At 36.7% G+C, this 144,179-nt stretch overlaps 1 protein-coding gene and 3 long non-coding RNA genes across 8 annotated transcripts; 2 read left to right on the top strand and 2 right to left on the bottom strand.

Moving 5' to 3' along the window:
* The first annotated feature begins 24,531 nt into the window (after positions 1–24,531).
* LOC122140424 lies at positions 24,532–40,692 on the top strand. Of its 2 annotated transcripts, none has more exons than XR_006157095.1 (3): positions 24,532–25,202; positions 34,457–34,636; positions 40,563–40,692. It is a non-coding gene; the product is annotated as an uncharacterized LOC122140424 (long non-coding RNA). The 2 variants fall into 2 exon arrangements; XR_006157096.1 differs by lacking the exon at positions 34,457–34,636 and adding an exon at positions 28,732–28,828 and having other exon boundaries at positions 40,563–40,684.
* On the bottom strand, positions 40,011–42,561 carry LOC122140422. Its single transcript, XR_006157094.1, has 3 exons — positions 42,391–42,561; positions 40,507–41,573; positions 40,011–40,410 (listed from the first exon to the last, which is right to left on the bottom strand). It is a non-coding gene; the product is annotated as an uncharacterized LOC122140422 (long non-coding RNA).
* A 28,716-nt stretch (positions 42,562–71,277) lies between these two features.
* Positions 71,278–95,135, bottom strand: LOC109110062 (COUP transcription factor 2). Of its 4 annotated transcripts, none has more exons than XM_042743982.1 (3): positions 95,109–95,135; positions 74,870–75,397; positions 71,278–72,928 (listed from the first exon to the last, which is right to left on the bottom strand). In XM_042743982.1, exons 2-3 carry the CDS (start codon positions 75,378–75,380, stop codon positions 72,654–72,656), a joined length of 786 nt encoding a protein of 261 aa, XP_042599916.1. In that variant the 5' UTR covers positions 75,381–75,397; positions 95,109–95,135; the 3' UTR covers positions 71,278–72,653. The 4 variants fall into 4 exon arrangements, with proteins under 4 accessions (XP_042599916.1, XP_042599917.1, XP_042599914.1 ...); XM_042743983.1 differs by lacking the exon at positions 95,109–95,135 and adding an exon at positions 80,254–80,584; XM_042743980.1 differs by lacking the exon at positions 95,109–95,135 and adding an exon at positions 76,415–77,659 and having other exon boundaries at positions 74,870–75,415.
* Positions 79,306–85,574, top strand: LOC109110066. The gene is made up of 2 exons (XR_006157093.1): positions 79,306–79,834; positions 85,157–85,574. It is a non-coding gene; the product is annotated as an uncharacterized LOC109110066 (long non-coding RNA).
* Positions 95,136–144,179: the final 49,044 nt, after the last annotated feature.

Here is a 144,179-nt window from a genome sequence, read left to right as displayed (position 1 = left end):
CCCATCAAGAAATAAAGGCTAAAACATATCTGACTCTCCGATATTTTCTTTTTCTTTCCTTTTTCCCCAAGCACGTCAGTGTTCGGCCAGTATAAGGTCAAGAGTATTAATGCTAAAGCATTAACAAGTATCCAGTGAAGGGTGACTGAGTGAAAAACAAGTCACTTTCTGGTTTTGCTATGGGCATTTGGGCCACAGTTGAGATTATTTTAAAAAAGCATGAAAAACCCAGGCCTTAGATGGTCTTAAGTACTATTTGGATGGTAATTGTTTCTAAGTGTGACATCTATAAAAGTTTTCCATGGCTCCTTTGTGATAAAACTTTCAGATGACAATTAATTCACAGTGTATAAATAAGTTCTGTCAATCTTTATAAGGCCAGGAATACGCTTCTCACATGACTGATACATGTTAGGATATGACAATATTTGGCCAAGATACAACTATTTGAAAATCTGGAATCTGAGGGTGCAAAAAAATACTGAGAAAATTGCCTTTAAAGTTGTCCAAATTAAGTTATTAGCAATGCATATTACTAATCAAAAATTAAGTTTTGATATATTTACGGTAGAAAACTTGCAAAATATCTTTATGGAACATGATCTTTACTTAAGAGCCTACTGATTTTTGGCAATAAAAGAAAAATCGATAATTTTGACCAATACAATGCATTGCTACAAATATATTGCTTTATATACATACATACATACATACATACATACATACATACATATATATATATATATATATATATATATATATATATATATATATATATATATATATATATATATATATATATATTACAAATATATTGCTACTTATGAGTGGTTTTGTGGTCCAGGGTCACAAATAATGCACTATATACATATATTTCAGTTTCATTATATACCTGTTGCTGTCATAATTTTAGTCCACGTCAATAGTTTATACCATTTGTAGCTACATCTTAAATTTATGTGAATAATTTCTTTGATACAAGCCTCCGTCATACCAAAAATGCTTGCAACTGAGTAACATTTGGCAGTGGTCAAAAAATATGGATAGGTATTTCTAGATTATTTCCTGCTTCCCATGCACATAAAACAGGAATTAAATTACCACACGACCCTGTTTTTGTCAGAAACAGTAAGTAACAGTAGGTAGATAGTAGTAGAAGGTAAAACTGTTATCAACTGAATAGAGCATTAGAATATTTAACTGGAAAGATTAAAAGTAAAAGATTGAAATAATATTGGAATTTAAATAAAATCGTGAAATGTTTTCTCTGTCCTTGCTCAAAATATGCAACAAAACAAATTTTTAAAAAGCAATGGTATAATGCATATATTTCAATGCCAAGGTAAAAACAAACAAACAAATGACAGCATAAACTTTATCAATCGTGTGTCTATTGGAGTCTAATAGGAGAGGGGCTCTCGTGTCCACCCCACCCACGCCCTGTACAGACACACCTGGCATTAAACTACTGGGGCGGTGGTGCTGGCTGAACAATGGAAGACTGTCAGCGTCGACAGCAGGGCACGGCTTGAGCCTCACCATACTGACAGCCCAGGCCTCAGAGGCTAAACTGCTTTGCTGGAACTAATTAAACAGATGAAATTACGACATGAATATGCAGATGTTGTTTACATTTTACCATATGGCATTATCTCAGGTAATAGCAAATGGGATAGAGAGGTGTCTTCCTCGTCAAGGAGAGAGGGGACAGACTGAGAGAGCCCGGTCCATCAAGACATTCTGTGAAGGGATGAGACAGAAAAATGCTAATTAGTAAGCTGAGGTACAAAAGCGATTGCATCAAGATATACTTTGCTGTTGGAGCAGAGGGTAACATGTTGCACATGACATACAGTGTATATAAGGCGCTGTGCTGACCTGAGTTTGAGTCTGACCCAAAACCATTTACCTCTTCTCTCCCTATGCTTTAGAAAGCCTCTATATAGCCTCGATATTATAATGTAAAATATGATCTATAATAGATCATATTTTATTGCTATTTTTATTTTATGACTTTTTTTTAATACTGCAGTATTATAGACTATTGCTTTTGATAGTTTGAATTCCATTTTCATTTTAATTGTAAAAATATTAGAGTTTTGTAATTATGTTTTATGTTTTTGTCTTTTCTGTTTATATATATATATATATATATATATATATATATATATATATATATATATTTGCTTTTTAGTCATTTTTATTTTAGTTTTAGTTGTAGTTATTTTAGTACACCAAGTTAAAGTAAATGAAAATGTTTTCTTGGCAACTATTGAAATTAAGTTTTTAATGCTTTATAGTAATTAAGTTAACATTTATTTTATTTCAAGGAACAATCGTTTTAGTTAACTACTGTATAATACCAATGCTTCACTGAGGACTAATTTTAACTTGCTGCCATCACTAAGAATTAGATGTTTAGGATTAGTATATATGATTGTCTTATTAGCTTTTTAAAAAAACTGCATTTTCAAGTAGGTGAACCAAAAGACGCAGCACTTATGTACTCATCTCTATGGAGAAGATCTTCATTTTTAAATGCAGAGCTCATAAACATCTCACCCTATTGACCTGCATACCTGGCAACACAAAACCCACAGCAAAAAAAAAAAAAAAAAAAGTATTTTGAATAATGCAAAACACAGCACTAGTATGAAAATATTTGACCCTTTGTTCACAGAATTCGTATTTGGAACTAAACTCGCTTGCTCACTCTCTCAGTGTTTCTCAGTGTTTGTTGAGCCTAATGCTGGCTCCCTGGGAGAGACTGCCAGGAGGTTAAGAGGGAGAGGGCCAGACGAGGTGAGCAGGCTGAGGAGAGCGGGATCATGGGGGCCAGCTGGAGAGGTGATAGGGAGCGTAATTGTGCCCGCTGTGTGGCTAGGGTGGGGGCGAGGGACTGGGTTGAGGAGCTTGGTAGAAAACGAAAGGGAGGGGACTACTCAATTACCTGTGCTCCCACTGACCTCCCTCCCTCTCTCTCTCTCTCTCTCTCTCTCTCTCTCTTGTTTTCTCTCTTTCTCTCCCGATGGGCTGTCTGAGGAACGATTTGTGTGGAATTTATGAAATTTATTGGCAAATTATACTTTTAATTACACATATTATTAGTGTTTTCATTGTAAAAATATTCATCGTAAACATTTTATTATTTAATTCGTATTTTATTGTTTATGTTTTTAAAAAAAGTATTTTATGTAAACTTTTTTCTTTTTATTAAATGTTAAACTATAAGAATGAAATAGGAAAAGCAATGTAAGTTGTACATAAAACATTATTGGAGTACGTTTTGCAAGAAAATGCTATTTCGGTCTTTCTACTTTAAGATTTCATGTTTAATTCAATGTGTTACTTTCCATTTCTTTATAATTATTAGTGAAATTTACTAGCAATTTCTAAGTGATTTCTTTCTTTCTTTCTTTCTTTCTTTCTTTCTTTCTTTCTTTCTTTCTTTCTTTCTTTCTTTCTTTCTTTCTTTCTTTCTTTTTTTTAATTAAATCCTAATCCAAATATTTCATGTTTACCATTGGATCTTGATTGAAAGCACTGCAGACAAATTGCATTTTTCTGAAAATAATATTTTTCTAAACAATTTTCTAACTATAATATGGTAACATGTGATGTCTTGATAGTTTTAATGTGTTACTTTCTATTTCTTTGTAATTATTTGTGAAATTTAATAGCAAATCTTAAAATTGTATATTTGACTTTGGATCGTGATTGGCATCGGTGCAGTCACTCTTAAAATACTCTTTTTTTTTGTTTAATGTAAATAATATTTTTGTAAGCACAATCCTTTAACAATCACACGGTAAAGTGAGATCTTTTTTTAGCCTTAATGTGTTACTTGCCGTTTCTTTGCAATTCTTTATGAAATTAATTAGCAATTTCTAAGTGAAAATGGTTTCAAAGTAAATTCTACAACAAATTTTTCACATTTACTATTGGATTTTGATTGGCAGCTCTCCAGTCACTCTCAAATTGCTTCTTTTTTTTTCTGAAAATAATATTTTTGTAGTCACAATCCTCTCGCCATCACAGGATAAGGTAATGACTTTTCTATCCTTAATTCAGTGTGTTACTTGGCACTTTTTTGCAATTAGTAAATCCTACACCAAATGTTTGATATTTACCATTGGATCTTGATTGGCAGTTCAATATCAAGCAGTCACTCTCAAACTGCTTCAAATTTTTCTGAAAAGAATATTTTTGTAAGCGCAATCTTCTCACTATCACATGGTAACGTGACGTCTTGATTTTCTAGCTTTTAAATCATTTTAAATAAGCGATTTAGAAAGGACTCCTGCCGCTGGGGTCGGACTCGGGTGTTAAGTCAATACTTCACGGCCGTGTGATGTCTTAATACACTGCCTGTGTTGTTCAGACAGGAAGGCCATGCGTGTTGGAGGAAGGCTACAGCTCCAGCTATTGTGAAGCTGTCATGCCTGCCCCTCAAAAGCAGATGAAGCCGTCAGATTATTAATATATGTATAGTGACAGGCCCCGCTCATCCACCCCCTCCCAAACATCCCACCCTGAGTCGCTCAACCCAAACCCAATCAAAAAAAAATATGCTCGCATTCAAAGCGAAGGGGCGAGCGGGTGGACTCGGAGGGTCATAGGCCAAATAAATTTTGAAAGCAAATTCTTTTCCCTTTGCAACCTATTTTTGCTGCTGTCCACTCCCCTTCTCCTCTGTGTCCATTCAGCCACGACTTAAAGCTGAATTGGCAGCCGCTTTCAAAGTGGCTGGCAGTGGGGTGATCGCAGGGAGCTGTGGGGCTGACATCTCTCCGAGCGTGTGTATATGGCAGGGTCAGCCATCGCCGTGACTCCTAGGCCTTCGCTCACTCAGCCGCTACCACCAGTCAGTCCTGGGGAACTGAAATTACAATGTGAAAAGCTGGCGGACTGCAGGCATTCTTCACCCCCCATGGCATTTCTCCTTTCTCATGACAGTTCCTCTGAGACTGCTTTTTTCTTTCATGTTTCATTTTCTTTCTCTTTCTCTCGCTTTGATTATTTAAGAACACAGAAACAGGGCTGCCAGGGAGCGAGATGCTTGATTGACAGCCGGAGGGAGTACCGAAGTCAGCACAGGGTTAAATTCGATTTTCTGCATGTTCACTACTGTTGTCTGGAGGCATTTAATGCGTGTTGTGAGATTTTTTTTTTTTTTTTTTTTTTGATGGATCAATTATCCATTTTAACATGAAGTGTAGCTAGAAACCAAACAGATGAAATGTGAGACACCTGTCAACATTTGCTATTAGCAGGAGGAAATTGAACTGATCCAATGACAGCTAATTAATTCTCTGTTCCAGTCTGTAATAGAAGCATTAGCGGGTTTGAACATTAAAAAAATGCAATAGATTGGAATTAAAAAAAAACAGAACTTGTATAATGACCCAAGATGAAAATCTTGTTCATCTGGAAATGGAATGAAACAAACAAGGGGGAAAAAAAGTGTTTCATAATTGTTTTGTAAAGCAAGAAATTAACATTTACACTAAAACACTGTTAAACATTTTTTTATATGTACACACACACACACACACACACACACACACACACACACACACACATATATATATATATACATACATAATTACATTTGTTGTATATGTATAAATCTATTTATGTAATTACATAGAAAAAAAATATTTAAGTAATCTTTAAAGTTTCCTTAAATGAAAGTTTCCTTTACAAACTGAAATGCAAATCAAAATATTAATGTATTTAAAAAACAACAACAATATGGTTTAAAACAATTAAAATGACACGAACCACAAAATCTAGCTCTGTTTACCAGCAAGTTTTAAACTCTAGATTTAAGTGCATGCCATGTGTTTGTGTATAAGCCGTGTGGGAGAATCTTAGCAGGATAAGTGTTTATGAGCTTCCATATGATGAGAGAGAGCTTCATTGTGATTACGGATGGCATAAATTTACTTCCTATCATAAGGAGAATAGGAGGGAGGAGATGCTTCTTAATTTCGTCTCAGGAATACACAGAGCTGTCCTTTAGAGCCTTTGAAACAGATTCGCCTGCATCAGGGCCCCTTGTTGTACGCAACAATCTCAGACTTAATTTAAAGATCAGTTCAGGGTCTAGAATGTGTGTGTATGGAACGTGCGTAATAGATAGAGCCGTCATCCCTCAGATGTTTGGAGGTAATCTTCAGCGAGGCTTGGTCTAGCAGGCCTCTACCCTAAAGGGATTGATGCAATGTCAGCACCTTTGGCTCAGGGGTCACCTTCTCCTCTAGCCTCCTTACTCTGACAAAAGCGCATTTCTCTCGTACTCTGTCTCCCCCCAATTCGCTCCTCTCTCCGCTTTTTATTCCTCTCTATTGAATTCATCGGCTGTGGAGGCAGCAGGCACCTTCATTTGAGATGTGAATGAAACATTTTCATTAAAAGAGGCTGAAGAAATCCGAGCCCGGAGACAAGGCCAATGCCCGAACCAAGACAATGACGATTCCCAAGATTATTTCTCTCTCGCTCTCTCCCATCTCTCGTGCTTCTCAATTTTGCCTGCCATCACTCCGTCTGCCGAGTGGCAGGCTGATTGAAATCAGCACCGTGTCACGGCCGTCATATCTCGTGCAGACATAAAACATGCAGGACCATAAATAAGCAACAGGCTACTGTCAGATCTTCCACCTCGGTGTCTGAACAGTGGGGTGAGAGACGGGAAGGTTAGGGCTCTGGGGGGTTTACAGAAATGCCTAACCACCGAAGAGCATTGCACAGACTTCCCAGAGACCGGGAGAAGACAAGATAATGTCTATCGGGTTATCGCCCTGCTCAAGTCGCTCCTCGGACAGCAAGGCCACTGGGACAGGTTGTCAGGGATTTTGCGTCCTTGTTCTCTTTCTCGCACTCGTTGTGTGGCATTTGAGCTTCGTCCAGACAATAAGAAAAATATTAAAACACATAGTGCAAGATGTTGATCTCTTTAACAGATAACCACTGTCAAATACTGGAAATTTTGAGCTAATTAGCGCGACAAAAAAAAAAATCCATATTGAAATTAATCTCTGGAGCGAAATGTCGCCACACACACATACTCAAAAAAGCGTTCTCTTCAGCCAATGAATGCTCTTCACTTGTTAATGTAATAGATATACCACTGCTTTGAAGGGTGTGAAAGAATAAAATTACTCGCCCACGCAATCTCTAACAAATTCTACCTCGCACCCGTACTCGCAGGCACAAGAAAGCAGTAAGCGGGATTTTCTCACTTCAGCAATGTGATATAATTGCTGAGCAAAACATCCAGTTCACTCAGGTAGCTAATGGTCAAGAGACGGCAGCGATAACGCGATGAAGTGCAAAGTCATAATCATATCCACTGCCTGTCTCAGACGCTGGCTTTAAGACACTAATAGGACTCAAGAGGGACTGAACGTTCCCTCACAACCTGACTCAAACCTGTTAGCACAGTTAATGAGCAAAGTTAGCAAAGCTCGGACAGGGGGCCGAGTCGCACTTCCTCCAGCCTAATAAAGCGCTTCCTCTTTAGCGTGACTGACAGGAAAAGTAATCAGTTGGGGCAGAACATTTTTCTACAATGTCTAACAGTGACAGCACTGGGCTTAATGCAATTTAAGAACGATTACAGACAAATTGCGACGGCACACAGAGATTTGGGCATTTAACATAGCTTAGCCACAGATGGCGGAAAGTTTCCTCTGCGGCAGCCCATTGTTTACTTGCGGCTGTGAGAGTAAACTTTTCTTTGTGGATGTGAGCCCATCTGCCTGTCACGGAGGACTCGCGTAAGGAGTGCTTCTCGCTGCACTCCCTCTCCCTTCCTTTTTGCTCACAGGCCCGTTCTCCTCCATCTGCTTGCTGTCCATTGATCTGCCTACTCAGGCATCAGTCTGTTTAACATCTGCTACAAGTAGCTCAAGCTCAGGTAACTAGCTCTCCGCTCGGCACCGCTTATTGATCTGTGTGTCCACCTGCGTTAACATCTGTTCCTCCATGTCTTTTGTCAAACAAACATCCACTTTTTACTTTCTCCCCCTCCGTGCTGACAACTCTTCTGCCACCTCGCCGAAGTTTCGCTTCTCAGATTGCGCGAGACAATGGATTGAGAAGGTCAAGCACCTGCTTGAACGAGAAGAAGCGCTGTTTTTTTATTTTAAAAAGCAGTGGATTTGGGTGAAGTGCTAGATGGCTTTGTTTGGGAAGGAAAAGTAACTGTTGCTGCTTCAAAGGCTGCTAGCATGGTTGAATATTTATTAGCTGAGCTAAATTATTAAAGATCAGCATGGTTTGTTAATTTATTAGTCAAATTAACGTATTCAAAAATAACCTCTTGACTATAAATGTGTACGTTCTGAAATGAAGCCCCTCGAGGTGAAAATAAATTTGAATACGTGTGCGTAAAAGCGCGCGAAAAGTCGACGAAGCCGTTTTTCGAGTTTGTTTTTATTTAGAGATCAAAGACATCGTGCATTTTCACTCACTGCTGAATTAATATCAGTGTCATGTAAATTCTGGGATTTCTGTTGCGGCGTAGCATTACAATATCAAGCATAATCTGCCAGTCATCTGCAGTTTTCAATGAAAAGATCCTCTCAGCGTAGCGCAGGTGTGTGTGTTGTTTGCATGTAAAGTGATTTTGTGTGTGTGTGAGGGAGTAAGCCGGGCGTGCAAGCAGAGCATCTTAAAATCTATTTAGAAATTTACCTTGGCAGGCGTACACTGCCAATAGGAAACACTGTTGCAATTTTAATTTGCTCTTTTGTAATGACGGGGCGTAGGTTAGTTAATTTCAATTTCTGATTTCAAAAGCTATCAAATAGCGCTCAGATGAGAAATCAATTTTCTCAGCTGCTCAGGCTTTGTGGCAAAAAAGCCTCCTGCCATTGGAGGACAGACTATCACATGACCCAGCCAGGGATTAGTTCAGTAGGCCCATGTTGCAGCCACCTCAATTACAGCCTGCCTCTTGTAATTTACCTTTATAACATCTAATTCCCAGACAGAACTCATATTTAATTCATGAAAGCCTCCGCAAGAGTAATTGTAAAATAAATTGCCATAGAAAATATCAATTTGTGACTACAGTTTTTATTAGGTATGCTAGCAGCATTCAGCACTATGTCGTACCCCTTCATTTTGCAGTAAACAAAGAGAGGAGAAAATGCAACCCTTGTGCCAGTACCAGGCAAAAATTGTTTTTTTGTTGAGCAGAAAATGATTTCAAACAATGTACTTGAGTCACAATCATGCTCTCGTTCTACTTGTTTGAGAGCGGATTGGTCATTTGGGCTGTGCGAGAACTGATTTATTGTCACATAAATTGCAGCGTTCTTGATGGATCGATGATAAGATGTTAATGCAATGACAATGATGACATTTTGTTCACAGTGCAACCAGAATAACTACTCGTTCTCATTTTTTTTTTCTTTTATCAATGGCAGAATGAATACAAAGTAGCTGGTTATATAAATTACCATGGCCGAAGCCGTTAGCAGTAATTAAGTAAATGGTTTATTCCATGCTCACATAAAGTATTGCTGGACATATGTTATTTGTGCCTGAATGGTTTTATTACATGCTACTGTAAAAGAGAGTACAAAAAAGTTCAGTCATTAAGAGAAGCGCTCAAATTACAGCACGTTTTATTATTGTAAAAAGAAAAAAGAAAGTATCTTTACATAAAGAGCTTGTTAAATTCATTCTATGTGGCAGATGTCTTTATGCATGTGCATTATCAAACCTCAACTATCCTTAGGTTTTATCAGCTTGCCTCCCCCATGTATAATTATTTGACTGTAAGGTTACTCCATATTGTTACCATGACAACTGTTTGGGCGAGGCCTCTTCCTCTTTCAACCTCAGCTGTCATCTCTTTACCTAAAAGCTTTGTAATTGCTCTCATTTGCATACTGCAATTAAGTGTGTTAGCTCACAGCAACACAAATCAACCTCTCCTCTCAGATGTGTGGATAGTATAATTATATTATCATAGGACATCAAAAAACACATAATGTGAAGATTCCCGGCCATTCATTGCTTCATTCCTTCATTCATTCATGCCTTCATTTGTCCGGTCATCATTTATCCAATCACTTTTACAGTTCTCTTTCTGTATGTCCATCATGCTAAATAATGTCAAGTCTAAACAAGCAATGCAGTAGCGGATAATTGTACAACTTAAATGTCAAATGTTCTATGTCATTTAAATAATTTTATAATGGTATTATTTAAAAATATTTGTAATATTGATATTTTTTCCACTAGTTATCATATTTATTATGATATATGTTTATTTTTTCTATAAATTTAATATACATTACATACATCAGTAAGTATACATACACATCTTTGACCCATCAAGCATGTTGTGGTGGTTGTTGTGATTGTAAGGCAGCAATACACACAAAAAAAACCCCCTAAACCAAAAAAACAAAAAATCCTCACAAAAAACCCCTACAACACCACCATCAGTTATAATATGTGGTCATTATGAAGGTTCTCTGCAATTAATATGATTTTTTTGTGTGTTTTTTTTTTCCACTGATTTCATGTATATGGCAGCATATTATAGACAGAAGTTACACATAGTAATTTATTCTCTATACAGATTACAGCCACCACTGAGTTAAAAAAAAAAGAAAAGAAAATGCAGAGGATGGTTCTTTCCCCAAGTGTTGCAGTTTTGATCTTGATTTCATATAATTATGAAGCTTCAAATAAAACACAAAGAGCTAAATTAATTCTTAAGCACATACAATGTCTTAAATAGCATGATATTCTTTTTTAATTACAATTGGAAAATGAAGGAATTTACATTTACAATCTATCTCATTAAACTTACATTTGATATTTTATTTTTTGTTCTGAAATATAAAATATATTATGATGTGCTATTATTTCATTTTTCGTTCCTGTCAAATTTAAACGCTTAAGATAAAATGAGAAATACAGTGTTTAAATTATTGTGAATGAATTGCATTAAAAAGAGAACAGGGAGAAGAAAAAAATTAAATCAACGCAGGAAACATGCCATAGCTTGATATCCATTTATAATTGTCCCCAGTGCTATTGAGGTAAATAACTCCAGGCAATTGCTGATATGTGTTATTATTTTTTAATAATAGTGCAAAAAACCCACAATGCCAGTCAGAGGTGAGGTGAGCTGGAATCCCCGGGTGCCTGCCTCATTTGCAGTATGCAGCACGGCTGCCGAGGGAAGAGGTCACCAGAGCAGCTCTGGAACTCAGACTGCAGGATTCATTTGCCTTTTGTTCAGGTCTCAGTGGTTGATTAAAACGGTACTGTATTTTCTCTTTATATACTTGACAGAGACAGAGTGAATGATATGAGTCATAATGTCTCAGGGAAAAAAGAGCTTTCCTTTTTAGAAGATGTCCTGTAGATGTTATCTTTGTGATCATGTGGGGGCTTCTTGCTGTCATTCTTTCTGTCTCCGTATCTCCCTCCCTCTCTTTCTCAACAACTCACTTTTTTGTCTTACATTTTTCAAAGCAGCCGAAGTGCATTGGCATGTTAATTTCTGATTAATGCGACATTTATTGGAACAGAATTTGGAAACAGATCTAAGTGAGGGTATCTTGTAAATCGAGGCGAATAGACTGTTGGTATTAAAGCTAAAATTCATCTTAAAAAAAAAAAAAAAAAAAAAATTACAATAGCACAATTATGTATTCTACAAAAAAAATGAAGAATTGAATTAGTATCTGATTTACACACAGTACTTTAATTAATGGTATAAAAAATGCACTACGTGATATATTTGTGAAAACATGATGCATAAAACATAAACCACTAGTTTAACATCAAACACAGGAAAGTGCTATACAAATCTACACACACAAATTACAGAAAATAATATATGTGCTGTTTGCCTCTTCTGGAAAGCTTCATTTGTTTGTCAAAAGCATCTGTTTGTGAAAATGCACAGCACATTAATTCGGCGTCTGATATTTCTTTAAACAAGCGATGCTATATGCGTTACAGCATGTGTTGCTAATAAAATGTGTGCTAATCGAGCTGTAAAGAGACCTAAAGCTCCTTGTGTGCCAGTGTGACACAGAGAGAGATGTGTTAGCCCGGTCAGATAGGAGGTTGTTTGCCTAGGAGTCTCAGCAGAGCCCTGGAAACCAGCTCCCACGGTGTGGAGAGACAATGCAGTTTGAAGCGGTGATTAAATGGGAAGGTTACAGGTCCTGGGCCAACCACATTGTTTTTCTTTGCCGTAGACCCAGCGGGATTCTAATGAAGAGCTCTTGAACTGTCAGTCAGGCGAGCTGTGACAGTGTTTCAGGCGGGACGGTCCTCTTCGGGCCTTTTTAGAGAACACACACACCTATGAGTAAGGGCAACGCACACAGACTCGCATATCTTCATCTATGTATGCACACGCACACACACACTTGCAAAACACACAGGCTTCTATTCAGCGATGTTTCTCCTCAAAATGAAGATGTCACTCATGTGACCTCACACAAATCAGCAGCTGTTCATTTCTGGCCTTGTCTGACTGGAATGAGACGAGGCCACATAACGGCAACACAGAAAAGAAGAAGAAGAAAAAAAAAAGCAGCAGGAAGAAAAACATCTAATATTTGCAATATGTGTTTTGCCTTTCAAAACTGGTGCATCACAAAGGTCATATTTTTCTTCCGCAATTTTTGTTTTGTTCTTAGAGCTAACATATGGTACATCTAACCACACAACATAAAGCTCCATTAGAACAGAACAAAAGCAAAAAAAAAAAAAAAAAAGGTAATTCTACAAATGTTTATAAAATTGATAACTGTTAAAGTTAAAGTTGGCACATGAAACTAAAAGGGATAGTTCATTCAAAAAATTTTATTTTTTTTAATTATTTACTTATGCCTTTCCAAACCTGTATGACTTTTATTCTTCTATGAAAGTATGATATTATCCCCATATTCATTATCCCCATCTGACTTTCAGTGCTTGCGAAACAAAAAAACACACATTTCAAATCACAAAACAAAGTACAAAAAAAAAAAATTCAAACAAAACAAAAAATCATACAGGTTTGGGAGAAAATTAACTACATTAGAGTAAATGATGACATAATTTTTGGTTGAAATATCCCTTTAAACACTGCCGAGTAAATGCCATCAGATGCCAAAGATTCTTCTGCTACACTTTCATATGCTCTTTTTCCCATTTAATATTTTTTCTGCAGATATCAGATGATGTGTAAAAGGGCTACGTGACAGCCACACCAAGATGTCCTTCATGCCTCTCTCTCAGGCTCCCCAGACAGGCTGGTCAAGCAGAAATGAGCCCCACATCAATTTCCATTTGTATTTATCCAGCCCATGACCCTGGTCTTTTCACAATGCTGCAGGAGCCACAAATTACACCCATCATAACTCGCAGTCCGACTGCCCGGCGCTCCCGCTATCAGAAAATTAACATGCTTATGTATCAGCCAGGGGTTCAGAGTGTCACGGCACAATTATACAGTCATGCTACCTGCCTGGCTGACTGACTAGGGCCTGGGGCTTGGCACATGACACACACACACACATTCCTCACTAGAGGAATCCTGGAGGGCTGTAGTGTCTATCACAGAGCTAGTTAAGATAACTTTGGTTCAGATGGCTGTGCAACACTATCAAACATCACAGGAAGCTGCAGAGTGCTTGCAGCAATGCTCATGTAACAGCAAACATTCACGCGTGCTTATCGCATTATTGCATTGGGAGGGGTTGTGGGCATCAAAGAGAGAAAGAGAGACAGGAAGAAAGAAAAGTGATACTAAACAATCAATCTGTGATAAATGACAGTTAAAAGATATGTTATACCGGCTTCAAATATCCACCAATAAAGCTGGATTGAGATGCAAAAACATTCAAATTCTGTGATCAGCAGAGCACCTCTCATAAGCTATCGGCTTGCTTTCCGGCCCCCCATCATCCCCCACCCGAAAGAGGAAAAAAAAAAACACAGAGAAAGCTTCCGTGCTTGGTACCCCGGTGTGCTCCGAATGTCATGCCATTAGAGGCTGTGAAATGAGGTGCCACTCATGAGTGATTATGCTGCTGGGAGAGGAGAACATATAGACCCTCACTGGAGCAACTACTGCCTAAGCCTCACATAAAGCCCCTCTGATAAAGGGACACACACTCGCTCGCACTCACACATCTTCATCTCATGCTGATAATGTAGCAGGAACGGTTTCTCTCTGAAAACTTCCTTCTAATCCCTTTCAGGGCAGCTTTAAGTTTAATGGAAAAGTTAAAGCGTGTGTGTATGTGCATACTGAGGAAAACTGAGGTGAGAGTGATAAAATGTATAGGGGAAAAAATGGCAGATGGATCTTATTGTTAAAGGAAATATGAGTGACCGCAGTGAAGAGATTTTGGGAAATTGTTTGAGGTCATGGTTTGTAAACGTTCAGAAATGTATGAGTTCTAAAGTACTAAATAAATAAAAGTGGTGCTAAAATAAAATACAATTTCTATAAGTCCAGTTTTCAAAGAAAAAAATTCTTAGGTTTGTAGTCTTTATTATTCAAATAACAATTGAAATTGTAATTAAAATTAAAAGAATCAATTTCTGAAAAGCTATTCATTTGAAAAATTAAATAGAATATCATATCTCAAACTTAAAAACAATATATCATTTAATATATTAGATTATAATGTAATAATAAAATAGTAGTTTTCTAAGTTTTATGTCTGCTTAAAAACGTAAATGAAACCTGGAAATCTGAAAAGAATAATGTTTTATTAAAACTAAATAATAATACTTATTATTGTTGTATACTAATAGTTATTATTGTAGTAATTATTGTTGTTATTACTATGTTATTATTCAAATAAGTTTTTTCTAACTGGACATCTATATTTTTATTATTATTACTATTTTTTTTCCATGTTTTATTTACCTTTTTAAGTTTCTTACAGTAATCAGCATAAACATGAAACATTTCATTTTATTTATTTATTTATTTTTTGTAAACAAATTGCTTTTTGGTCTGTCAGACTGAATTCACTGTTATGTTGGCAGACACCGTACCCTTAAGCACTGATGATAATAAAAAGCTGGAGTTTTTTCACAGATCTGTGGACTGAGAGGAGTGAGTTTATTTATGTTAATGTCTTTTCAGAAAAGATAAATAAGCCTGAGATGTAGAGAGACATGATTTGTGTTCATTTATACTTCTGTAAAAATGTCTGCTTCATATAGTATATATTGCTTATTCTATAATATGTGACATTTATTTTTAAACTTGTCACTTGAAAAGAAAATATGATAATGAGAATCTAGAATCTAAAATCACATTTCAAGGAAAATTCCATTAACACGTATATAGTTCTGAACTGAATAGCTGATTTGAACAGATCACCTGCTTTGTAAAATTTTGCCTGGCTAGTTAAACAAAAAAGTTAAACAGCCTCACTGCAGTCAAAATGTCATCAAGCCATGCTGTTTAGCGGGTTGTGATGAAAAGAGCGTCTCTGTGCTCATCTCATTCTGGTCTTATCTTTCACTCACCACTCGCACTGGAAACACGGAGTCTGCTGCCCGGCACAAACGGAGCGTTTTGTCTCCTTTTATCCCCGCAGAGGGAATACGCACAACCCTCACGCTCTATTGGGTATTGCAGTGTTGTGCAAAACATTGTAATGTTTCAGCACAATAACATATTGCAAGCTGCCATTGTCCATACAATCTGCGAGATCCGCTTGCCCGCATTGTGCTTATTACTCGAATCGTGAGGTATGAACTTGGCATGACTTACAACGTAATTTGCAGTCTACGCCGTAGCATGCACATCTCCTCACTCCCCTCTGCTCTGGCTCCCCTGACAGAGTCAATAGGGGGCATCCCTCATCTGTCCAAAAGACAAACAGTAGAATACTAATTAGATCTATATTTGTCACCACTGCTAGCACTTGCCCACACACTCACAGAGCTTTCTTTGTCCTCTGAGGTTGTAACTAGTCGTGGTTTGGTCTGCTCACCCAAATCGCAAACCCCCTTGAAGACCAAACGCCCTTTACGTCGACTTGTGTGTGTGCGGGTACATTCTCCACAAGCTCCAGAGAGAAGGAGCAGACCCTCTGCTGACTGCCTAACCCAGAGGGGAGGCAGCGGCGCTTGCTGAGTGGAGCTCTGCTCAATCTGGGGGCCAGATGGCTGCAGGCTTTGGGCAGGTAGTGGAGGCAGTGAGTCTGTGAGTCGAGTAGTCAGGCAGAGCAGATTCCCCCAGCTCATCTTAATACCATCTTGTGCCACGGCCACGGGCAAAGGCCACAGACAGGCCAGCGGCCCCCTAACTGAGTCTCCAATCACTATGTTTGTCTCTCAGTGTAAGTCCGGCCCACTGTGTCTGGTACTTTTTCTTCTTTTTCCCACTCCTGGAAAAAATAAAAAATAAAACTCATTAACACCTGTTCGTCTATATTCAGCCAAATAGTTTATATCTGCATTAAAATCTACTGTAAAATGTAAAAATGTAATGTTTAGTTCAGAATGTTATTGGGTTTCCTTGTAATTAACTGTGAAATTTACTAGCAATGTTTGAGTGAAAATGGTTTATACACTACAGTTTTTTTTTTCAGTATGACCACATTATTCACAAAAATATAAAATGAACGAATTAATGAACGAACGAATGACCGAACGAATGAATGAATTAATTAATGAATGAATTAATGAATGAATGAAATGCTGAACCATGGAAAATAGCTGATATTCAATACAGGGCAACAGATTATGATAACTTGTATTAATTACATTAATAATCACTAAAACATTTTATCTTTAGTTATTTAGTTAACATGCATTCACACAGTCAGAAAGGTTATTAAATATGTATATAAGAAATACATAAATATATTTATTCAGAAATATAATTAAAATAATTATATCACTGATCTAAGTCTAAAATAATTTATTATGTTTGTTAATAAGTTAGAAATGATTAATGACTGATATGTTATATTATATTATATTATATTATATTATATTATATTATATTATATTATATTATATTATATTATATTATATTATATTATATCAGAGTTCGTATATATCACGTTTCACTAAATTTACGTTTTTACTAATAAAATATTTTTTAATCAACTGTCTTAAACATAAATAAAAGTAAATCAAATAAACCAATAAACTAAATGAAAACCACTTTTTTTCCCTCTTATATCCAAAAGAAATGTAAAAATACAAAATGAAATACAAATAAGTGTTAGAGTATAAGCAAAACAACTGAAAGCTAAACTTAGCTGAATGATGTAAAAGCAAATGTGGTACAAGCATTATTCCTCCCAAAGGCACGATTTACATGAAAGCAAATGGATGTGTCATGGGTCCTAATAGAATATTTTGCCTTTGGCTGGGCTTGTGTATCCAAGTGCATGTGCATGTTTATATGCGGGTGCTTCCCTGTACCACCTGGGCTTTAATCGGTATGACTGGCAGGGAGACTCCGGCAGGATGTGCTCAGCGAGGTGAGACTGGCGCCACCCTTCCACGCGCTCCACGCTCTCTTGCCTCCTTCTCCCTGCTCTCCCTTCTTGTAATATATAAAGAGTGGCAGCAGGCAGAGTGACAGACTGCCCCCAGAGATGACACCTGTCACAGAGGGGAGCGCTGCTAATCTACAAGCCTCATTTTGTTTGAACTCTCTGTCACCTCACTGTCAAATCCTCATCTTCTCAGTCACTGCCAGCGTCCCTCCCCTCGGCCTTTCTCTATTGCTCCAGCAACCATCCCTCCCCCACAGACGACACCCCCAAGCTTCATCGCCCATGCTACCGGCACTCTGACCAACATCGCCCTGTGTAGTCACAGCCGCCCGCCCGCCCGTCCGCCACACACACACACCAATCAATCCTCCCCAAATCATAAATGCACACACACTTGTGTATTACATGCATCAGGATTTCTATTTTAGTTGACGTTTTTCTGTACACGCCTGGTTCCGTGTTGATGGGGTCAGGATTGTCTTGTCATTCACAATAAGCAAGCATCAATGCACAGAATACTAATTTACCAGACATATTCATTCTAAATACCAACAGATTTACTACTAGTACTTTTCTATCCTAAAACTGATCATTTTCAGCATGATCTAAACATATTAATGATTAGAAACCAGAACTAGCAACAATCATCCCAATGCACTCGCATTAAAAAAGCTGAAGTGCTGTGCATACTGCAAGATAAAGCCCATTCATGGCGGCAAAGCTAGTGTGCAATCACGTTAAAGAGTGTGAATGACCATGCTCTGAGGCCGAAGTCTCAGTGGAACAACCCTCTCCACCCCCTGCTCAAATATCTGTTTTGTCCCTTTTGCGTCCAGCCTGTATTATAATTATAATGTAATTCATTATGTCTCCGCAGCACATGGCACAAAGGGGGGAGTGCTCCCCCAAAGTCCCTCCTTGCTGTTCAGGCTGACCCAACACGTCCTACCTCACCCTACAGCTCCTACTTCCCAGGCATAAATGCAGCCTCACACCCCCAACTGAATCATGGGTCCCTCCTTGTGTTGATTAAGATATCAACACCCTGGGTGACAGCTGTGTGCAGACCCATCTCACAAGGCACACTTTGAGGTTCAGACCAACGGTAGGTGCACTGTCAAACCAACTGCAAACCACTGGAGAACAAATAGGAATAATCAAATAAAGAATAATAATAATAAAAAAAAAAACATTTCGGAAAGGTGCTACTATTGGAATTAATGCAAAGTAAAATGACAAAATGTGAATGGATTCTGTATTGGCAGGATTTAATCATTGCCATCGTTGTATGTTGCACACACACACACACACACACGAAAAAGAAAAAAAAAAAAAACATATCATACTAAGGTCCAGTTTGGGCTCCAGTCAACGTATTCAAAAGCCCTCCATTAAGAAGAATTATCTTTTCGAGACACATTATTGTGTCCCAAAATTACTTTCTTTTGGAATGTGTTGGGCTTAATTAAATCCTTTTGCTGAACAGGATGCTGCATTTTCGACAATGGTGAGGCCGTTCCCCATTGAACATAATGGTTCTGAGGTTAAATTGAAGGTTGTGTGAATTCTGAAGAGAATGGCTTTTGCTGTACAAGGGAGGCTGCATTCATATTCAAATAGTTGAAGATGGACATGTACCCGGACTAAAGTACATGTATGTTGTGACATTAAAAATATCATAATTTTACAAATGAAATAATACAACTGCAGTGCAGTCACTGAATGAAGGACGCTGCATTTATTTTAGTTATTTATTTACTTACTATTTATATGATAAAAAATTACTTGCACATATAATGTTCAGGCGAGCAACAAATCAAGTCTTTTCAAAACATAATCAGACTTGGGCATCTCTCACACATGCAAAAAAACGAAATAAGCCATTATATAGGAGCACAACCTGCCATAGCACTATTAAAGCTGAAATCAGTATGGGGCGTATAACACGTAACAACATGCCTTAGCAGCATAATAAATCTGTTTAAGATGGGAGCAGTGACTTATGGGAGAGTCGGAGACCAGGCATGCTCTCTCCTGCAATGGGACGCCCAACATCAATCCACCATTGCACCTTCCCAATTAACACCTCGCCTGGCAATCGCTGGTAGGGCATGAGGCTGACTCCCCTGGCACCCGCTACCTGTCTCGGCTCCTCTCAACACGTGCCCACCTTCAATATGGAATTAACAGTGCAACTCACCCCTCTCGGACCCAGCGTGCCTCAGATTAAGCCTGTGCGGGTCTGAGATATGCCAGCCCTTCTGAATGAAGGTTCCTGGGGGTTGAGATTCCGAGTGCAGCAGGGGCCAGTGCCAGCTATTGTGCTGCCATTCTTTTAATAATAATTAAACTCCTGTATGAATAAGTTCTTAACTGGAACCCCCATCCTAATTCCACTTCCAATGAACACCTGATAAGAGAATCATTTTTATGGCCACCTGGGTCCTCGAGCATATCACACTTGATAAGACCTTAATAAATCTAATAAATTGTTGGGGCTTAGCAAGGGGCCTTTGTGTGACAGAGGAAGTGCTTTTGCTTCTCTCTTCAATTGAAAATGGTGCATTTCCATAAACACAAAGATGGGGCATTTTATCAACAAGGATCCAGTAGAAATCTTATAATGGCATCCATATTTGTATTAAAAGCTTTTAAGATGTTATTAATTATTACAAACAGGTCATTGTGTTAATATCACTGGCAAATAGATTTACCTTTACTTTTTTTTTTTTTTTTGTAGATATTCCCTTTATCAGGCGAATAAGATTTAGGTGAGAATTCATAGCACCTTACAGAATATATCTATAAACTGTAATTATTAATTATGTTCCATAAAGTTTAAAGAAAGAAATTAGAACTATTTATTAAACATATATTTTTATCAATATTGTGTCATTTGCTAAGCGTTAAATAAAATATGTCTGTCCATCAAAAATGTGACATGTCTAAGAATAAAAGAGATCCTTTCAGTTATTTCCTGCTTTATGGTTTTGCCATATATTTTATATGGTTTTGACAATATACTTTAATAATTTAATATTGAAAAAACTGATTCATTGTTTATTTAAAAAGAAATAATAATAAGATAATTACAAATTACTTAAAAAAATTTATAATAAATTAAGCAATAACATACCACCAACACCATAGATTCTTCCATTTATTTTTTAATTTAAGGCCCACAAAAATGTACAAATTTATTTTATTTTAGAAATGATAAAAGTGGCATACAGTTATTTTTTTCTGAATTGCATTTTAATGTAAATTTAAATAATTGAATAGGTCTAGACAAATAATAATAATAATAATAATAATAATAATAATAATAATAATAATAATAATAATAATAATAGCATAACATGACCCAAATATCAATTGCTTTTTGATATCACCATAATTCTTGTAAATTGAATCAAATGTTGAAAGATGCTCACTGCTCCAGTGCTCCCTGTAACCTTTATGAGTTCACTGTATGACACCTATTAAGCATCTCAGTGATCATTTGACACCACAAATCCTCAAGTATTTAATAAATCACAACTTCAAACACTTTAATTAATTCATTAAAAATTAATTCACTTACTTGTTGTATACTTGTATTAAAACATGTAATTATTTTTCTATTTTCCCCATGCTCATAAAATGGAGACTCTTTCCTGATATAGTGTTTAATAAAATCACACTTATTCAAATGGAATTTTTTTTATCGAATGTTTAACTGCAAAACCTGCACATATTGTGGATGCTATTATGATTGTATTATCTTTTACTTTGGGTTTGACATCATTAATCCATCTACTTTTCAGAGATATTATGAAGTGAGGATCTGACATATGCGGCTCCCTGCTGGAAGACACCATCACCAAATTCAATTTCTAACCACACTAAATAGGCAGGTGAACAGCGGTCAATTGCAATCTGTGATCATCTGCATTCATAATTCATTTCAGCCACGTTATAACAGTTTTTCAATTCAGTGCTTTTATGAGTTGCAGCATGCAATTAGACAAAGCAACTGATATAAACTCAATCACTGCAGCTTGATGACTGATGACTTCAATTAGATTAATATCTGCGCGTCAGTCATACAAGTTGCATCGGCTTACTATTTGTAAACTTCAATTATCTGATCAGCTAGTATCAAACAAATAACTGTAATATATGTTAAGAGAAATAAATAAACAGCAGTTTACAGTGACGAACTAGAAATAGTTGTGTATTTTAATTATACAGTAAAATAAATAAAGAGAAACAGAAATTACTTTCCAGCCGTCCTGGAAATAAACTCAAGATTAAATTGCTAATAAAATTATGTTAATGTATTAATTATACAGTCAAATGAATCAAGGAGAAATTAAATTATATCAACTTTTCCAGCCAACCTGGTGAGAGACCATTAGAAAACTGTAATGAAATATGTGAGTTTTATGAAAATAAAATAACAAACTGAATAAATCCAAAGAGAACAGCATGCAAAATCCTTTGACACGGTCCATAAGGCTCTTGAAGCACAGGTCATATGGCATGAGAACTAAGTGTCCCTTTACCCTTGTGGAGTAACAATAAAGTGTACAGTAGCCATGTTTCTGCTAGTTAAATCTGCTGCACCCACACTGCGCACTGTTCAGGCTTGATTGACAGGAACACATAGTGAGCTATTAGCTGATTATAAGTACAGGCTAATCCCACATTTGTCAGTTTCCAGCTGATGTCTGTTTATAGAACAATGAGGCCCAACTCTCCCCTTCTTTTCTAAAAACAAGTGGACTGCAATCTCACACACCTGTAACACGAGCGAACACAAGCCACACGCTGGTATACGCTCTCACACACCACACGACACACATATCGAATAAAGCCATCATGTACTTATTAGAGGATGGGTTTGGCACAGCGTGACAGCCTTTATACATGACTGTCTATTAAATACTCCCACAAATGGTACGGGCGATCTGTGAGGGCTGTGCTAAAGACCTCTCGTGCATCTCTGCTTATTAGTTATTAGTATGTTTTTGTTGTTCTATTCATACAAGACATTTTAAAAAAAAAAAAATATATATATATATATGTATATATATATATATATATATATATATATATATATATATATATATATATATATATATATATATATATATATATGAGGTAAAATGCCCTTGACCTAGCATTTGTGGGTTATAAGGAAATTTGTTTGGATATGTTCACTTCTTATTTATGAATATGACAAACATGATAGATGACCCTGTCATTCTATGTTGACACTTTGTTTATTCTTGTGCGTGTTCATTCTTCGATACTGAGATGAGCACTGGCCTTGGATGCTTCACCTCTGTATATTATTTTTGAAGACAAATTGCAAGGAAGGAAATTATGGTGTTGCTTTCTTTTGTGAGGAGGTGCTTTTTGCGCGAAACCACAAAGCGTTCTGATTCTTGCCCTAATTCTGTATCTTTGATTCTCAACCTCTAAGTTATAAATGATGTATTAAAGGATTTACAATGTGCATTAGGAGGCCCATCACTGAACTGCCAGAAATATCGAGACCAAACAAATAAAATAAAAAATTCTGATCTACTTTGTAGTTAAAGTTCTAATATATTCCAACATATAATAAGGTTTAAGTTTACTTAAGATTATTTGCTGTCGTTTTTGTTTTTTTTTCTCTCCTTTCTTTCTTTTTCAGTCTATGATGGCTTATTATTTTTGCAGAGAGGTGTTTCAGGCCTACTGGGACCACTTAAAAGTTTATGCAGAGCACCGGCCAAGTAACACAGAAAAAGCCTTGAAGTATACACACATAGCGCCTTTTCTCTGAGCCTCTCAGGCCTGGCCAGGGGGAGTGTTGTTGGTTTATGAGATGGAAAATAGCCCAAGCTTCTGCAAAAGTGAAACAGGATTAAGGCCTTTGTGACACACACAATGGTTAGGGGAATTAGCAATAGTTGTAGGCACTTAGAGGGGCTCTCACACTGAAGCTTATCCCAGATTTTGCACAATAATCATTTGAATATCAACAGTGTTTTGCAACTACAGCGCTAATGTATAAACTTCTCTCTTTTGCGTTAGTCCAAATCCCCAGCTGATGAAGCCGTTGCAAACTCTGGGACAAGTACTTAAAACATCTGAAAAATCAATGTTTTAGTAACTTTATTTTATTTTATGCACATTTGAAAGCAAAAAGGAGTTGTTGCATGTATGTTTGTTTTATTTTACAGCTCACAATTTATATCTTTCTCCTTTTCATGTTTTGTATTTTTTAATGTATACATTTAAAACTAATTATAAACTTTCTGCAGGTTCTCCGTACTGTTCCAAAGATTTTTTTTTTTTTCTTGTTGGCTTATAGATAATAAATCATTAGGTTGGTGTGTGGAAAGTAGCAGTGGGACATAGTGTGGAGTCTGTTGTTGGCATCTGCTTATCTGCCTCATTAGACTGTCTTTTACGGGGGCTGGGAGGGAGGCAGCCACTGCTGTTAGCAGGGAGCTCACAGAGGGGAGTAATCCTGCACTGCTACCTCACTACAATCACACTGCCATGCCTGGAGGAGTGTGATGGTTTCAGTTTTTTTTTTTTCTGAGAAAGAGAGAGAGAAGTTGGAGAGACAGATAGAGAGTGAGAAAGGGAGAGCGAGGGAGAAAAAAAAAAGTATTGTCTATATCACAAAACATTGAGTGAGATCAGCGGACTTGTCAAGAGGCCTTGGCTTGAATATGAATGATGAGAGAAGAGCAGGGTGGTCTTGGTGGCTTGGGTGGAGGCGGGCGAGAGAATAAGCCCAACTGTCCCTGCCAGCCTCACAGCAGGCAAATCAAACACAGTTGAGACACCTCCGCTCAAACTCTCTGATGACAAAATAAGAGAGGAATGCAGCCGAATTTCACACAGACGGAGGGAAAGCCGGCATTCACAGCTATCCGTAGCATCCTCTGCGGTGATAATGGCAAGTCAGCGTTCGATATTTTATAAAAAGAAAAGGTTTACAACATGTTTTTTTTTGTCAGAAACTGTCAAGTGTTACTCAAACAGCCAGGAAAATTCTGTTGTTGTCTTTTTTCCCCCTCTCTCTCTCTGTCAAGCAAAACAGCTGGGTCAGCTACAAGTGAGATGTGACGTTTTTCGGCTCATTCTAAATGAAGACATTAAGACATGAAACACCCCTCACACCCCACTCGCACAACCCCCCCGGCCTTCCCCGATCCCCACAGACTTTTTCAATTCACTAGAGTGTCTGCATAGTTCCCTCATTCAACTGGATACAATGATCCGCGAGATGAATAAAGTTATCTCTGTGGTGAATGGGATGTTGCTGAAGGGAGGAGACAGGGAGGACCCAACGGGGGCCTGAAAGAAGCCCCGTTTGAGGGGCAGATCTGAGGGGTCGGGACCCAGCTGCCTGGCCGGGTGAAAGGGACACCAGCGGGCTGGACAGGCCCAAGGAAACAACAAAACAAATCCCCTTCCAATAAAGACATCCCACGCCGGACTCGCTCGGGTCCTGCTGCAAAAGTTGCTGATCACTCACATTTCACACATTGAAACTTTGCTCTTTAGGCTGAGTGCTATACATTTTAGTGGCAGTTAAAAATCACAGTCAGCTACTTTTTCCCTCCACTTTTCGAAGGGGGGAGGTACTGAAGCCAGACTAGTCCTAGTTAATTTGATGAAAACAACAGGGCTACAAAGGTAGGAGCTGTTTTGAATTCTCCATTTTTTTGGCATTTGGATAACTTTGGCTGACTCTCAGTTGTTGTCACCGTTCTGGCAATGTTTAATGCCTTTTGTACTCTGCTTAATGCTTTTTTGGGAGAAACCTAAATAAAAAAAAAAAAAAAAAAAAAAAAAAAAGTAAATCAAAAAAAAAAAAAAAAAAAAAAAAAAAAAAAAAAAAAAGATGATGTGATGGAAAATGCATTCTCGATAAACATCTTTTGCGATCCGCACTAGCTTTGATGCCAAGAGTTGTGTTAAAGTTGTTTATTTGCATTCGAAAAATTCCTAGACCTACACTATATGTCTCCTATTGGTTAAAAAGCGCATCAATTGAATGGGTCACGTCTTTTCTGGGGTTACACCGTTTCCTTGATGGCACTGAATTGCTCTAAGTTGGAATTTGCAGGGGGTAAGTAGGATGATAATCAGGCCATATTATAAGGAATTGATGGTTCATTTTCCCTGTCAGCAGTAGCACTGCCTCGCCCAAAGATGTGCCGACCTGTGCAGATGGGGTTCAAAGCCAATTTCCATGTTAAAAACTCCACACGTTCCAAAAATCCCCTCTGAGTGAGGGCTTGCTGATAGGAGCATGTGACCGCGCTATCTGTTCTAGCGTGCATCTGTGTCAGCCACTAGTCAGAAACCCGCCACCCCGAAGTCTGTGAGTTTGCATGATAAGACGTGGTAATAGTACAGATATTTTATGCATACGTCGCAACATTGTAAATTAGCAGGTAATATATTTTTTTTTTGCATTGGCGTTGGACTGTCAGATCACAAAGACTGGCTTTGTGTGCGTCTTTTGAGTAATAGACTAGGGCTGTCTCAGCTATTGCTTCAAGATTTTTCTTATTACATCTCATTTATTTCTTTTCTGTTTTAACTGCCCACATCAAATGTGAGCCAGGAGTCCTCTCTCAGTGATCCGGCTGCCAGAAAATCAGCTTCTTCTCATTCATCATCTACAACATTAAAACCCAATTGCCTTCAGGCTGCTGTGCTTCTGTATGTGTGCAGTTTAGATGCAGAATAAAACCTGAGGAAAGAGAATAAAGGCTGCGTGTAGACAGCACAAATTGTTTGATGAGTTATGAGATGAACTCATATGAAATGCAGAAAGAAATGATAGTGCCAAGTAGCATTGCCCGTATCCCGAGGACAGGACAATCTTGCTTTTTATCCTCGAGTCTGCCAGATCATTTGTTTTCATCTGATTGAGGGAGAGTATTTTAAAAGCTAAGCTCTGTATGTAATTATCCGAAACCCAGATTCCACTAATTTCCACATTGTGTTAGGACTCCTATCTTAATTGCAATCACACATTCCTGTAGGAAAAAAAAAAAAGAACCAGACACTTTTTTTTAATAGACTTTGTCAAGATTATTAATATCAGAGAAAGTGGCATAATGGTGTCAGAGCAAAGGAAAAGTGAGGCTCCTGTCTAGCTGCTCGAGTTTTACAAGAGATATTCGGTGAAGATAACATTATACAAAAACAGACAAAAGTTTGTCAATGTACACGGCAATGCTTCGCCATTCTCACCGGACACACTGCAGGTAATGAGATAGAGGAGTGATGACTTATTAAACAGAGCAAACCTGCTGCTTGGCTTTTTCTCATTACCTTTTCACTCATTTTTTGTCCTCTTCTCATCATCAACCCTTGGAGCCAATGAGACTGGTGACAAAGCCCCCGCCACGCAATTCTCTTTCCTAGCCGGCTTTCATCAGGCGATTTGGTGGCGAAATATGAAGCCGATTTTATCTCGCTTTATAAATTCACAAAAGGCCCCTAGAGTGCCCCCATAGAAGACATACCTCATCCCAACCATGTGCCATCACTATCGCTGATCCCCTGCAATTGATAACGCCACCTCTCCTATTTAATGATTTGACAGGCATCAGACGCCAGTCCAGCAGCCACGCTGGGTTTTTTTTAATATACTTTTCTTCATGTCATTGCCTGTTTACACAGAGTGGGTCAGAAGAAAGAAGGTATCTGCTCTATCTCCCCCTCTGAATGTGAGATTTATATTAAAACTGGGTTTCTGTGCACCCACTCTGATGCCAGTGTGATGCTATTCTTACTTCTAAAGAAGAGATTTTCCCCAAAACTCTAGGAAAAGACCTCTGCTAAACACTTCTACAAATTATTTAAGATTAAAAACAAATTTAACTACTGCAAAAACATAAATATAAAAATGAAATAATAACAATAAACAAAAAATATATACATTTTTGGATAAAAAAAAAATCACAGTCATTAAAAATTTCATTTCAACTTTGACTAAACAAGAAAAAAAAGGTGAAACAATGTTAAAATTAGTATGTTTAAAATGTGTGCTTAATAGAACAAATATGAAATCTATTTTTTTTCTGCATAACACTGTACTATATCTACCTCCATTTATATAAAAACAACATCTACATGTTAAAAGCTTATAATAAAAAGAATATTACAGAGATTAACCTGGAAGATAATGAAGTAAAAGATTATGTTTAGTTATACTAATAATATATATATATATATATATATATATATATATATATATATATATATAATTATGCAGCATGTTTTAAAATGCTAATTCTTTTTTATACATTTAATTTAAGGCATGATGTTGAAATCTCCCGTTAAAGTTTAACATTCTGACTTTGCACTTTAATTATTCACTATTCCTGTCCCAGATTAATCAGTCCAAATATCAATCATCTGTACAACTATTTTATAATATCATGAATATTTACAAAAATGTACGTGTGGGCGGTGTAATTTCTTTTCATTATAACGACATATCAGGTGGATAGGTATTTCCAGTCTTCTGTATTACATTATTTGATCTACTTTTTCCCTTTAAACTTCCTCAACACTAAAAGATTTGAATTTACTTTTGATGTCAAAATCTCAGAATTTGAAAAGCTGTCATGACAACTAAGCAGGTGGCACAATAATCTAAAATAAACCATGACAACCTGTTATCACAGTAAGAGTTGGCTCTGACAACAATCATCTCTGTTTATCAATAATGTAAAGGCTTACAAAATTTATATGCAGCAACGATTTGAAATTCATTTCATTTTGGACACTTAGGTAATGAGAATTTTTAACATCAGCACAACAAAGTCTCCAGGATACTAATAAATCATTCATCTCTTAATCAGTGATGTATTATTTATTGGTATTCAATTTTTCATGTTTTTGGCTCATTGATCCTGGGGAGGTAAAAATAAAGAAAGGAAAGTATGAACTGTGCTCAACTTTATTTTAGGTAATTCAGGTGAGACAGAAACTATTTCTTTTTGACAGAGCCTTTAAAATGGTTACTCCAATTTATTTATTTTAAGAGAATAATTGTTGTTGTTATTATTATTATTATTATTATTATTATTATTATTATTATTATTATATAAAAACAGGGGTTTAGTAGGAGGTGGATTATTGAGTTGTAGCATTGAACACATGGCTGTGCAAATTAACTTTTCCCCCCTGTGCTTTCTAGTAAAAGCCAGGCAGCCTCCCCCCGGGGAAGGAAGTCAGCAAGCTCCTTTGCAACATACTCTCTGGTTCACAGGGTTCCAGTTTGATCAGCCTTCCATGTAAGCACACTACTCTTGATACTCATTAGGTTTCCTTCATTAAAAAGTTTTGATGTTTTTCACAATTCCAGGCCTTTTATCAACACGTTACTTGTGAAAACGGTTAACTCCTTCACTGCTAAGAAAAGCCCTTTGAGTATATATATCTAACATCAGCAAAAATAAAAAAATAAAAAATAAATAAATAAAAAAGTAATAATCACTGTCATTATCACAAATCTGCTCTTGGTCTGTTGCTCCTAAATAACTAATTTAGCTGCAAAACAGCTTCATCTATTTTGCCTATTCATTATTCTTCCCTATCATATATCTAAATACAGATCTTCATTTTATAACTGACAGCTTATTACCTCTGAACACATGCTGATAAATTTAATTCCAATGAGTTAGCTTCAATTTTCCTATCCTATTACCACCTAATATTGCACCATGTGGGAGAACACTGAGCTGATGGAAAATCTCTGGAAGAAAAAGGCAACAAGGAGAGAAAAATAACAACATATTTTGATGTCTATTATTAAATGTATTTGTTATTTCGTTTGACAATTAAATTATTATTATTATTATTTGAATTAATAATTATTATTTATACATTTTTAAAAATGTAATAGTTAAAATGTTTTCTTTTATTATTATTTTGTTTTTCAATGTTCGATAAGCATTTTATTTCCCTGTTATAGCAGCTGAATCTCTCTTTCATAGACAGTGCAGCAATTGTCTTGCTGATTTAGATAGAATCAGAAGCATCTAGAAAAGACATTAAGAAAATAGAGACATTTGTGTATGTGTGTGTGTGTGTGTGTGTGTGTGTGTGTGTGTGTGTGTGTGTGTATATATATATATATATATATATATATATATATATATATATATATATATATATATATATATATATATATTAGATAATTTAAATTTTTATAATACTAATAATTTAAAAACCTGTCCAGCATTATTATTTTTCACACAAGCAGCCTCTAATGTGGTAGAAATTCCCTCATGAGTAGCCACCCTCTCTGCTTTGTGACAAAGGACACAAGAGAGGTTCTTCAAAGAAGCAAAAATGCAACTGAAACGCATGCCATCAGAAGAAAAAATATTATTGTGTTTAATGTTTTAAACATAATGGCACACAATGCACTGCAAAACTAATAAGCCTCCTTCAGCATATACCCCCCACGAAAGCTGCATTTAGAGCCCTGTTGGGTCTCTTATTTGCCAAAAATAAATAAAGGAGCTTCATACTCTTCTTTTTTTTGCTTTGATGTTGCCCTGAATAGCACTCAATTAACAATGTGGCTAATGAGCCCATTAAGGATGAAAGACTTCTCAACAGGTATGAGAGGAGGATGCTGTTCTTGGAGTCTCGGGGCTCAGTGCTCAGTGCAGCAGGAGTTGCACACTGCTCCTTTACAGAGGCTCTAGAAGCAAAGCCCTTGTGCTAATATCAAACAGAGAGAGGAATTACAGGCGTCTTTTCTCAGCACACTTCAACGGCAGAGTAAAATAATCTTATATCCAGGCAAATATAAGTCGAAGCCGCGGGATTTATACATTTATTTTTGCGCGCACCATAATGTGTTTAAAATAGGCTAATTAGATTTTGTTTCTAAAATATAAATATTTGTGAACAGTTTAACCCGATAAACGACCGACTCGGAAAAATTATGATTTACGCAGTTAGCTAGGCTATAGGCTACGTAATATGCAAATAAAGAAATGTGATTTAGATGATGCAGTGTTTATCAAAATAGCGGAAAAATCGTAACCATGGAGCTAAAACTGTCTGCGGTGTGAAAAGACACTTTATTTGCTCCGTGCAGAACACGTTTGTTTTCTTGCTGTGATAATATCATGTTCATTTTACTTTCTCTAAATAAACATAGCCTGCTTGCCTGTATTTTTACGACCTCTAATTTTGCAAGACTGTCTCAATGTGTGAACGTAACCTATTTATTCAGCCCACGTGAACTTAAAGACATAAATAGCCAACGGATGCTATCTCTTGTGCGCAGCTGAGTGATTCTTTTAATACAGGCACCTCTGGCTGCTTGAAATTTTGAAAATCAAAATCAAACAAATCAAAATAGGTTTCATCACATGAACTGCACTGGAATAAACATGATAGCTGTGACACTGACATTTTGGTAACCTAATGTGTGATGGTGTGGATGTTTGATGTTGTGTGTGATGGTAATGACGTTTGATATTCCTTTTTTTTATTTTTAGAAGATGGATCAGCCTTGGACTTTTCAGATCTTAAACTCCCATTCTGCTGTCCCTGGACATTGAAGTGCTCATTTTTATCAAAATGAAATATTAGCCTATTACATTTTTTAAAAAATATATATATTTTTAATTCATAAAGAATTTTATAAAATGAGCGATGTGATATAAAAGACAACACAAAAAAAAAAAATAATAATAATAATAATAATAATAATAATAATAATAATACACATAAATAATAAAATATTAAGTTATTACTTTTAAGAAAGAGTCCTAAGAATAATTTACCTGGTTTCAAAACATATTATACAATTATTATATAGGGGAAACATCTGGGTGGGGGAGACAATTTTTTTTTTTTTTTTAATTCTAGCAATTGTACATTATGAACACAAACAATTATATAGACAGTAAAAATTTAGTTTAAAGTAACAATAATTTATAGTATATAAGTAGAGTAAAAAAATCATCCTAGAGTACAGAAAGGTTCCCATAATTAAATAATTATTCAGGCTTAAAATGCTGACTTTCTTACAAAGCTCGAATAACAAAGCACCACTATCTCTCTGTTCTAATAATTCTTTTGATAACGGCAATAATTTTTACATCACATAAAACATTTTAGCTTGATATATAAAGTTCGTTTACAATGGACCTTTAACCAACAATGAATAAATAAATAAATAACAATAAAACGCGCGTTTAGGCAGCATTACATTGGCATTTAAATTATTTACTTTCCACGTCTTCAGAGTTTGCGTCGTAACCACATGCTGAACATAATTTAAAATAATTAATTATACGTTTTAAAGTTTCAATTTTTAAAGCCGAGAATGTAAAAATGTACAGATTTTAGATTGGAGTTAAACTGCTGTTTCTCTGAGAGCTGCTTCTCGATGCTTGCCGCCGCTGTCCATGTTACTGCATCTGAAGCAGGTTCTTCAGATTTGAAAAGATATGGTACTCTCCTCTCCATCCATCAATGATGTTATAACCTAAATATTTATATTAAAAAAGGGAAAAAATGATATAGCGTGCAATAAAATCAAATTATAAAGATATTAGCAGACTAATTGCGTTTTTATTAGCTTGTGAATAAGATGGTGCTGTGCCAAACATTGTGTGGTGACAAATGGACTGATGCAAAGGATGGGGCCAGTGTCTGACCGAATGGGGGGCCCAGTAAACTGATTATGAAAATGTGCAGGGCAGCACTCCGTTTTAAACTCCCAACCTCAGCACTTCAGCTTGAACACATCTCTCTCTGAATGATTTTCCACCATGGTGCATCTGCAAGCGTCCTCCTGGATGCTTTCCAGCTTTTGTTGTGCTGATGTGCTCTATTTCTCTATTAACTGAATTTATTGTATTTCACTAAACGTTTTCAGTTCTTGAATAAGTATCCATTTGGTCTGCAACATATTAAATTGTTGCTTTTTGTGTTCAGTAGGTGTTGTGTTTATCAAATCATGGCACAGTTTATATTTCATGGATTGGTTACAAATGGATTGTTTAAACTTGTGGGTGTGCTAATTTACTGTCATATTGTGTATTGTTCTGATTAGTCCATGTACTAGATTTTGTGTTTATTAAGAAATACTTTGTAAAACAGAATTTACTATATTAAGCCTGCATGCTTGGAATGCAGTGCTATGCATTACAGAGACATCCACCAGCATGCAATTTTCTGTTCCAGCCTGCCACTTACTGTACATTATCATGTTCCCTGGTTTCTGAACAGACTGAATGGAAAAGGAACGCGAGAACACCAAATAGCACCATTTTGCTTTCAAAATAAATACACCCATCTGGAAGAGTAACAACGCAAATGATATGGAATCCACTGACACTGAGGAGCTAATAAATAAATAGACTGCTTGGAAGTGGAACAAAGTTATTGAGATGTTAAACCGGCATGTCCGAAGAAGTTTTCGAATGTTATCTGTAGCTTCAGCTCGAGGATGGCTCGAGGTGTTTGGAGTGTGAATCTGCCTAAAGCCGCCAATGCAGACGTACACGGCATATGCTAGATACAGATAAGAGTGTTATTTAATAGATCTGGAGAAAAGACCCGTCCACATGGCTCAATGAATGTGCTTTGAATGTGCTTGATAAGTTGGCTTAAGCTGAATGAAGTATCCAGTGCAACACTGAGTTGCTGTTTGAGCTTGTGACAAACTTACTGTTTAGTTAAGCCTGCATCCAGGGGAGGGATTAGAGAAAAGCCGTCAGGATCAGCCTCTGTCTCCAAAAAAAAATTCTCTTCACAAATAATTGCATACTCCCAAATCAGCTACTTAAAGAACAGAAATAATAATGAACGTCTTTTCATGGTTTAGCAGAAGTATAGTTGAGGCTTTATAAAACTGCATGAGATTTACTTCCATTACAGCTTTCTCACTTTGCATTTTAAATTGCATATTCATATAAACCGCACCAGAACCTATAAATGATCTTTTCTCTCCATGAAACATGCAATAGGCTGAATGTCACATATTAATTAGACTGTTTTTTTCCTCTCTCTCTTTCTCTAATTTGCTCACTGACATTCTCTCTAATCTATCTAATGTAATAATTATTCTTACAAATAATTTCTGATTCATAAATCAATTTCAAATGCGAATGATGAAGGGTTTGGGGCAAATGAAACATATACAAGAGTGTTTTCTCTTTGAGGTTTTTACAGCTATGGAGTATAGAGGTGATGAGAAGGGCAGCTAAGCTTCTGTTAAGCTTCTCAAACATCAAATACAAAAAAAGCAACAATGGAGGTGGGAACAATAACAGGAAAGGCTAAGGAAGTCCTTCAATGACATAAAATGGCAGCTTGTTTAATTTAATTCATTTATACTTTATGTTCATTTTAAAACATCTTTTGAAACATATGATGGCCCGGCAATGGTCAAACAATGACAATTTAAATTTATTGTTTGCTATGATATAAAATAATATATATCAATGCAAACTATGTATTTAAATTGATATATTACTTTGTGTCCCTCAGGGACTTCAGAAAGGTTTTTGTCTTCTACAGCTTAACAACTTCACTACCAGAACTTTCCATTAATCAGGCCAAATTGGCTCTAAGGTATACACATATTTGGGGGTGCAGAGAGCCATATCTCTAAAGCAATGCTGCACATTTTTGCAGAGTTTCTGGCATATGAGCTGTCTTGTCAAATCAGCCTGTCTCAGCTTAGCTTCTTTAAAGTCACACTATTTCAAATGGAGCCATTTAAAAAAAAGGAAAGAGTAGTCTGATTTGCAGGAAGCCTCGGGCGATGGTTTTGAGGAGAGCATGATAAGCAGGGGGTGGGCGCACATACTGATCCATTTCTAAAAGATGACTCTGAGCGGTTCTGGTAGAGCTGTTATTTCATGTTTTTTTTTTGGGGGATACAGGCACCCCGTTCTCTTTGAAGTCACTGTCACTCATGGGAAGGCGGTGAAGGTGATGCACTAGGGCAACATGGCCTCTTGCATAATTCTTCATTCTTTCTTACCAGAGGGTCTGTGCCTGACTGGAGCATATGTCACAGCGGAAAGCAACAACATCTGGCAACAGACAATGAGATATCAGAGGTTTGAACCTGATTAAGGGCTTCTGAAATATTTGCAGTCCAGCCTTTTAGTTCCAGCAGCTATATCATGTCTTTCTCACACTAATGACTTTATTCAGAGAGAGACTTTTTACATGCAATAATCACATTGTATGACAATAATAATAATAATAATAATAAAAAAACAAAGAATAGCATATGGAAAATTATAAACATAATTTCTTTATAATATGTAATTAAATCTAATTATATAAATAAATAAATGGATATTTTATATGCGTACACTTAAAATGATATATATTTTTTTTTCCGCTGACAATCAACAAAATCTCTGTTTACGTTTAACAATGGAACAAAAATCAGGAGATTTGAAAAAAATATCTTTATTTACATTCAGTGGATATTTATGGTCAAGTGACTGCTCACTGGTCTGGGAGATGGCCTTTAACTGCACTGTGCGCGGTTAATGAGCTTCAGCGACTTCAGCGAAGCCTGTTAAAACAGACTGTTAAAGATATTCAGCTCACCACTTCTTTTTGGTAATCGAAAAACCAGAACCAGCTAGATTGAAGACAATTCCTTAATGTGGGAAGCTGATTATATGCCTTTATACTTTTCTTTTATAACCCAAGATATCCTAATCAAGTGGCTGAAGCTCATAATGCAGGTTGACTACAACATTTTGCCGCTGTCAATTAAACGAGTTTTTACTTTATAGTATGTTTCAAGTTTTTTGTACATTGAGAAGCCTTCCCATCCCTTCCTTCACTAAAATGATCAAATTCATTTGAGATAATATTTGTTTAAACGGGCCAATTATTGACTCCTCATAAAGCCCCAGATATTAAAAGGCAGAGTAGTACAATCCTGACTTATAGTAATTTATTCAGTAATATGAAGATATGCGCGGTGCTCGGAAAATAAGTCAAAGGGGCATCTCTTTCACACCCCCACCTTCTAATAAGGCAGTTCGGCTGGCCTCAACTGTAATATATTTTACCAATAAAGCAGCAGCAAAGCCCGGGTGGCCTTTTGACCAGGACTGAGCACTCAGAAAGCAGCAGGCAGTCACTGCTAACTAGGCCATCTCCTCTCTCTAATATTAGCTACCTGTCCCCTTGGCTCCGCTCGACACGGAGAAGGGCTTAGTGCTTGATATTTTCATTTGGGCTCTGCCAAGATGCAACACCCCTGCTTTAATCTTGTGTTTGACGTTAAGCTCTGTGTCACTGAAAAAGCCCAAGTGAACTTCAACCTTAGGGTGGTGCTGTCATACAAAGATGATGTGGCTGGGGAGTGGCAGCGCCTGGTCCGTCCTTGACCCCAACTATTGGCCAGTCGAAGCCTTTCCCCTGCCCTTTTCTAACCAGGCCAGCGCACTGACAGGTGAAAATTTCGCACTGAGGGCTCAGAGCCGGGCCTCTCTTGTTCTGCCTGTTTCCGGCATAGTGCTGCAGACAAAGCGTCATTTCGATTTTCACTTGAATAGAAGAGGACAAATCCCTCCAAAAATGACCAGACTTTGACAGCCATTGACCTTTGAACTCTGTCACGCACTTGTCATCCACAGGATTATGGACAGTGATGTCTCTATTTCAATTCAAATTTCCAAGTTTGAATAAGACGTTGCAATTCGTGCGATCCGGAGGCCTTTGTTTGAAAGCAGAGTGTCACGTATAAGAACAGAAGCGGAATAGAGACAATGATAGCGAGAGAAAAGCTTCATTATGGTACAGATGTCTCCATTTGACAAGCGGCTGAGAATGTCTATTAAAATATGGAGAGGATAATTGTTTTAAATGAACAAAATTAATATCAGCACTTTCATTGCACATAATGGCACTGTTAAGAGAGGTACAGTGGCATAATGATATACACATCTTCACAAACAGTTAAAGCACTCAAAAAAAGTCACATACGCACACATGTACACACAAAAAGCAATACTATTATAGCGTTACATAAGCAGAGACAGTCAAAGACTGGCACAGAGTCAGATCTCCCATGCTGAGCGAAACTCCATCACAAAGACAAGACAGGCTTTCCTGCTCTACGATCCCTCTGACAGACACACATACACACACACACACACAAACACTTCGCCTCTTCTCCCTCATCATTTAGTCGGCAGCCCACCTGACTGATGCCGGAAAACCAATTGTTCGCCATAGCATCAATGTCAGTCTATTACTCCATTCGCATGTAATGACAGCCTGTCCTTTTGGCACAGATTATAGTGCTCTGTCTCAAAGCAGCAAAGTGTGGAGTTTCCCTGACCTGCACGGGGATGAGTGTAAACACCCTCATTTAGCCACCAAAACAGAATACATTTCACTGATTAGGGAGTCATTTTCTGTCAAACTAATCACAGAGCGCTTGGTACCAACATCAGAAAAAAGAGTGCATTATTGATCTACTCAGCTGAAGCACATTGTTACAGAATGTGTGTGTGGGGCTCTTTATCTGAGGCAGGAGACGAGTTGGTGCGCACAAGCAAACATCACAACAAATGAGGCTTATATAAAGTCTATTTACCACGGCAGACGTAAATATGCATTTTTTTTCCCCGGGCCCCAGCACACTTAAAAGATAAAGAGGGAGTGGAAAAATGGTTTCACTGTGCGAAGGAGACATAATGCATCATTATAAAGCATACGAGCGCAGGCAGTGAGCGGCATTCGGGAGTCATTACCGAGCCCGGGGTCTGCTCCATTTGCCATGCCACATATGTGAAGCCTTTGAGGAGGTACGACATAAAGGTAATCTACCATTTCAGGCATGACTTCCACTGCACTGAAGACAAACCTGTGGGCTTTTCCGTCATTATCAGGGTGACAGGTCCACCTGAAAGAAAGCTTTTTCCTCTCTTTCATTTGCGCCGCATAGATATTGATTGTAATGGGAGCAAATTTCTCCCTGTCATTATCATGCTGACCAATATCAAAAGACTAAAATGGCGCGTTTAAGAGTCTCCTGCATAGCAACCGCAGATAAAGCACATTGTCCTGACCCTCATTATACGCAGCCAAACGGCAAGCTGCAAGCGTCTTTGATCAGCCATTTGAGCCTGACTGAAAACTGTATGTTCACAAAGTATCTCTCTGAACTGACTAATTAAATAGAGTTGGCCGATTCTATTATGGCGTAATAAAGCAGTCAGCATATTTCAACAGGTTGACCCTAATCATTGGAATGTGCGGTGGATTAAATTACCTCCACTGAAGAAACCAAAAATATGGCGGAGATCAAGTGAATTATGCCCCCTTTCTGATATTGTTCTCTATACTTAGTGCTTATATAAGAAGGTGACATGAGACTTCATTCAAAACAAAAGCCAGAAGCTACTAATGAGACTTGTTAGTGATGCTAATTTATGTAAATGTTATTACAGACACCTATCTTTCATCTGTGCCATTTGGCGGAGAAGTAATTAAAAACAACAATGAGAATCCCAGCAGTGGAAAAGCAAACATGATCAAAGGAGTGCATGAGGAAAGGAGAAAGACCATTTTCCTGAACTACGCATTGCCATGGGCAACTAAGGCCTCATTAGGGTCCGAGACATTTGGTTGATCACCAGTTAACCTGATTTGCTTTTTTTTTTCTTTCGTTTTCATAAAGGCTTCACACCTCACCGCCATCTCTTCTCCCTCTGATTGACAGGGCTTGCTGGCAATCTGCGTATCTGTTTCGCCACAAGGTTACAAAGGCCCCCATATGATCAGTTACAGTATTATGTCACCAAACAACTTCAAAATCGCCCCATGTTGGGCGGAAAGCCACGGCCGTCTTTGTAGCCCTGCAGAAGGGCCCTTTGATAGGAACAAGGGCAGGAATTGTGGCATGTATCATGTGAGCTGAGGTAGAGCACTGGAAACAGATACGGAGAGATCAATAGTCCTCTCTGCTGTGCCAGCCCTCAGGATATTGACCCAGTCTCCATGGAGGACCTTCCATTTTAAAGAGTTCACTGAAGATAAGAGCTACTAAGAGAAGGAGCCCTTTAGTACTTTCGCTAGCTTGCCTATGACCATGATTTCCTCAAGACCCCCCCTCCCCCCACCCCTATCCATTTATGAAGAATATTTTATTTTTCTATAGTATACGGGACTCTTTATGAGTTAGGAACAAGTTTAACAAGTAACATACTTTTATTTTTCCTTTTTGACAATACCAGTTTGGAGGCATCTTGCTATTGATTGAGTAAGCCATATTTCGTGCTTGTTTTGTACTTCTGCAAAGTTCGATTTTTTTTCTTCTTCTTTTGTTTCACATAATTATACTGTAAATTGCTGTTAATCACTGTTCTGCTTCAATAACGAAGAGCAGGAGCAAGCTAGTGAGTAGAGACTTTGGAATACAATACAGAAAATGAAACATGAAATGAATGGGATCCACCTTCCTGGCCCTTTCTCTCACTCAGTAATTTGTGGCATTTAATGGAGGAAATCATTGTGATTTTGTACTATTATATTAGATGGAAAGTGGAAAAAATTAGAACCAAGACCTGTTTTTATCATGCAATAAAAGACTACACATATTCAAATAATTACACCACATTGTCTTTTCTTTTATCCCCCCCTCCCCACTTCCAATCACAACTTTCTTGTTTTTCCACAGAAATGGGAACTTAAACTGTACAGTGAATCATAGCTTAAATATATCAATGATATGCATTTTCAACAGAAAACAAGGAGAAAGGGAAAAACAGAGTTTGATTGTGTCTTCCTTATACCTTTTTTCAGAAACAGCTTATTTGCAACTATTATTTATGATGATAATGAAAACAATTTACCAGTGGGGGTCAATAGTGATATTTATTCTAATAAAGTGCCTATTTTTATACAGTACTGACTTTTAGATGTGTTAAAAAAAAAAATTTAAAAAAACTACCAACCAAACCAAACAACATCATTAACATAAAGTGATATAATTTGATATGATTTTCCATTCCCAAAGGCTTGGTTCCTCAGAAGGCAATTTCAAATTAAACAATTCAAAATGCAGAAATGTGTTATAATTTAATGTCTTCTACTGATAACTGATAATTCTGCACTCAATAGACATGACACTTGAAAGGCACCTAATTCAATTCAGCTCATTTCAACCTAATTCAAATGTAATTCCCCTACATTATTGCAAGTTGTTACTTTGACCTTCAATACATTTAGATAAAAAAAAAGACATTAAGAATATTTTAAATTATTGTACTTACATGTACATCTCACAATATTTCACAAATAGGCTATGTGCATCATTACTTAAATGCATTCGTGTAATAAATTCTCATGTTTGTCATTTGAGTCATGCATACACTGCCTATGTAAAATGTAATTAGAAATGGAAATAGCTGCAGTGAATAAAGTAGAACCAGTCCAGTGAGAATGTGAGGGGTGAAGGTTGTGTTTAAAATGGGAGATTAGCTACTCATCACAATATTTTTCTGCCTGCAATAAAAGCAAGTCTTAGGGGTGGGTCGATAAAGGTTTGACAGCATTTCCTATTCATTTTCCTCTACTCTCAAAGCCAGACTCAAATCTAAACATTGATCGCACTGTTAATCCACGCTCAATCCATCCCCATGGAATGTACCATAAAATAAAACCAATAATAGGCAAAGGAACTCTTGACTTTCCAAATAACTGGGGAAGAGTTAAGCACAGATTAGGCTTTGGTTTATTTAATATACACTTACGTACCTCACTAAAAGCACTCAGGATTGACACGGCCTTGATTTACCATGCTGCACTGTTGGGTATAACAGTAAGTGTTTTGTTTGTGGAGAATGATTTATTCCTAAAAATAGAAATAAAAAAAAAACAATCACAATTGTGGCAAATACTCTATTTTCTGCAATTTACACAAATTTTAAATGCAAAACGGAACAAAAACCTCAAAATCCATATGAGCCCACAAACTTTTCACTCTCCTCTGTTTTTCTTTTCCAGCTGAGTGACCTCCTCTGTTGGTGCAATCTACATCTGACCCTAGACCATGAGTGTTCGGCATTTGTTGACTGTCCACTGACCAGCAACAACCTTCCAGATCACTGAAAATGTCAGGCGGGTGGACCACCGGTCCTCTCTTATCATGAATGATGGCATGGCATCATTTTAAATAAGTGTTGTTTGTTCCTGAATAAAGTAGACTGTTGCAAAAATGTTGTTATTCACTCTATGTTGCAATATAACGATACTTTTTATTACAAAAGTGGCTTAACATTGATATTAAAAAATCACTAATTGCAAACTTCTTCTAAAAAGAACTAACATAATTTAAATAAGATTAAAAAATGCTTTTAAGAAAAGACAAGTTTTTTTTTTTTCTTAATTAGTTGACTCTTGTTTTTGTTTTTCTCCATAAAATCTGTTACGTTCTCAGAAAGTGTGATTAAAATGGTTTGGAAATGTGCAATGCCTCAGTTTTCACCCTTGTGTTATAATAGGAACTTAATAAAAAATTGATTCAAGGACACACATTTTATCACAAAAAGAAATGGGGGGTCTTTGTCTATAGACATTTTTTTTCTTCCAACAAGAAACATGTTTCAGCAGCCCCTGACAAACGTATGATTGATCCTTGAAAATGACCCAATCCAAACAGAGAAGCTGATAATGGTTTGACTGAAAAGATGGCTCTATTATGGGATAGTATTTCATGTTGTGGAGAAATTGCTCCTAATGAGCCTTGTTCTAAAGGCCTGCAGGCCTGCCATCCCTCCCCTTACTCTCCAGACCTCCAGGGGTTAGTGTCTGTGCGTCAGGCCCCCATTGTTGCCTGCCGACGGATAATGTCCTTATTAATTGTACCTCTTTGTAAGGTGTCAGCTGCAGCCTTCGATTGAGACGGATGGGTCCTCTGGAGTCTGCTCCCTGGCCCTGCACTGCTAGCCTATCTTTAGACAGCACACAGGTGCACCATTTCTCATCCTGCAGCTCGACACTTGCCCAAGGCACTCACTGAAATATGACCAAAATTTTATGAAAGAGGAGGAAAAACACTGAACAGAAATACTGAAGGTTTAAAAAAGCATTTGTGTGTTTGCATGTCTGAGGGTTAATATGCATAAGCTGAATAAAATGCTTCAGTAAACAACAAATGCAGTGTAATGAACAATGCAAAACGTGAAGGCAAATTTAAACCAAAATCTGTTAAACATCAATTAGATGTCATGGGGCATGTCTGTTGAAAATGAAGACAGAAAAGGTTTGCAACCTTAAAGTTAGTAACTGAAATGTATTAAATTAGTTCTGACAGTGTTGTCTTTTTTTTATCATTCTTTTATTAGTGACACAGTATAGAAGTGCTGAGAGAGGAGGAAGAGAGTGGGAGGAAGAAATACCTTTTACATCTGTCAAAGTGTGCAATGCATCTGATGTTTTAGGTGAAATGCAACCAAACGTCTCAATCTGTCAAAACTAACCTTGTTACCATTTTCAAAAAAAAAAAAAAAAAAAAAAAACGCTGTACAGATGTGAATTAAAAAGGTTCTGTTATATATATATGTATTTATTTATTTTTCGTTCCAAAATACTTCCATCAACCAACATTCATGAGGTTTTAAAGATGTTTTAAAAGTTTGTCTGTGAGAGAGATAAGAGTTGAGAAGTTGAGGATATAGTAGAGAGGAGCCTTTGCCCTGAAAACTAAATAAATAAAAAACCATCCCGTTATCCTTATGATGAATGTATGTGACAGCAAGTAACCTCAAGTACTGATGTGGGGCAGGCTGAGGTGACAAGGTCCATCGGTGTGGTCCAGACTTTTCATAATTACCTTCTCTGCTTATCTCAGAGGAAGCGCGTGTGCTTCTAGAGTATATGGGGCGTAGCTACACTGGGACTTCCACAACAAATGCCCTGTCCCATGGCAGTATGCCATAAGCCACTGTCACTTACCTGGCCCATTTATCTCTGTAATTATGCTCACCTGGACTACATGCCTGAAACTAATTTAGTCATTAGTTTCAGCGCAGCTAGTTCTTGTTCAAAGTCAGCTCTGGAACTTCCTGTATCCCCCAACAGTTACTATAATCATAACCATTTACTCATGAATAAAAACAGGTCACTGGTCGTGCATGATTTAACACAGTCTGGAGGCAAGCAGGCAAGTATGAGTACTGCCATCCACCATGTGATGTGCTGCTGTAAACTGTATGAACAGCTTGTTTTCATTTCTCCCCCATAAATGTTAGAACAAATTAGTGTGCAAATATTTCTGTGGAATTATTAATTTATATTTAAGATGAGTGTGCTACAGAGAGTAGCTACTTCAAAAAATGTACCATAAATGTAGTTTTATTCACACCAAGAACGATAAAGGTCCACACCAAACTCTATTACCACCATAGAGTTTTAACAATCATTCTAACTAGCTTTTTTATATTCTGAACAATATAGGCTAAGCATTGCCAATCATTTAGTAGCCTAATAGCAGGAGTTCGTTGGTGTGCAAAACATGTAACTATTTATAGGCCTATATATATATATATATATATAAAAAAAAAAAAAAAAATTTTCCAAAAAAATAAAAAATTTCCAAAAAAAAAAAAAAAAAATATATATTATTTTGATGCACCATAATAACAACTCCATCTGTTTAGTCCGATGCTCGAACAAATGACTCAAATGAATTAGCTCCTTCAATGAATCGTTTAAAAACGGACCAGAATGAACCACTGAATGAACTCATCCATTCGTTCACTTCCATCTCAATGCTTCATGAAATATAGTCATTAGGCTGCAACTTGCTGTGCCATCAAGAAATCAAAAATATATTTTCTCTATTATGATTTGTGCATGTATTTGTGCATGTTTGCTCTTAAGCCTTTTGGACATTAATATAGGCTATATAATATATATATATATATATATATATATATATATATATATATATATATATATATATATATATATATATATATATATATATATATATATATATATATATATATATATATATATATATATATATATATATATATATATATATTTTTTTTTTTTTTTTTTTTTTTTTTTTTTTGAACTAATACATATAGGCCTATTATATGGACTGCTGCTAATGCAGAATAAGATGGAACTAGGAGAGGCTTGTATCCACCATGTCTATTTTGCTTCAATTCTTCACTCTGATGCAATTAAACATTAACTTTATAAAATTATGAAAATCGTACAAAAAACTTTTCCTCTCAGTTAATTCACTAACCCTGCTTGTCATAACAGAATCGAATGTCAGTAACATAATCTTTAGGACTACTAGAAGGACAGCTTGATGGGATAAGAAGACTAATAAAGTTATTTTAATAAATGAACCTCCTTCTGAAGACCATATTATTTTAATAACATGTGGCTCTGAGACTGGTGCTAATAAGTTAGTAGTAATTAAATATCTTTTTCATTGATTATTTTGGTTTGTTGAGAAAACACAGTTAATTAAGTGGATTGAAGCCTCTATGAGATCACCAGCATTAACATCAAATCCTTTCCTCCTCATTAAAGGCAATGCAGTCAATTTAATTAATGCATATTAATCCCCACTGATGCTCATTTCAGCTTTAGGAAAAAAGGATCCACATAGCAGGGCTAGCCTGACTTCAAATCACTTTGTTTCAAACATGCAAGTTTGATCGTTGCCTGAATTTGTGGGCACCACATGGAGGGGCCCCTATTTGAACATTCTGCAGCATTTTGTGTGATCTTTCCATGAGCTAATTAAAAAAAAGGGATGATTAATCACAGATTTCCCTTTCAGAGTGCATGGATACTGGACCACATCAGCCTCTGGATATTGCAATGTGTCAATGACTGCTATACATTACACTAAAGTATGCTCAAATTTTAAAGTAACGTGTATAAATACACCAAAGTCAATTAAAACAACTCAGCTTGCAGAAGCTTCCGTTTTGCATGCTAAAATGCCTTTGCATGCCATTCTGCAAGCACAGTTCACCTTTCAAATATTTATAATTTCAAGCTGCTTGCTATGTCTAGCCTTTCCCTTTCCTTTGACTAGCCGTGTCAGAGGTTATCCACAATGCCCTTGGCTGTGTTTTCAGAATGAAACACTCTCTTGCCAACACATTACTCCCACTGGCGATAGTGAAAAGCAAATAGCTGCTGCCAGTGGTCAAACATGACCCAGGCTCGTTTTCATGGACATTGATATGCAGCAACTGAACTTAAGTGGCAAATTTTGTACTCTCTTGTGTTTTTATCTCAATGATAGCTAGCCTGTTAATGATCAACAAAACATTGGCATGTGGGATTGAACCGAAAATGAAAAGCGAATTTCTGCTTTCTAGTTTGTATCGTATCAGTCAGACAGTTTGCACAGAATGATAAGCAAAATAATAAAAGGTGACCGTTTTGATGTTTGGATAAGTTTATGTGAATGCCTTTACTTTTCTGTAACGTATATGCACATTATTTTGTGCATATCTGATTCCAGCAAAACAACACATTGGGGAAATTGGCAAAACCTGTCAATCAGCACTTCTGTTCAGACCAAGTGCACTGATTCATTTCACCTTGTGTACAGTTTGTGTCCACTGTCTGACATAGACTAAAACAAACCTTTGTTCTTGGATGATTCTGATGAAGCTAAAGGCCTGTAGGTTTGAGCTGAGTCAATGAAAGCTATATTTTAAACCAGCAGCTAACTTAAAAATTTAGAACAGTGTTTGCATCTCTTGATAAAAATAAATAAGTTAAAAATAAATATATAAATGCTTGTAAAATGTTCATCCTCAGAAATTACAAATGTAAATTGTAGCAAATCCTAGCGCCATCTATTTCACCTACTGTGTGATTATTGCTGATCTCTGTGTTATTATCATTAGCTGCTTGAGGCAGGTTTCAGTACAAACATGACCTCTTTTTTAACATTTGCTCCTTATTGACTATTATGGGTGGGCATCACTGAGCATTTCACTATAGAAGCAGAGCTTTACAAAAATACGACAACCTCCCACAGAAGCCTTGTTTGCTTTACAGAAGTGTGGCGGCACAAGCTTGGATAAAATGGGAAATAAGGCATGAAGCAAGAAAGGAGGGGAGCAACCAGCCTTAGATTCCATTAAGAAAGGTGCTGCACTTTTTCTAAGTGTCAATTGTTTTTGTGTCTCTTGAAGTATAGATGATGTTTGAATTCAAAGTATTAAGTCCTGTGCCTGCTGTGTTAAATTATGGTCTGTGAGCGACAAGGTGGGGGTAATCAATGGCAATACACAATGGCAATGTGTAATGTGTGTGCTCCTAGCAGCAGGGACACTGTACCCCCCTGCTCTGTCCCCTCAGCAGGTTAAATAAATATGACAGTGTAAGTGAATGCACTAGATTATGTGATATCATTGTGAAATCAGAGAAGCGCTATTACACTCCCTTGCCCACTGTGAGCAGCACTGACAGAGTTAGCTTCAGATGATCCCCCTCCATACACACACACCCAAAATGCCAATAGGTAAAAGAAAATATAGCTGTGTAAACTGAAAATATGGATTACTGTGATCATGGGCAATTGATCTGAAGAAGATACACTCAGAGTGACTATATTTCATTCTCTTGTTTGCTTTCAGCCTGGACTGTCCAATCAAGTGTAGCTGTGTTGTAGAGGACTGACCTGAAAGCACTAATTTACCAGTAACACACACACAAACACAAACAAACAAACAAACACACACACACAAACACTGTTGTTCATATATATATATATATATATACACACTGTATATTGATATATATATATATATATATACACACTGTATATTGTGCATGAGTATGTATTTCAGGGTTTTTTTTTTTTTTTTTTTGCATGGTTAGTGTCTATCTATCAGTTGCGAATTGCCCAGAGAATCTCCTTGGTAATATCCACAATTTTAATGTATTGAAAGTAAATTACACATCGGTCCACATGCTTATTTGTAGCTTTTGAATGGACAAACACATCAATACAGGATGATTTGACACTGGAGTTGGAGAAGTCATTTGAAGATTCAGCCCAATAATTCCTTTGAGTGATGTATGATGAGATTGATGAAACATCACGGTAGAAAGAAGCAGATGCAGAGAGAACAGCTGTGGAAAGATAGGTCTCTGCCACAGATAAAGGTTGATGAATGGATGTGCTATTTTCAGGTTGACCTGGTGAAATGACAAAGCTCAATTAGCTGGCTCTTGAATGTTGCTGAGCCGGTGGCGAGCTGGCCATATAGTAACCCCAGAGCACTGATCCACTGCAGGTATTGATTAAGCCACTCTCTCAGCCAGCAAAAGGTATCAAACGAAGCATGTGTGAAAGGCATTATCAGTGACCACTTCAGATAACCTGATACAACCCGATACAGCCTTCTCAAAAGGTTGTAACCCCTTTGGCCCTCTGGCTGTCATTATTTTACAAGCTCTCGTCCAATCTCTCGCGGTTTCTCTGTTTTCGTCTTTCACTTTCTCTCTCTCATCTCCTTTGTTCTTGGAACTCATTCTGTGTATTCTTGTGCCTCATACATGTAGCTCGTATGATGTGTGAACATTGCATTTCATAGAATAACATGCAGTACAGCGTCAGCCTTTCCTTGCGAAGATGTTTCTCAGACTCAGCCTCCTCCATTGTCAGCTGTCTTCCAGATGTCTCTGGGGCCTTGTTGGTTTGCAAGGTCTTAGCAGGAAGATGTGGTGTTGCTTGCTTGCCTGTTGGAGAGACAAGTGTCAGAAGTAACCCCTGAACCTCAGTGCTACTGCTCAAACAGATTATGAAGACTGATGTAACAAAGCCCAGTGGAGATTGTGCAGAGAATGCAAGAAACCAATAGAGAAAAGCACAGAGACACAAAGAGAAAGAGAAGTTGTCAGCCTGAGGGCAGACACAGATGCATGTTAGTATGTTTGTGTCAAGGCAAGGTAATCAGCAGTCTTTTGCTAATTGCATCTGATGCTTATTTATTGCATGTTTAGGGCAGTGTTGCTTATATGAAAATATAAACCATCTGATCTCACCAAGTATTATTTAGAAAAATAATGAACTGATGTAAAGACTGAAATTATAGTAATATTCTGGGTTCAATATAAAGTTAAGCTCAGTCAACAGTAATTGAGGCATAGTGTTTATTACCACAAAAATAACTTTTCTTAAAAAAATAAATAAAAGATGTGGATACAGTCAGGCACTTACAGTAGATGTGAACAGGGCCAACTTGTAAATGTTAAAATTGCTTGTAATGTTGCCTGTATAGTTATATCAAATAACTTTATTGTCATGACAATGTAACCCCTAAAATGCCCACAAAAATGAGAACTCTACAGCTTAATGATACTTATAAAATTATAATCATCACATTACTGCTATTAAATCTTCAAAAATTGGCCCCATTTACAAAAGTGCAACAGTCATATTTACTCAATGAAACAAGTTAATTTTACTCAAATTCTTAGACAAAAGTTACAAATACTCAGTAATGCATGAGTTACAGCATATTTTATATCCCAGCATGCTTTGCTTCCAACTGTTAAAGAAGAGCCCATTTTAAAATTAAGTGTTATTTTGCGTGTTATTGCACAATAATATAATAGATCTGTTATTGTTTAATGTTTCGGTCACTCTTTATATTAAGGTCCAATTAACAAACCATTGACTAAAATTTTTGCCCCAATAAACTCTTAATTTGCTGCTTATTAATAATTAGTAAGGTAGTTTTTAAGTTTAGGTGTAGGGTAGGCTTAGGAATGTAGAATATGGTCATGCAGAATATGTGCTTTATAAGCATTAATAAAGAGCCAGTATGTTAATAGGTATGCTAATAAGCAACTACTTAATAGTAAGAATTCGTCTCTATACTAAAGTGTTCTGTTATGTTAGGATTTAAACATGTTTTTGTTTTTAATAGTTTAATGTAATTTATTTGTTTTAGCTAAACAAAGCATTTGAGTGGATTTACAGCTTATGGAAAATTCTCTTTTTTTTGGACTCAAAAGGAATATGTTTACAATATTAATAAATTTTGTATTGTATATATCATTTCTCATATTACTGAGTACTTATGTTACGTTAACTCATTGGGTTTTACAGTAAGTGCCTCAAAGAAAACAAGAGAGTTTAAATGATTTTGTTGTAATCAGCATTATGGTACAAATGCTGTCAGTTGAGATTAATCTGTATTGAACCTGGAATATTCATTTGAGCAAGAAAAAGTAATCAAGATAGATAATGACCTTTTATATTAGATGCTGGTTTCAGCTAGACTGACTGAATAATAGCTACTGGATAGCAGGCATAACAATTTGGCACGTAACTAGTTCGAGATGTCTTTAGATGTGTCTTTTTCATTTCCAGCCTTTAGTTAAGCTGTTGCTGAGCTCAGTATTTCATATGGAAATGGCATCTCTGCCCAGATAGAAAAATTCTATTTATTTTATAGTCTCAGACTAAAGCGCATTACGCATTCATATAATTCAGAAGTGACTACGAGGCAGACATCCACTCTCGGTCCATATACGGGTAATTATATGAATACTCTGCATACTCCCCCTTTCTCTGCTCAGATATGATCTAATAACATGCCACAAATTATTGCATGCCTGCCTAAGCCTGGCACATGTCTGATTGCTTGGATACATTAATGTGCCTTCATAGAGCTTTTAGAGAGCTTGAAGAGATGCAATTTGAGAATGTAATGGGAGTGGGTGCTTTTAGCCTTGGACATGTCGCTTACTGGTGCTTAGGGGCTAGCTGACATTTGGAGGCATGTGTTCATTGTGAAAGCTTCATATGCTGCACGGCTAATGTGCAGAACGCAAGTATTGTAAATTTCCCTTGCACACCCTATTCCCACATTAAAACCAACAGCAAAACATCACAAAAGCATGTTTTCTTACTGTCTGTCAGAGAGGCTCATCATCTTCTTTTTCAACTGTGCCGGTCTCTTTTCTCTGGCGAGAGAATGGCCTGAAAGGGAAGGCTTGATGCCAGGTATTGGTGACACGGCAAGGGGAATTTGCTGCCTTTGCCACAAAAGATTTGGGGAGCCGTATTTGCATAAGGTCAGAGCCTGCCTCACGATGGAAGTTGTGCAGCATCTCCCGTCTCTTAGCAACCCTCTTGCTCTCTTGGTCCTTGCGTTAAATTGACTGGTCCTCTCCTTTTCTTCCTTTTCAGTGAGAGGCTCACAATAAAATGCCACCCTCCAACCTATGTCTGTCACCCAGAAGGTCATCCTTCTATTTTTTCCCTCCCCACTCATTCTCTTTACAGCGCTTTCATCTCCAATTAAATGATGTGAAGAATATTTGTTTGGTGGTCATGGATAAGGAAAAATGTTGTTCTGTTTTCTTTTATTTTAACCCCTTTTTTAAATATGCTTCATTTTTTATAATTATGAATACACAGTAGTGGTGTACAAAGGAATTTAGCAACTTAAAAAAAAATAAACCCTGTGTTAATGAATAAGGAATATAGCTGCATTATCATTCTGATATGATGGGAGGGGAAAGGATGTTACATGCCTTTTCCTTCCTGTGATGGTGGGGTAAAGCTGGGTCGAGAAAGGATAAGAGCAGTGGAGCAGGGTGTGTTGACAGAAATTGGTTGGCCTATCTGCCTTGGTGGTGGGAGGGGGTGAAAAGATCCAGATGCTGAGAAGCCGTGTTAATAGAGGGTCAAAATTGGACAATAGTATCCATCACTGCTTTCAAAGCTGCCTCTGTTATCCAGACCAATTTCTGACTGCTCTATCAAACAGAATTGGAGGGATGATTCAATTACTATGGTTTTGGCATGGCAGTGGCAGCTACACACCATCATTTTCAGGGCACTTTAAAGACACCCCCTCCTATATCTTTGTGTGTCCTGGTGTGAATATTATGTTGTGGATTTTATGCACATATCGAAATGAATGACTTCTGATGAGGTAATAAAATGTGGTAAATAAAGAGTTAATGACAAGAAATGAGTCTAAGGAGGCAATCTTCAACAGAGATTAAGACGAGACAAGCTGTGATTATAATTATGATAATGTGATGATGTTGATAGCAGAGATGATGACGGTGATGGTGGTGGTAATGATGATTATGGTTTATATAATGAAAACATACATAGTTACATCTGAAATAAGTTTATTCAAGTTTTGCTTTTTTCCCCTCCCACCATCATATAAACTCGTCTTAATTACATATGACTAACTAAGTACACTTAGTCGTGTGCTATTTCAGATTATGTGACATCATAATCATAGCCTGGTCATGGTTCTTATTTGAATGAATGAATGAATGAATGAATGAATGAATGAATAGGGATTTATTTACTAAGCGCTTTGTCAGTCACGTCACACACAGACGCGCTTGCTGCATCTATGTTAATGAGAGTACAAAGACCAATTTTAAAATGTCCTAAAATGCAAAAGTCTTTACATGAAATGTATCCAAAGCAGCGGAATCCTCAGCTCAGACATTAAGCCATTTTTGGTATTCCTGTGATATCGACAGAATTACTATATATGTAAAGCTATAACTATATGTAACAACGGAAATTAGCATAGTAATAATTCTTTCTATAACACAGCAATAAATACTGTCTGTTTTTGTCACACCGTGCTATATATATATATATATATATATATATATATATATATATATATATATATATATATATAGGGTATTCATACATACATACATACATATATATAGCTATTGCTATAACTTTATTGTTATAGGGCAATAATAATAACAATACTACTACGTCCTATTATTATTGTTATTATTATTATTATTATTATTATTATTATTATTATTATTATTATTAGCTAATATTATTAAATAAAAAAATAAAAAATCGTCCTCTGGGCTATGGCCTGTTCTATGTTTTCTGTTTAATTATAAAGAGGATTGCATTTAAATTATTTTTGAGTAAATTTGATTCTAAACCTAAATTGATGCTAACTAGATAAGTGGGGGAATTAAACTAGGCTATTTTAATTTGCAGCAGACAATTACCAGAATATTATATCAAAGTATGAGACACATGACCTAAAAACAGACGTACAGAAGAAAATAAAATGTTTCATTACGCGTCAGTGTCGCAGATGAAAATATTAAATGATGATGGTCGATTGACCTGTTAGTAGACGCCTTCATAGTGAACCGTTTTGTTGTTGTTGTTTTTACAAAACTATTATGTTTAAGTTTGTGAAAATTAGATATTTGAATTATTTTTCCTTTTTAATTTTGTGTTGTAACATCTCGCATTTTAAATTAGCAAGAGAAAGCCATGAACGAGGCGAAATAGTGAGATGGAGAGTAGCTACACTCAGTCATGCTGGCAGAGGTTGAGGGCAGTCTGAATTGTTGCCAGAGAGAAGGGGAAGCATTAGTGTTCCTCTCTTGTACATAAAGGTGCTGTAAGTGTCCCTGAACAGCTGTTAGCCACAGTGTTACACCTGTGAAGTTTGCTCATGTGAAAGCTGCTGGAAGGAGGGCGGCAAGCAGCCTGAAGTCAGAACGGTGACCCCTTCAAATTTTAATTAACTGCGAGCAGATGCACTGAAGACAAAGGTTCAATAAAGGACAAATTGGGAAGCATGAAGAAAGGAGAGAGGGAGGTAAAGAGGTGGGAAAACATACATGCAGCCAATCTGATCATTTTGCCCTTTTAAACTTATTCCGACGGTTTCACGAGCAACCCCCAAATATAAATCATGTGTCTGCTCTTTAATTTGAGAACTAGATAGTTTCAGGAAGACAAAATGTTCAAATTGCATATTTTAAAAGAAATGTTAAAATAAATAACCAGACAAGCGATAAATCCGATGAACTTTAATGAGAGAAGAGGGAAAGGTCCCAATTAGAACCAAAGAAGATCAATCAGACGACTTAAGAGGACTTTTGAGGTCTGCAGATAACTTTTGTCTTTTTTTTTTTTTTTTTTTTTTACGAAAAGTATGTGAGTGCTTGGTGTTAAAGAACCCGGAAACGGACCTGATAAACTAAAAATTTGAAAACTTTTGCATGCTCCAAAAAATCAAAAAGGTCCAATACATGGGCAAAAAAAAAAAAAAAAAAAAAAAAAAAAAAAAAATCGATAATAAGAGTTTTCTTGATTCAGATAAAAATCATCTTAGGGTGTTGGGAGGAAGAGAGGTCACACAAAATATTGACGATCAGACAGGAGGAGGTATATTTTAAATCTATACTTTAATGTAAAATGTAGTAAATTCTTCTACAGGGAAATGTAACATTTTAGGTCCTTTTAGAGGTGTGCGATCCACCTGCAGTGTGGAGAAACACTCACCCTGAGGGGGATGTATGCCACCTTTCTGACAGCGTGTGACCTGTTTAAATGACTATTACACTGCGATGATCATGTGATGAACACGTGAAGTTGGTCCCTGGTAAAAGCACATTCAGGTAAAATGGATGCTGCACTCATTCTGACACTGTGAAAACGATACGGTAAGATTTTGTACGCTGTTTACGCTATCAAAGCTGAGGGAGAAGAAACAACAAGTGAATGAATTTTGTCCTTCTTACAAACACATAGCCTATTTATATAAATTGGTTAAATTGGTTTTCTAGAATGTCGGATTAATTGTCTTTTTAAGTACCTTGAACCCCTTAACAGGATGAACTTCGACTTGCAACCTTTGGTGCACCCTATTGACTTCGTTTTTATAATTGCGCTTCAATGCATGGACGAGAACACTAGAGAGAGCAACGCAGAGAGTAATATGAAACTATCTATAGCCACTAAATATCTCAAACTCGCCAGTCGTGCCTGTGAGCATAAACTATTCTACTGGGATATCTCATTTTTGATCGATATAAGAATGAGGAGTGATGGGCTTCTAAAATCGAGTTCCTAAACGCGATAGCTTATGTATGGAGGCCCCAACATCTCCCAATCTGCGCCTCAAGATTGTGATGATGGAAAGCCCTTGGACTTAGAGAACTGATTACATCAAAGAATCCCACGCTTATAGCTATCATACGAAGTAATCTCCAGCCCTCTCCGGTCTCTCTCCTAAACATCCAGCGTTTCTCATTCCACTTGTCATTTTCCTGATGCTCCTGTCTCTCGTCTGCTCGTCATAGCCTGTAATAAACTGCCCTTTTTGTACGGAGTTAAAGTCCAAAGGGCATCAGATTTATTTCCAAATGACAGAAGAGGGGACAAGGGACAACCTCATATATCAGTCCTTCTCTTTCTCCCTGTACTCTTCCATTTCACCTCAAAGACAAAATCATCACACTGTGCCTTTGCTTCCACATTAGAAACATTTAACTATCTATGTTCCATATACCATCGATTGTTCTATCTATCTAATCCTCTTATTTATTTATTTATTTATTTATTAATATATTTATTTCCTTCATATTTATTTATCATTAATATTTACACTTATGTAGGTACAAATAAGTAAGGTACTGCATACTGTAAAGCATATTGTCCCAGTGATAGCTTTTGCACTTTTTTTTTTTTAAAGTGTACATATGCATAATTTTACTTTTCAAAAAGGAGATGCCCTAACCTGTGTTTAGGCTTATAATAATCAGTTTGCTTTGTGATCCCCATGTATTTTAAAGATTTGAGGAGAAATAATTTGCACCCTGCCTGACTGAAATATCCTGAGCACTTAAAAAGAAATAATGTCATTATAATTGTAGGACCCCCTGCTAGCTACCCCTTCTGATTCAAAATATCTTCTTGGGCCTCTGACTTTCTTTCTTTCTTTCTTTCTTTCTTTCTTTCTTTCTTTCTTTCTTTCTTTCTTTCTTTCTTTCTTTCTCTGTCATTAGTTTTGGTATACAATGTCTATATGATAATTTCTAAAATGTTCTAATATCTGGATCACAAAACCATAAGGATCAATTTCTTGAAATTGAAAAAAAAAAATAGCTTTCCACTGATGTATGGTTTGTTTGGGAATTGTTAGGATACATCAATATTTGGTCGTGATACAACTATTTGAAAATCTAGAATCTGAGGGTGCAAAGAAAAAAAATCTAAATATTGAGAAAATTGCCTTTAAATTTGTCCAAATGAAGTTCTTAGCAATGCCTATTACTAAGCAAAAATTAAGTTTTGATATATTTACAAAATATATTCATGTAACATGATCTTTCCTTAATATCCTAATATCCTAATTTTTGGCATAACATGTTTGGCTTTCCTTAATATCCTGATTTTTGCAAAAAATAAAAATTGATCATTTTGACCCACACAATGTATTGTTGGCTATTGCTACAAATATATCAGTGCTACTTAAGACTGGTTTTGTGGTCCAGGGTCACATATAATCATTTATAACATTGTTAGAAAGAAAAGAATAACCTTGATCCTAGAAAGTATAGGCTTAAAATAACCGTTGTCACTTATCACGCCTCATCCTTTTTCTTACTCCAGCACACATGTTTTGATATGTCTGCTGTATCACAAGACTGTAAAACATCTGTGCATGCGCTGCTGCGTGGGCAGGACTTCCACCAACCATCAGTGACCTGCGGTGATTCCTCCTGGACCTGCGGCACACAGAGGCTGTGAAACATGGGCTCTAGCTTCCTGAAACAGCTGCTCTGTTTTTTTCTTGACACTGCCATTCCAATACAACAACATCTCCTCCTTTAGCTTGAACCGGTGTGCCGATGCGCCTCCCCCTGTTGCACTTGACCACTACACATTCAAAGTATTGTCAAGCCACTGGCTGTGACACAAATCTAGATCAACGAAAGTGCTTTTGCTCTGTAACGTTTCCTCTTATCCCATTGCAATGTAAAACCAAAATATTGCTTGTCGTCGTTAAAGAGGGTCAAGACGATGGTGAGCACAATAACTCAGGTTGTGTCCCCTAATTAAGTATTTATGTGGCGGCAACTTGAGAAAGAGATATACTTTTACACAACACCAACCGCTCAGCCAGTCTTTTCTTCCCTTCCCCCTCCATGTATTGCTCTGCTTTTCCCAACGGCAGTGAGGCCATCATTTTGTGCACTTCCAGCAATGATATCAAAAGGTTTTTTGGTCGAGCCAAAGAGAGGTCATTCTAATAATACCCAAGGTCATTGGTGGGAGCCAATGAGTCTCCCAGTCATTTTTCATTTGTTCGTAGAGTTAACAACAGTTGCAGGGGGACGGGAACTTGGAGCCAGTAGCCATGTGATGTCACAGACACATGCCAGGGGATTATAAGGGCAGGCAGGGGACAAGGCCTGTGGATTTAAATAAGTAAATATATGCATTTTTATTTCTTATTACCATGTAAATAAAAAATAATAATGAAAACAATAAAACTTAAAGCACTGGTACAGTTATGCCATCATGTCAAAAAAAAAAAAAAAAAGTACTACAGCATATATCCTCCTCTTTTTGACAGTTTTGTATATTATAATATTTTTGGTCATGCACTTGAAAACCGGATTCTTACCAAATAAAAGACAAAATGTAGATGCATTTAATAACCTTAGAACATATCTATTCTATTCTAAAACAAAACAGTTATTTAAAAAATGAAAGAACCCTGAAATGTGCTGGAACTTAAGAAGTTTTATTCATTTTTTTTTAATATGATATCCTTTAATCAATGTATTTATTTAAATCATATTTTATAAATAATATTATTATTTAAGAAACAATATTTGATAATATTTAATAAATAATAAATAACTGTGTATTTATTTAAATAATATTTATGAACTTTGACAGGATGAAACAAACAAGAAAAATTGCTTTCATTTAAAATCGGATTTCTATTTTCAATTTTACATTAATACTGGATAACAGAAACACAATCATTTGTGACATTTGATGTTTGTTGTAATTGAAAGTCCATGGTATCCCGGTGTTCAAGATGGTTTGTCAATTCCTTTTGCTGCCACACTTATGACAGCATTGACCTAACTGTTAGCAACCCGACACATCAGTCGTAGCCCTTGTGTGTAACTTCAGCTTGTGTTAATGAGGAAAGAAACATTCTGACAAATTTATTTTGAGGAATGATCTGCAGATCAGTCCACTTTGCTTCACTGGTCTGCTTGTAGATAGCTCTGTTCCTCTAGCACAAGGTCATGGAGTGTAAATATGAATTGCATTTTGCATTACCTCCAGATGAGTGAAGCTGTCAGACAAATAATACCAGCTTTCAGTCCTGCATTCTGCCACTTCTCCCCCATTTTTTGGCCAAGAGGTCATGGGCAAATTGAAAGTGGCAGCTCGGCCAGCATGTTCGACAGACTAATATTGTTAGAGTACCCTGTCATAGCCCAGATCAGAGCTGCACAACACATACTGTCTGCAAGGGGTCGCCGTGTTTTGGCTGATGGAACAACTCCAGGCAGTCCCAAGAAGGAGGCAGAGGGAAGACAGAGGCGTCTCATTCCAGCTTCAGGGTACAAAAGTAATTCCCTAATTAAGAGGTTGCAAATTCCTTTTTATATAACATTATCAGTTGCCTAATCAGGTTACTTTTCTGAATGTATCGCATATACAGGCTTTTTCAAGTGATCACTTTTACATCATTTTATTATACCCTAAGAGATTTTTCACCCAAAAATAATAATTCTGTCTGCATGACTTTCTTCTGTAGAACACAAAAGAAGATACTTTTAAGAATGTTTCAGTTGTTTTTGTCCATGTTTGAAACCGAAACTACATTGGACATCTTCAACTCGACAGGGAAAAGGGAAATATTTCAAAATATCTTTTATTTTTCATGAATTTTTAAATTCATACAGGTTTGGAACAAATGAAGGCGAGTAAATGATGACAGAATTAGCCAGTCATTTAGTCTGTAACATTATATGGTGCTCAAACATTGCAAATGGCATAACATTGTCTATTATTTTGGACTGACAGAAAAGCTTGTGAGCTTATTAGAAGAGGGAAGATGTTATTAAATGAAAGTCTATTAAATATTAATTTACATTTTAATACAAAATCTTTAATTAGCAACATCTTGATCAATGTAAAAATAAAAAAAATAAAAACTAATTTTGTTACATTTTATTTCATTTCTGCCAGCTACCTATCAGTCTCAGCAGCTGTCCATTAACACCTGGTTTGTTTTACTTATTTTATTTTATTTTATTTTTTAACCAAAAGCACGAAAAGGTGGTCATGAAGAAAAATAACTTGTCAAGGTGAAAAGTAAAGCTCCAAGCATGAATGTGTGGATGTCCAAAGACTTTAATGATTATAAATCTATTGAGGATTTACATGTTCCACACCTCCAACAAGCCACAGGACAGATCAGAAACATGCAAAACATAAACTAATGGCACCTGTCACTGTTTTAATGGGAGATATGGTAGCACTGCTAGAGGCTTAGAAGGGGGAGGTTGTGTGGGAAAATGAAAAGAAAGAAATGGCTTCACGGGAGTGAATATTCATATCAGTATTGTCATCTACAATAACAAGAGGTGTCAATTTCACATCATTCAAAGTACACTGATGTGTGTTAGAACTGATCTGGATGACATCTTAAAGAACAGTGGAACATAGCCACCCATTCAACATGGGCACAAAAGATGTAGACATGCTCAGGCTGGCCCTGCAGAAGACTCTCTGATGTTATCAAAATATCAAAAGTAAGTCTTGCACAAGAGCTTTGACAGGGGTCAAGGTCTATGTCTACATCTTCACATGTGTCAGTATAGGTCTGGGTAGGAGACCTATGGTGTAAATGGGCTTCTACGCCTGTCATCCCCTTAATAGACTTGTCAACCAAAGGCACAGCCCAAGGAGCAAAGCTAGTGGCATGCGACGACCATATGTGGGAAGGTGTCATGAAGTCATTGAGGACTTAACGTTGAGCATAAAAATACGAGCATGGTGTCAATGGACCATTTTTTAAATTTTACCCTGTCCATCATGTATTCACACGGGAGAAAGAACAAATATTTTCGAAAATCTGTTAAACGATGATAACAATAAAATCAAATGCACTAGCCTACAACTTTAATGCAAATCCCCAAACAAGCTAAAATTACCTGTAAACGTCACCTGCGCAAGAATTTTCTTCCTACTTTTTCCGAAATATTCTTTCCATTTTTATATATTATTTAATGGTTCAGTAAAACGAATCAATTAATGATTGTTAAATAAATGCATAAGTAAAAATACAGCTGTTGTTGTTGCTATTATTATTTCGTAGTGGCATTCATTGTTGTTGTTGTTAATCATATACATTAAGCTTTCCTTAGTTAATAAATATCCCCCCAAGTTTTTTTTTTTTTTTTTTTTTTTTTTTTTTTTTTTTAAGAAAATAACAGCAAAAACAAAATGCTTCCATTTGTGTGCTTTTATTCCCCTGATATTGCAGACTTACCTGTATAAAAGCAGAAGAGGGTCATAAATCAAACCCAGAGTGTTAATTTTTGTTTTTTGGGGGGGCTTGCTTGGTCTGTATTTTCACTTACTATGAGAGAAGTAAAACTTCGAGCTATAAATTGCATGTAGCTTCTCTGTTCCTCCCGGTGTTTTCTAATTCCGGTATAATGATATAAGGTAAAATACTTCCACGTAATCTCAATGCAGTTATCAACAGTAGCCAGACTATATTTGATTTCAATGTAAAATTATGGCTCAAATTACAACGTGCATCTTTTATGACGTTGAACTTTAATTTGATTGTTCCAGTGGCAAACAAAAAAGTGATACAGAATAATAATAATAATAATAATAATAATAATAATAATAATAATAATAATAATAATAAAACATGCCAAATATACACTTTTAGAAAGAGGTGTGCACAAATTCACTATTCCGAATTGTCCAGTGTTGCGTGTAAGTGCATGTGATACATTATTTCGCCATTTATAGTTAATTAGATAGCATTCAGTGCTTATTTTTGTGCTCTATACTTTTCACACTCTTCAGACACCCACACAGACTCACTGAAGCTCAGCATAATTAAACAGCGCTCCTTTAATTGTGTTATAGGCTACATTGCGTGTAATAGTAAAAATGATCATCTCTGCTCTCTATTGAACAAAACACGGATCCTCTCTCGTTTCCCAAAATGTCTCTTTCCAGACCAATCCTCTGTTCATCACGAATTCTTTAGCGGATATCTGTCTTATTCTCTCGGTCTGCCTTGCTCTCTCTCTCTCCCCCTCTCTTTTTCTCTCCTTTATTTCACTGATCTGAGCTTGAAATGCGAAGGCAGCACAGCACTAAGCCTTCAAACGTGTGATTTTTTCAAAGGATCTCTGGAAGCAATCTCAGCTCGCCTGACCCCTGACAGCTGCACATCTCTTTATTTCTCTCTCTGCCGCCACTTCATTTGGTAGAAAAGCTCTCAGATTCACACCTCTGTCGGTCAGCACAAGTGTTTAAATGTGCATACACATAAAATGCCATGTAGAGAGAACAAATAATAATTACTTGTAATAAAACTAATAATAATTACTCCGTGCTCTCTCTGTTGTGTTCATGGCAATAATTTTGAACAGGTCCTGTTTCACGAAGCTTTGAATAGTATTCTAACTTCCAAAAAAGTGGATCCAAAAGCAACGTTATCAAAGTTTTTTATTTTATTTTATTTATTTATTTATTTATTTATTTTTTGTGCATTTTGAAAGGAGGATTCCTGTTCCCTCTCGGTGTATCCGAAACAAAAGAACACCAAACAAAATACTGATGTATTTTAATTATTGCACAACCAAGGTATTATTTCCGAGAATCAAAAGTGTTAAAAATCGTGCTTAAAACGGTACTTGCCAGTTTGCATGACAATATAGGCCTGAATAGAATAATCTAAAACTTTATGTATAGGTATACTATGGTCTATATAGGCTAACTAAGTACAGTGAATGCACACTTGAAAATATTACAATCTCACTCAAATGTTGCAATGGTTACACAGATAAATAAATAAATAATTTGAACAAAGGTAATTTGAGTAAACGAGTGCCTCCGACTCTTTCTTCCTGCAATGGCAAATTCAAATCTGGTTCAGTATCCTGTAACAATTACATATTACATTTTGCAATAAAATGTCAAAAGTAGCTACTTTACTGTGCTGATACCTCAACCCAGGTATTCTATAAATGCAACAAATGTTTAACTATGTGGAGATAAGAAATTAATAGCCACTATAAGTGAGGATGCGGATGCAAAAGCAGAGGCCTTTGTAAGAATCTACATTGCATGTCATCAGTTTGAAAGCGTTTATCCTGGGCCGTTTTCATCAGTCTCTTTGTGGAGTTCACCAGATGTCCAAAACTATATAATTATTTATTATAATTATTACATTCAGTATTTTCGGCGTCTCGACTTTCAGCAACAAGGTAAATATGTTCGTGTTGCAGAGGGAAATCCCTGGAGAGGCTAACGAAACTTTAGACCTTAGTTTACCACCCTTGAACCCAACAGTTCCCATAACGATGCACTTCAGTTTTGCTTAATGACGTGCATCTAACTGGTTTGGGACACCACATGATTTTAAGATAACCTTTAACGCAAGTAAAGGTGATGTTAGGATTGTGTTTTGCAGGAAAGCCGACCCAAATCGTTGAAGTTGTCTCCGAAGTGCCGAAAGATGAACTTGAGGTTTATGGGGGACAAAAATAATAACAAATACTTAGTATAATAATACACTTTATAATAAATTAATAAAAAAAGACTATTGTTTCGTTTATTTTACCATTATGCTATTGCACAAATAGCTATTAGTTTAACTGCAAAATGATATTATACAAATACTGCCTCTTGTTTTTCATATGAAAATATATCATGTTTTTGGTATGTTGGAAATGTAGTGTTTTGTTACGTAATTTAAAAGCATGTATATTGTGTTTTTGGTTTCTTCTATTGCTGCCATTACTGAAACAATTGCATTTATATATTCATATAAACGAAGTACACAATGACTTGATTATTGCTGTTAGTTTGTAGCATACCTTGAATTATCAGAATGCAGGTTCCCGTCCCTGTTTTTAAGGGTGAATATGTTGTGGGACCCTCCCTCTTTTGAAATGAGACTGTAGGCCATATCATTAGATCGGATGGCAAGTCTTTATACAAAGTGTTTTGCATAATTATATACCAAAGCCAGAATAGCCACCCTCAAATTTTATGGGTCACATAGCATCCACAATTGCCACATTATTGTCCTCCGAAGTCTGGCCCAACCAGTGACAAGAAATGAAAAAAAAATCTCATCTGCCTAATCTAAATTTGCGAGATTGAATTTTCATTCTAATAAAAAAAGTAAAGAAGATTATTCCCAAACTGACAAATTGTTTACATTTAACGATAAAGTTCAGAGAACTGGCCAAGACATAAGGGAACGAGAATGAAGACTAAAATTCTAAACTAAAATTAGATTAAAAAGACTAAATTCTAAAAACAGACCCAGATCCTATATTTCAACTAATGTGACTATTAATGTTTTATTGTGTGAAATGGCATGATGATATTGCTTGTCTGATTAAAGCATGTGTCACTAATTGTATATTATTATTATTATTTTTAATAATAATAAACATTATTATGTTGCACATTACTTTCTGAAATAATTCATTTATGAAGTAGCACCCGGTATAATTTTGTACAATAATTTTGTACATACAACGCGAAAAAGAATGGCAGATAGTAGAAATGTTAAAGTTACACTAATTCATAATAGTGATAATAATAATAATAATAATAATAATAATAATAATAATAATTGATCAATTTCAGAAACATAACAAATGACAGTATTTATCAATTCTTAATCAAAATGTCTAATCAGTTTTATTTTTATTTTATAATCCAAATAAAATTATCCGTTTTCTTTTTAACATAATTTTGTAAGACTTGCAGTTGTCAGTGAACGTGAAGTGGACAATAGAACACAACTAAGAAAGAGAGAAAGATAGAGAAAAAACGAGTTCAGTGGGTCGATCGTGGAGGTCAATCATATTTAGAAATCTGCTCTCTTTTTAAATTATGTACATTTGTTCCTAAAACTGTCCGCACAGACGCCTGACGTTATGACATAATTACGTTTAGTTATTTAGTTAGTTTCAGTAAATATATACTAAAATTTAATTATATTGTAATTGAGATTTAAATTACCGAATTGTTGTATGCTGTAGTCAAAGGAAAAGATACAAGAAAAGAAAACATATGCCTACTAATTTTGAGTGTTAAATCCTCATACATTTTTTTAAATGATGATGATGATGATGATGATGATAATAATAACAAACATTTATTATAACAGGGTATTATTATTGGGTATAAACAGTACATTTATAAAGTTTTCAACATGTGTATCAAAACGTTACACAAGTTCTTTATTTCTAAACTGTTGTTGTTGTTTTTAATTATCTAGATAGAGTGTGAGATTTCTTTTTACCATACAAAACGTTTTACCAGATTCCCAATAAAGTACGAGTCATCCAATTGTCAGACGATACTGTTTATTATATCACTATAATAAACAGCATGCATTCCTCTCCTAAATCCCACAATTCCTGTGATTTATCTTACAAAACGTATTTTTGGAAAAACAAAAAGATAAGGAGAAATGCATCATTAAACATCAAGTTATCCGAATGTACAAACACATGTGAAACTGCAGAAGCATGGACAAAATAACAAAGTCAGCAGCAAAACAAAAATATAAATAGCATTTGCAATAAACAGATAAATAAATAAATAAATGTACATGAACTAGAAAGGAAAGCAAAACAATCTTTAAGTAAGACGATGTCTGTAAAAGCCACTGCTATGTTTACAGTATCACATTTTTTAAAGTAGCCTACATTTTAATAGCTTAAATGAGTTGATAATATATTACAGATTTCAAATGACAAAATATCTGTAACAAATATACAGACTTTTTTATTTATTTATTTGTGAAACACGGTTGGTTTTCAATCTCAAATGAAATACGTATGCACAAACAGAAAAAGGACAAATAGAATCTTTAAAAAAAACGTGATACTTTATTGATATTTGATACATTTTAATAACTGTGTAATATATCAACATTAACCAATAAAAAAGACAATGTCTGATAACTCCGACATGTGTGACAAAACCAGCGGGTAGTAAAGGAACCTCTCTTTTGACAGATAAACAAAATAGCGCCATCTTGCTTTCAAATGTAAAACAGCAGCCTCGGTGAAAAAAACATGTCTGATTAACCGGGAGATGTCTGTTGCTTGTGATTTTGATCCACATATCAAAATGAAACCCAGTTCAAACCTAAATGTATGAAATTCCTGTTTTGCTCTCTAAATTAATAAATATTAGTAGCATTAGTATTAGTATTTCCCTGCAATAGAGAGCTGTATTTTCTTTCTTAAAGCATCTCCATACTGAAGTCGACAACATGCTTACCTCTCTCAGCATGACTGGCAGCAGTGCTTGAGAATTTAATGCACCCGTGTCTTATTGTTCAATCCATGCAAGGATTGGAGCTGGAGGGGGCCGCTAATGATCTTGAAAAAAGAAACAGGGAGCATGTGTCTCCAGAACTGACATCGCCCGCTATCATGAAAGCAATGGCGCGGGTGTCGGGGTCTGTCTTTCTAAGTAGGCTATCACTGTGCACTCAGTGTTCAGATGTTTAGGTGTAGGCTACATCTCAAACAAAATTAGAGATGGTATGGGGAAAATCTCCCGTTTCTCCTGTTTGGAAATTGTCATTATGTTTTAAGGATTACATACAGTATCCTATAAATTTATAAACTAAGTAATTCACTTCAACGTGTTTAGTTCATTTTATTTTTGATTGATTGATTTATTTATTTTTCAAATCTGACGGTAGGCTACATTTGTCTGATCCACTATAGCTATTCAAAGGAGATTTCACAACCTATAAACGACAATATTAAAATCTTAGCAAAATACGTGTTTGAAGTTGTGACAACTAACTTTTGGGTGCATTTGATTTTCAAAGTGTAATTCTCATTGAGAGGCATGGCTCTTTACGGAGAGATGGAGAAGAAAGAATAGCAGTCAGCGGTCGAGGACAAAGATATCCAAGGCCTTCGTCGCTCGGTGTCTTTTTACACTGCTGTGTTGAGAGGATTTGATATTTGCGTCTCGTTGAAACACAGTTATAGAAATATATTTTGACGGTTGAGTTACCGTGCTCTAACCTAATAAAGCACGTGTAGCTATGTGAGAGGTGTCTTACGTATCATCCCGTTTATGTGTTACACATGTGTTTAAATTACACAATTAATGATTCCTTAAAAGCAGCAATAAAAATGTGCAATAATATTTAATTAATCAATCATTCGTTAAATCATAGGTAACGTCATATCAGTAGTGAACTAGCACGGTTTATTCTATGATGATTCCATGTTGCTTTGTTTGATCACGAACGCTTTTCATCTCGAACATTTTTTTTTAAAGAGCACCTTTCACAGTTGTCAGAAACTAGAGGAAACCCTGTATTCGTTTCTTAAACCGGAGTTTGTTCAATAGATGCAAACACCTTTACATATTACAAGCTACAAACATTTACACTTGTTATTCGTATGCTCAGGGAGTTAATACTATTGAGACGCTTAACATCTACATATTACAAAATAAAGGTGACATAAACACTAAAAAAATTGTTGGCCTATCAATGATTAAAATAATTTTCTCAATGACGACATCAATTAACACCACCACCAATAATAGTAATAATAGCCTATATATTATAATAATAAATATAACAGCAGCAATAGAAGCAGAAGGATTTTTAAAAAGTACACATTTGTCCTCAGTATGGTTCTGATCACTCTGAAACATTTACACTCTTGATTTTTAACTAGCAAATGAACAATGAAAAATGTTGTAACATTATTTTAAACGGACCCTACATCCTGTACAACTGAGGACCTCGAACTCTCCACAAAAAACGTACATTTATCATCAAATGAGATTTTACATGTGGTTCTAAATTTCAGTTCTAGCGTTCAAACAGTTATCTCTGTAAAAAGTAATTTCCCTTTGAAACTGATTAGCCTATCAGTATTATAATTTTTATTTATTTTTTATTTTTTACCGCGGCAAGAAGCAGATTTGTATTCACTAGTCCCACTTTTTCAACTCTAAATCCAAGTACTGCAAATTAGTTTATATGGTACTATGATTGTCTTTAGGTTTGAGCTTCAGATCTCTGTCTCTCTCTCTCTCTTCTCCTATTGGTTCCTCTCTCACGCGCAGTAAAGTGAGTTCACTGACTCAGACCAACGTTTAACTCTAGCGGCAGACACAGCGTGTGCAGTCTGTAGAAGGCCGCTTTACACAGGTATCAGATTTTGTTGACGTTGTGTCGCTAATGTTTTCCTCTTTACCCTTATATGTTTAAGTCTTTAAATGAAGACATTTCTCAGTCGGAAAATAAACAGGATGTTATGGAAAAAAGATAAATCTTACGGACTCAAAATGAAAGCAGTCATTCTGTTCAAGATGTTATAGTCGAGTTGCCGAGTAGCCTATTAGCAAATACCTTACACTACCTTGTCAACACAAAGTCGGTTTAACATTTAAAACTATTAAGTCTATGCTGTGGGGATGGGGGGTGAGGGGACAGTAAATTGTAAGCAGCGTACCCCTTTGTAGCCTATACTATGTGCACTGGTGCAATTGTCACTTTTTTCTTTAATGTTAACCTATCTAGGCTATGTTCCCCCTTTCGGCGGTAGGCCTATTTCACTTACCCAAGTTCTAAGCTTGAAGTAGCTTAAACAGGGACGAAAAGAGGTTAATACACACTGATCGTCTAAAAACCTACCGAATGATTAGCGCAAGAAAGTAACCAAAATGTAGAACGCTCAGGATGTGTGTTTTTCTCAAGAAACAGTGAATGGAAGTCATTGTAAAGACGTGTGGTGTACTAGACAGATGTCTGAGAGGAACCTGTGCACTGGGAATGATAATGAATGAAACAAGAATTAACCCGTCCATTTGAAACTGTGCTAAAGATCAGTATGCGACCTGCTCCTTTGCTCCCAACAAATCGGTGGAAGAGAAAGACTTCACCATAAACTTTGTGATGTTTCATTACAGAAAGACGTATGTGTGACAAAATGGACATATTATAAACAGCATTAGTAACAATTATTACACTAACAAGAATTGCTTTTATTGCGTTTCATAAGTTTAATGTCTTCTGCGTTAGCTCATAGATTATTATGTGATCTGACTAAGTAATAATAAAAATAGCCGAGCATTCTTCACCCTCACGGATTTGACACATTATTGTATGAATAGAGCAACCGAAAATGTTTTGGGAAAAATGTTTTTAAAAAATACAATGGGGGATGGGATGTCCAATGGTTTTTATATTCTATGCAGTGATGTAATCCATCCCCTTACTTTGGTACGTTGTAAGTTATACTAAAATAATATATCAAGCTTAAAGTCTTTAATGTTATTGATTTAATGCTTGTTTTAGCCCAGACTGAACAGACTACACTTCGAAGCAGCTCACCAACCCCCTCAGTCTCTCCCTTTGTGTTAAAGTTGGCTCAAGGTCTCGGGAGGTCCTGGAAGTGACAGTTCTGTGAATAGCGGGTAGATGGCACAATTTTCTAACATTTAGAGAGAGGAACCCACCAAGCCGAGAGCAGCAAGTCTATTTTAAAGCACTTTATTCAAAATAACAAAGACAGACGGACAGGCAAAAATGCACATACATCGCATTGAAGCATGTTATGTTTTGGGTTACCTATACGAGTATTTGTATGGCTCCAGTTTCGAATTATATTTAGCCTATATATTAAATAGGCTTACTGACCCAGTCATGCATTTGGCGGTTTTGTAAAAATACATAATTGTTATTAATATGAAGATTAGCCTATCGAAAATACAAGCATTTACTTAAAACAGCTGTAAAAAGGAAAGAAAATCGCTTATGTGTTAGACTAGGCCACATTAAGTTGTTGTTTAATTGGTCCATTCCACGCAATTTGCAAAAAAAATATATAGATGACGTCAGACAAAAGTTCTCCAAAGTACCTCATTATTTGAAAAGCCAAACACTAAGGTCGTGACGAGAGTTTTTCTCATATAAACTGATATAGCCTAAATCTGAGGGCTAGAATTATGGACAGGTCCCCCCTATATTCAGCAAATTTTACGAGGGGCAATAAATATAATGAAACAGAAATATGTTGATAGTTAAGTGACGTGAAGGAACAACACAGACGTTAAATTTGCTTTTTTTTTCTCTAAGGGAGTGGGGGTCTATGCTTTGCTTATTATCGCTGCTCTTTGGAGGTCGCTATGGAAACCAATTGCTGGCTCTTCCTTCGTCGAGCTCATCATACGAACAACACAAGCGAGCATATGATAGCCTATCTCAAAGCTATGATGACTTTTGCTAAGGGCTCTAACAGATGTATAACCGATCGACAAAACCACATTCATTTAACTTGAAGACATTGTAAGGGTTATGCCAGGTCATCATTAACCTGGGATTAAAATTAAGTTGAAAACCTCCGAAACTATTTCCCATTCTTTATTGCAGTGGCGCAATCTCGGCTCACTTCAATCTCCTCCTCCCTATTTCACTTTTTGAGACAGTACCACAGTTAGGCCAGATAATTAGTGCTAACTTTTAAAATTGGGCCTAAATTTAATTATTTTAGGAACATCAGCAATTATGCTGGATGGCGGTAACCGAGCAGTTCACTCCTTCGCGACCGCCAACACCTTACATTTACACAGTAGGTAACGATTTTTGAGGCAGTTTTTCCGAACCTACATCATCACATAATAATGCCTTTATGAAACAAAGCCCTCGCACCTGCAAGAATATTGACGTGCTTTACACGAATTTAAAATATCTGCTATAGATATATAGTGAATCATTTTGTTGTTGGCTCGCCTGGACAGCCATATCCCATAGTACTTTTTCCACGAAGAAATAAATAAAAGTGACATTGTACTGAGGGAGACCTCATTAGTTCGTTGTCCGACGCTAATAAAATAACAGAAGTGCAAATTATAGAGTTCAGCCTCAACACACGCTCTGTCAACTAAAATCAAGTCTGTGAAGCCATGATCCAAATTACTACTAACCTGCTCTGGTAAGCCTATCAAAGCAAAACGTGCATTTAAAGCGAAGCAACTGACAAATCATCTTTGACAAAAATATGCTACCATGCAACTTAAGATCTGTGACGTTTGTGTACGATGGAATTTGTTGCAAAGACTTATATACTGGAATTATTTTTTAAAGCATGCAATGCCAATGCAATCATTAAGCAACTACTAATAGTATCTCGAGTAGTTAATAGGTCTCATCACTGTGTCATAATTACAAGCCTTCCTGCTACATGCATTAGCGCTCTCATCAAACACACATCCTGAACCACGTTTAAAACAATAACAAACATCCATCAATCATTTCCGATCACCTAAACAGGCCTTTACCGATAGATCCGAGAGAGAGAAAAAAAAAAAAAAACTTACCAGAATTACGCTATAACTCTTGCCTCCCCGATCATCTTAAGTAAATAAATCAAATAAATACATTCATTTAATATAAAGGTTATTTAGATTTTTTGTTGTTGTTGTTTTTAGGCTACGCAGTTGAACAAACATGAGCAATGGTGGTACTGGTCTGATAACCATTATTGTTCATCCCATTCTCCCTCAGCCATCATAAGTTAGGCTACTTAATCTCAGTGTGCCTGGTCAAATATCATAACAATAAAGTATAACAAAGCTATATTTGGGGTCAGGATGTTACCCTTTTCTCCTCAAAGCTATACACAAGTAAGTATAATTTATAAAACGAGATCTGGAAATCTACTGTATTTTAGGGAGAAACTAACGAGCTAGCAGTGGTCTTGTTAAACTGGGCTACATAACCCTACGTAAAATGGGAAAGTAAGTTTTAATTACATTGACAATGAAAATATCAAGCATATCTTTGCATTTTAGGACTCTTGGACTCCTGACAAAACTTTAACACGGTTTCTGTCTAAAGGTTTTTTTTTTTTTGGGCCTTCGGTGTCGATTGAGGGGGCCTTTTCTCCTAGCAATATGGTTTCTATTACAAACACCGCTTTGCTCCGGGGAGCCGTATCTTGCGTTGAATTGCAAGACGCCATATTGTCTCAACTAATAGGACACCAAGTTGAAGGCGCAGTTTACAGGATAGCTTCACACGCTTGGTGTCCTCTAACAGATAGACCCAAATGTGACATATAAAATACTGCTTTTGAGGTAGAACAAACAGTGGGTCTGCATGTTGTCATTTGTCACGTTTACAACAAGATGGCATTTCATTTGACATGTATTGAACGTCCAATGTTGCATTTCATGCGACTTCAGTTCCGACGTGTCAGTACCTGCTCTGAGAAGATTTTATGTATTTAAATGGAAAGTGATACCCAACAAGGCAATGAGCAAGAACCTGCGCATATACACAGTCTATACCTGGTAAGTAGGAATGACATGATACTTGATGTTACCTTATTGTTTTATCAAAGACGGATTGATATTAATGTGTAAAAAGTAAATTGTTAGAGGGCGAATCAAAAATACTCTCTCACTTTAAGCTGCAGCACTTTTCACGTGTATTTACATAACCAAATTTAGACGTAACATGGACAATTTCCCATGCCAAACCTCGGAGTCACCCTCTCACCCCCAACTCTCTCTCTCTCTCTCTCTCTCTCTCTCTCTCTCTCATACACACATACGTATACTCAACATTCAGCAGTTCGAGACAGAGCATGAGTTCACTGTTCGATATAAGATACAGATTTGTCTGCTAATGAATAACACATTGAAAGCCTTTTGATTTCAAATTCATAAATTATAATTTAATACCAAGAACAAATTTACAGCAGAATGCTTGTTTACAATAAGCTAACACAAACAACAAACAAGAATTGTTTTCAACTATAAACTTCCACACACACACTCACGTATATCACTTGCAATTAATAATAATCAATAATAATAAAAAAGTATCTATACGTTATCAATACCCTGCAGTAATATATTTTATATATTTATATAAAAACGTGGGTCAGTTTAAACTGTTCATAATTACAATCATGTATCATTCACTGGTCCATATGTGACAGAGAACAGCCCAAAATAACTGTTCAATCAACTACACAATATGATCCCTTTTTATCCAATCACAACATGGTGTCTTGTGTGTTGAAAAAAAGCCTCAAAACAAGGACGAAATTGCAAGCTTTCACACATACACACACAAGGCATCTGTTACAGACCGAAAAGGAGCAGAACACCAAGTCAAAATAACCACCCCTTTCCAAACCAGCTCACCCTGTTAAGTGTCAACCTATCGTCGAACATGTTTTTTTCACCTTTTTTTTGTCTTTTTAAATACAAGGGCTAGTGTACTGAATGCACAGATTATATCTATACAGTCAAAAACATTTACATTTATATATATATATCAAAGGTAAAATAGGTTAGCGACCTGTGGCCATGCATTCACAGTCTAAATACATGAAAAAGAAAGGAAGAAAAAAAAAAAACATTTGTCTTAATATGTATGTACATTACAAACAGAACTTTCAGTGCTACTAGCTAAGTCTGTCACTCATTTGAAGACATTTGTATTACCGAAAAAAAAAATTGGCAACCACAGTTTTATTCTTAATCACATATACGTTGTATAAAGGAAAAGTCCTTGAAATGAATTGACCTATATTTACAAGAATACTGCCTCTACTTGTGTTTTTTTTTTTTTTTTTTTTTTTCCCTCAAGTGAAATGAACAATTTTAAGACTAACTTTGTAGATTCTAAGCGTGTTCCCCATGGTGTATAGACTTCAGTAACCGTTAATAACACATTTGCGCTGTACAGGCACTTTAATGCTTTAAGTGTTGAGGGACATTTATAGGGACGTCTTATTAATACTGCTGCTTTATCATTAAAAGAATGATGACCCATCATTTCCCCCACGTTCAAAATACAGTTTACTGTGGCAAAACACTTGAGCGAGAATTCGCATGGGCGCAACTTAAGGTGGGTTCCGGTAATACATCTGAAAATATTAAGTGGGGGTCTCCTTAACTGTAAAAACACGTTGTTCTACTATTTGCATTACAACCTGACGACCATTCCCGAACCCAAATATGTAAAAAAAAAAAAAAAAAAAAAAAAAAAACCGAGGCAGGTCGTAACTCTCAACCAAATACGATGAGAATTTGCAAATACTTTTGTGGCGCATATAACTAACTGATAGCTTTTGCAGAGTGTAGAGGAGTATTGCTCCTGCATCCATTTTGGAGGATAATGATTTATGGTGCGTCTATATCAGTTAGAAGAATAGTGTAAGACACTGGAACGTTACTGCTCTGGCATTTTGTGTAGCCTTTGTAAATTTGAGTTGATCATGAAAATAATCCCTACTCTTGTTCATTAAGGGACATCAATGGAGTAAGTGCGCTTGCAGCATTAAGCATAGCCTATATTGCTGTGGATTTAGTTTTAATTCTCGAATTCTCGAAGAACGTCTTTACATTACTGAACTGTTTTAGAAGTCATGGTTATTAAAAAAAAACAGAACAAAACAACAACAACAACAACAACAACAACAACAACTGCATACTACAGAATCACATAGGCCGGTTTGGAACCAGAAAGGAGGAACAAAAATTACAAAAACAGCTATAGATACATGGACACAGGACAATAAAGCAATTTGGAAAAAAAAATAACTTTTTTTCTTCTCTGCTTAATCTTTCCAAATTGTCGCTTAAATGCACTTTATAGTTTTGATGTCCCAGAAACGATTATACAAAACCTTGAATTATTTTTCTCTTGCCTTTTTCCCTTTTGTATTAATTTTAGTGGGTTATTTATTGATTTCTTCATTTTTGCAATTATTAAAAAAAAACAAAAAACAAAAAAAACAACAACAAACAAAAAAAAAACATTAGAACATACTGTTCAGAATGACACTGGGAGCAATCTCTGGATTTCGAGGCTTCACTGAATGTCTCAATTTTAAAATTCACAGTCATTGTATGAAAGTCTTTCTTCGTGAAAGTAAACTCGTGTAACAGCCGTTTCCTTCTACAAAAGAAGCGCTAACTATTGTAGTCACAGCCCCTTTGATCATTCCTTCTGCCTACTGAATCGACATGTAAGGCCAGTTAAAACTGCTCCCCGACAGCAACATATCCCTGATGAGGGTTTCAATTGGGGTTTTACCTACCAATCGGACGAAAAATAATTGCTCTATGACCGAAGACGAGACTGTACGGAGAGAGGGCAAGCGCAGTAACAACTTCCCAAATCGAGTTGGCTGGTTGGGATACTGGCTCCGAACGTACTCCTCCAGAGCGCACTGGGACTTCTCTTGCAAACTTTCCACATGGGCCACATCTGACAGGCCACAAGCATCTATAAGGAATGGAGAGATAATCAAATGTTTATTACATCAACTGTACACCTGGACCATCCATTTACAAAACGACAAGGCACACTACAGTAACACATACTATTTCATTGAACATTGCTATTACGTCAGTAAATACACACTGTACATCACAATATCCTTATAGCATGTAGCCTAACTAACGTAATGCACAAAACATCGCTTTCTGAAAACCATAAGCTTCATACGAGTTAACTTTAGCTTTTACGTTCAAATTCATACGAGATACATAAATCGTTTATACGCTGCAGTTCTGCTGGTACGTATTTTATAAAAGCGAGCTAACGGAGTAAACATTCCAGCGTATGCGTTGTTCTAAACCTTTTGAATAGTGATCCAAGTTATCCCCATATAAAGGACAATTTAGCAGCATGTGGGCCATACTATTATGGCAAAAAGATAAACATAAGGGCAATATATCTATATATATATATATATATATATATATATATATATATATATATATATATATATATATAAAGTATATATATGTATCGATTATTATTATATATTATTATTATTATTATTATTATTATTATTAAATATTTATAGAACCAACAGACCCTTTAATCCTTAACTTTTAAACCATATTAAAAGCCGTTTTTTGAAGATCGACAGCAGACTCAAAGAGCAAAATATCCACAAGAGGTGGTATAAGACTTTAAATCAATAAAGTGATTGCAAAATGCTGCCCTACATGACATGAACTTTTAAAGGTGTAATGTTAACAACCGTCCCATTAATATGTCTTCTTTAAAGTTTTGATTCATTTATATGTTATTGTTGTAGGAATCATTATCTGTGAAGGAAGCAAAACAGAATATCTGCATTCTGGGGCAATCTTTCTTGTGCAACTGGTAGGCTTTTTCAGTCATACATTTCCAAGAGAATATATTCCCCATGAAGTTTTAAATCTGTAAAACTTTTTCGCTTTAGCTCTGTGATACACAAATAAAGAAAGGAAGTCAGGGTCATGACCCAGATCTGGAACGAGTCCAGCATGTGTCTTGGATCCCTAGATCCTCCTAACAAAACAAGGAAGGACTGTGAGCTTTTAACAACGCACAAAAATGTCTTGTCGCCCGCCACAAAAAAATAAAAATTAAACAAAACTAGCCACTAGTGTTTATCGCAACGTGAATATATCTATTAATTTAAACTATCGGCTCCAGCGTAAAGCTGGGCTGTGATATGTGTAAACGGAGCATTAGGCCTTTCTTCCCTTTCCTACACAGCCTCACCCCCCTCCCCTCGAGCATGACATCCTTAATATCTGTCATTGCAAATAAATACAAATAATTAATTGCCCTTCAAGATCTTATTATGTTTATGTATTGTGAAACTACAACAAAATATGAATAAAACTACAGTTTTGAGTTTGTAAGTCGATAGCGATCATTTTATCACATTATTAATATTTACAATATTATTATATAAAAAAAATCTAGACTACGTAGCTAATAGGCGCTATATGGAAACTTATTTTTCCATTATTTTTGAATGCGTATAAATAATGTTTTTTTTTTTTTTTTTTTTAATGTATTGTTGGCTTTCACAAAATATGAATTGCATCACCATTTAATTCTTAAAGGAGCTTAAGTGTTAAAATAAATTGCTAAGCGTTAAATATAATTGCTATAGGCTATTACATTACTGACGATACGTCGGAGAGTTTAAAAAATATTAGTCAGAAGAAATAATTTTCCTAGTTTTACTTATTCATTTAAATTATTATTAGAGAGCACTTACGTGGCTATTATGACGTGTGTGTTTTAATAACGTTTACAGATAAATATGCTAAAACTAGCACACATACCGTTTTCTAGATTTTATTTAACTAATCCACGTTTCTTTACTGTACAAACACACTGAAATATAAACTAGACGTTTAGAAAATAAAAACTTACCTGAAGTGAATAAAACGATGGCCTTTAAACAGCTGTATTCAGCAGAGTCAACGTGCAAAGCTTTGAGCTTTTCTACTTGTTCTTGGAAGATCCTAATGTGGTCCATAAAGGCGACCACTCTGTCCGCAGACATGGGGGAGGCATGGAGCCCAGCCGCCGCCAGAAGTGGAGCCACATGGAGCGGCATGGAGCATTGAGCAGCGTTGAGCACAAACAACTCACTCCAGGTCAACCTCAAAAGGGCAACCTGGTCGGTAATTTGGAGGTCTGGGAAGAAGGGAATATTCCTGGCCCACTCTACCGCACTAAACAGCATCCTGGCTGCCAGTTCACAAATGTTCTCGATGCCCATGATGTTGTTGGGCTGCATGCATTGACTGCCATACCGAGAAGTTGGGTAGGGCTCCGCTCGTAGCAGTAGAGAGATATATCCGGATAAGTAGGAATGGCAGTGCAGTGGGTCCCCATTTGTCAAGGCGAACTGACCATGGTGTGGCTGTGTGGGTGGCATCCGTCCCCTTTGCACTGCTGCAGTAAAAAGAGAAACTGTAGATATTGATGCTTGAATTCTACAACAACAAAACATAGCTTGACCTTGTTCCTGCTTCACTTGGTGTGTTGTTACCATACAAATTGTTTAGAGAACTACACCAATTGCATTAATGCAATCAATTATTATCCCACTTGACACGTGCAGAACTTTTAAACTATTAATGTGGCCTCCATGATTCTACTGTTAAATGAAATAAAAATAAAAATAAACTAGGTTCACGATATGCTCACAATAATGCTCTGCAACGTGCACTGCATACACACAAAATAATTATAGTAAAATCCAATGTTTTATTAACAGAAAAATAGATATTGGCAAATGTTTACATTTTAGTGTACTTGTCAAATAATTTGTGTTTACGTTTCACAGCAGACAACATGAGTCCAGTGAATACATGCACAAAGAAAAACATGAATGCTAACCCTTAACCTATTTAGCTAGCGACAGAGTCAGTTCTGCTGTCTATTGAGAATCTGCGAGCAAAATGAATGTCTGGCGGAACGTTTATTTAAATAAATGCTATCAAAAGCGCAGCAGTGATTATTATTTACTTTTATATCGGAGAGGAGCAATGTAGATTGCGGTCGATCTGGAGACCATAGCCTAGTGTGTGTGTGTGTGTGTGTGTGATTTTGACGCTGCCTCTCCATACTCCCTCGCCATAACCGCACGGCATATCTGCAGTGATATTATTAAAAATCAACACGAACGCCCCTGTTTTCGTCGCCGAATAAAAGTGGTGATCTATTTAGCGTTGCGAACATGTAAAATGCGAAATAGTCGCTTGAGAGAGGGTGTTCATTATTCGAGCATTACGGGCGCCGTGATAACGCTCAGACTCGAGCGCTATAGGCGGTTCCTTCGCGTGCTGTGGTCGGGCAGACCGAGAGAGAAGAGTCGGGCATAAAATACAGGGGGACGTAGCATGCATGGTTTTATCAGACTAAATACAAAAGACAAAGACAGCAGTAAAACAACAAAAATCCCAATACCTTCCCGTCTCATGCCAACTTTGAGGCATTTTTTGAGGCGGCAGTACTGACACTGATTGCGATGGTGCTGGTCAATGGGACAATTCCTGTTGGCACGGCATGTGTAAGTGAGGTTCCTTCGTACGCTCCGTTTGAAAAAGCTTTTACACCCCTCGCAAGTGAACTGGCCGTAGTGTTTGCCGCTGGATTTGTCCCCGCAAACCACGCACTCTATGTGCTGTGGTTGCTGCTTTTCCGACTGATTCTGCGTCGTCTGGTTCGTCGGGGTGGACTGTGTGTTGTTGTTCGGGGGTCCTTGAACGGGTGTCTGAGGGGTTGGAGGGGCAACCTGAGAGGCCGTCAGACCCAGCTGGCCTGGTTGAGGGGTTGGAAGGGATAGTCCTCCTTGGGCTTGCGATGAGAGGGTGCCCTGGGTCTCGGCCACATCGTCCTGGGAGCCTCTCCACACTACCATTGCCATATCTATCAGTCAACGTTTAAAAAACTTTTTGTTCCCCGTTTTTGGTTTCGGAATGCTTTGTTTCAAAAAATAATAACGCAGCACGGTGCCTTTATCACTTAGGAAGGTAAAATAAATAATTCAGGATCGGCACGGTGGGTTAGAGTCTGAATGTCCGTTCAAAGTTGCGCACCGACGACAAACAGTAGTCTATTTCTTGACTGAAAAAGCGTTACCTGGCATGTGGCTAAAACTGAAGCAAAGACAAGCCGAATAGCAGCCTTGCTCTTAGAGGCCAAGTCCAGGGGCACTTGCAGTCATCCATCCAGTAAACCCATCAAGGAAAAAATGGGAAATAAACACGACGGAAGAAGATATGAACAGAGCAGGACAGAGAACTTCGCGTGTGTAGCGATGTTCGGACGCGCAGAAACACGCAGCTTTCAAAGATAGCCTACTTGCGACACGCGAGAAGTTCCAGCGTAAAGTCTTGAAGAAAACCAACAACTGGCAAAAAAATATTGCCGCTTCTTCCTTTTCTTCAGATGAGGTAGCGCTTGCAGCCGCGCGCAGTTGCAGCCTGTGCTCGAGTCAAATATGAAGTCAACTCTCCGGCAAGCAGGACTGATAATAAAACAAAAAGATCACAACCTATAGAACCTCCTTCATGCGCGTAAAAATAATAAGAGAGCGAACAGAGAATCAAAGTGATCAAATATGTTAAAAAGGGGGAGGTTAGGAAGTGACTGCGATTTGTAGGCGCTGGGCTGGCAGAATGCTTTCTCTCTGATCAGCTCACTGAGCTCTCTATATAGTGAACTTTGACACGACTGCTGCAACTTAGCACACGTTACCATGGAGATGAGTTGCCATATATGGAAAGTGACTGTGTTTGACTGGTCAGAGCTCACGGACCTCCCCCTGAACCCTATTGGCTAGTCGGCACTTGTGCTACTTGGTTCTTTGCCAAAGCCAGGAAAAAGGGTCGAGGAGCCGCTTGGTCCTAAAGAGAGTAGAACACAGTTCGATGGAAAAATGATCGCAATACATGTGTTCATTATTTTTATGCATTTGAAATAAAATCCACTATTGCCATATCTTTTAAAGCCGCTTTCCACGCTTCGTACGTCCGGGGCTTCTCAGAAATCAATATTACGCAAATATATAGCTATACATGTTATAAATTTTGTTTTGTTTTTAAATAATGTGACCACAAAAATATCTCCGTGATAAGGATATGTCTGTTATTTAGATTTTGAATTTTCCAATGTGTGTTACATGCATTGCATACCTTTTTGTTACATTTATATAAACTGGCTGCAACGTATATGATTTGGTCTCTTTCATTAATCCATTTATCCGCATTAACGCCTCGTTATAAATCATGAAACTGCGTATCATTTATCAAGTCAATAATGCACTGACAAATACATTTTAAACAGAGACCGTTCACGAGGCAACATGCAATTTACGCGAGAGGCTATTGTTGTAAAGTTTGAGTAGCCTGCTTACACTGTTATATGTCAAATATGTATGCGGAACTCTACTTTGTCAGCAATAATGAAAACATCCTATTAAATTGATTAAAAAAAAAACCCCAAAACAAATCAACGAGTCAGAATGTGTGCAAGCTATATGTGAATATTTGGGTACAGTTGTTTAATTTTAGCAGAACATGAATATATTACATACGTTGCATCTGATTTTATATAGCTACCAATCAAATAAATGATTTTAAAAAATACCTATTATATTGGGGTTTTGCGTATAGGTCTTAAATTTAAGTCGAATGACTTTACCCTTTACCCTAAAAAAAAAAAAAAAAAAAAAGATATCTAATGATTACTGATGTTTATACCGTTGTCTACACAATTTACAGTCTTAGGAAATCAGCACCAATTGTCACATATGCTGTTGTGTAGCCGATAGCCTATGTTCTTTCGTTGTAATCATGAATACTAGCAATAAAGTAATGAATATTAGTTTATAATTTTTTTTTTCTTTTGAAAACTTGTCATTATAATACATTGTGATTTTTCATTATGTAGCTATATCGAAGGCCAAACGGGCCTCAGTACAGATTTATTTTTATTTTTTAATGCAGAGATACTGCATTCAGCGTGTTCTCTTATAACAAAAGATAATTTTAGGGTTTTAGGGCCTTGGTATGCTACAGATATATTATTCAGTGAAGTTAATAAAATATCACACAACTTCCTCGAATGGATCAGTGTTTTGTTTTAAAGAGAAAAAAAAAATCAACAAAACATCTAAAAATCATGCAAACATAATATGAATGATGCTCATTGAGAAAGCAGAAGCCCAGAAGTCTTATGTTAATTGCCATGGATGTTCGCTGGAAGCCCCGGGGTGGTCAAATGTGGTGTCTCCCTTTTCGCTCCTCGGGTTATAAGTCAGAGCAATTTTTTTTTTTAAGCTCGCTTGTTGAAGTCTACGTTCTGTATCACCAGGGGTTGTCGGAGTTGGGTCCACTGAAAAACGTACAGTGCTAAATCACAGCATATGCTGCCTCGGAGGAAAAACGCTGAAGACTGGACGTACAACAGTATATGGGCGCCCCCTAGCGTTTGGATTATTTCTGCCTGATATCGCTCTTTAAGGTGGAAGAGCCATCTTAAATGGAAACTACATCGGTCGCTCGCCTCTCACATACACCAAAGTAACATGCGCCTATTTTAATCTGATTAATGCTTTTGAGATTTCCTTCTAATTGACTTGGACGTTGCAGAGGTGCGCTTGCAGGTCTCTTCCACACATTTTCTCCACAGTGTTGTTCACGCACGGGAGTATTGCAGCGTTTCGGTTTATTTTGGCCAGTTTATTGAAACGATCAAAAGTGAGCACCGTACCTCATCTCTGACCATTCAAAAGCCTGTATGTGAACAAGACAGCCCGACAGCAATGCCGCAGAAGTAAAATATAGCGTACCGATGCAAAGCGGATTTTACCCCAAGATCGAGGTAAGTGTTAATATTTTAACACTTTAACTTGCGAAGACACGGATGTTCCGTAGGCTATTTGTTTGTTTCTTTTTTAAAGCAAGAATACGACTATTAAAGGCGCACAGAGAGACATGCATGCAATACACCAACATCACTTCTTAAATATCAGCAAAATTATTGACAGACCAAAAAGAAAGAAAGAAAGAAAATAAATAAATAAATAAAATAGTGTTCATGATGCGATGATTGTATAATGAATGGACAAAGTGTTCTGCTCAAGGATGCGTTTGCTAGATTCCTTTTTAAATAATTTTAATCAAAATTGCGAATGAATTCACAACACAAAAAACAATAAGGTTCACTTAAACATACATATTCCAAATAATATGTACATGCTAAGTGAGGTTTGATTCTCAACAATCATAGCCCAGACATACCAAATGCATATGATGTTGATTCGTCTTCCCCGTGATGCATCGTCTCCTATATGAAAAATATACTTAGTCTTCTCTTTCTGTGCGAATTAACCCTCTGTTTAGAAGTGGAACCAACGTGTCCTTTTCCACTGACGGATTTATACACAAAAATGCGGCTCTCTGTTTATTTGAATGATTACTAAAACTTTAGGGAGGGAAAAAAGACAAACCGACAAGCAAAATCAGTCAAACTTTTCTGCGACGCTTAAATCACATGTTAATATTTAGTGAATATCCTAATAGAAGGACAGTCGTGTTGATAACTTTGAAGAGAGATTTTTGGTTTTTGTTTTGATAAAAAAGAAAAAAATGACAGAAGATGCTCCTGTGCGTCTTTTTCTTTTCCACAGAAGGTAAAAAGCCTCCTCAGTGCAGCTGCTTTGTGTGGGCTGTGTGATTGGGGGAGGGAGGGGTGAAGTCAGGAGAGACACCTGTCTGTTTATGTGCAAACTAGTAACAGTGATATGCCTTTGTCGCTTTTTCAATGGTTAAGTCCAAAGTGAGGGCTTTATTAGATCAATGAATTAAGATAATTGAAGCAATAAACTTTACCGTGCAAATATAGTTTTAATATGTCATTAAGTTCATGAACAGACACAATCATAAATGTACAAGAATGGACATAAGAACATCCCATCAATAAGGGTATGATATTTAAGCTTACTCAGAATAAAACAAAGCTAACAGCACTTCAGGAAACACTAGCTACTGTATGCAGTCGTCAGACGTCTATAGCCTAAGCTACTGCATTCACTAGTGACGTCAAAATGCCGTATAGCCTAACAGACAATTATAGCTGAAGTGAAGTAATTTAGCCAATGCCTGATAGGTTTTAAGAGTTGTATTCGCAGGGCGCTTTAATCGACTGTTTTGGTCTGCCCAGCTATAGCTATAAAGAGAGTCAAGTTTCAGGACTAAGTAAATAAATATAAATAAACTGAACGGAATGTCATGCATATTCAACCATTCAATAGGCATTCAAGCAATAAATACATAGGCTAAATAAATAAACAAACGCCTGTATTGATATCCTTTTTTTTTCTAACCCCATTTCCAACGTAAAGTCCTAAAGACATATTATAGTATTATATTATATATAGTCTAGTCTTAATACAAAGGCCTCAAATGTGACTCCTTACACAGGTAGGCTATAGCTGATTACAGGACGTACATTTCATTAAAATTCCAAAAACAAAGTTTTATTCATTAGGTTATTTTTGCCTCCTCTAAAAGATCACAAAATAAAAGCAAACGCCTCTAGCAACCCAATAGAAATGAATCACTTTGCACTTAAAATAGCCTGTAATCGGTGGTTGTGCTGAAGGAACTTTGGACGGAAAGCCGTTTTCAAGCAACTTGATGTTGATCAGTAAAGTGCAAGCAAAGTCGTCCTGGTACATTTATCATTGTAAAATGCACTTCACAAGAAAGAGTCCTCACACACAGAGCTCAGCAAGCGTCCACACACACAATAGCGCTCCCCCATCGGGAGCTCCATCGATTAGGACGAGAACTACACTAAATATTTACTGATCACACACAAATAGCAGGATCTTTAACGATTTTCCATGGCTGGGACGGGAAGAAAGGGGTAAATCACTTTATTATTGTTTGTAAAGTAAAGTACGCACGCTGGGACACGAGTAAGATGTGACTCCTGTAAGAGGAGTTATACGCGAATAAATCGATAGACATTGAATAAGCAAAGCCAAATATCCAAACCGCAGCAAATCTCAGTCATCACCCGACTACATATAAAACTAGACTATAAACCTTAAAAGAAACAGCTAAACTTTGACTAATATATCAATTTTAATATCGAACATAATATACATATAGGCTATCTAGCTATATATGTTTTTTTTTCCCCCACTGTACTTTCCCCCCAGCTTTTATGAACATTCACAGTGCACTTATTTTGCTCATATGAAGTCGTGGACATGACCGTAATTCTCAAAAGCTTTGCGAGCGCAGGTGTCTATTGCGCTTTGATGGGTTGGAAGAGGAAAGTTCACCCTAATCTTATCGCTGCCTCCACCGTATCCTTCAAGCAAGAGATAGAGGGAATCTGACCCTCGGGTCACTGAGATCCCAGCCTGATTAACCCTTACGGACCCAGTACGGAGCAAAGGTTAACCAGGCTAATAAACATGAGGAGACTGATTAGGGCGAATCTTAAGTCAGAGGCACATACATATAATTAGATTTTTTAAATATCAAATTATTACTGAAAAATGTAACAAAAATGTATAATCGCATTTCACAGAATCTAGATTATTAGGCAATATATGTAGCTAATTGGATGCATCATGCTAATGAAGGGCTGACGTATTTGGGCTTCAAGATGATATTAGCCTACATAAGCCGTAACACTGTTATAATCCAGTTTTAACTATTATTATTGTTAGGCTATTATTATTATTGCAATTATCGCTGCTGAATGCTTATTATTTATGTTGGGTTGATCAGACCTGTGGTTTTCATTCCTGGTCCTGGGAAGCCACAGCACAGCACATTTTGTCTCTTTTATTTGAAGGATGGAAAACCACTGGAACAGACGGTGTGGTTTAAAACGTGTCCAAACGAGCAAGTAATAGACCTGTCAGATGGTGTGGTTGCAATCTATATATCTGTTGTTACGGTGAAGCATTTTCTGATATTTCGCAGTAATTAGCATTTACAATTCTCTTGGCCAATACTGCAATAAATTTGCGTTCACAAATAAGCCGTTTTTATTTATACTACTAGATTTAAAGGAAGCATTATTAATTTATTTTCAGACTAATCACTCTTAAACATACTATGTGTGCACATATCTGCATTTCTTGCTTTGAAATTTGTAATAATATTTTAAATAGCCTATTAGTATCTTAAATATGATTATAAACAACAATATTTGTAATGCTTTTGAACATTTTATTTTAATTATATAAACTATTTAAGTATAGGCAACATCAGTTGGAAGCTTATTTAACCAGCCTCACAAAGTCACAAAAAAAAAAAAAAAAAAAAAAAAAAAAAAAAAAAAACTAACATATCAACTTGCTGGCAGTCTAAAATGTGCATGACAGATAACATTAAATGTTTTCATAAACGACATATATTTCTAATAGGTGGATGTTGTCTGAACTTTCACTTAAGCAAATACAGATTACTCCTAATGGCACTATAATTTATTGCTCAGTTACACCTGTACATATAATTGTACTACTAAAAAGGAAGAAAGACACTTCAGCATGTTTAAAATCTGATTATTCTCAATAATACATTAATCCAACATAACAGAAAACTTTTGAAGTATTTTCTCACGCAATCCTGCCGTTTTTATTGTTTGTCATTTAAATAGATCTAAAAAACTCCCCTTGACATATTCTTCCAACTCATTGAAGAAAATCTCATATCGGTTACGGGCAAATTGAATAGGATTATGGTTTTATTCTCTACAGAAGCCTGGCTCTGTGCCCAAATATGGTATAATTTGTTCAGCATTACCTTCAGTCTTAAAACAACACCATTGCCCTGGGAATTCAGAAGACTTACTGCTTCTTCACAGGACAAGAAGTTCTCGCTATGTATTTCACACTTTAAGACAAGAATATGGACCAACTGTTGCCCCAGTCCATGAAAAAAAGATCTCATGAAAGTAGCCTACACCCATATAGCTTATACTTCAAAAGGTAACTGTGTGGGAAGTCTTTCAATGTCCTTTTCTTATTTCTTATAGCGTAGGAATAAAACCAGACTGCACTGAGACTGAAGGGATACTCATGACCTGTTACACAAAGTGCTGTAGTAGAATTAACTGTACTACAGAATCAAACATATAGCAGAAATATAAAGGAGGTATAATGTAAAGCATCATACTGAACTAGTAAAGGCTCAACTAAATACACTTTTGGTGCAAATTTTTTTTAAAAACTACTTCTGTCATTAATCTGATATGATTCACCCGCAGTATGTGGTAAGGGATTATGCAAATTGTTTGCCATATGCAGTCAGTTTAGAACAGGCAGCATATGATTATGAATGAAGATTTTGAAGTGATTATTTCTATTTGTATTCTGCAGTTTGGTTGTATGCCTGTATGGCAATGTGACATTAGCAAATATTTAGTTCATACTTTTTGTCGGTTCCTACTATGCATATACAGTCTTTGTTTACAAACTAGGACTATATCAAGATTAAGGCATTAATGGAAGGCTCACAGGTTCAGAGGGGATGCTGTAATATATAATGGCAATAAAAAAATAAAAAAATAAACCCAAAAAACATTAATATCATGTTTAAATTAAAAAAAAAAAATGATGCAAGTGTATGTACAAGTCTCTCTGTGTGTGACTGATTCATTCAATTGGTGCAGGTTACCCTCTCCCTGTATATTTCTGTTTGCCCTAAGGGCTAATCTAAGAAGCCAGCAGAATCATGATAGATCACAGAGTTCGATTCTCCAATGATGAATCACAGTGTCAATTTAAACAGCAAAAGCTTAATTTGTTTAAATAATCTCTTCTTAGACTGAATGGCAAACTTCCATTTTCCACTTCACATAAAAGTCAAAAACCTTGTGTATAACAAAAAAGCGTGATGCAAATAATATGGACTTGCATGCATGTTATTAGTATTGTTTATTTATTTTCACATGTAGTCAAAATAGTTCCTTTGTTACACTTATCATCCCTTCACATACCCTAAATAAAAACAAATAAAATAATAGACAATATAGGTGTAAGAATAAAAGTGTTTTACTGTAATACAAAATAATCAGTAAAAATTTAGTTGCTATTGACAACTTGAAATATGATCAACTGTCCAAAACTATAGGTAGAATACGACATTCTGGCAGACTAGCTGTGCATTGTCTCAGACCTCTGCAGGACTGTGACGAGGGCAGAGGACATGGCCACTGTGGGAACCGAAGAATGCAGAGTGGTGACGTTGACATCAACACCAAATGCATGATGGGAGGAGGATCTTGTGACAAAGCAGGGAAGGTAGGTCTTAATGTATGCTTTTGAACCACTGGAGCAACTAACCTGTAATAGATTCTTTTATAGGCAAAAGGATCATTGGCTCAACTGACAATGAACTGCTTGAAATCAACAATGTACGTATTGTAATTCTACATATACTGTTATGATGCATGATTAATAATGCAACTGAATAAGAAGTAGCACTGCATTTCAAGACAAGAAAATCTTTTCTTGATGACAATAGATATGTTTTATTACCAACTGTACAATAATTTCTGCCAAAAGCACAAGTAAATAAACATGGGTCCTGTATGCATGTTGTTTGTTATTATTAAATATCTATCTATCTATCTATCTATCTATCTATCTATCTATCTATCTATCTATCTATCTATCTATCTATCTATCTATCTATCTATGATTAATCATCATAGTTATTTTTATGGGCAATTATGTAAAAAGCATGTCTTCAGCTACGAGGCATTTGTCATCATGCTTTTCTTATGAAGTCTACAGCATTCCAATTTTAAATATAAAACATTTGTGAAAAATATGAATTTGAAAATAACTAAATGTTAGTTGTAGTACAGCTCTAAATCTTCATTTAATATGGAGCTGTAACTGACATTTTTATTGCAAAAAAATTACCATTCAAGTTTCCATTTCTTTAGCTGTTATGAACAACTCTAGATAGATATTATTTTCCACATATACTCTTCTGCATTTACTATACTAGTCTGGATTTAATCACTGGCCACTAGACTAAACCCAAGTTATTAGGGAATATAAATGTTTTCAAAAGTAATCAAAGAGCCAAAGCAGAAGAAAAGAGATGAGAAAGACAGAAGGAGGGAGAGAGAGAGATTCAGAGTGTGTACTTGCTGTCTGTAATTGAAAGCAGCTTGTTTTCTAATGTGGACTACTGAGACGTGGGTAAAGGTTTTAGGTTTGCATTTGTACTTGTACCTTACATGATTCAAAATATATTATGAGAAGTGTTTTGAGATATTATGAGAAGTACCTTTAGATGAAAGGTGGTTAAAACAAATGTTCAGGGAAAATTGTATTTAGCCTAACGTCTTGATGAAAGTCTGTGGGAGTAACCTATTTAGGGACACCTAACTTTATTTGATCCTTTACCAAAATGGAGTCTTACAGTTTAATTATTTGTCTTTTGGAGTAAATAATGTGTGCAATAGCACATCTGAAACAAAACGGCTGAATTGCAAATGCTACTTTTACAGTAATAGATAAGACTTAAAAAAAAAAAAAAAAAAAAAACTGTTTGCAAGAATAATGTCACTGACATCACAGATGACCTTGTGACTCACCTGATCCAGATCATGCCAATAATTTAGATAATTAAAAAATAATAATTTAACACTGATCAGTATTCACAGTTTTTAACATAGGGCCATAAATTAGAATTTTGAATTCAACTAACAAATTAAGTTATTTGCATACACAAACAAATAATACTATTTATTTAAAATAGCTTATACCAAGAAAATGATAATTAATCTATACTAAATACACACCTAAAATTTTTTTTTGTAAATAATTAAATATATATATATTTTTTTTATATATATTTAGATTATGGGAGTACTTTTTAAAAGAAAGTATTTTTTCAGTCATTCTACTTCAGAATTTCACATTTAATTCAATGTGTACTTGCTGTAATTATTAGTGAAATTTACTCACAATTTCAGAGTTCAAAAAATTGTTTCTAAACCATTTTTTTTCAGTGCATTAAACACTAAGTAAATGAAAATCTGGCTACTTAATCGGAAATCCTTCACCAAAATATACAGGCAATACACATACATTCAAATATATTAAATGCAAGGGAGACAGCAAACAGAACTAGTGCAAAAAAATGAACCAAACCACACACACTGGCAGCGGTAAGGCAGAGAACACTCAGCACAAGATTTAATGAGTGCTGAGTTGTTGTGGTATTTGCAACGCGGCCAAAAAAGCTCAGCTATGTTCAGGAAGCATGTGAAGTGTCTGCAGTGAAAAAACGTTGTCAAACAAGATTTGGGATCAATTACCCAGACAGAGAGTGTAATGTTTATGTGAGCCCCCTGAAAGAAGCGGTGTCCGCGTAAACTTCAGCTGCAGGCCCTGAAGTGCTCATGTAACTGGCTCTTGAAGTTTTCTCTGAGGACGTTTGTTTTGTCAACTCCATTAAGGGCTGTTTGGTCCCAACAACATAGTACTACTCTGCTTCCTCTTGCCCTAAAGAAAGAGGTTTAAAATACAGGACACCATTGATATAGCTGACAAAAAATAACATAAGTTCTCAGATGATAGTTCTCAGGTTTAATGACTGAAGTAAGATTATTAAGTTATTTTGTTTTTTTGTCTTTAAGGCAAAATAAGGCTAACTTAATGTGATGGCTAATTATTAAATACTATCTTACAAAGTACAGTTGTAGTTCCTCCTGGCAGAGGACCAAATTTAACACTTTACTATCAGTTTTTTTTTAATTCTGTGCAGTGGTTAGGGTTTCAACATGACCAAACTTGATCTAATGTCGCTATAGGGAGGGTGATGTTTTATGTAACATTCAATAACCTATTAAAAATCAGGTGTTTTTCAGATGTCCTTTTAGATATTCTTAACACATAAGTGCTAAATAATATAAACCACAGTCCTTTGATCGTTTAAAAGGTCCAGGTATGTGTGTACACGTCTTTTAAAGCCACAATTCATGTTGTTTAATGAATGGTAAGTAGCGCCTGAAGCAAGTGGAGAAGTGCAAAATACATAACAATATAAATAAATATATCAGTCAGATTTCTGTATCCTCTCAAAACACAGCCAGATGTTCCTACCTTTTGAATTTTTTATATATTGAGGCTTCTTTGTAAAGAGACACCTTTCAACACATTTTCACCTATTGCACCATTTGAGGGAAGTCTTCCCAACAGAACTTCAGAAAGAAAAGTCAGAGAGCTGTGGCCTCACTACGAGTCTCTGCCCATATGGTAAGTTGCAAACAAAAGCATCTGCATTCCATTCAGCAGGAGTAAGAGGTGTGAATGTCAGAGAGACAGGGCACTGGGTCAACGCTTACAACATGTCAAGGAAGCACTGTTGTATTACTGCATGGTTCAAATACTACACTGTAGAATGTGAGGGAAAAAGAAACCTGTTTTTCACAGCTTGAAAACAAACTAAGCACCCTGCTTTTGTTCTGCAAATGTGTTTGACAGAAAGCATTATACTATTTATCCAGTCGTAATGTAACCCAAAGTTTCACAATAGTTATGCCTGTAGCATTTTATGTATAAACACACAAGAAAATCAAGCATGATTTCCACATTATACAATGCACTATGTCAGTCCATAGACAGCGATAGTGAGTGGTAAATCTTTACAAGGATAAATGATAGCTCTCCAGGCAACAGTTGAACGTTGTAGCACATAATGTAATATATTTTGCTTTGGTTTCAGAAAATTAAATCTGTGGTTCACCTCAAAGGGCCTCGCAGTGTGGACTTCCTATACCAAGAGCAACTTTTATGGTTCCATGGGATTCCTACGTCTTCTAAATGCCTCAATATACAACGGGACTACAGCATATAAAACATTTTTGGATACTACTTTAACAAAATGGCAGACAGAATTTAGGGGTGCATTTGAAATATATACTAAATAATAAAAATATATTGTACAGTAAAGCTGCATGATTTGAGGGACAAAATGAAATAGCAATTTTTCTTATAAAAGTTGTGATTGGAAACTAATAATTTGTTGGGCTGCAAAATTTTACAAAAACTGTGTAATTACAAATACAAAGAATATTTAAAAACAAAATATACAATTACAATATAACTGTACTGGAATATTTCACTGTAAAATATATAAAAAAAGAGTAAATAAAATAATAATAATAATAATAATAATAATAATAAAAATAATAATAACTGCAATCTGGTCGCTTTGAGATGCTGCAAACACTAGCAGATAATGAGCTGCTCATGTGTACGAACAGTGCCATTCTTCACTCTAAAAACATTCAGCTGATATTTATTTAATTAAATTGCAGACTTTGTGATTTGATAAGTGCACTAAGGAATATCGCATTTTAATTGTGCAGCCCTGCTGTGTAGTATAGGGGTGCACGATAAATATCGGCCGATAATTAATGCGCATCTGTTACTGACAAGTTCATTATCAGCGTGGACTTGCGCAGCTTGTCAGTTAACAACGGCTCTGTGTAGTAACAGCTGCTCTTTGTGAAATCATGCACCTGATGGAATTTACCGCTGATTACAGAACCGGCTTTACTGATGAGATGCGCATTAATTATCGGCCGATATTTATTATGCACCCCTAGTGTAGTATGTACTATAAAATATAGCATTTTCAGATTAAAGGTACTCCAAAAAATTGAGAAAAATATTACAAAATATATACAAATAAACAATTACATACCGTGCATACCCATATACCCAATGATTCTTGTATCTTAAAGGAATAGTTCCATATTCCATATTATGGATGTAAATGGGGACCAGATACTGTTTGGTTACACACATTCTACAAAATACCTTCTTTTATGTTCAACAAAATAACCTCATAGAGGTTTGGAACAACTTGAGGGTGAGTAAATGATGACAAAACTTTCATTTTAGGGTGAACTATTCCTTTACAACTGGATAACAGCTGAAGTGCACAATTTCTTGCTTACTTTTAGTTGTCTCTGCATATTAATTTGGATAAAGAGAAAATATTTTAACTCTTGGGGGGCCTCTAATTAGCCTCTTATTTTTGTGCTGTTTTAATATGCAATTCCACTCACTATGAAATGTGCACATGAGCAATAAGTAAAAAATTCAAATAATACAAATTGCCTTGGATGAATTCATTTGACAGTTGCTGATCATTTCAAGAAGTTTAACGTTATGAGACAACAAAGATTGCAATGGCCAAAAGAGTTAATTTCCCTATTTAGAATGTTGTATGTCAAACGAGAGCCACAAGAAGAGCACACGGCTGCAGGAATATTAAGTGAGTTTGAAGGAATTGAATCTCCTCTTGAACACCAGTAAAACGGCTACAGAACTGTCACATCAAAGACTCCAACAGATCTAACCCCACAAACAAGGTCCAAGCTTAGCAGATGACTCAAAAAAGGACCTATTGCACTGTCTAGCAACATCCCAAAATACGACGTGACCTTAATCTGTGCGGTGCAGCTAGCGCACTGAATCAGCTGGACCATTACATCAAAGTCACCAAAGCTCATTAGACTGGAATGATCAGTTTAGACATTGCAGTCTGACCCAAAACACTCACTGATCGGCGGCACTCATTACTGCTCTTGGAAGTCCTAACACATCAGGTCATGCACCGGCTAATCTCTCCCTCAGCATGCCTGACGCTCCTATCTGGATCTGTGGACACCAGGGGACGCATGAAGAGGGCCAGATTACATACCTTTTGTGTAAATTGTACAGACACAAAACATTATAATCCCTTACGCAATTTATGTCTGAAGCTTTTCCTGTTTCATTCTTTTTTGAGAGTATTGGATAAATGAGTATAGGGTGTCCGCTTGGCCCAGGTCAGTCTAGACTTTTCTTTATGAATGAAACATAAGCAGAGGAAACACTGCTGACATGGGTGCGGCTGTTACGCCATGTTTGAAAACCAGGTTTCTCTCCCTTTTTTCTTTTTTTTTTCTCTTTCCCATGTCAAGCGTCATGCTACCGAAGTGTTCAGATTCATACCATTCCTATATAACCATGTCAGACGATTCCTGAACTTGCCAACCCCACTAACTAAACATAAGCCCTGACTTGAATTACAGGCAGGGTTGATACCAATGAAATTTTACTCTACATAATGAACACCTGGGAAGTCAGCAATCTCTCCAAAGGTAAATAGTGAAATGACCTTATTAGCTGGGTGTGTTTGCATTTTACATGAATAAGGTCTGTTTGTACTACGTCAGCTTCCTCTAATAATGAACTCAGGTGTCAGCGACTAATATAATCTACTTGTGAAGTATACAAGTTAAATCCAAGTTAGTTTTGCTATTGTATGCATGGCTAACATTCAAGTACCATTATATTTTAATATCATGCAGTCAGACTCACACTTGTATATCAAAAACCAAAAATAATTAATAGAATACAGCTTATACAGCACGTCTCATTGAATAAACATGCAGACTCACACTAAAAAATTTGATAAAACAAGAGGCTGGTCCTAGCATATCTACAACACTATGTAACATTGGGCATTGACCTGCAAATGGAAAACATTGCATTGCATTCCATCACAGTGACTCTCTCACATGTAATTACTTCCACATTAGATCCCTCTCTCACTCCCTTTCATGAAAGCAGATCCCCTCTGACATCTCCAGGAATACAGCCATGTGTTAGCAATGCACTTATGTTACACTCACATTGCCACATAATTCCGCTTCACTGCACATCTCTTCAAAACAATTGCACGCTGTACTGTCCCTTCCTTATGCCTGCGGAATCGATTTGAGGCGCAGAAGCTAAAGCTTCCACTGATGATCATTTCTCATCTTTCCTCTGTTTATAGGGGCCTGGAGGGTTCAGCGAAAAGTGAGGTGGCTACATTACAACTATTAATGAGGTAACAACAATTAGACCAAGAAGATGTTTCGTAGTTAGATTGAGGATGCGTTCCATTGAAATAAAATTAAAGTTAACGGTTCATGCAAGTGTATTGTTCTGCCGATGGAGGCGTTTTTTCAATTGTCAATTAAAACAAACCAAAAAACAAACCAAAATAGATTATACAGCACGAAACAGACAGCACAAACCGTGTTGTCTGATTCCAGAAACAATGACTCCTATGAGACAGCTCTTTTTAGTGAATCAATAGCATACAGCACAACTAGTTTGATTCCCGAATGAATGACTCGTAAGAGATGGCTCTTTTTAGTGAATCAAAACCATACAACGCAGCTAGTGTAGTCTGATGACTAAAGAAAAGACTTTTATGAGCTGGCTTTTTTATTGAATCAAAGCATACAGCGCAGAGTCTTATTCCTGAACAAATAACTTTAATGAAGACAGTTCATTTAAAGTAAATTAAAAGTATACAGCACATTATGTATTTTGTCAGTAATAATTGATAAATATTGATTAATCAAATATGTTACCCCCCACACACAGCTTTATTAGTACTGTTTTATAATGTACAGTGGCCTACATTATTAAAACCATTTATTGAATTGCCTTTATGTAGCCTCTAAAAAAGACTATTTAAAATATAAAAATATATTATTTTATATATTATTATTTTTTTTAAATATATTATTATTATTTTAATATATTATCATTTATAAATTATAAAATATATTATTTAAAATATATTATAATTAAGCAATGAAATTGCCAGTGTTTATTATTTATTATTATTTTTTAATTAATTAATTATTTATTATTATTATTGTTATTATTATATATTTTTTTGTAAATCTATATCATTGAGTAACCAAAGGACCCCAACTGGGACATGAAATTGTTATAAATTTAGTCTGCGCTTGACTGCATTTGAGCTTAAATGCTGCTTTTGATAAACTGTGGTTTTATTTGAGGCAAAGGCTTAGTGAAACAAGCATAAGTTACAGGCAGCAGTTCATTATTTAGGCCAAAGTCAAACTAAATAAGGCTCTCGTACACTTTGGATTGCTCCAAATGCAAACAAGTGGAGACAGGTGTGAAGAGGCATGAACCCCCCACCCCAAAAACAAAAAAAACAAACAATACCTGATAAAAATCATGTTGCCATATAAAAACAGATCATAACTTTTAATGTCTCCCTGCCTTGCATGAGAAAGCAGAAAAAACTGAGGTAGGTGAGACTCCTGCTGTGGGCAGGTACAGTGCCAAGACTACAAGCTCGCTTTACCATTATTTCTATGAGGCATATAAAAGTTCTTTATCACTTTTTCATGCTGGCAACAAGCTTGCTAAGCTCACTCTTGTACCTTCATCACATATGAGAGCCTGCTTTGTTTCTCGCGTCACCTCGCTTTGCATCGTTTCTGCGGTTCTGAGCTCGCCAGGGGTCTGGGTTTGTGGTGTTATACAAGACAATGCTTTGTGTACACCATAACGCCTCCTCCTGTTAGACTCAAGGTGAAAATAACAGAACAAGCAGTCAGCCCATTATTATAATATCAGTTTACATATCCAGGGCACAAAACATTGAGGGCCATTTCATCAAGCTAATTGCCTGTGTGTAAGAGGGAGCAAACTTTTTTCTCTATCTCTCAGTTATAAAGCTTTTTTTCTTAATCACAAATAGAGCCCTTGTATCCCAGAGGGACTTGCATTCTAATTTACAATTGAACCACAGAGCAAAGCTATCAATCTTTTCCAGACAGTTTTTCGTCTCCCCCATCCTCGTTTTTTTTTTTTTTCTTCCCCACTATATAACTGTTGAAATTGTTAATGGATCAAGAAACAGGACGGCATAGCTGGGTTTTTCCACAGAGCCACTCTCAGCAATGCCATGTTTGACAGAGGCAAACCACAAGAGTCAAGGCCTTGGCACTGTTAGCTATGAGCAAAGGCCAAACACTCTGGCCTTCATAAGCTCCTGGCAGCAAAAAGCCCTCGAGTGAAGGACCTCTGGAGCTTAAGAGATCATTCTCTGAACTTACATATCATGCAGACTAACATTTTCTCCAGATAGGGCAAGCGGTGGTAGTTAGCAACTGTGAGTCCGTGTTTAAGTTTCATTTATTCAGCGTTGGCTTGTGCACCGCAAAAAGGGTCACTTGTAGCCTTTCAAAGCCTTGGACATGACTGGCTGATCTCTCAATCACTAACACTCATATCAAAGCCTGGGAGAGAGTGAAAAGAGGGACTGGCCTGATCCCACATTCCTCCATGCTAAGTGTCACCCACTCAGAGACACACCCTGTACCTCCCCCTTCCCTGTAATGATGAGTCTTGTCGTTAATGAGTTAATGCGAAAACTCTCAATGTCATCGGCAAAGATAAGAAGGAAGAAAGCCGTGCTTTGTACGCATAATGACAGACTCCCTGACTGCCCCCAAGATGTCACGGGTCAGCCATGTTAAGAATGTGTGCGCCCAATCATCTACTGATCCTTATCTGGCTGTCCTGCAGCTAACCAAGACATGGGCCCGATCAGGGGCGCTGATGAATGAACAATGGGGCCCGTGGATTGTTCTGCCATCCACATGACAGCTTCTATAACAACACATGATGACATAACCAATCAATATATCAATTATCCAACAACTTATTGGGCCAGATGCATGAAAACACACATTATGAAACATATTTGGTGCTAGGCTTGTGGGAACTACATCTAGAGCTTGAAAAGAAAAGGGAAAGGAGGAGCGTGACCTTACAGTGAACTGTATGAACTGTTGTTACTTTTGTTACCCGCCATCATCAGGTCACTGTTGCTGTTGGTATTCAGAAGTATGCAGACTGCAGGCGCACAGCTCAGGCATTCTGAAACTATTGTTATGGTTGGATGTGCCTTGCAATAAAATCAATTATAATAAACAAAAATGCACATGCTTTTGAATGCTGCAGCTTTACAAATGTTGTAAGCACTTTTAATGAATATGTTTGTTTTAATTTAAGAAAAAAATAAGCATCATTTCAGAAATATGCTCTGATCAAGCTTATTAATAATATAAAACGTTTGATTATTTACACAAAATCCATGTGAAAAAGACAAAATGCGGATGCAATTCTCTCTAATTTTAGTAATTCTATTGATCAGGTTGTATTGTTTCAGACTAAAACACAATAACTAATTACACACAATTTATTAGATGCATTGATAATACTCACTGGTGTTTGTATTGTTGCTCTCCCACCAAAATGATGTCACTTCCTGGAACATGATGTCAGTAAAGGGCTGGATTTTGTTAAAGGGATATTACAAAAGAATGGATGGAAAACAGTGGAGACATGGGTCAAAACATATAAATGTATTATCTTTCAAAACTATATTCCAAAGAAACATATGTTTGTTTTATTTAAAAGGTCAAATAATGCAAAAAAAATAAAAAATAAATAATAAATAATAAAAAATAAATAAATAATAATAATTATAATAATAATAATCTAGCCGGAATGCTTGTGAATAAACTGCCAGTCTTTCCTTTTAGACATAGAAGAAATTACTACAAACTAATACTGAAAGTTAGTAAATATAATAATTTAATATGTCATCCAGTATATTAAAACATGTAATGGAAAGTTGAAAATGTACTTCATGCAGTACATATGAAAATGTAATATATTAAAACCAAAATAAATATATTAAAACAAATTCAAATGCACTAGCCTATTTTTCAAATGAGGGAAATCTAGAAAGATGAAGAGAAAAAAAAGCAAAACAGAAAAGGCTAAATAAAAATAAAAGCATTGACATTTTTCATCATGTCACCCAATAGAAATGCACTTGCATGATGTCACTACTTAGGGGCGGAGCAATGTGTCAAGGGTGAGACAACAATTTCTGTTTATGTGCATCTTAACATAATGACTAGATCATGAATATTTCACATTTTACCATAAAGGGAGTTTGACTAACTAAATGATGTTCTGCTTATGGTGACAAATTATGGCTTTGCGTGGCATAAAGCACACAACCTGAAAAGGTTAAGGGGATGAATTCCAGCTGTCAGTGACATCATAAAACCTGACAAATTGTATTATAACAGTCAGTGAAATCCATACCACCGAGGTGTTCTTTTTCTGCAGTCCCCAGCGCAGTCTTGTCTCAGATTCAGGTCTCTGGCTCAGCCTGCCAGCTTAGACAATAGGGGCCCTGCCAAGTCCAGTGGCATTTTGTCTGGTTCTACATTATCTGAAATCAAACGCTCTATTCTGCTCCCACCACTACACATGGAACAATCAGCGCTGATGTGGGAATGCCTGTAATTCACACAATAGGACGTTGACATTTATACCCAGCAGAGGAAAAAAAAAGGAATTATAAAAGACTGGAGTCCATTTGTGCATGGCACACAAGACAGAGGGGTGGAGGAGATAATGACACTTTAATACAGGACTGTTAGTAAAGGTAGCTCTTCATAATGGGAGGTGGAGAGTCATTCACAACGGACACCTGTTTGCCAAGCAACTCAGTGTGTGGACAAATAGAGGACTAGACGTAGTGGGACTAATAGATTATATGCACGCTTTTGCACATTTTCAATGTGCTAAATCAAGTTCAAGGGATTGGTTGTTTATTTTCTACTCGCTATAGATAATTGTAGCTTAATGTATGCGCTTGATGGGTTTGTTGTACAGAGAAAAGCAGATGGATTCTATTGCTTTGCACCTGCTTACAGAAACTCATCCAGCCAGATGCATGCAATGTGCTTTTTGCAACTGTAACAAAGAAATAAATATAAAAATACTACATATATTCTTACTGTTAGTCTTTACCTGCGACAAAACACAGTCAGCTTTAACGATAAAGCATACTGACACCATCTGCAATAACAGGGGATTGTTGCCTGCTATCCAAGACCCTAAGTAAGATCACTTCTGTCTTTTATAAATCCTATAACACAAGATTAGGCCCTTTTGACCTCACAGAGGAGATAATGACATTAGCTAATGTCCTGGCGATACTGTGTAGCACACTGAGAGAGAAACACAACCTCAAGTTGCACTGTTTTGTTTAAATACCATTATAAAAGTGCATAAACACAGGCAGGTTTGGTTAAATTGCAACATTTAGAGATGACATAATTATACACTGCGTGATAGTGTGGTGATAGTTACAATTATACAATTTTAAATTACAGTTTGAACTTATAATGTCTGAATAACTTTTGTAATGTTCATTTTTAGAGAAGTTAGCAATGTCACCTACTGTATATTTAAAACTAAATGTTGGCAAAGTGCACTTACTCATGATACTCTAATAAGTAAAAGCAAAATTGTTACAGTGCTGAAAATACAAGAAAACTCCATTAAAAGAGGCATTTACGGATTAAAGTCTAGAATAGCTAGCACTATTGCTATGCTACTTTATATCTCTGGCTCAGTATTTTGTATGTAAGGGAGTTTCCTGTAGTCTGCAGGACACTTCAGTTCAGCGTGTACAGATTGGTCCTTGTCAGTAAGAGATGACAGGCTCTTTGTTGGGAGTTTTCCTTGGTTGGCAGTGTGGAGTTGGGTTAATTCAGTTGACCCACGTTTGTTTTCTTTCAGGCTAATGTTCCTAAGAGCTTCAAGCTCCCATCCTGCGATAGTTCTGCAATGCTTTGTGCCTGCAGCCCCGGTGGTGTAAGATTTTACCCCCTTGAAATTGATGGAAACCCAACACTAAAACAAGACAAGCCTATCAAGATTGTAGTGTCTGTCTTGCTTTGCTGACTTTCCAGAAAACTCTTGGTCCATTGCCAAAACATTCAATCATCTGTTGCTAATGAGAATGATACATCTAAAACACAAAAGAAAAACTATTTAATTTAATATTTTTATACTAATACAAAACAATAACAAAATGAAATCTTCAAACACTGTCTAAAGTAATATATGGATTAAGAAAATATATAGGGCATTAAATGAATACAAGTACAACTTTGTGGTATGTGTGGTTCTCAGTTATACATTAATTCAACTTTTACAAAAGCCTTTGAGCATATATTTAACACACCATTACTTTGTCGTTGTACGCCTGTGACAGCTTTAATACAGCCCCGACAGCCATTCTTGACATTGGCCGTACGAAAATGAGAAGTTTTCATGGAGCAAGACCACACCATGAAAACACATCAACATGTGAACAGCAGGCGACAAGTCATAAAAGTCAGTGAACTGGCTCAAACTTATCACTCAAATGGTTCATATAATCTCTTCTTTTTTTTTAAATCCTTTTTTCACAAGGTTTGTATGCTTGAATTGATCTTTCACCAGATCGTAAAATATATTTTGGTTTGGATGAATTTGTTTTGTAGACAAATATAGTTTGTGGCTACAAATGAATGTATTTATATAACAAAAACTGTATAACTACCATGAAAAATTGGGAACACTATTTATTTTTATTTATTTTTTTGAAAGAAGTTCTATTTCAAATAAATATTGTTCTTTTTAAATTTCTATTTATCAAAGAATCCTTAAAAAGAACCTATCACAATCTCTTGAGCACAACATCAACATATTAGAATGATTTCTGAAGGATGACGTGACACTGAAGTCTAAAATAATGGCTGATGAAAATTCGCTTTTGCCATCACAGGAATAAATCTGTAATCTATGAGGAAAAAGGTGAATATGTTAAGATTTATTTCTTATTTCATAGTTTTGATGACTTTATTATAATCCTAATTTTTTTTTCTCTAAAATTTCTAAAAACTTTTGACTGCTATGTGATTCCCATCAAACCTCTAAATATGTTTAGCTTGTTAGACTGATATGTTAATTTAAATAAGAGATAATAAAAAGCTCATAAATGAAAAAGCCCAAAGCTATTGCTCTTAATGACCTGCTAGCACTTCTGTACAACCTCCTCAATATACAACTCATTTGGTAATTTGATTCAAATGAAAGTGTGCGCAAGCAGCGGCAGCAGCAACAAGCAACTCACCGCTCCAGATGTGAGGAATGTTTTATTAGCAGAGAAAAAGAAGCTGATAGCTGCAGGTGGTAGGGCTGACATAGCAGGGCTGGCTTTGCTCCGTCTTGGCAGAGAAAGGGTGGAGGTCAGAGGGGGATATCCATTGCCTGTGTTTAATCAGGGCCAGTCGGATGGGATGGGATTCATTGCTCTTTGATGGAGAGCACTGTTATGAAGACGGACAGTCACTTTGCTCTCTAAGCGAAACCATCGTTTAGCCTCAAATTCAGAGAGAAAAGGCCCATTTGTTATCCACATGGGAGTGAGGCAGCCAGGGTTGGCGATGTTGGGTGAGAGCGGCATGCATTTGCCAAACAATTACAACACTCAGGCATATATTTGGGTGCGGGATAGAAGCAAATAATATAAGAGCTTTGCAGCTAAGTGCTAGGTGTGTGTGCAAGTGCACAATTTTAGCATTAAAGGGATAGTTTACCCCTAAATAAAATTCTGTTATCATTTAATTGCCCTCATGTCATTCCAAAACCATAAGAAATTTGTTCTTCTGCAGAATCTGTGAGATTTTTGACACTCCACTGAAAGTCTGTTCACCCAAAACTCTGACGCTTCAACATGCTCGTATAGAGTTCAAAAATTAAAAATGCATATGAACTGCATGGATTAAACCAATGATAGCTTTATATAATGAACAGATTTATTTTACACCTTTATTCACATATAAAAATAGATAAGCTAACAATGTTTACATTGTTAAAATTTGGTCACGGATAAACAAGCATGTTTGTTTGACACCCGAGAACCAATGAAATTCATTCACACAAGCATGTTAAAACATGTTAAAAAGGTGTTAAAAACTCCTGCAAAAATCAATGAGGTTTGTTCTTGCATGCCACAAGGTGCTAACAACTTGCTAAACATGCTAGCAACATGCTAGTAACTTGCTAATCATGCTAACATGCTAGTAACTTGTTAATCATGCTACTAACAATATAGTAACATGTTAATCAGGCTAACAACATGCTAGTAACATCCTAGAAACCACCCTGAGAAATCTAGCAACCGCATAGCATATCAACCACCGGGTACCGTTGCAACACCTTAGCAACCACCCCGAGTAGCTTAGCAACTACCTAACAACACCTCAGCTACCCTAGCAACCGCATAGTGACAACCTAGCAACCACCCTGGGTACCTTAGCAACCACATAGCAACACCCTAGCAAACAACCCAGGTAGCCTAGCAACACCCTAGAAACCACTCTGGGTGTGCTAGCAACCGCATAGCAGCACCCTAACAACAGTCCTGGGTACATTAGCAACTGCATAGCAACACTTTAGCAACCCCCAGTGACCATAGCAATCACATAGTAACACCCTAGCAACCACCTTGAGTACCGTAGCAACCACATAGCAACACCCTAGCAACAGCCTGGGTATTGTAGCAACCACATAGTAACACCCTAGCAACCACCCAAAGTACCTTAAAAACCGCATAAAAACCCTAGCAACCACCCCAGGTAGCCTAGCAACACCCCAGGTACCCTAGCAACCACATAGTAACACCCTAACAACCACCCTGAGTACCTAAGCAACCGCATAGAAACACCCTAGCACCCACCCCGGGCACCATAGCAACCACATAGCAACACCCTAGCAACCAACCCAGGTACCCTAGCAACCGCATAGTAACACCCTAGCAACCACCTTGAGTACCGTAGCAATCGCATTGCAACACCCTAGCAACAGCATGGGTATCATAACAACCACATAGTAAAACCCAAGCAACCACCTAAAGTACCTTAGCAACCACATAGCAACACCCTAGCAACCCCCCCAGGTAGCCTAGCAACACCCCAGATACCCTAGCAACCGCATAGTAACACCCTAACAACCACCCTGAGTACCTTGGCAATCACATAGCAACACCATAGTTAATGGTTAATTAATTAGGTTAATATTTATGTTCACAGAATAATGTTTATATTTGCATAAAAGCCTAAAATAAATCTGTTCATCATATAAAGCAATCATGTCTCTTCAGAAGACTTAGCTTAAACCACTTTATTCATATGGATTTAGTTTTTGATCTCTTTACGAATGTTTTGAAGTGTCAGAGTTTCAGTGGAAGAACAGAAATCTCTCCAATTGAATTAAAAGTATCTTCAGTTGTGTTCTGAAGATGAATACATTTCTTAAGGGTTTGGAACGACATGAGGGTACGTAAATAATGTCAATTTTAATTTTAAGATAAACTAACACCAAATGTATTATTGTGACTGTAATTCAAGTTCAATATTCTATTTTATAATTCAGCTGATCTCATCATTAAATCCAACTGATAATTTAATTTTGTGATATTCCAAAAGAATTGAACGCTTCTAGCCAGTCAGCTTCAATAATTCAATATGACAAGCATAGATTGAGGGGGGACATTTCCAGTCTTATGGTCAGGTGAGACAGCAACCTAATTAGTAAGTGTTTATTTTGGGGTTTACTGGCCCTTTAACTCCAAGCTATTGAAATGTCACTCCGGGTGACCCTGCGACAGGGTGAGAATGTCATTTGTAAACACACAGGGACTATGAGACCCCCAGCTAGGTTATTAGTAATGACAGCTGACTGACAGGAATGAGGGAATACTGCAATTTGGAATTATAAGCAACTATGTCTCATTTAGGACTGGATTATAGGCATCTGTTTTTCTAATCGTTTCACTTGGCATGGCCCATAGCGTATTCCACCATCATCTTCATTGCAATTTACTGAGATAACACTATCAACTTATTAATGTACTCTGAGCATCAACTCTTTGGACTACGCTTGGCCGTACTCAGCCAGCTAACATCATTCTAATCCTGATGGTTACTCTTCTCTAGCATGATGGATTTATTAGGGGACTGCATGACTTACTGCTAAAGAATGGGCCTTGCCACTAAGTCAGGCGGTGTGAGGAAGACAAGTGTATCTCAAGTCCTAATTCTTAACTCAATCATCTGCTAGCGATGTGAATTGCATTATGGATCATTCTGACAAGACAGCCCGCCCCAGTCTCGGACATGAATTTCGACAGGGATTCCAATATGCTAAGCAGGAGTGTGTCAGAGAGGTTAATATACATGAGAAAAAGCTCCTTAAAGTTCCTATCTGTCTTGCCTGCCTGAAAGTCTAGATATTCTAATGACCATTGCTAATAAAAATGCAAAGGAATCAATTAGTTTAATTAAATCTGGCAACACTCACTGACTTCTAATGTTTAAGGTCAGCAAGTAATTCTCAATCAGAGACATGAATGTACATGCATACATAACGTGCTCATGGGTGTACTCAGTAGGCAGTGTTGTACTGATAAAGATCATGTTTCAACTCTAAAGTTGATGTGTATAATAATATCCTCAAAAAAAAATATATATATATAGGTGCAGTTGTCAGTATCAAAGATGTCTAAAATGGTCTTTTTTGAACTAACTGTATAATTTGTGTACCTGCACAAGTGTGCTATCATAGCCATATTAAACTGCATTGTTATATCTAACCTTATACAAATAAATAAATAAATAAGAAAGAAAAAAAAGAAAAAAAGAAATGTAAACATACTATTATAGCATCTATAACTATCTATCTATCTATCTATCTATCTATCTATCTATCTATCTATCTATCTATCTATCTATCTATCTATCTATCTATCTATCTATCCATCCATCTATCTATCTATCTATCTATCTATCTATCTATCTATCTATCTATCTATCTATCTATCTATCTTAAATATGTCTTATCAATTTCCTATTTGATTAATCAACACAAGATATCAACAGAATAAGCAGACAAAAAATATTTACTGTATATTTACAGAAATTATGTTGCATATAATTAGAAAACAGCTAAATAATATATGAAAAGTAAAAAAAAAAGAAAATAATGTAAAGAAATGTGTCCTCAACAGAGTCCTCCAGAAATATTTTGTGGAAAAGAATATGAAGCGATGCTCCTGGGACTGATAAGACTCTATGGCCGGTTGGGTGTTTTACCCAAACTGACGTTTTCTCCTGGCCTTTCAGCCTAGTTCCCGACTGCCTTGATGGGACTACTTTCATGTTTTGTTTTCAAATTCCTTTTTTTTGTTGCTAACTAACACAGCTTGACAGGACAGCAGTGGACTTATCTCAAGGAGTGTGGTATCACAGCACATGCGCCTTTTCAGTCACATGTAGCACTTAGCACACTCTTTCCTCCTCTGCTTCTGGTTCTTCTTTATACCCTGTGGCAGCTATCAGGTCTGTGTTGTGTTTAATGGTATCTCAAGCTTTGGACCACTGATACCAGTCCGAGCGGTCAGAGTGTTAGCACTCCTCCAATATCTATTACAATTAGTTTTTGATTAAGGGGCCCGACTTGGCCGTTTGAAGCCTTTAATGTTGTGTCAACTGGCTGATGATGGAGAGAGAAGCATGGACGCCTCCCAGAAACAAAGAGGCTGGTAAAAGGCTCCAAGTGAACCATTTTATCTTTCTAATGGAAACCAGATGACCCTTTCCTTCTCTAATTTTTTTTTTCTTTTTTTTCTCAGGGTGAGATAGACAGCTCTCCCACTCCTAGTTATTTATGCAAGAGTTTCTGGAAATTTATATTTCCTTACTCCTTTCAAAGTATGTTTTTAGTAGCGTTTTAAGGGAGTTTCTATTGCAATATAAAGCTTGAGGGATGGTGACCAGTGAAATCCTCTCATTTCTTAATTAACACGACCAGAGTTGCTAAGGTTACCCCTGACCTTTGGAATTAACACAGCGATAGATACCAAATAGAAGAGATTTACTTGACGCACTCTTGAGAAAACCCGGCTTTAACAGAAAACGTGGTGACAGTACATAATAGGAGACCAATTAAAAGCAATAAATGACCTCCAGAAAGGAGTGGGTGTAAACAAACAATTAAATTCCACCCATTTATAGAAATATAAACAACATTTTGAATTAAGCTCTTGAGTATTTAACAGTGCAGTGAAATAGTGCACTTTTTGCGATACTAAAAGCTCTAGTTGAAATGGCAAAGTGTTATTAGCTGTTACTTTGATTATGTCTGGAATTTCTGCATGTTCACAATTCACACCCACATCTCAAAGTAATTGATGGAAAAAGGTCAAATGGCTTTTTTAGGGTGTTGTGTTTATAGGGAGGATTCAAGTGCAAATATCTCTGTTACACCAGCGCAAGAGCTCAACATTTTTTAACAATTAATTTATTTATATAAAAACACATTTTATGATTACCCCATGGACACTTTTTAAGACCACCAAGGACAAAAAAATTCTTGGTGTGAAAGAAAAGGAATTGCCTGTGTCCTGTCACTGAGTGGAAAGCCTTGAAATAGCCTTGAATATCCGCTTTCATTAAGTCGAAGATTTTGTTCATTAAGATAACACTATGCACTGGAAATGTTTGATCAGCTCATACAATTTGATGAATGCACCAAACCAAGATAACAATTTATTTAAAAACTATAAAGTTAATATTTGTTTCCTTCAAGGACATGATTTCAAGATTTATTCCAAATAGAGGGGTTCAAAAAGTCTAATTCCTCATTTATGTTTTATGAATATCCATGACTGCACTGAGTGTGCGCGTGTGTGTGTGTGTTTTCCGAAATCAAGCTGTTTGAGATTTCGGGTGAATAGCATGAATCATGAGAAAGTTTATGATTACAGTTTTTGAGCGGAGGAAGATACAAGTACTTGAACCAAAAGCGATCATCCTCTCCTGTTTTGTTTTGTGAAACGCACACATTTAAACACACACAGACACACACACAGACACACACACAGACACACGCACACACACACACACACACACACACACACACACACACACACACACCACACACACACACACACACACACACACACACACACACACACACACACACACACACACACACACACACACACACACACAGAGGAGAAAGCTCTGGCATGCAAGCAGGCTGATAAGTTGCAGCTTGTGCAGTTTCGCTCAGTTTACTTTATCCCTGGGCTGGAAATGACCTTGTGAACTTGAGCGTTTTTTTTTTTCCTTTTCTTTCGTTCTCTTTCTCTATCTACCCCCCACCCCATCCTCCTTATCTCTCTCTCTCTCTAACCTGCACTGTACAGTCAACAAGCCACCCACAATACAGTACCTGCATGAATGTGCTAATGGCTGTTGACAAGTGTGTTTTTTACAGCTTTCACAGGTGTGTGTGTGTCTCAATGCTCTGATACATCACAGCTCAAAGGCTGTTGTCCTATAACGATTACTATTTGTTTTTTTAGCACCAACGCAGACCTGTTTTCACCCAGCATGCTTTTGTACACACATGGCCTGTAACCCAGCAAGCTGTGGTTTAATCATTACTGTGACCTGCTTATCTGTTCGTCAAGCAGGTAACCATTAATAGGTGTTTACTTTCCGATGACCTCTGCAAATGTGCACAGGCCCTTTGCCCCATGAATGTCAACAAAGGCCTGATTTCTTTCTTACTTTTTCATTTTTTTTTACTTCATGACCCAGCTTCTTGACCTAGCAAGACTACTTTTTTTTTTTTTTCAGTGAGAAATCTGTGAAAGCATGTGAAAACAGCACAAAATGTATTTTTGAATTCAAGCTCTGGGTCAACTGTTGAATAGGAAAGAATTCTGGACAAATGTAACATCGTGAGTGAAAGGTTATAATTGATGGCTTCACACAGGAAAGAAAAAAAAATCTCTTTAAAATCATGGTTGTCAGTTCAAACAGTAGCGCATGATGTAAACAATATTTTGCCCGTTGAGGCAACTATTTGCATATATATTTGCAAGTATTTTGAACTAAATTTATTCTTGTTTTTTCTATTAGACTTTACATGTTTGCAACTTGAACTCTTGAGTAATGGCAACTCAGTTTTTTCAATTGGCAACTATTTTTTTTATTTTTTTTTCAATTTACAAACTATAGTTTTAAGTTCATCAAACATAAACCTTGTTGTTTTTAAAGTAATATTTACCTATTTATCCTTATATATCTCTAACATTAACACTACTGGTAACACTTTCGTTTAGAGACCAATTCTCACTATTAACTATTAACTACTGTAGATGCTTATTAGCAAGCATACTGCTAGCAGGATGACTGTTTATTAGTACTTATAAAGCACATATTAATGTACTAACATATTACAACCTCATACCTAAACTTAACAAAAACCTTACAAATTATTAATTTTATTGAGGGAAAACTCTTAGTTAATAGTGAATGTCTTCCCTAATTCTAAAGTGTTACCACACATCCTTTTCAGATGAATGCATTTCTGTTTACAGGCTTCATGGAAATAATAATAATAATAATAATAATAATAATAATAATAATAATAATAATAATAATAATAATAAATAAAAATGATATGATGGACTTACTCAGGATAATACTTGAACTATTTAAAACGGTTTATATAGTGTTTTGAACACTGTTAAAATATAAAATTCAGTTTCTTTAAAAACATTACATTAACAAATAAAAATGAATAGCATTCAATAGTGTTTTACAGAGTAAATGTTGAAACTTAAAATGTATGTTCTGCAGTCCACAATATCTTAACACATACTACGAGAAGCTGAGCACACTTCACTTGGGTTAGTTCACCCAAAAAAGAAAATGCTGTCATCATTTACTCACCATGTTGTTCCAAACCCACAAGACTTTTGTTCATCTTCAGAACACAGATGAAGATATTTTTAATGAAATCTGAGAGGTATCTGTCCCTCCCTTGACAGTTTATGCAATGACCAATTTGACCCTTCAAAAAGTTTATAGATAGATCGTAAAACTAATCCATAAGAATTGAGCAGTTTAGTCGCAATTTTCTGAAGAGACTCAGTCACTTTATATTTATTCACATATACACATTCGTCAATGCAGATCAGTTATGGTATGTGGAAGCTCAAGCATTTTTGCTTGATGTGTGAGAACCAATGAGGTTCATTCTTGTGTTATGCAGCATGTTTGAGCTTCTGCAGGAACTAATGAGATTTGTTCTTATGTGTCAAGCAAGTACTTCTGTTTATGTTCACTGATCAACATTTATATGTGAATAAAATGCTAAATTCAAACTGTTCATCATATAAAGCAATCATGGCTCTTCAGAAAATTTTAATAAAAAAATCTCGGTCAGATTTCTTTTTAAAATATGTTCATTTGTGTTTTGAAGATGAATAAAAGTCTTATGATTTTGGATTGACAAATTAATAATAATAATAATAATAAAGAAATCATTTCAGAGGTGTGGGATTTTTGATGGGAAGTGATTGGATCTTTGTGGATTTGCAAGGCATCTTCATCATCCAGATACTGTGAAGTAAAAACAGTGTAAGTGGACAAAGATTTGACTTTCATTTCATTCTATTTAATTTCATTTGATTTCATTGATTTAATTTAATTGAAATGATTTATTTAGATTTATTTATTATTCTATTCTATTCTATTCTATTCTATTCTATTCTATTCTATTCTAACCTATTATATTACAATATAATATTTAAAAAATATATAATGACATTCTAAAACAACTGCTTGTCCACTGAAATAAAGAATGCCGTCAAGGCATCTTTCGTGATATTAAAGCATTCCACCACTAATCCGTTCATATTTAAAGGGATACTCCACCCCAAAATAAAAATTTTGTCATTAATCACTTATCCCTATGTCCTTCCAAACCCGTAAAAGCTCTGTTCGTCTTCAGAACACAATTTAATATATTTTGGATGAAAACCAGGGAGGCCTGTGACTGTCCCATAGAGTGCCAAGTAAATAACAGTAATCCATAAAAGGTATCAATAAATCTGATTTATATTTTAATTATTTTACAAAAAAATATATGTATTATGTTCTGAAACAAAAAAAAAACAAACAAACATCTGAAACAACCTACTGACAAACCCCTTTTTATTTTTATATATATATAAAAAAATACAATAATTCTTTCGTAAAAAAAAAAAAACAAACAAACATCTGAAACAACCTACTGACCAAAAATGCCAGGGTTATAAAAAAAAAATGTATTCTTCAGAAAATGTTCTCAAGGTAACATTTGAGTTTCATTTATCGAACCGACCCCTCTTGTAAAAGCAGCACCCCAGTCTTCAAAACCCCACCTTTCAGCTGTCCAGATGTGTCTCCCTCCCTCTCTTTAGCTGCTGCCCAAATGATACCTCGCCCTTTGTCTCTCTCGCTGAGCTGGGTAATATATAGCTGTGAGGCGTCCTGACATAGTTATATTTGCTGGTGTCCTAGAAAAGACAAGGAGACTCAATTACAATGGCAGCAGAGCGAGTGCCTTTACGAATGTCAACTCTTCGCCCAGACGCAGCGTGATGAATCACACCTGACCTCACACCAGGCGTCCATTTCTCAGCAGCTTGCGCACAAGTGTGGACTAGTAAATGAGAAATCAGGGTGGGGTGGCGTGAGGTGTAGGGGGCTCGTTTTTTGAGATGTGTGTGTGTGTGTGTTTGCGTGCAGGGCCAGAGGCCACGAAGATGAGACAAACAGTGGAGAGCCCGCAGACGTCCTTGCTCACAATGCCTGTTGAGAGAGGAGCAGTGTAGACGCTGTGGAATTGTAAGCAGTTGTTTAAAGCTTTTAGACAGGGGGTTTTGGGAGTGTTCCGTTGGAAGGCTCGACGGCCCTGCTACAGCTCGTGTGATGCTCTCCTGCAGCTCTGTCAGGAGGAGAACTAACCTGCATCTCTGTTTGTTCACACACACATGTACGCACACACAGTGCTGCCTGCCTGCCAGCAGCCTCCTCTTACTACAGGCAGAGTGTAATCCTTGTTGACAGAGAGCGAGTGTGGTTATTAGGTCACTTGTGTTTTCATGCTGTACTGTAAAGCACTTAGCAGGCTGCAGTGGCAGCGGCTCACAGACTCACACCAGCACTGTGGCAGTTCAGAGCCACTCTCCTCCGGGAGAAGAGACCTCTTATCCCGCCACTGCACCATCTGACCCTGGAAGGACGACGGGTGAGGAGTGGTGGGTGGTTAGGTCAGAGACGGCTGTAACGCTGCCCTGGGCCAACTCTGAGGGCAGGCAGGGGAGTCCCTGCCTCCTGGGAGAGGGAGGGGGGGAGGGAGGGAGAAGGGGAGGGTGGAATGAGCAACAGGCAGACACAAGGGCAAAGGCAGATGTGTGCAAGGATAGATGAGGAGATAAATCACAGGCTGTCAGAGCCCGAGGCATTTGCATTCCTGAAATGGAGCTTGCACTGGCTGTTGGGGTACGGAGACCTCTGCATGCATAGAGTCCAACGCAACATCAGATGTGGATGCGATTCACACGCAGCTGCAGAGGAGTTAGGTCAGTTATTATGTAAGATGTGACCTGAATTACACTGAAAAGGGTGCTTTTAAATGTTAAAGGAGTTCCTAAATAAAGTAATTTAATAAATAATACATATGATGGAGCACAAAAATGATTTGTTGCACAAAAATGGGCCACATTTTCTAGAGCTTTACAGGGTATTACAATGGGTAGCAAAAAGGATGAAATTTACTAGATTTATCTTGCACTTTCAAAAACAGCACACACTTTAAACCGATTGTCAAAGTTCAGAGGACACACACAATATTAGAGTTAGGGGTGGATTGGGTCATGTGATTATAGTTTATAGTTGGCAGGCCGTCTGTGATGTATCGTACCCGTGTCCTGGACTTATTCAATGTCATATGGAAGGACAGGACACCCTTTTGGGATGTGAGTGGTCTCATCAGGTTGTTTCGTTGATGCTTTGACTTCATGATGAAGAAGAACTGTGAAACTAAGAAACAAACAAGATTAAACAGTCTGAGTCAAAGTCTGTCTATTGATAGAAGCATTAAAAATATGGAACATTTGTTGTTGTGCACAGTAGGACATACTGTGCACAACCCTGTTTTATTACAATACAAAAATGTATTACAAACAGATATGCAATATTTATTGAGAGACAAGAATGTTTAAATAGGTACAAATTATTCATTGAAATAGTAAAAGAGCAGAATATGTAACAAAGCAAGATCATGATGCATTTTGTATTTTGGGATACATATTACGTACAGTTTAATATTATATTTAACATATATATATATATATATATATATATATATATATATATATATATATATATATATATATATATATACACACACACACACACACACACACACACACACACACACAAAACACAAAGTAAGAAAAAATACACAATCTCTGAAAACAAGTCTTAATTTCATATGCATTATGCATCTCTTTTTTTTTTTTTTCATTAGTCCAGCACTCTAATATTGAAACATCATAATTTAAAAAAAGAACATTTAGCTAAATGCTGTCAGGACTATGGACTTTTCCATGTTCTTTTCCCCCCCTACCAACCATCTTCCTCCTCATGTTGATTGTGTTAATTTGATCCCAGGTGTGTCTCGTTCCTCCCCAATTATCTTGCCTTTAAAAGCCCTAGTCCTTTCAGTTCTTGTTTGTCGGGTCTACTTGTTGAATGTCTCCCTGGTTTCCTGTCTCTACTTTGGATTATTAAAGATTTATTTGTGTTATCTCCAACGTTTACTCGTTCCTTCCTAGAGGGAGAATGTGAAAGAAGACCGGACCTAAAACAGTAACTTCCATGTTTTCCCCTCCATTTGTTTTCTTGTTTTTCTCCCAGTGTTTTTCTTTCTGTTGTGTCCCATGGATCCCCTCCTTCGCCCCCAGAATACCTCCTCCTCCTGCTGGAGCAGGGGGAGAAATCGCTTGGGGCCCACACCAGACTGTTCTGTACTGGCAAGCCGCACCAACTACCTGGATGACGCGTTCTACATCGCGCAAAGAGCACCGTCGTCCAAGGATGGTCCCTGAGCGAATTTCACCGCCTTTGTGGAGTGGACACTGGCGAGAAATGGATCTCTATTTCCCACAATTCCCAGGAGCTTATGCCAGTGCCACTCCTGACCCAGAGCCCAGCCCACCATCTCCCCGCAGTATGGAGCATAAGCCAGAGCAGAGCCAAGTGACTGAGCAGAGGATTGCCCCGGAAGTTGAGCCCAACTCGTCAGACCAAGTGCAAGAGCCGGCTACAGAGCCCACCATGAGGGAGAAAGCCGCGGATGGTGTGAGCGTGGAGAGGAGCTACTCCCCCTGCATTGTGGCTGTGGGTGAGCTGAGTATGGAGCGGTGTTGGTGCCAAAACCAGGAGGGGGATCTAATAGACTGGGAGTCTGAACTGGAGATCGAACTGCCCCCTCTCCTCTCTCCGTCATCTCCGCTGGTCACGTCCAGCCCTCCTTTGTCCTTGGTTCCCTCATCCAGCCCTGTGGGGGCTTCCGGTCCTCGAAAGTGCCCTCCAGTGCCAGCTTCTCAAAAATAGCTGCCCTCCCACCCACTCCTGCCTCTGCCACTGCCCCTCAGCCCCTCTGCTCGCCCTTGGCCCACCATCATTGCGGTGCGAGCCCTGCCTCCGAGGCCCAGACTCCGCTTCGGCCCATAGACCCAGCAGCTCTACCTCAGCTCCTAGCTCCATCAGCTCCACCGGGCTCCCTCGTCCTTCCGGCTCCGCCTTGGTCCGGTGTCCTCTGGCTATGCCTCATTGCTCCTTCCCATCGGCTCCGTTGGGCTCCATCCTCCCGCCAGCTCCACTTTGGTCCTCAGTCACTCTGGCTCTGTCGTGGATCTCCGAATCTCCACCTCGGTTGCCAGAGCCCTCGGCTCCACCATCCTTAGAATCCCCCTGGCTTGTAAGGCTCTCCGTCTCTGCCTCAGGCTTTTTTTTGCCCCTGTGACCCAGTTTCTTCCTCATGTTGATTGTGTTAATTTGATCCCAGGTGTGTCTCGTTCCTCCCCAATTATCCTGCCTTTAAAAGCCCCAGTCCTTTCAGTTCTTGTTTGTCGGGTCTACTTGTTGGATGTCTCCCTGGTTTCCTGTCACTGCTTTGGATTATTAAAGATTTATTGGTGTTATCTCCAGCGTTTCCTCGTTCCATCCTAGAGGGAGAATGTGACAAATGTACACTAAATAGATAATGGGCTAAAACATAATTTAGCAGTATTTAGCTATTTAGATGCTAGAGCCTTTTCTTCCTTTCATGGCGCATGGAAAAGTAAAGGCTCTGACCATGCTTCTACTCAGTTGGAATCCAACATGTCAGTGAAACAGTTAACCAACATCAAATGATGACATTGGCTTTGCAGACCTCTTTCCATGATGTCAAGAGCATAGTGAAGCTTAAAGGGGATTACAGTCTAATTCTATCGTTAAGGCTCCCAACTAAATTGACTTGGCTGAGTGCATATGGTGGACTAAAGCAAACTTCATTTTTTTGTCGGTTGATGGGCGCAATGGTTGGGGCACAGAGGGGTGCAGAGGACAGAAAGTCAGAGAGAGAAAGAGAGGAGAAATCAAGACTAAGAGAACTCATGGTAGGAGGTTCGCTGGAGGGTGGATGGGTGGGGAATTGTCATCAGGAAACCCTTGTCGGCCCGGAATGAGGAGTGTTGAGTAACTAATGAGAATGTTTTACACAAGAAATGTATCAAGGCTGAGGAGACACATCTGGGTATACAACTCACACAAAGAGTCATCCAGCTCAAAAGACTTTTTTATTGCTCTAAGTGCAATCCTCCCATTTGAAACCCAGCCAGAAATCAAGAGGGAGCAAAAAAGAGACAGAGGACAGAGGGAAACAGCTGGGTTTCCTAAGCAGAATGGCTGGTAAGGCTGAAGGGAGAGAGAGATGGCTTTCTATGGAGAATATGGAGGAGGAATATAAACTCCGAGAGAAGTTGCTGGGAAGAAAGCCATGAAACAAATGAGTTAAAAAAAGAGGGAAACCAAGGAGGACAAGATCAAGATCAGGGCCAAGGAGAAGAGATTATGAAGAACTAATAATGAAACATCGCAAGAGTGAGAAAGGAGGGGGAATGTCGACTGTGGTTTAGGAAAACAAGCGAGAAAGAGATAGAGGCCAAAATCAGCGGAAATGTAATGCGAGAGAGGCAGGAAAAGGGATGCATGGCTCTGATTTGTGAGATGAGATGAACTGAAACGGGATGGAGGCAAATTCCAGGAAGACGTCTGAAAGCCAGAAAATGAAGTCACCTGTGCAAATACAACTCATATTTACTCATTGTGGAATAATCTTATGACAGTTCCCCATTTTATCTGTCTTGGTCAGGGTTTTTAGGAAGAGGCCTGGGTCCAGAAAAACAAACACAACCGCTAAAGCAAAATGATCATGTGCACTTGGCTCAACGAATGCAAGTCCAGCAACAACCGCTACCCCAATAAGCAATGAACAAATGAACTATGAGCAACCGAAAAACACAAAAATAATTTACAGCTATAGACTCATTCAGAGCGTTCCTTTGGAATCATGAATCGAGACTTTTTCTTCCAGCAGTTGTCAAAAGAATTGAAATATGCAGACCGCAAACAGGATCAGCAGCAATAACAAAACTAACCCATGCAAACTTCAACATGGGATGTGAACACATGTTCCCAACTAGTCTGCCAATTACTCTACCTCAGATTTACTGTTGTTCTCAATTAAAGAGCAGTTTGGCAACAAACAATAACATGTGTTGTGATGCTGCGGTTGAGCCAAGTTAATGTTTCATATTAGAGCTCCCGCAACTACTCACCGGGCCAGAACCCATGCTGTTTAGTGCATACTTCACTTAACAGGGTGCTCATAAGTCATTATGCCCGCCAAAGTTCTGCTGGGCCATAATGAACAAAAAAAAAAAAAAAAAATGCACAAAAAGCGTGCACAAAAGCGTGCTATGCATACAGACGACAATCGCAGGAGCTCCTTCCAAATATTCCAACTCATAAACATTTCAAAAAGTATTAGAGGGTGCATGGGATTTACAAATCCAGGGATTTTCATCAACTACTGCCTTAGGACTTGATTGGGTGTTTTTTTAATGGATTTGATTCAAAGAATGGCTATATATTCTCGATGGACATTTATAGTGAATACAGAGCTCCTTGTTTTGAATGTTCAGAACAGACTCCTTTCGACGTGTTTGAATGGGCGATGAACACTAAAGTGGTTCATCTGTCTAACAGATGAGTTTTATGGTCATGCGCATGTCAGCCACCAATTCTCTGCATTTCAGGATATTAATTTAGGGCGGCTGCATATTTTGAGCATTTCAGTCGGAAGTCACATATTTGTAATTGAATGTTTGAGCTCTCTTTTAAGCCACTTAATGTGTGCAATCCGATATAGTGTTTGCAAACCGTTTACTCGTGACCTGTGCTCTCCCTTTCCTTAAGCCATTCAAGAGAGCCAGCAAAAGCAAAGTGCCTTTTAAGGCCCTGAGTATTGCCAGAGTCCTCCTTATATTACTGATGATATCTTTACTGAAGGCTTCACTGACAAGAGCCCAGGGATCAGAACTGCCCATAAAGCAGATGGGAAATTACATCTCATCCTAGGCCCTGTGCTCAAATGGCCTGTCTGTTGATGCAGCGGGCTTGTGGTGTCTTTAAACAGGGACTTAGCCTCCGACCCCAAACCCCCCCAACCTTATACGATTGCGGTGAGGAAGCTACTGGAGGTAATCAAAGCGGACTGAGTACAACTGGACAACTGCACTGACTGGAGATCAGTCTCAATCCTGGGAGTCTGACGGCTGGAAGGAGATATCTAAAAACTGTGTCCACACACTAGGCCTGAAAAACCTTAATAACGTCAAGCCTGTCATCGATAGAGTGAGATCTAGGCTGTCGTATTTGAAGAAGTGTGCCTCAACAACAATCTTTACAGCCAAATACATGAAATGCTACCTTAATTGCGAAATAATGCTTTGTGGGCGGTTCCAATATTTCATCCAGTGAAGACTTAGTTTGACTAAATATCAGTCATGGTTGGAATGAGCGTGTGAGAGAAAATTCATTGTGCCGTAATCCCTTAAGCCCTTCAGGGATGGCCTCTGACCAGGGCATATGAGATCCACTACCCAGCGCTAATCTGTTCCCAACACTGATGAACCCAGAAAGTGGCTCTTGCGGTTAACAAACTGTCCACGGATGGATTATCCAGTTTGCAGCAATGCAAAGTTCAGAACACAGCAGCTGTAATCCCAGTGTCTCGATGACACACGTGCTGAGGCCTTGCACTCAATAAGCGCAAGCTTGGCCCAAAGAATTGTGTTTATCCATTCATCCATGCTCATTCCTCCCCCTCTCTGTGACACAGGCACTGATCACTTTATCCCTCTGTTCTAATGGCAGAGAGACAGAGCTAGCACGCTTCCGCCACGCATGGCACAAATCCCTACTGACCTGGCTTACCACTGGTTGACCAATATCTAAAACACTATTTGCAAGAAAAAAAAACAACAAAGAGAGAGAAAATAATTAAAAATTCCAAACAGTGTCGGGGCTGGTGAGCATTGCATAATCAAAGTATGATTTAAGTTACTAGTCATACATTACTTGTGAATTTACAATATAGTATTTTTCAAATAGGTAACATTTATTATTTAATCTATTTACTGACAAATACTCCTCCCTTCTTCATGCTGGGAGAAAAGTTGGTGTTTTTAAAGTGGGCATGCAGGGGGTATGTGTGAAGCATGATGGGTACTGTAGTTCAAGAGAATGTAATTTGGTCCCACTTTATATGGTCAATGTACTTACATGATATAAGTACATAGTATTTAAGGTTTTTACCACTGTAATATTTTTTTTTTTAAAACCTGGTACATCTGTAATTTTTATAAAGTTACATTTATAGACTGAGACCCATGTTCAGGAAATATTCTTAAACCCACCATATCCATTACACCTGTCACAACCTTACCAGTATCCCACTCAGAACACCTGCAAAAGTGTTTTGCAACAATATGAAACACAATAAGTACATTGCACTAGAGGTTACATAAAAAAGCAAAACACAAAAAGAAAGAAAATAACATTAATAAATGATGTTCAGGAAATATTACCCACATATCATTACAACATATAATTGCAGAACACAAAAGGAAAGAAGTCATAGAGGTTTAGAATGACATGAGGGTGAGTAAATGATGACATTAGCTGATGGAGAGAAAAATTAATTAAAAATTGTAACCTTAAAAGGGTACTTTTTACAATTGTAAAATGTTATATATAAAAGTACATTTTAAATGGGTAACCAGATATTTTAGGTCTATTTTTAATTGATCTAACCAACACTCAAACCGTGAATAAGTGCTTAAATAAAACCATTTAATTTTATGAAGCATTTTACTTTCTTTTAGTTTAAGAGAAGAAGAAAAAAGGTAACACTTCAGAATAGGGAACACATATTCACTATTAAGTAAGAGTTTTCCCTCAATAATCTCCTAATATGCTGCTTATTAATAGTTAGTAAGGTAGTTGTTAGTGTTTAGGTATGGGGTAAAGGATCTAAGATGTCATGCAGAATAAGGCATTAATATGTGGTTTATAAATACTATTATAATTAAAGTACTGCTATTCTCTTATATACAAAGACACAGGTCAGTGCCACTATTGACAGAGCAATGTGGCATGAACCTTAACCTATGATGACTATGCAGCATGTAGAGAGATGCCTGGAAATATGATAAGGCGAAGGTCATAGGAGAATGACTTGTTTGCGATGTTAATTTCCGGAAAGCAACCGGAAATTAGATAAGACAGAGATAAATTAACCTTTGGCCGACAACATTCAGCACAGTTTGAAGACACTCAAAAATATATTTTCATTCAGCAAATGAATAAATGACCTGGCTGCGTTTCCCAAAAGCATTGTAAACCTAGACACCAATGGTTTCTATGATGCACTTATCCTTACAATGATTTTGGGAAATACAGCCCTGGACAGGCAGTGTAGATATATGCTGTGCTTATTTACGAGACATTTAAAGAACAAGCCCGCTCTTCAAGTTATACAAAAACCAACCTTGAGAGGCAGCCACTTATTCCAAACAATGAGGTATTCGTCAATGTGAGGTATCCCATTGTAAACGGACACATAATCCAGCAACTCGAATCTCTTTCCTTCTTTGCTGAATGTGTTATGAACCAATATTACATTCATCAACTAAGAAATGCAATTAATTATGAGAGCAGTCCCTGCCATCCAACCAAATGGATGGGCACAAGGGGTAGGTTCAGGGACTGTTCAATAGCTTTCATTTGAGGAAGGAAAGGCCTTCAAACAGCAAGGTTGTTTTTTAAAGGCTGTGGGTGCTCAGTGTCTCATCTTTTCATAGAAGTGGAGTGAGCTGCACTCCAACTGCGTCTCACATTTAAAATAAAATAAATATATAACCCACATCAGCTGTCCCATCATTTCAAGAATGGTGACCTGACACCTCGAAACCTTGAAAAGCCTGAAGGGTCCAGATTCTATTCATTCAATTCTTTTAAATTCACCACAACTCTCTCTCTCTCTCTCTCTCTCTCTCTCTCTCTCTCAACGAGCACCAGTGTCAAGTTTTATATCATAAATCCAGCTCAAAGTTTATCCCATCAAAGCCATTTATTTAGCGATCCACTAAATTTTTTGTTCCTTTGTGAAAGCAGAATTCCCAAATAGTAAATAATTATATAGACAGAGAAAGCCGTACTCTAAGTCTCCTAGTAAACCAGTAATAGCTACCTTTGTTGGTGGCCCCATCTTTTTCTTTCTTATCTACATTATACTGTACTGCTTTATGATGTTTGAGTCACTCCAGATACACTGAGTCCATTCACTTGTTGGGCACTGGTCAGATCCAGCATTTGTGTCATTCAGTTTATGAATGCTGTGACCATATTCTTTTCAGCCATACCTGTACGACACTATAAAATTCAGTGTCTTGTTTATAAAGATTAAACTAGTATCATTGGTAATCACATTTTAACTGGCAATCATATTAAGTTAAAAGATAACTTTCTGAGGAAATAGGGTGGCATATAAATAGCATAAAACTGAAAGAGTTTTACTTACTTTTATTACTACAATTTCCAAAAGCACTGTTTAGGGTAAGTTGTCACAGCAAAATTCAAACAGCAAAACCATTCTGAACTACATGAAATAAACAGTAATATGCAAACATAATTGTTATAGTTAACAAAAGAAATGACAAAACATTAACATTTAAACATTACATTTTAAAATGATTCATCAAATTAATGTTTCTTCAAGAAAGAAAGAAAGAAAGAAAGAAAGAAAGAAAGAAAGAACCTGTCAGATATCATATCTATAGTGACCAATATAATCACTTTTCAAAAGTAATCAAATTGGGTATTACATCAGAATGCCATAACTTTTATTAACTCAAACATAGATTTTGAGGTAACAAGATTTGCTACTCAAATTTCACTCTCAGTTCCGCAATGAATGTTTTTCAGACCTTCCGGGGCATCTACTGTAGGCTCTTGTTTCTGCTAAACATCTTTATTCTAACAGATACTTGACACCCACACTGCATTGCACTGTAAATAAACATGGCTGCACACACAACTGATAATTTGTTAGATTTAGCTTGACAATAGCCTAAGACATGACCCCAACATAAGCAATGAATACAAATGAAATATTTATTATTAATATATGTGAGGATTAGAATCATTTTGGCCAGTATCATGTGACTTCTTGTTACTGATTTCAATATTAAAATGTGATATATAAATACAAGATACGCAGTCAACTAACAGTGTTACTCCCTTGCATGTCAGTTCAGCCAAATTCACATTAACACACATATTCCCACACACACTCACACAGTCAATTTACACAGGTTGGCTAGGAACCAGACTTTGCAAAGAGAAAAATCTCCCGGCTCGCAGGCCTGATAGAGACCATTGAGTAGGGGACCCCACACAAAGACCAATAGCGATGGGAATCAGCTGAAAATATGTGACATAATCACATTAGTGTCTTAAAGGACACAAAGCGCTTAGTCAACTTCCCCTGATCAAGGCACATCTGGAAAAGCGGGGGACTGGAGCGGTGGTCCTGGCTTTCCCCAGCTAAAATTAAAACAAGCTGTAGTGCCATGCTGCTGGGCCGCAATGGACCAAGAACCATGACACAATAATGGATTGCTCTGGCAATGCTGTAGTAAATGCAATTCTTGTGAAGAAGGAAGAAGACAAAAAAGGAGGAAGAAAAAACAGTGGATGGATTTTAAAAAAGGCTTTGAGAATAACGCCCACAGCTTTCCCAGAGAGATTGAACTCTGACCCAGAGAGGGACGATGGAAATTTGCTGAAAGTGTCCGCAAAAAAACAGACAATTTACTTTCAGGAAGTGAAGCATTGTATAGGGTATTAATGAGTGGGAAATATCATTTGAATAACAGCTAAATATTAAATATTATACACATCAATGGGGTCCAAAACAGTTTTTCATTGGATGAAAATATATGAAAAAGTCAGTTTTGAACAACAAGAGTGTGAATATTTTCTTTTTTTGGATGAACTATTCCTATAATTACATATGATACAATAAACGGAGAATCAAAACAAACAAACAAAATGGTTACTACAATGCCTAAGAAACATTTTGAAAGGTCACAATAATTTTAACTACACTCAGTAGCAAACTACGCTTACCGCTTGCTAATATTTTCCAGGGGCCCTTCTGAACATATTGTAGCCCCATTTTTTTCACTTCACCCTGTCTAAGAAAAAAAGGCAGACCTTTGTTTTAGCTTCACAGCAACTGTGAGAAAGAGGACCTGCTCATCGTATAAACAGCCACCTCAACATGCTCCAGCACAGCACTAGGAGCTAATTACAAACACTGCTTGTGCTAAAAACCCTCTTGTAGACAGCAAACAAAAAAGAAAAAGCTGGGGGAGCGAGAGGGTGAGAGAGAAAAGTGACAGAAAGTGAAAGGGGCCCAGGCAAGGAAGAAGGGAGAAGCGGGAGGGGGGTGGGGGTGGGGGGTGAAGAGGCTAATGAATCTATAGGAAACACCACTCCTCTGACACGTGAAACGTTCCTATTCACCGCCCAACGGGACTTAAAGAATGTTCAGCCTTTTGTCTCTTCTCTAATTCCTCAAGAAGAGATGGGATGTGAAAGGTGTGTATGTGTGTGTGTGTGTGTGTCAAGAGGGGGCTTCCTTAGCAGCACTGCTTATCCCCCTGAGCTTTAGCACTTATCAATAAAGTGGAAAATAATATAGTTTAAAAGTACAGACTTATTTGGAATATAATTAATCTTTTGGGAAATCATATCCTAATTCAAAATATAATCCCAAGAGAAGTGAATATCATTCTTACCTTCACAACTGATTTAAATTACAAAAAATCCAATACCCTTTTAAAGTATAAAGCACAATAAACAAAAGTATAAACACTAAAACTTCAAAGAATCATTCAATATCCTTTTATATATTTAAAACATAAGCTATAAAATGTCAAATACAGTAAAACTCAACTCAACACGCTAAAAAAACTCAACTCAACAAACTAAAAAAGATTATTATCAAATACAATGCTTAAATAATCAACACGCTAAAAAAGGCCTTGAGCCGAAACAGTTGTTTTATCCTGCTGGAGATTAATGTAAAATAAAACGCTAAAATATTATTTTCATATACTAAGTTTCATATACTACAAGTAATTTAATAGATTGACGCACCAAAATAAAGTATTAAGTGACAAAGAGCGTGGTGCAAATTACTAAAAAACACACTAAAAGTAAAATAATGAAAAATGCCAATATAATGCTTTTTTGGAAAAAATAAATCAATAAAAAAAAAGGTTGTGATTTTTACAGAAAAAGATAGCGACAGTAAAATAACTATTAACTGGTTAACTATAGGTTACCATATAACATATGATGAAAAAATGTATATATATATATATATATTTTTTAAAATGCTGCTAGATCTAAACCCTCTTCGGCCTAGCTCGGCAGGGCGGAGACCCTGGAGGAATCTGGGGTCGAAATAACTGAAAACTCTGAAATGGGGGCCCGGGCCAAACCTCCACTCTCCCCTCGGCCCGGGAGGGGATGTCATTTTTACGTGCTGTTGCGATTCAGATGATTGTGTTTTTCTTGGAATTTTGGATCCATAACTTGGAACGAGGGGCTGTGTAGAGGGCTGCCTAGCCCACGTACCCTCACCGTGGCTGGGGTGAGGTGAGTTGAAGTCCCCCTTGTCTGGGAACGGAAACTGAGCTTCAGGGGCTGCATAGAGGGCCACCTAGCCCACGTACCCTTGCCGTGGCTGGGGTGAGGCGAGTCAAAGTCCCCCTTGTCTGGGAACGGAAACTGTGCTCCAGGGGCTGTATGGAGGGCTTTCTGAAATTAAAAGAAATGAATTAGCACATTTAAAACTATTAATGCTTAAGAAAACATGCCATACATTTTAATAATTTATTTTTTAAATTAAAATTACAAACAGTAAAAGAATATTCCCATTAGTCCCTGCATGATGCATTACATATGTTTATATTTTATTGAAACAGTTTTGTTTCCTATATTATCAGCAATGAACATTAGGTTTATTTTAGTGCCATGCGTGTTTTCCGAATGGTGTTTTGTGTATATGACTATATATGTGGATCGTCCATATATGAGTATTAGCCATAGTTTATGGACTCTGATTCATCATGTGAACTCGGGTAGCCTAAGCCGCAGCTGCGCTATATGTTGGCACACTTCCCACAAGGCTATGGCTATGCCATTATTATTTGTACATTTGAAGATACAAAGCAGAGTTGACTAGTTTAAGCAGTTGTGCATATTTCTACATGTAAAGATTATGCTACACTGCTTTGAAGTGATATGGGAAAGTGCTATAAAAATGATTTACACATGACATGATATCACTTTTGAAAACTTTACCACTGCAGTAACGCATCTAATTTATGTCTGACCAAGTTTGTAGTGTGCATGTTGTGTGGTAGTGTTGGGAAAGCCACATGGCCGAAGTCCAGGCCCAGATTCTGTCCATTCCCCCCACCTGCTTCCACCCTCTCATCTGCACCAGAGCTCTGATACAATCTGTTGCATTTACCCCTAGGCTTTTGACGGCACTTGTTACACAGATAAAACAGGGAGCCAGGGTTGACTCGAGATTCAAAACAGTTGTTCCTCTCACCGCAGTGATTTCAGATGGGTGCACATATGGCAAACATGGCTATTTATCAAAGAAGTAAATGTAACAAATTGATAGAACATTGCAAGTCAACAATCTAAACAAGTAACTAAATAGCATACTGGGCTTTTGCTTTGCATATGAATGTGCATAAATCACAAGGCAGCACACACACACCACACCCAAAGCCCACATACTCACTCACTTTCACCCTGAACAGAGCTGTGGTTACAGCACTAGCTCCCATATGTAATTTGGCCTAATCAAGTCTCGCTCATAGACGCCTGGAGCAGTGAGATTGGCCTGATCTCAAAGTGCACCATCAGCCACAAATTACAGGCTTTGATTTTGGGGTTAACTGCATGCCACTCCTATAAGAATAACAGTGACAGTTGTAATATGGAGGTAGTTAGACACCTGTAATAGAATGTAACCAGAAGACATATGCTTCCAGGATTACAAAGCACACGGGGATCTTATCCAGCAACCAACCACAGAAGCATAAATGTTATGTATCACTGTAAGTCACAATAAAACATTTGATGCCATCTACTAAAATATGATTATCTAATTATGAAAAAAATAGGAGATTAATAGTATAAAGTTTGTGAAGGTGAGGTGTTTATTGATATAACTACCAGATGGATGTAATAAAAACATAGATTAAAGCTATATTATGTGATTCAGTCTGTAATTCAGTAATATCGGTCATTTCTGCAGTCTGTTCCCAGTGTGTTTTGAAAATCAAGAGTTTTAGAGATGAACACCGCTGCATTTGCCGCTAATTACTTTGAAAAATTATAAATCATAAAATTAATATTTATTAGATTTTTTTAGAGTTATTCTACAAAAATATGAAAACAATAAAGGTGATAATTATCATATATCAATATACCTATCTGGTCTTTTTTTTTTATAACAAACATTTTAAGGAATATATGCATTTTTACACGGTCATATAAACCATCACAGAAAATGTATGTAATATTTTCTGGTTTTGTGGTCCAGGGTCAAATTTATCAAATATCATCACATTTGCATACTTGGTAACAGTTTACAATAAAGTCCTATTAGTTAACATTATATAATGTATTAATTAACATTAACTAACAATGAGCAATACATTTGTTACAGTATTTATTACTATTTGTTAACATTAGGCAATAAAATTTAACTATTAATTGTTAGTTCATGTTAAGTCAAGTCCATTAACAGATACAACTTTTGATTGTAATAATGTATATGTATAATAATGTATAAAGGTTTAAATGAACTAAGATTAATAAATTATTTTGTGAGAGTGTTTTTCATTGTTAGTTCATGCAAACAATAATGGAACCTTATTATAAAGTGTTACCTTTTAATTTAGTTGTGTTTATGAGTTTGTTTCGAAGTCTACTCGTTTGCCTCAAGTTGGTAAACTGACATAGTGAACAGGAAGTTACTCTTTGCAGGAGACAAATTCAAAAGTTCCTTAATAATAGTTTTGCATGCTTAATCAATCTCATTAAACATGGCATGACCACCACGTCACCCGATTTTACTACTTACTAATACTTTTGTCTTCTATAATCTTGCAGATCTAACTGAAATTTACTTTAAAATCATCAAAACATAAAAAAGGCATATTTCATTGACTGCAATATGTAACTAGAGATCATTCTATTTAAAAAAACAGCATGCTGTGCTTTTTTAGTGAAATTACAAGTAGACAACACAGCTCTGATATTAGCAGCTTTTACAGCAGGAATGATATATTGACTATTGTCATAGACAGATCATTTCCCACCAGGGCTTAGACACAACAGAATGTAAGTTAAGCATGTAAGATGTTTCTTTCCTTTTTTGAGCCATGCTGCTAGCCGTCTGTTCACATGTGTTGCTTCTGATGAGACAGATGAGTCAGCCTATAAAAAGCTAGAAGTATAAGCTGCACAGATCAACACACATGAGAGCAATAAAAGGTTAACCACTGCAAAAGTGTCATATACGGATTCTTTGAAAGCCTTATATTTTCAATACATATAGATGGTGGGAAAATATCAGTAAAATATTAAAAGGATGTCATAAATCCCCCAATATTATTTTAAATCACACTATACCTGAACTGTAGATCAAGTCTGACAGGGATCCAACTTTTTTTCTTCTTTTCGGCTTTGAAACATCACCCGATTCTATCCCAAGCTGAACATTGCTCATGATCTTTTCTTCTGCGGATACAAAACAGGAGTCGTTGCAGTCATTATAATTCTTTTGCAAGATAACAAGATGTCATTTTCACAATGCAGTTTAGTAACATCTGACACATGAATAGAGGGTTTCTGTTACATCTGGTGTGGGGTTTTACAGTACAAGAGGACAAAAAGTTTGGCAGGTGAGTCATTGAACACTGCAGCCAACACAGAGAGATGGATGGGCAGACACAGAGGTTTTTGGACCTTGCTCGGGGCGTGAATGTGTTTGTGTGTGTGTGTAGAGAGTGAGCTTGGTTCTTTGCCATGAATCTTGCCATACAGCCAGCAGAGTTTCCATCAGGTTGTTTCCAAATATCGTTTTTTTGAGGAAGGTGTGCGGTTAAGAGCCTGACCATGTAACCCTGTGGATGCCAACCCCAGCTCAGGCCTTCAGCGGGCATTCTGCCAATGACTGGAGACTACCTGCTGTTTAACAATACATTTTCTGCTTCACTCCATATTGCTATTATATCATATAAACAAGGTTAATTCCACAACTAATTGAGCCTAGTGACCTTGCTTGGATACCTGAACTACCTTCTTTAACCAGACACCAGAGTCGGTCCTGAGCCAGAAAACCCTCGTCATCTCCCATTTATCGATTTTAAACTGGTGAATGCTGCTGGCACAGGAAAGAAAATATAATTGTAATTTGCGAAATAACAAACCTCAAGGACAGAACAGCAAATATTTATTTTTAACAATGTTTTTAAAATATGAAAATCCAGGCCATCTTCGAACTTTAAAGTGAGGTAGACAAAGAGATAAAGAGCGAGAGAAGTGTATGAATATTTGAGGACAGCAAGCACTTCACAGACAATGATTTAGGTTGAGCCTCCGTTTATGTCCCTAATTTCATCTCACTTTGGGGGTCCCCGCACTTTCTTTAGACCTTAAAAAATGTAAAGCCCTTTCAAACATCACCTTGAAAAGAAGGGATTGTGGCTAATTGAGCACTGTAGCAGCGTAATTGGGCCAAAGGACCTATCCACATGAAGAGGGTGACCCTTCTAACCTAGTCCTGAAAAAGAGACAAAGCTAAGGGGAGGGGTAATGTGAGTTAAGGGATTCTCACCCACCCTTGTGGGAGCTTGTTTCACACACACTGCCCAAAGTGGGGCTTAATAACTTAACAGGCTGCTATGTTTTTCCTCTTGAGGAGGTTTTCTCCTTAGAACCTCCAACATTCTCCCAGACCTTTCCATAAGGACTCTTAAGAGACCAGCTTAGCCCTGTCCCAATATATTAAGAGGACATATAGGACACGCACAGATTTCCATGGTATATAGTGTGCTGTTCAGAATGGGTTTCCATGCTTTACGGTGACATTTCGTAGACATCTTTTTTTTTTTTTTTACTGTACAAACTGCATTTTCTATCCACTTACCCTAACCCTACCCTTAAACCCACCCCTCACAGAAAACTGTCTGCATTTTTTTATTTTTTTAAAAAAGCTTGTTTCCTCATGGGGACCAAAAAGATGTCCCCACAAGGTCAACACTTACTGTTATTACTATACTTGTAGGTCCCTGTAACCTATAATACCAGGAACACACACACACACACACTGCACTAATTTTGTTTAATTTTATTTATTTTTGCATGTATTTTTATTTTATTTTATTTTATTATCATATTTGATCATTTTTACATCAACACCATAGCTAAGCCAGTACTGGGGAGGACATTTAAAAATGTTTTTCATCCTTTTTAGGTGTCTAATATAGACATGGGTGAGTGGAAGGTTGCTGACACACAAATAAGTTCATGTCTTTCGTTCACAGGATCTCTGTTATGTATACATAGTTCACACTTTGGATGTCAGTCATGGAAAGATCAAGACATTTGGAATATTCTTATGGAGCAGTTTACAAGTATCATCTTGATAAATAATGGCTTATGAATATAACAGACCCAGAGGTCATGTACAACAAACATTTCGCCAGAACCTAAAAAGGTTGTGTTACAACAGGAGGTGGTCCGTTTAGTCTCTGCATGGTTGCCAAAGAATAAGTGTTGATCAGCGACCTCAAATACATAAAATGTGGCCTAGTGCCACAATGAAATCACACCATCAAAACATACAGATATATACACAATCTCACACAACAGATACTAATCATCAGGACACCGCGTTCTGCCCTTGACTCCAACGGCTCCTGCAATGGTGCCCTCAGCCCCCCCACCACACCCAACCCCACCTCAGCAGTCTGCCCTCCTGATGACAGCTTGGCAGCAGCTGGCCAACACTTCTTGCCTGGCCCTCTCTGCGCTGAGCCCACGCTGGTCCTGCATCAGGCCTACACTAATGACAGCAGCTTCAAGTGATTACAAGCAACAGGCCTCATTGTTCCATGTGCCCCCGCTACCTGCCAACCCACTGCAGGTCCCAACTCATTAATTCCAGCCGTCAGATGGATGCTCGTCCTCTCAGATGGGACTTTGAAATCAGCCAGTTTTAAGGACACACATGGCAGGAGAGACAAGCTTAATGACATCCAATAAAGTCTTGCAAAAAAAAGTTTCCCAGTTCCAGTTTCAAACTAATTTGTGGAAAACTGAAGCCATCCAACTTTATTTGGTATAATTCATTCTTGTTTTCTACTACTACTCAACTAAAAAAAACAAACAAACAAATATATATACCAATAATAATTAGGCATGAAAAGAGAAAAACAGAATGATTTTTGAAGGATAATGTGACACTGAAAAGGATAGTTCACCTAAAAATTAAAATTATGGTATTAATTACTCACCCTTATGTCGTTCCCAACCCGTAAGACCGTTGTTCATCTTTGGAACACAAATTAAGATATTTTGGATGAAATCCGAGAGCTTTCTGACTCTGCATAGACAGCAACGCAACTGAAATGTTCAAGGCCCAGAAGGGTAGTAAAGGTAGTAAGACATTGTTAAAATAGTCCATGTGACATCAGTGGTTCAACCGTAATGTTATGAAGCTATGAGAATAATTTTTGTGTGCGAAAAAAAAACAAAAAGTAATGACTTTAATCAACAATTTCTTCTCTTCCATATCAGTCTCCGCTTTTAAATTGAGTTGAATAAATAAGCTTTCTATTGATGTATGGTTTGTTAGGATAGGACAATATTTGGGCAAGATACGACTATTTGAAATTTGGAATCTGAGGGTTCAAAAAAATCTAAATATTGAGAAAATCGCCTTTAAAGTTGACCAAATTTATACCTTAGCAGTTCATATTACTAATCAAAAAATAAGTTTTGATATATTTACGGTAGGAAATTTATCAAAATATCTACGTGGAACATGATCTTTACTTAATATCCTAATGATTTTTGGCTATGAAAAATCGATAATTTTGACCTATACAATTGTTGGCTATTGCTACAAATATGCCCATGACTGGGTTTGTGGTCCAGTGTCACATAAATAATAACCACTTTTTTATTGTTGTTGTTCCTAATACATTTTATGTATTACATATTACAATTTTATTATTTATAATAATTTAAACAATTTTAAGTTAAATATATCTACTGACTTTATCACCTTTTTGAATATTAAAAATCTTTGACCTTCCTGAAAGGGTAGAACATATGGATAGTGTGTATTTAAAACCTGCCATCATTAATTCAAATGGGTCAAATGATGAATAAGTCATATATCTAAAGAAAAACAAAGTGATTTGGGTCAGAGTGTGCTTTTTTAAGGTGAGGTCAACTTTCAGTAGCACAGGGTATCATGTTAAGAGAGTAGCACACAGGCTGCCAGGCAGAAAAGCACGTATGTTAGTGCCTCACATATGCATTCACTCACACTGTCAGTGACACCAATCTCATGTGGAGGCTGAAGCCACGCTCCTGTCCACCCTGATTTGTAAGCTCAGAGGATCATTAAGCACAGCGACTGGGATGTCTGAATGGGTCTGACTCAGCAAAAGATGTCTATAACCATATGATAATGATAATGGATAACAACAACAAAAATAATAAACTAATGATAACCTAATTATAGGAAGAGGGTGAAAAAACAAACCTTTTAGTTAAAATATAAAGTTAACCAATAAAAAGGAGACATGATGTTGTCTTTGTCTGCACCAATCATTCAAATATCATGACATTGTGTTGACGAACTGTCCGCTTTGAAATAGCAGCCAAACATTTTTGAAGGGGCACTGATTTGTTCTTGCTAAATTCACTGTAATTTTGGCTCTATAGTGTAGTTTCTTTTCCTTTGCTCCACATTAAAATAACACTAAGCCTGCAGTCTCATGGGGTAGCTCCAGAAGAATTGATTTAATGCTCCAAAACCAATACGACAGCAAGGCCAGAGCAATGCTAAGTGGATCATTTTCCTGCCTTCCTTTAAAAACAGATTGACAACTTTTAGCATGTGTACACAATTGAAGATACTGTAAGTAAATAAATAAACAAACAATTAAAGTAGTAAAAGAATATTTCATGAAAACTGGTATTAGTGGTCTCAATGGCTTTATCTCTATGGGGTTTGAGTCAAAAGTTAGACCTTTAAAAGGCAGTCACCCCATATTAATGCAAGATCGCACAAGCAAGAATGCACTACAGAAGGATATTCAAGATTTTATAAAACAGTTCACTGAACAGTATGTAAATGAGCATCTCAAAGACTATGTGGAACTCCTTTGTTACTCCACAAATTTTGGGATCTGCCGCTGCTAGATGTGTTCAATCATCTGTTACTGATTAAAAAAAATGACACAATAATAAGCACCGAAGGCTTGAGTTGTTTCTGAGAGCCAGCATGATTATATAGAAATGGTTTTATAAAACAGGTAGATAATGAAGAAGTAAATATTGAGTATCTTACATTTTAGAAACAATATTGCGAGTTGTCTGGTTTTGCTTCACCAATGAAAACAGTCCCAAACAATGCTGCATCAGATCCGCTGCAACACACAGCAGAGTTGTTTCCTGAAAGATTCAACAAATTGATTTAATAAAAGATTCAACAAAAAGTTCCTGAAAGAGTCAGTGGTTTGGAATGAATTCATTGAGTTTATTAATTAAACACTCATTTATTTTGTTCCTCAACAACTGAATCAGCATTTTGGAATAAACTAGTTGAGTGAATAATTCAATGACTCATTCCTTTTGTTCCTCAGTGATAAAATTAACTTTGATGTCATGCTCTGTGGCTTTTTTTCCCTTTTATAAATACTGAATAAATAAACCTCAGAATGTAAAAAAAATAATAATAAATAAATTAATTAATTAATAAATTGAGAGAAAAAAATCTAATATGTTTTCCAGCTATTTTTCATAGTTGATGTTGTGTTAGATTGTTATAGCAGCACTCTAGAAACACTGCTAAACCAATCAGGCTTAATAAGCAGAACTAACTTTTTAATAAAGTCCAACAAACCTGAAAATTCAACGAGGGATGTTTTCCTGGGCAAGAATCGTGGACACATTCAGTTGTTATTTTTTTTTCTTTGAACTCATATAATGGATGTGCCTAAGTAAAAAGTGTGATAATAAAATAACAGTTTTCAAGGCACAATAAAAGTACATTTGGTGCAAAAATGCTAACATGCATAAAATATGAGTGTCCATTTCTTCATCTCCAAAACATGCAGAACATGATGTCCTGGTGTGATGTTATGACTGTGTGAGTGTGAAAGCTTGTACATGTGTGTGACATGTTTCACCCCAGATTGGGGTGCTGGCCTTGTAGCGGCCAGTGGTTAAACCACAGTAGCAGAAAGGTTAATACATACAGCACATGTTGCCTTCCACAACAGGTGGCGCGGAGCACTCAACGGCTCTCAGCATTCCTGCTTCTCTATGCTGGTGGCCCCTGGTATTCCAGGATTTACGCTGCCTCCCCTCCCTTCCCACTGCACAGGCCTGACTGACAAGCTAATCGTTGGGCTGGGATCCCCTCAGCTATTGATTCCACTGCAACACAACACCTCCCAGTCAATGAAACTGCAATATAATGGCTGAGCTGCGAAGAAAAGGGGAGGATTAGCGCGTCGAGCAACTGGAAGAAATTTGCTGCTGCCGCCTCCGCTGCATAGGCCTCGCTCCTCCTTGCAGCTGCTAGTAGGTAGAAACACAGAGACACAAAAAAAAAGAGAGGGAGAGATATAAAAACTCAAAAAAAAAGTCTCATCAGGGTAATTGCCAAAGAAAGGCAAGTTATTAAAAGCCACAAAGCGGTGCCCATGCTGGGTGCGGAGAAATAGCGGCGGTGCAAAAGAAAGCACATTTGAAAGGATGGGGGTGTGCTTTCTAAATGGTTCCAATCCTTTGAGTGTTTTATTTTGCTGGGTTTTGTAGTTTAGCAACGTTAGCCTGAGAGGGGAGTTCAGCGGCACCTTGTTCAGGATGTCCGCATAGTGGCTACACAGCACATTATAGTACAAAAATGACAGTTTAAACAGCATACACCTTATTTCGGGGGTGTATGATTAATAATAATAATAATAATAATAAATGAATAAATAAATAACTATTTATTTATATATTTATTTATTTATTTGCCTCTAAATTAGCTTCAACTAGAGTGCTTCAGTGCACATCACAGTCAAATAGTGTAAGTTCACTTCTGACTAATTCTGCTTTTCAGTCTATTTACTGTGCTGCCAGAGCTGTGTACAGCTGAGCAATGGCTATCGATTCAGGTTGGGAGAAAAAAAAAAATAGTAACAGCAATTAGTGGCTTTATTGTTCCTGTTCCAGTGTTTCAGTCAACGATCCAATTTCTCTTTTGTTTGCACACTTAATTAAAACAAATCTGTTACATATCTCTCAGGGATCAGTGACTGTTTCCAGCGCCTTAGTGAGTCAATGCAGTAGTGATGATGAAAAATCCATATTTTCAGGCATCAGTGCCATAGGGAGTCATTCAAAACCAGCTGAATATTGACACAATCAACCCGTCACTAAAACGCAATCCTTTCCCTAAGGGACAGGTGAATTATGTTAACATCTGAAACTGTTCGTCTTAGGAATTTCTTGCCTTAAAAACAACAAAAAAGTCTTTCAGGAAAGATAAAACAAGTTGATACTTTGAAGAAGAAACATTAACTCATTAAGTTATTGAGTTTTAAAAGTGACACAGAACACATGACCCCTTGGTCTTTTCCCCCCAGGTTTCCTCTGTAATACTTAAGATACTGTTCAACTTTGAGGTTTTAAGCTTCTCTCCCTTTGGGCAGCTTTTATGTGCCATAATGTGTGTGCACTTCTGTTACTCGACTACATGACCTATTAACAAAATGTATGGTCGATCAATTCAGCTGAAATTTGCAAAAAAAAATAAAAAAACACTGATTGTGGATGCTCGTGTTCTGCACGGTAACTTCAAATGATGTGTTCTCCACCGCACCTTTTAGCAATTTTGTTTTTATGCCTGCTCTGTTAAACACAATGGCCGTATAGTCCGTAACACTTCATCTACCCAGAGGGCTACATAAAATCTCAAAGTCATTCAATAGAACGATCCAATACCACTGTTTTACCTATCGTGCTTGGTTTTATTTTTTGAAGTGGAGGATCTGCCTTTATTGGCCTGACTGTGGAACATCCCATAAAAAAAAGAAAAAAAGAAAAAGGTAGAACCGAAAGAGAAGAAACCTTCAGACTGAGGACAAAGACCTTCACACAAAGTCACATATACGCACGCACACACACACACACACACACACACACATTCTGACCTTTTAGCTATTTACTGTACATGCATGTAAATAAATGTATAGAACTGATATAAAGCTTAAGAAATATACAGCAAAATGGCTGACACATAAGTTCAGAGAATAAGCATGCTCATATCCAATTCCTGTATGACATTCATAGCACAAGAGCCTATTAAACAGTGAAATCTGAGCCAAAGTTTACTGACTGGTCGACCTTGCTTGGCTCATTACTATATACAAGAATCTAGTCCGAATTTCGTCCACTGTAGTGTCACACTGATATCTCCAGACATTTGTAGTCAAGCTCAGCAATGTCATCAGTGGTTTTCTGTCATTATTTTTTTTTTGCTGTATATTTCATAAAATACCATAAAGTTGGTTAACTGATTACACTAAAGGAAAGCTAAATTGCCAGCAGAGGTCAACAAAGGGAACAATGTGCGCACGCAGGCCCACACAAACACAGTTTCTAATAACAAAGTCCATTCTATTGGTGACATTTGCAACTTGATACCCCTATACAGGGCAAAAAAAGTAATTGGCACGAGAAGGCCTCAGCATAAAAATAGAGGGCTAGTGTCACGGCAAATGTCAAAGGTTTGACCTCGCCTACCCTCCACACAGCCGGCCAATCCTGATGACTTCTGACCACCCCTAGAGCTTTAGGCATGCCAGGCCCTGATTGGTCATCACCCCATTCTACTGAGTGACATGTAAAGGCATTATGGAGGAGGAGCAATGACCTTTACTCTAAAGTCACATCTCACCAACAATGTCATGCTGTCAAGAAGCTGTCCGTCTTCATGGAGACATGTTTATAGAAATAGAGGAGTTAATTGAAATTTTCTTCATTTGATGTTTCATTTTAGGGACAAACGTTTTGAAAGCTGACAGCATTACTAAAATGACTGAATGTAGGGGCTTTTAGCTTGTTTATAACTAGGGACAAATTCTGAATTTGTTTCTCAAAACAAAATAAAACATAAAACTAAACAAAACAAATACAAAACAAACAAACAAACAAAAGGAAGCAAAACAAAAACTGTCAGTAAATATGTTCAGTGCCTCTTAGTCATCAAAGCAGCATTGCTTCAAGCACACAGGATAACACATCTTTATACCACAAAGTAAATATTACTGTGACGGTGTCATGTTTGATGACACAGCCTTTAATCTAAACATCCACACGTATAAGACCCTCTTAAATGGGGTTGGACCTCTGTGCAGTCCAGACATGACCTGGAAAGACACATTTCTTCCAGGTCAGTGTGTGGCTACTCCCTCTTGACTTGCTCAGTAAGCATAGCACTCTTTGGTGTTGCCTAATTGCTATACAATAGAACTGCACTAATTAGCTTCTTATTTTTAAGTCTAAAAGCCATTCATCTTCATTTACATAAAGCAACGGCTGTAGAGCGACCAGGATGAGACCAGAGGTTTGGTTAAAAGGTTCAAGTCATATTCCAGAACCTTTAAAAGTTCTCACACAGAACGTATGGGTCAGTCAATAAAGCTTGTACAAAGGGAAGAACCCTCCTTTTTCCAGCCCTTCACTCAAAAACAGGCACTTCAGTGATAAAGCTGAAGGCAGTTATTACATGGTGACTTTTAATACAGAAGCGATTTGCGGTCGCCAAAGCCCAGGCCTGCCCCAGGCGAGCCTCGTGCACAGCCGTTCTAATGGGACCAGTTTGTTGACTGTCAAGATAATGGAGAAATCAGTAACAGACGGGCCGAGCACCGTAAATAGCAGAGGTAATTAGAGAGCCTGTCACAAATCCAGGAAGGTTTGATGTTCTTGGTGGTATAAGAGAGGAAAAAGGTAACAGGTACCAAAAGTGATGACACACAATAAACGTTTATGGGGCCAGTCTTCTGGATGTATCACAGGACTGTTGACAACTGCAGGCATGTGTGAGCACTTCCATTTTTATAGACTTTTCTTAATTACTTAAAGGGTTCACATCACACATTTCATTAATAATAATAATATATATTTTTTTCTAAATCAAATTTAATATTAGATGTTGTCATAAACAGTCATAATTTAGTTTTCCATTACCATTTTCAGTTTATTAAACAGCATTTATTCCTGCAGTCCTGACTTCTAGAGACCCAGATATACTTAAGCAAAATCGAAGAATGTGTGTGGCGTGATGTCATTTCGAACAGAGTCAAGCCAAAACGAAGTTCATATTGAGTTCTTTTGAAGAGTTTGAAAGAGCTTGCCAAGGCGAACTTTGTGGAAAAATTTTGCTTTGCCTTCTTTGAGGTGGAAATCTTTTGAGGTTCATTTCTTCTATTCAGTCCGTCAAGGTCAGAAGTTGTACACTACTGACACAGTTTTTACATGTGGTAACACTTTATTTTAAGGACCTATTTTCTAGTAATATGCATGCTAAAAAGCAACTAGTTAATAGTGAGCTGCATGACTACATTTTAAAACCCTTAAACCTACCCCCATACCTAAACTTAACAACTACCTCACTAACTATTAATCAGCAGCAAGTTAGGAGTTTATTGAGGGAAAACTTTTAGTTATTAGTGAATATGTGTCCCATAATCTTCTAAAGTGTTACTCTTTTATATTGAATACTGTAAAGTGATCTGTTGTAGATTACTACAATAACACATGAAGTTAATTAAAATAGAAACATATCAGATAATGAGTAGAGTGAAATCAGAATTTCTCTCCATCCCAAAATTAAAATATTAAAACAGATTATTACACAGATTTCATATAGAAAGCTATTTGAAATGCATAACTTTCTAAATTCTTAATGCAAGAAAGAAAGAAAGAAAGAAAGAAAGAAAGAAAGAAAGAAAGAAAAAGAAAGAAAGAAAGGAAAAAAAAAAAGAAAAAAAGAAAGAAAAAAAGAAAAAAAAAAAAAAAAAAGAAAGAAAACAAAGAAAGAAAAGAAAAGAAAAAAGAAAAAAAAGAAAAAAAACGAAAGAAAGAAAAGAAGAAAGAAAAGAAAAAGAAAAGAAAGAAAAGAAAGAAAAGAAAGAGAAAGTGAAATAACTTGCAAAAGAAAGAAAGAAAGAAAGAAAGAAAGAAAAAGACATAGAGGCTATTTTCTCTTTGGTTATTTGAAAGGTGAAATAACTTGCACTTTTATTGTGAGCTGTATCCCATATGTGACATTAAAGTGCATAACCTTATAACTCAGGGTTATGATTATTTTTATATTGGGCAGCTTTGGATTCATGGCTACTAAACTACCTTTTGCTTCTCTAATGACATGCTACTCAAGAAATGGGGCAGCCTGTATTATTGCCAGTCATTTATGCTATTTTCAAAACAAAAATTGCAGGATCATTAAACAAACATGTCTGAATGATTAGAATAGAGACAAAGAGAGATGAATAATGATTTCAGAATATTAATGTCTTTTTATATAATTTCCTGTGTGTAATCATCCTTTTATCCTAGAAAGAAAGAAAGAAAGAAAGGACTGAAGTAGCAAAGCTACTAATGAATGGAAGACTTTGTCTAAATGCAGGACAAAGAGATGCAATGTAACCCCAGTTAGACTGGCAGAACATTACATATTTTCCATTGATTTTCATATTTTCATCTTGCTGCCTAGTATTTCTGTAAATAGGTGAAGGTTTAGCTCTTACGGGGATTTGCTATTTTCTGTTTCTTTGCCGTGAACCTGAGGTCTGCATAAACAGTGGTTCTCTCATAATATTTTTCAGCCCTCAGCGTTTTCTGGGGCAGGCTTCATCTCTGGGGATTTTACAGAAATATCCCAAATATCAGAGCATCTGACTCTTTTGCAAGACTTACCTTTGCTGGTTCAAAGTGTTACAAAAAGTCAACCGTAACTGTTTGACAACTGATAGCAAGGTGGAATACAATCCAAGAAGCTTGCACTTTTAGAAATGGTTATAGTTTATGTCCATTATTGTTTTATTTGAAATGAAAGTAATATTTAACATCTAGTTATTTGACAAAGCTGTGCAGTGTTCTTTTTAACTGGACTGTAAACTTAAATTAGAGTCTGCTGTGCTGTATGGCCATGATATAAAAATAGTACCATTACATTCTTGAGGAAGAAAAAAAGTCTACATTAATTTGTAATAATAGCAAAAGAAATAAAACTCCATTTGACCAAGCTATATTTTCCACCATAAAAAATATTTTTATGTGCATTGGCTTTTGCTTATCCTGAAATGTGGCCAATTTATGACGTTTAACCTTGTTATGACAGGTAAAATATGTGCTGTGTGTTTCTACTGAGACATTTTTAAAAGACAGTAAATAAGCTTTCCAAGGTGAGAGTGATCAAACAAATGCTCTAAAGTATCCAAAAGATATCTTTTAAAGAATTCACTTCGAATAAGTAGATACATAAATGCGTTCATGAATTCTCTGTGCCACTTTTAATTATATAATTTTTCAAATATCTACATGTATAAATGGTTTGGCATTTTAATTTGGTAAAAATAAAATAAAGTGGTGTTAATGTTGTATTTCATTGAATAAAATAAAATAAAATAAAATAAAATAAAATAAAATAAAATAAAATAAAATAAAATAAAATAAAATAAAATAAAATAAAATAAAATAATTAAAAAATGTTTTATAAGTTATCAAAATAAAAATGTGGTCAAATCAATCGATCAATCAAACAAACAAACAAACAAACAAACAAACAAACAAACAAACAAACAAACAAACAAATAAATAAATAAATAAATAAATAAATAAATAAATAAATAAATAAAATAAGCAAGCAAGCAAGCAAGCAAGATGTTATTTCTACTTTTGGTAAGTATACTGTACCTTTCATAAAAAGGCATGTTTCCTTTGAGTGGTTTTCTCTCAGATTCTGTGGCAGTAGGAAGTCCGGGACACATTCTTGCCTTGGCCCCATGGGAAGGAAATGGGCAGAGCTCTTTGCTGTTTGTGACCCCTCTATAAGGAAAGTCATGACTCGACCTTGACGCTCCGCTGACAGCTTTGGGCCTCCACAGCTCAAGAGCAGTCATCACAGGCAGGATGACTGCACACAGACACTCCCAAACACAAAAATATGTGTGCGGACTGCCTATAAAGTGCCTCTATGAGCATGTGGTCTCTACCAGATTATCCAACATATGGAGCCCAGAGATTCTCCCAAACATGGGAAATGTTCTTTTTGAGAGCATACATTTTTATTTCTTCATAAAATGTTAGGATTAACCTACCCATTATTTAGATTTATACTGTATATACAGTAGTGGCCAAAATTATTAGAACACTAGTATTTTTACCAGCTAAAAATGGTCAGTTATTTCTATCTTTTGCTGTAGTGTGTCAGTAGGAAATATCACCTTACATTTCCATTCATTTTGCCATTAATTGTAGTAATCCAGTGAAGTTTTTGTTTGCACAAGGAGTCTGACAACAGCCAGTGCTCCACTGAGATCTGATCTCATCATCATCCAGTCTGTCTGGAATGACATGAAGAAACAGAACAAACCGAGACAGACTAAATATAGAAGAACTGTGGCAAAGTCTCCAAGATGCTTCAAGAAATCTACCTGCAAAGCTACATTACTGTTAAAAGTTTTAGCCACTTATGTAAAAATGCTGTAAAATGAGGATGCTGTCAAAAACAATGTCATAATAAGATTTTCTTTACCTAAATTAAAATCAACATTTGGTGTGACCATCCTTTGCGTTTAAAGCAGCTTTCGCCCTAGGTGCACATGCGCATCGTTTTTTAGGAAGCTTTGCAGGTTATGCATAATTTTGGCAACAAAGCAGAAATGTTCTTTTTTTTAAAGCAGAAACGTGTTTTGGATATGTTTTTGGTAAATCATACGACTACATCCTACAACACTAAGCAAATGGAAAGACAAATTCAAATCATATTTTAAACATACAGGGAAAAGTGGGGCAGCAAATATTTGTATTAGTACAAAACCTTCAAATTATAGATACAAAACATGGATTTCAAAAAGATATTAAAATGTAACTTTTGAAAACAGAATTCAAAACAACTACACAAAAATCCTCTTTCAAGAGTTCTATGCGAACATTCATTTAGACTTGACCTAGGCGACTCATCACAGTTGCACATGCAGGTGAAACTTTACAAATATTTGACATTGCCTAAACACACTGCTCTTCACTCTGGTTGCTTAAAAGCATTCTCCTTTTCTGTAGAGCCATGCAAGACTGCATCTCAAAAGACAGAACGCCATTTCCCTGGCAAAAGCATCATTACAGTAGCCAGTGAACTGGATGGCATGCACTCTCAGTCATGCAACTTTGGTTATACCTCACTTTATTAGTTATGTGCTTATCAGATTTCTTTACAACAAGTTTATTTTCATAATGCACATTGCATTGTATTTCTGTGAAAGTATTTACAGGCCTCTTAAAACCATGGCACTCAAATCAAACATTTTCTGCTGCATGATGAAAAGAAAAGCATAAGCTAAAACTAGCATTCCCAGTCAGGAAAACTAAAACAGAAATCATCGAATATGAAATCGTTCACCTAAAATCCCATCCTGTAAGCATATGTGCTCCTCAGTCTTTCGGTGAATCCTTCTACTAAAACACCCAAAACATGCACACAGACTCTCTCACGCTCACACCCCACAACACATACACACATATTCTCTCCGCATGCGTTGGATCATAAAGGTAAATGGTGACTCCCCGGATTTACGAGCCCAGAAAATAGGATGAAACCATTTGGATTTTATTATTCCATTTACTCTTCCCCCGGACCACAAAGTGGTTCTGAGAGCCTGTTTTATGTATTCAGCTGCTTTTCCCCCCTCCACAAGCATGTGGAGCCGCTTAAATAAACCATCAAGCGGAGCCCAGCTGCAACAACAACCGATCGATCGGAGGCAGGTTTCACGTCTGAGCGCTGCGCCGCCAGCACGCTGGCTTCAGCAGGTGGGGTGGGAGTAGTAATTTGCTGCCGAAGGGCTTTTGTGTCTGCCTGACTTCAGAAAAACTGTAACTTCTGCCTCCCCTGATAGATAGCCGTGCAGGCTGATAGAACGTGTGTGTTTGGAAAAGATTCACTGCTGTATAAACAATCGACTCCCTACCTTCCACAACATCTGGGAACTCTCAAGCGTCAGGGCCCCGAAACAAATAACTGGGGACTAGTTAGTCTCTGATTAGGTTTTAAACAACACATCATGCTGTAAGGAGAGTGCCGTATTGCCTCATCGGAGACTGAAGCAGAGAACTCAAATAAAACAAAACAGCCACAACTTACAAACAAGCCAATTGCGATCTGTTAAAACTCTGTTTGCAAGTCTATAATAAGTTGGAAAGTACTGTAGCTGCAAGCTTTAATCTGCATAGCTGCTACTAAACGAGTCATATAAAAACAAAAATGCCGACCATAAAATTCATAGCTGCCATCATCTGCACCTATTCACATGAGAATAGCATTTTTGCCTTTTGCTGTTAAATATTATGTTACATAGTGGAGAGGAAATAGCAGGGAGATCAAGAAATAATACATAATATACAATAATATGGCTTAACGTATAATTATACACATTTTAAAATATCAGCAATATCAGCAAGAACGCTAAAAAAATGATGCAAGCCGGACTCAAACCTGCGCTCTACACATAATCACCATGGCTTAACATGCCAGAACATATGTGCTAAAAAAGTACATAAAGAATAATGGAAACACAGCTCTGAAAATAGCACCTTTATTTAATCATATAGTCAAGGAAATGAGAATAGGGGAACAAGACTGAGAAATGATGCAAGCCAGACTCAAACCTGCATCATCCACATGAGCGACATGTCTCAACATATCAGAACACGCTAAGACACGGCTCTGAAAATAACACCATTCATTTAATCCTGCTTCTCAAACAAACAGCCAGATTCCTCTCCTCCTGTCAGCACCTTTGACTTGTTGGTCTGCGTGTTTGGAAGCAGGACTCCCCACGTTATCTGTAATCCCAAAGTCTGCTTAAGACTAACACTTAGATGAATTGAGACTGCGATCTTAACCTTTTTCATGCTTTCAAGTAGAAGACAGAGAGTTATCAAAGCATTCCACATTGCATCAGGGATTTCCCATCCTCTCAGCATCCACACCTTTGTAATTTTATCCTGAGACATGTTGTTGTAAACATATGCCGGTCGCCAAGAAGTATTTTCTTGCATGGCGGGTGTGTGCAACATTAAAAAAACAACAGATGTCTACTCATGCAATCAGATAAATTCACAAATACTTCATAATAATTCAGAAAAACTGATCTAATGACTATTCTAATATCAAACAAATAGATTCATAAACTAATCCTTGATTTTCTGTTCACAGGTGCACTTTATTTTGATTGGAGCACCTGCCATACAATTAAGCAAAAAGCTGTCTGTGCTTGTAAATGCATTGTGATGTGGATTAATCCATTCTTGATACAGTACGCTGTGCCGACCAGAAGCTGCTCCTCTCCTGCAGTGAAGCATTAGTTGCAGTGTCTGCCTGCTCCATGATTAATCTTTGTATCCCTGCTGCCTCTTCAGTGCTCGTTGCTTGTCTTAGTGAGAGCAGATAAGGTGTGGTGAGTTAACAGAATCCCCGCCTGCTCTGGTAGAGACTGGAGCGCCGTTACTTAGTCTGGCGCTCTTCCAGAGTGCTTTACTCTTAGACTGACACATTAGACTTAATGCTGATATGTAAGTGAGAGCTGGTAAGATCACTTAAACACTACTTGTGTTATATTCTGGGTTCGATAAAAGTTCAACACAGTCAACGTCATTTGTGGCATAATGATGATCATAAAAATATATATTTTCACTTGTTCCTCCTTTTCTTTAAAGTAAACAAACAAATAAATAAACAAATAAATCTGGGTTACAGTGAGGCGCTTACAATGAAAGTCAATGAGGCCAGTCTATAAACACTGAAATACTCAATGTTTTAATAATGTAGACACAAGACATAAACAATAAGCATGTTAACATGAGTTTTAGTGTGTGTATATATATATATATATATATATATTGTGTATATATATATATATATATATATATATATAAACATTATTTATGAAGTTATGCATATTGTACAAGCATCAGCATGACAAAACAAAACCATAAACCCTAAAACAACTTACATCATGATTTAAATAGCTGTACAGCTCAGATGATAGCAATAATTAGAATAAAATTAAATTATATATTATTATTACTATATTATTAATTATTTAAATAATTAGTTTGAATAGAACAACTATCAACTAACAAACAACTATTATTATTATTATTATTATTATTATTATTATTATTATTATTATTATTATTATTACAAATAATTCCTTTCAACAAGAAATTCTGTGGAATTTTTGTTAAAATTTTCACATTGTAACAGATCAAACAGCAATTTGTATAAAATAAATGATAAAATCATTATTAGTAATAATAATTAATAATAATATTAAAATAGTATTAATTATTACAATAAATTGTTTGAAAAGTAGAATTACTGCACAAGCTTATTGAATTATAATTTTAACAAACAGCTTTACAGACCAAAAAATATATAATAATAATAATAATAATAATAATAATAATAATAATAATAATAATTGTTATTATTATTATTACTATTATTATTATTATTTTAATCATCATAATAATAATTAATTTTAACAAGGAATACTGCAAGATTTTATAAACCTTTTACAAACAGTGTTATTAATAATAATATTAAACTATTTTTTAAACAATTAGTTTAAACAGAAGATTACTGTGCAAACCTCCACATTTCTGCTTTTAAATCCTTAAAATATTTGTCCCTTTTTTCCGATTTCTGCTTTTTTACAAAGAAAATGAGGGACAAGTAGAAGTTATTTTTTGTGGTAATCCACTCTTTTGCACAAATGCTGTCAAAAGAGCCTAACTTGTATTGAACTCAGAATTTTCCTTTAAGAAGGGCTGTCCAAATGTGATTGCACACACACACGTTCTTATCCACGACTGAACTTTTGCACTGCTCTTCAGAGCCTGGAAAGCCCCTCCTCCAGCATAAATACACACACCTCTGTGCACACAAACACACACCCAAGTAAATCCAGTTCCGAGACAATTTAAGCCAATTACAGTGCAGGGGCAAATGGTTAACCTCCATAATATACATTTCCCAGCCTCCAGCCCCCTGCACTTGCCTGTCATCCCCACAGCAGAGTTATGCACTGCAGACGGGTGTCCCAGGCGACCTGGTTAGAGTTGGCTCAATTCATTAAGCCGGGACCCGTGCACAGGCCCGAGTTCACACGGTGAAGGCACTTGCAGCAAACAGCTGCCACACATTCCTGATGGGAGGGCCAGGCAGATGTCCAAGGACAATCAAAGGGAGAGGCAGGGGAAAGTTTACGATCTAGCGTTTGCCAGGGCCTCAATGAGCTGCCTCTCCATCCCCTCCTTAAAGACAGGGTGCAGCTGGTGAGACTCAAGGCGCTGTCCTGGCCCGACTCCCTCTCCCTCTCTCTTTTTCTCTCTCTAACACAGCCTATCCTAGTCCGAGAAGACTGTCAATATCAGCTGCCTCTTCAGCTCTGCAGTGTGAGTGCAGAAGTGGATGGGTATCCTCTTTGGCACTGCCAAAAGCAACGTGGGCCAAGAGGGTGAGTACAAAGATGAAAGTAGAGCTTCACACCCAGACACAATAAGACTGCCTACACTGAGCTCAGGAGAAAGCCACTTTTGTTAAACTCACTCCAGATTTTTGGGATATCCATCTTGTATTATTACAAGTGGCATCATGTAGCCTTTTTATTTACTGCATTAACTGTGCCATTTCTTTTTGAACTGACATAGAGATGATGACGACATTAAAAACTCTATATATATATATATATATATATATATATATATATATATATATATATATATATATATATATATATATATATTATATATTTTTTTTTTTTTTTTTTTTTTTTCTGACTTTGTATAATAATAATTATCAAATAAAATTGTATAAAATTACAGTGAACCGTACACATGCTCAGGATAAATACAAGAGCTGCTGGCTCACAGGTTCAGGTCTGAACTGGATCATGCCCTTATTCTCACCCCAACTTTTATGTTTACCTACACATATTCATCTGAAAGCAAATAATAATAATAATAATAATAATAATAATAATAACTAATTAATAAAAACAAAAAGCTCTTTATGACTCAATTGTTAAATTAGAGATTAAACAAACTTTCTATTATAATATAAGTATAAATAAATAAATAATTTAAATTATTAAACATTAATTTTAAATTATAGTATATATTCTAAATTATTAAATTATTAATTGTTTAGGATAATAATCATAATAATAATAATAATAATAATAATAATAATAATAATAATAAATTACCCTAAACAATGAATAATAATAATAATTTACCATTAATACTACTACTACTACTACTACTACTAATAATAATAATAATAAAAAATAAATAATTACAATAATAATTCAAATAATAAATATTAAAATTATAATCATAATTATTATAATAATAAAAACTTAAATTTCACATTTACATTCATACTTAACATTATTATTAATAAAATAATTATAACAACAACAACAACAAAAACAACAATGATCAACAACAACAACAACAACAACAACAACAACAACATCGAAGTCAAAAATAATTTCAACCTTTGCAAAGACATTAAATATTAAAATGGAGACTAAATCTAAACATGTTTTATTATAAAATCAGCTGCATTCTACTTGCATTATTTACAACAAAAACACCTTTGGCACTAAGCGAGTCAGGCCTGCCACTGGAGGCTCCTCAGAAAAAAAAAAATAATAAAAAAAGAATGCCTGTAAGAAATTCATTCATATAGGCTATGTTAAACTTCAGAGAGTAAGCCACAATTATGGTATTATTAAGGTTTGGTAGTGTTTCTTTCGCAACAAAGCAAACTGCCATTCATTGACAGATGAGTCTTTACTTGAATTAGTCTTGATGTCACCACTCTTACTTGTAAAACCCTTACCAAGCCACATAGAATAATACTGCAATGTAGTTTTGGCTTCACCTTGGCTTACCCTCGGCTTTATTCCCCAGCTAACACGCCACTGACTGGATGCTACGTGTGTTTGCACTCCTGCTCTTAAATTCCTCATTACACAAACATTAACAATGCATAGAAAGCTCCTATAGCGAGGAGCCAAGTCTCACCCCCATAAAGGCCCTTTTAGTTTCTCTTACTAAACCAGCATGTGCCTTGCTTACCCACTCGAGTTTGCTGGGACTTTCTCATAGATATCCCTTTATTTGTGGGATATTTGCACTCTAGAGAGCACACGTGTGAATCTAATGA

This window comes from Cyprinus carpio, chromosome B18 (genome assembly GCF_018340385.1).
Source record: "Cyprinus carpio isolate SPL01 chromosome B18, ASM1834038v1, whole genome shotgun sequence".
In the NCBI taxonomy this organism is placed as follows: domain Eukaryota; kingdom Metazoa; phylum Chordata; class Actinopteri; order Cypriniformes; family Cyprinidae; genus Cyprinus; species Cyprinus carpio.
The sequence above is the reverse complement of the archived record's forward strand: the minus strand, read 5'-3'. Positions and strand labels throughout refer to the sequence as shown.

What these genes read in the sequence shown, in the direction of transcription:
- LOC109110062 (XM_042743980.1), bottom strand. Translation starts at nt 76,874, where the DNA reads ATGGCAATGGTAGTGTGGAGAGGCTCCCAGGACGATGTGGCCGAGACC. An exon ending in AGTTGGCATGAGACGGGAAG is followed by an intron (nt 75,416 to 76,414) that starts GTATTGGGATTT and finishes CAATATCTACAG; the next exon opens with TTTCTCTTTTTACTGCAGCA. An exon ending in CATCGTTTTATTCACTTCAG is followed by an intron (nt 72,929 to 74,869) that starts GTAAGTTTTTAT and finishes CATTCCTTATAG; the next exon opens with ATGCTTGTGGCCTGTCAGAT.